The sequence below is a fragment of the Gossypium arboreum genome, chromosome 4 (genome assembly GCF_025698485.1).
Source record: "Gossypium arboreum isolate Shixiya-1 chromosome 4, ASM2569848v2, whole genome shotgun sequence".
In the NCBI taxonomy this organism is placed as follows: Eukaryota; Viridiplantae; Streptophyta; class Magnoliopsida; order Malvales; family Malvaceae; genus Gossypium; species Gossypium arboreum.
Window position 1 is genome coordinate 28,032,189 of NC_069073.1, and position 144,179 is coordinate 28,176,367.

At 36.9% G+C, this 144,179-nt stretch overlaps 1 long non-coding RNA gene and 2 other non-coding genes across 3 annotated transcripts; 2 read left to right on the plus strand and 1 right to left on the minus strand.

Annotated features, from left to right (window-relative positions):
- Window positions 1-25,300: 25,300 nt before the first annotated feature.
- Window positions 25,301-110,739, minus strand: LOC128291693 (uncharacterized). The gene is made up of 3 exons (XR_008281513.1): window positions 110,708-110,739; window positions 26,060-26,143; window positions 25,301-25,333 (listed from the first exon to the last, which is right to left on the minus strand). It is a non-coding gene; the product is annotated as an uncharacterized LOC128291693 (long non-coding RNA).
- On the plus strand, window positions 45,160-45,266 carry LOC128292065 (small nucleolar RNA R71). Its single transcript, XR_008282050.1, has one exon. It is a non-coding gene; the product is annotated as a small nucleolar RNA R71 (small nucleolar RNA).
- Window positions 92,254-92,360, plus strand: LOC128292170 (small nucleolar RNA R71). The gene has a single exon (XR_008282155.1). It is a non-coding gene; the product is annotated as a small nucleolar RNA R71 (small nucleolar RNA).
- Window positions 110,740-144,179: the final 33,440 nt, after the last annotated feature.

A 144,179-nucleotide genomic window follows, 5' to 3' on the forward strand; every position in this document is an offset into this window, starting at 1 on the left:
CCTTCAAATATTGGTTTCTCTAGTTTCTTTAACTGGTGGATTGAGATAAACGAAAACTTTCCAAATTTTGGATCTTTCTCAGCCACAAGTTCGGCAGCTTGGATATGTTGGGAAATATGGAGGAGTCGGAATTTAAGGATGTTTGAAGGCATTAATTCTGATCCCATTAAAATTTGGAATGATGCATGGAGGAATTTTTCTGAGTTCCTGCATGTTGAGGAGAATGCTCGGTCCCATTCAACCCCTCGAATATCGGCCTCTTCTTGGAACCCACCCCCACATGGTTTCATTAAAATAAACGTTGATGCTGCCTTTGACCAAATGTAGCAAAACTGCGAGTCTGGCTGCAGTTGCCTGAGGCAGCGATGGTTCTTTCATTACAGGTGCAAATGCCTTGACTTTTGTTGGAACTCCGCTCGTGGCTGAGGCTTTTGTTGTTCGATTGGGATTAATGTTGGCAAATACTCAACAATGCGTACCTTTATCTTTGAATACGACTACCAAATAGTGATCAACTGTTCAAAAGAAATTTTCAATCTCTGGGAATTTATTGTTGTTCATGACGATATCTCGCTTTTGTTAACCGGATGCTGTAATGTCATTCTTTCGTATGCTTCTCGTTTATGTAACAAAGAGGAGCCTTTGTCCTCTAAACTGGTTCTTGCAGCTGCCCCAAGAGCTCAATTCTATGATGTAATCTGGTTTTTTATGGTTTAAATGAAGTTCTTAATACCAAAAAAAAAAAAAAAAAATTGCTTAAGAGTTTCATGGATTTCGAAGAGTGTCGTTTTTTTTCAAGGTGTTTTTAGGAGAGTTCTTTTCAATTTGTTTACATTTTCTTATAAAATTTCACATGTCATCAATTTCTTTTCTGAAAATAAAAGAGACTAAAATACCAAAAAAATGTCATTTTTTTAAAACTACAAAATAGGTTGAAATTTTAAAATTGATGAGAATAGATCAATTTTAGTAAAATTTGAAAACGTTTTTAATATATTGACAAAAAATACTTTTAGCTAAAAGTATTTTTGTTACATCAACACCAAAAGGGACAGTGTCAATTTTTTATTTTTGTGTCGCTTATTAATGTGTAAATATAACATCCAAAACAAACCTTTATATAAATTTAAAATTTAAAATCTGTTGTTTTATTTTGCTAAATAGGTGAAATTATTTTGCTAAATAAGTAAAATATGAAATAGGTGTATATAAAAAATTACAGTTTGTTACTAGACATAATTAAAAGATCCGTCTCCTGAGTTAAAAAAAAATTGATTCAAAAGCTTAATTGATGGTTTATACAAAATGTTCATGGAATATAGTCGTAGCCTACAAAAAATGCTAATGGAATAGACGAGTACTAGGGCTGGCAGGGCAGCTCGTCAATGTATATGTTTGAAACATCTACCATTTCATTAATACCTCAATACCTATTGAGGTAAATCTAAATATAGAGGGGTGTTTGTCGAATCTTTACTAAATTTCAGCAACTACTTTTAATCCCACATTATCTTTTTCCAGACACCATGGCTATCCACATGGTAGGAATGCTTGCTTTCACACTCGTAAAACGAAATTAATTCAATTGGAATTAGCATGTTTGAAGTTTCTGGTTGGTATTAAACTTAATAACAGCAGCCATTAGTCACTATAATTAGATCCAATCACCATATACACCTGCAAGAATTTGAATACAAAACAACATTCTAAGTTACAGGGTTTCAGCTAAAACGAAACAGGATTATACCCATCTTGCAAGGAAATTATAGCTTTTCTGAATTGACCATCTCATTTTAGTCGGTATCACTACAGAATATAGAACTAAATATACTAGTCATACATTCAGACCTTCTACATCTTTCTTCTCTTAAACTTTATAGGGCATATATTTTATTCCATCTAAGTTATGTCTCACATAAGGAGTAATTTCGACATCATTATCGAGGTCCTGATCATGGGCATGCAGTGAGCATCCTTCAAGCATTGTAAACTAAAAAGTGAAAAAAGGCATCCTCCACTTCTCAAAGACGAGCGAATATATTTGTAGTTTTAGCAAAATACAGAAAGAGATATTCAAAAGCACGGATAGCAATTACAAGAAAAATAGTAATTTATATAGTACAACATTAGAAAGAGATATTCAATTTTTTTATTTCAGTAAAGCTCAGGAGGAATAGAGACAAAAAAGAAAGATGGGAGGATTGATCAAGATAAAAAGAAAAACAAAAAATAAAAACAAAAGTAAAAACCTTACATATCTTAACACAAGAATTAAAAAGTCTTGCAAGGTCAAGAAAAATTAAAAAAAAAATATTAATAATAAAAATTCAAAAAAGCTCAGCAAGGATAGCACCCTTAAACTCCTGTTGATTTTATACTTGTGATGAAAGCCAGAATACTGATGTTCTTCTTTGGACGTTTCAAGGAGGCACAAAGGGATCAGCGGCTCCATGAAAATAATCTCTTGAGGCTTGAGCGGTAGAAAGCATGAACAAGAACTGGAGCAGGAGCATGAGAAAGAATAGACAGAGAAGAAGGAATAAGGAGTTGAGAAAATCATGCAAAATTTATGACATTAAGCGCAAGCCAGCAGTGAAGTGATAAAAAGAAGAGATGCTTGTTGAAGGGACGGAAGGGGTTTATATAGTGAAAAAAGAGGGGAAATAAATGAAAACCAGAAGGTGCTGACATTCCAAAAATAAGTTTGGTTTGCAGCAAAGGGTCAAAAGAAAGCCTTAGCAGAGCAGACCTTTGGTGTGGACCCAAAAACCATATATATTAAAGAGAGAAATAAGGAGTATCGAAAGTAGAAACTCTGTTTCGCCAGTCTTAATGTTTTCTTTTTTTAATATTTTCAATATTAATTTTGTTTCACTTTTCATTCTTTTTGTTTGAAGTAAGAAAGAAGAGCTTGTATTATTATTTTTTACTTCTCGTCCCAAATGAGAAGTCTAGTCTACCATTATCAACAGTTAAAACGGTGACTGATTTGAGAGAAGGGAAGGCAGTGAATGAAGCAACGAAGAACAGGGAATAGCAGTGCAAGCAACGTGACTTAACCATCACTAATAAGCATCTGTTTCTGCCTGTCTCTCTCCTCTGTTTTCACATCTTTTACCTTCTCAGTTACGTTATTTTGGATGAAAGCATGCATGGGAACTCGGATTTCCAAACTGTTCATAAACCTAAAAATAATAAGCTAGGTTTGATTCTTAAATTAATATATTCCTGTTTGGAATTTCTTAGTTTCTAATTAAATTATTCCTTTGATTTAATAATACTTATTCTGAAATTCTAGTAAGATTCCACGAATGTAGGTAAAATATTTTACATTTCGACAGAACCAAAATTAAACTTTTGGTCCATTACATGTTTCTTAAATAATCAAACTCTCTTTGACAAACTTGAGAGTGCCATCTTCTGTATTTGCACAAACCCTTAAGTTGGTACAATTTAATAAAGAGCATTTGCGTTTAAACTCCACTCCAAATTCGGTTCGGGTCTGAAATGGTATTTTAAAATTTAAATTCCACTAGAAAGAAATTTAAACTATTTGAACTTTTGATTAAACTATTTATCTAATAATTTTGATCTCAAAATCGATTAATTTATTTTCGGCATGAATTCAATTTCTAATTAAGAATCTTCAATTAATCTAATAGGATAAGATTTAGTTTGATTTGAAAAAAAATATTTTTATTTTTATTTTTATTTTTATTTTAGATAAAAATTGTTTTAAAATTTATAAAAAAACATGTTTATTAAATGAAAATAAAATTTTCTTTTCAAAAATAAAAATATGAATACTTTTTCATAATAAAAACACAAAAATAATTATTAAAATTATACTATTATATTGTTTGAAGGTATTTTAATCTTTTATTTAAAATAAATAAAAATATACATATGATTAGATTTAAACTCATATAAATCATATATATTTAATATAATAAGATCCACAATCCATATTGTGACAAGTGGCACATCTCACCTTCTAGCTAATTTCTATAATTTTATGTTTTTAAATATGATTAAATAAATAATGTTTTTATATAATTAAAACCAATAGATTAATTAAAATCTATTCTCATACTTTTAATTGAATATATATTATTCAATTCAAGATTATATTTAAAAATATAATATTATATTTGTAAAAAATAAAATAAAATAAAGAACACGAAATTTTATGTGGAAATTCTTTCGGAAAAAACCACGAGACAGAGGAGAAGAAAATTCACTATGTCGAAAATTTGAATCAATACAAGAGGAATAAACTATGTCTATTTATAGGCTTGTAAAGCCATATTCTAGTAGGATTGAAACACCTTATCCTAATTAATATAAAATAGATGGACCTTATTCTAAAATAAAATAAAAGAAGTCTAGTTCTATACGGATTTTACTTTTATTTTATTTTCCATTATATTTTATTTAAATAAGAATTGAGTCACTTAATTCTAACAATATTAAAAATTATAAAATAATTTAATATATTTTAATTTAGATATACAATCAAACTCGTGCTTCAAATAAGAATTAGAAACTACATACTTAGAACTACATACTCATTATGTCACACATTTAGGAATAAGTTTTATTTAAATCTTATTATAAAAATGTTCCAAGCTTTATCTTTTATGTTTAGATTATGAAGAACCAAAAACTAATCAGTGATGTTGAAACATTGAAGATAAGTTGAAATTTGAAGAGTTGGAGATGTTTAAAATTAATGTTGGCTTGCTAAATTTAAATATTTTTATTTAGGAGTGTATTGCCTGTATTAGGGTTTTGTTAATAAGAGTGCAAGCTCTTTCTGTCGTAGTGCATGGTTTCTAGTATTGGTTGTTATTTTTTTGTGGTTGTTAGGGTGGGAAGTTTCATATTTGCTTTTATGGATACAAAGTTTCAAGGTTTATCGTTGCAAGAGAAAGAAGATGTCACACCTGGTTTCCTCTAAGTCTAGAAATTTAAAAATAATTGAGGAGTTAAATTGAAAGAAGCCACAAGTTTGGCAGCCTTTACTAAAAAAATTGGAAAATTTAGTGACTAATTTTGGATGTGGTTGAGATTCGATTTTGGTTCGGTTGAATTAAAACTAGCTAGTTTCATAGTGGAAGATAAAATGATTACCAGCAGATGGTTTCTATAGGGTTGATAACTGAGCGTGAAGGGCTATAAATAGCCAGAAAATGACTTCTCAGGGAAGATTCATCTCAATTCTGTTTCATTTTCCACTCTTCTTCATCTTCTTCTTCGATTGTTTCGAGGAAGTTGGTTATGGAAAGCTATGCATGGAGCAGTGAGTGTCAAGATTTAGTCAAAAAAGTAGAGAATCCAAGGAGCTAGTAAGGTTCTAAAAAAAGTAGAGAATCCAAAGAGCCGGTAAGGTTCTAAGTCCTTTGGTGTACGTGAGATTTAGATAACAAAGTTAAGGGTTTTTGGAACCATTTTTGGAGGTTTTATATGCTTTTGGAAAACTAAATTTTAAGCTGTAAATGTTGAAGTTTAACCTGTGACCTTGGCTGTAATGTTGAGCTTCTAGGAGAATGGAAGATCTGTCTTTTGGGTAAGTTAAGCCATCGAGGATAAAGGAAGCAAGTTAGTCCCTACACTTGACTTTTGGGGTAATTGTTGATTTTGTTTTCTTGCTTAAACCACATCCGCGCCTGCTTTGACTTGTGGTTAAAACCATGTTCATGTATGAATATGGAGGATAAGTAAATTGTGTATGCATATTTGCAAGTATAATTGTTGAGTGTTATATTGTAACAGCCTGTTTTGAGTCAAATCGGAATAGTGGTTTCGGGACCACAAATTTAAATTTAAAATATTTATTTTATTATTTTATTAAAGTTTACAACATGACAAAATTATTGTGTGAAAGTTTTGTAAAGAAATTTTACTGTTTGAATGCTTAATTCTATAAAAAAAACTAAATCGCATAAAGTGTAAAAGTGGAGTTCTATTAGTTAAAGGTGTTAATTGGCCTTGGATTTTAAATATGATTGCTTTAAATGGTAATTAGACCATTTTAAATGTTGATGGACATTAATAGACATCCATTATGAGATTTTATATGTTTATTACTAAGGTTAATAAGGTAAATTATTTATTAAGTTATAATTAAATAAAACAAAGGACAAAATTTGGTGTTCATATTCTTTCTCAATCGAAATTAAGAGAATAAAAAAACACCATTATAGGGTTTCAAAGGTTCGACACTCTCCTAGCTTGATTAAGGTACGGTTTTAGCTCAATTTTGATGATTTTTATGTTTTTATAATCGTTGCAGCTCAATCTAGCTAGCCCGTACCCATAATTTTGAATTTGTTAAAGATATTGAGAGTTTCCATTGTTGAATCTATGATTTCTTTGATGTTTAATGTTGAATTATGAAAGCTTGGTGATAGATATTCATGTTTTGTAAAGTGATTTTTGATGAAAATGCATATTAAGGGCTAAATTGAGAAAATGTAAAATGTAGTGGTTAAAAGTGTGAATAAATGAAAATTATGGGCTTCTAGGGGCACTATGGTAATTCGGATAGCATGGGTTAGTATTGAATTTCATTAATTTATGATTTTATGAAATAATGACTAAATTGTGAAAAATGTGAATTTGTGGGGCAAAAGTGTAAATGTGTTTTAAAGTGTATTATGGACTAAATTGATTGAATAGATGGTTGAATAAGTTAATTTTGTATATATTTAGATCAAGAAAAGCAGAATACGGACTTGGATCAGGGAAAAGATAAAGTTATCGACTAATCATTTCGATTTGCTGTTTTAGCATCCGAGGTAAGTTCTTATGTAATATGCATTGTTATATTTATGTTTTTAATGCTTTGATATCTTATAAATTGTATATATGTGACTACTGTTATGTTTGATGACATATCGGATAAATATGACACTTAGTGTGCGGTTCGATATAGCTTCGGCTAAATTTGGCACTTAGTGTGCGATCTGAGATAGTTTCGTGGCCCTTAGTGTGTGAGATTTCGAGTATGGCACTTAGTGTACGAAATATTGAGAATGACACTTAGTGTGAGAGATATTGAGTATGGTACTTAGTGCATGAGACATCGAGTATGCAATGCCATTTCGTGTATGTATGAACTTGTCATGGATCGGTACAGGTATGTACATGTATGTTATGACCTTAAAATCGAAGAAGTTACAAAGTTTGTATATAAGCTTATGAATAAGCATGTGAAAGGTTTGTTAGAAATCTTGAATTTCATTTATTGTGTTTAAATTAATGAATGGTAATTGTATTAGTTAAGTTTATGTCATACGAGCTTACTAAGCTATAAAGCTTACCTTGTTTATTTTTCCATGCCTTATAGTGATTAAAGCTAGCTCGGATCTGGGAGTCATCGGGAACATCATCGCACTATCGAACATCTATTTTTGGTACTTTTGAAGTTATGTATATTTGGTATATGGCATGTATAGGCTTGTATCATTTTGGTATGATTGTTGGATGTGTATTTTGACCATTCAAGTTGGCATAAAATGATGAACTTGAGAAATGGCCATATCACATGCATGGGGTGGGTTTTGTGAAAAGCGAAGTTATGTGGCAGTTTATGTATGATTATGTGGTGGTTTGTGCATAATGCGTTATGTGGCCGTTTATCGGAAATTACATGGTGGCTTGTCCATAATGGTGTGTTATTGGATAGACAGGTTATGGGGAACTCGATACTAGTGTGTAGAAGAGATGGGTAGGAAATTTTAGAAAACCTGCATCATTTTAAAACATACATCGACATGTTCATGCATAAGTATCAATGTTAGAACTTGTGATTATTATGATGATTGATATTTTGATAAGTATGCGATTATATTTGTGTTGATCTCACACTGGCTCTTTAAAGCTCACCCACATTACTTATGTGTTTCAGATCATCATGGTTAGGACTCGGATGCCGTCATCAGTGAGGCTCTCGGGAATGTTTCATATAAATATGCATTTTTATTATGTTTCAGACTTTTGTGGACTATACTAATGTTTGGAAATTTATTTATGTTAGACTATAGAACTACGACATAGAATTTTTAAACTTTGGACATCGAACAATTTGCATGGACTTTTCTTATGGACTAAATAATTTGGTATTTTCTTAATAAAATCCTTTTCTGTAAACTCAGTTTATCGACTTTGAATTGAAAGATCATCAAGTTGTTTTACAAATATTAAACAAGGTTTCTTTCAAAATTTTATTAAAAATATCGTATTTAAGAGAATACTAGTACATGCTTTTCAAAGGTTAAACCAGCGTACGTCAACACAAGTTTTCACCATAACTATGGTCCATGTAATTGCTTAGATTAGGTCGTAACGTCTAAGCCTGATTTGAGGGGTTACATTTTCAAAGTCAATACTTGTATTATATATGCTCAATAGTCATCTTTTATATTTCTTATTTTGATTTGTGTTGCTTGAGGAGAAGCAATGGCTTAAGTGTGGGGAGTTTGATCCGTCATAATTCAATGTAGTAGATTAAACTAAATTTCACACTTTAGGAGCTTGAAAGCAAACATTTCCATTAAGTTTTAGTTATGTTTTTATATGTTTTCTTAAAATAATAAAATGTGAAAATTTAGTCTTCTATTGACCTTAGGGGCCAAATAAGGCCTAAGGGTAAGCTAATGAACTTTGTAAGTGTGCAAGAGACCATTATAAGGTTTAATAAATCGATACTGGTAACTAGCAACATAGAATGATCAATGTCGCAACATAGGGAGCATAATAGAGAAATCACGAGACTGCTTTCGATATTGAGACACAACCTAAAGGTGTGGAAACATACCCCCGAAGATATCCCAAGAGGAATATATTTACTCCTTTGTTGTGACACATATCCTGATGTGTCACGACATCAAATCTAAATGAGAATTAAACACGAGCCAGGGGGCGTTTTGGTCCACACAATCAAACTTAAAGCTCAGGAACATCATCTAACCTAATGTTAAAGATGACAGCAACCTGAAATCTATAAATAGGCTCATTTGTCACATATTATAGGGACCAATTACTTAGTTTAGAATTATTCTTTTAATTTCAATTCAACTTTTCTTTCTTCTTAGGTTTTAGATTTATTTTCAATTTGTTCTTTGTTTATCTCGAGAGATCTGATTTATGGAAGACAATCAAACTTGTGGATTCACTTCATTTTTAATATAATTCAGGCGTTTTCTTAAACTCTATACTTTCGATTCGTTTATCATGCGTATTCTTTATATCGATTCTATATTGATCATGAAAACCATGAGAAACTAATCCTTCTATGTGGGATTAGCATGTTGAGGTATGATCTATTAACTTTTTTTAGGGCTATTCAATAAGTAAATATTTGGAAAAGGAAGAACGTAAAACCCTAAGCCTGAAAACCCTAGGAAGTCATCAAGGAGAGAATTAACCCAAAATTGGTGTGGCCTATCCGTGGACAACTTTACCCTAAGCCGGTGTGGACTGTGAGGTTGAATGATAAGTAATCATTGTTGACTCTTTATTTGAGTGGAAGATCTAAAGATCGTACTGGGATATTGACTAGTTTATTGACGAGGAACCCAAAGCAATAGTTAATGGGGATTACCAAAGCGTGCCAATCACCCATAATCAGATTTGGTTTACTCCATTTTTCATTCTCTTGATTTTTCATTCTTATTTTATTTTATTATTTCTCAAAAGCTCGTTTTATTATGTTTTCATACTGTAACTAATTTAGAGTACTAATTAGATCTTTCACTGTTCAAGTTAAAACTAGCACTAGCCTCCCTTGGGTAAGATCCTCAGAGTACTCACCTACTCTGTTGTAACTATATTACAACTGAACTCGTAAACTTGTAGATACCACCTCATCATTATATCTTTTAATGCAGTATTTACACTCTGGATTTTAGTATGTCCAGAGGCGGTTAGGCTTTCTACATTATCTTTTACATCCTATTATGTCAAGTTTGCTGGGCTTGCTTTTACCTGTTCCTTCTTGTAACAACCCTAACCCGTTTCTATCGCCGGAGTAGGATTGTGAGGCATTACCGATCAATATAGATCAAATAGCATACATAAATCATGCATTTATACTCAAATAGTATTCAACATAATTACATTGTCCCTTATTAGGGTCTACGAGACCTTAAACATCTTTTAGAAGTGGTTTGGGACTAAACCGATAACATTTAATAATTTTGGAAACTTAGAATTTTTTTCAAACATACAGGGGTTACACGCCTGTGTGAACAGGCCGTGTGCCTCACATGGCTCTAGACACGGCCGTGTCATAGGCTGTGTGGAAACAGGGCATACATACTGACTTGGGTCACACGGCCAACCACATACCTATGTGCCTTTCAAAGTGGCCACACACACCCGTGTGCCAATCCGTGCTAAAACTGTAGGATATACTGACTAGTACCACACGGCTAGTCACACGCTCGTGTGTGAGACCGTGTGGTGCATAATGACTTCATTTTATTGTCATCACCAGGGGACACACGGCTGTGTAACATGATCATATGTCGTACACAACTGAGACACACGCTCGTGTCTCTGCCTGTGTGGACAAAAATAGGCCATTTGCAATGCCAATTTGCCACTGTTTTTCCACATACCTATAAACACTCAAATGGTACCATTTTAACATACAAATAGGCAGCCAAAATCATCCAACAAATGCACAATTATACTATATCCATTTCGACCAAATTCAATGCTCAAATTAATGCCAAATACTTATTCAACTCAACTTCTAAATCATATTTCATCAAAAACATTTCTCAAACATTATACTCCATGAATCAATCCAACATTTGCAACTATAAAACCATAACCATATTCTTACCAAACATGCCAAGATAAGCAACCACTTATGGCTATATAAATACAACCAAAACATGTACATTTATGAGCCATTTCTAATAGGCAAACACACATCAATATTAACGTCATTTACAAGCCAGTTCTTATGGCTAAAATCACAACCAAAATACCATAACTAACCTATACATGCCATATACCATAAACTTAACTCAAAAGTACCGACTTAGATGTTTGATAGTGTGATGATGTTCCGAGGACTCCCGAATCTGAGCTATCCTTGATTCTTTATTAAACATAGGAAAAGAACATGAAGTGAGCTTCATAACTTAGTAAGTTCATATTAATGTAATGAGCAATTTCATCATTCATTCACAATACAAACAATAGAAATTCAAGATAACACAAATACATTAAATCTCAGGCCACTTGATAATTCATTCACTAGCATACCAAGAATTGATCCATTTTATGTATTCAATGTTTATAAACTTTACGTAGTACCTGTACCAACTTGTACCAATCTCATTCTAGTCCACATCTTTCAATTTCCCATTGAACCATTCGGAATAGATGTCAGATATTCAAGGATCTCAATCGATAAGTACCTATACCATGGCCCGTAACCAAATCAAGATAACTTACCCCGGAGTACCTATACCATGGCCCGTAGCCAAATCAAGGTAAAATTCACACTCGAAGTGTCGATATCATGGCCCGAAGCCAACACAATAACCTAATGACATGTCACTAGCATCCTAGACTATTCCTAAGGTTCAACGGGGATTTTGCAATACCATATCGTAGTCGAATCATTTCGAATTTCTGTCGAATCATTTTCAAACTTATCCATAATCATATAATTACAATTTATGCTATATCAAAGCATTTAAAATACAATTATAAATAAGCTATTGCATACGAACTTACCTCGCGTTCGAAATTGATGGATCAGATCGACTATTCGACAACATTCCTTTTCCCCTGATCTAAATCTGAAATCTTTCTTTCTTTATCTATATGAATTCAAAATTAACTTATTTATTCATCTACTCATTCCATTTAATCCAAAATTACTCATTTGGGCATTTTTATACATTAGCCCCTATACTTTCACATTTAATCAATTTCATCCTTATTTCACAATTACACAAAATTCACATAATTCAACAAGACCCATGCTTGGCCGAATTTCATATAGGTCCCTAGCAGCCCAAAAATTTCATTTATTTCATATTTCAACCACTCAATTTGCATATTTCATAATTTAATCCCTATTTAACATTTTTGTCAAAAATCACTCTACAAAACATGAAAATCTATCATCAAAAATTCATATTTCATCTTCAAACACCAAAGAACACATGAACTCATCAATGGAAACTCTTAAAACCTTTAAAAATTTCAAAATCTATAGTACGGGCTAGCTAGAATATGAAGCAACGATCTTAAAAACGTAAAAATTATCAAAAACCGAGCTCAAAACACTTACTAAATGAGCTATGAAGATGGCGAACCCTAAAACAGAACCATGAAGCTTTATTCTTCTTCTATATTCATCTAAACGATGATAATGAAGCATAATTTTGATTTTGTTTTGTTTATTATAACATTTATTAACTAATTACATTAGTAACCTTTAATAAATAACTTAAAATTCATTTAATGGTTGTCCAAAATTATCCACTATCATTTAGAATGGTCTAATTACCATTTAAGGCCATCATAATTAAAAGCCAAAGTCAATTGACACCTTAAACAAGTAGAATGCAACTTTTACATTTTACGTGATTTAGTCCTTTTTCTCAAATTGAGCAATTAAACGATAAAATTAGCTCACGAAATTTTCACACGTATCAATAACATGCTGTAAACACATAAAATAATATTAAAATAATTTTCCAACAACAGATTTGTGGTTCTGAAACCATTGTTCCGATTTAGCTAAAACCAAGCTGTTACAACTTTCCCCCTTAAGGATTTTCGTCCCCAAAAATCTTACCAGTGAATAGGTTCGGGTATTGTTTTGTCATAGCATCCTTGGGTTCCCATGTAGCTTCTTCAACTCCATGTCGATGCCACAATACTTTCACTAATGTTATTCTCTTGTTTCCCAGCTCTTTGATCTCGCGAGCTACAATTCGAATCGATTCTTCAGTATATGACATATCAGAATGAATTTCAACCTCGGTCAGGGAAATGACATGTGAAGGGTCTGATCGATATCGTCGAAGCATTGATACATGAAACACATTATGTATATTCTCTAACTCAGATGGTAAAGATAGTCGATACACCACTAGCCCAACTTACTTGGTAATCTGATACAGTCCGATGAATTGTAGACTTAATTTCCCTTTCCGACAAAACTGCAATATCTTTTTCCACAGCGAAACTTTCAAAAACACTTTATCCCTGATCTGAAACTCAATATATTTCTATTTCAAATCCACGTACGATTTCTATCGATCTGAAGCTGCTTTCAAACTATCATGAATTACTTTCACTTTTTCTTCTGTTTCTCTGATCAGATCAACTCCGTGATTTTTATTCTAGTTAAGTTCAGTCCAATACAACGATGTTCAACATTTACGATAATATAGAGCTTTGTATGGTGGCATCTTTATACTCGATTGAAAGCTATTATTGTAAGCAAATTCAATCAGCGTTAGATATTTCTCCTAGTTACTTTCAAATTCAAGAATGCAACATCGCAACATATCCTCAAGTATCTGAATAACTCATTCAGATTGACCATCCGTTTGCAGGTGAAATGAAGTGCTAAAATTCAGCTTTGAACCCAAAGCTTCTTGTAATCTCTTCCGAAATCATGAAGTAAATCTTGAATCCCTATCTGATATAATAGATAGTGGCACTCCGTGCAAACGAACAATCTCTGAGATATATAACTCAGCCAATTTATCAAATGAATAACCCGTATGTAGAAGAATGAAATGAGCTGATTTTGTCAATCTGTCAACAACAATCCAGATCGCATCTTTCTTTCTTAGAGATAAAGGCAAACCCAATACAAAATCCATTGTTACTCTATCCTACTTTTACTCAGCAACCATAATAGGATGTAATAAACCTGAAGGAACTTGATTCTCAGCTTTGACTTGCTGATAAATTAAACATTTTGAAACAAATTCTGAGATATCGCGTTTCATGTCGTGCCATCCCTAAAGTTGTTTCAAATTGTTAAACATTTTCGTGCTTCTAGGATGTACTAACAAAAGACTACTGAGTGCTTCGTTTAGAATCTTCTGAATGAGCTTAAAATTTCTTGGTACACATATTCTATCATGAAACATAAAAAAGTTATCAGGCCCTACTTGAAACTCGAAATCAAAAATCGACTCACACTGAGACGTTTTGCTTGCAATTCATTATCAATTTTTTTAGCCTCAAAATATGCTGTAGAAATAATGATCTCATTTTCAACTTATCTACTATCGAACCGTTGTTAGACAAAGCTAATTGTGTGTTCAAAGCACATAAAGCAAATAAAGACTTTCGGCTCAAAGCATCAGCAACTATGTTTGCTTTCCTCAGATGATAGTCAATTACTAATTCATAGTCTTTTAGCAATTCTAACCATCTTCGCTGTCGCAAATTCAAATCTTTCTGAGTTATCAGATATTTCAAGCTTTTGTGATCAGTATAAATATGGTATTTCTCACCAAACAAGTAATGACACCAAATTTTCAATGCGAACACTATCGTGGCTAACATTAGACTGTGTGTCAGATAATTCTTTTTGTGCTGCTTCAATTGTCTCGAGGCATAAGCTACAACTTTGCATTCCTGTATCAAAACACAACCCAGACCATTTAACAATGCATGACTAAAAACTACGAATTCTTTACCCGGCTCAGGCTAAACTGACACTGGTGCCTCTGTCAATAATGCTTTCAACTGCTCAAAGCTCTGCTGACACTTTTCTAACCACTCAAATTTAACATCTTTTTGAAGCAATTGTGTCATCAGAGTAGCAATCATCGAGAAACCTTTCACAAACCTTTCACATTTCTCGGAGGCTTCTAATCTATAATTGCAGAAATTTTGCTCGAGTCAACTCGGATACCTGCGGTTGAAACTATTTGCCCTAGAAAACCAATTTCTTGTAGCCAAAACTCATATTTGCTGGCCTTTGCAAACAACTATTTATCTCTCAAAGTTCGTAACACGAATCTCAAATGCTCGGCATGCTCAGATTCATTAGGAGAGTAAATCAAAATGTCATCAATAAACACAACTATCAATCGGTCTAAGTACGGCCTTAAAACCCGGTTCACCAAGTCCATAAAAATAGCAGGTGCATTTGTTAGTCCGAAAGGCATAACGAGAAATTCGTATTGTCCGTACATTGTTCTAAATGCAGTCTTTGGCACATCTAAGTTTTTAACTCGTAACTGGTAATAACCCAATCTCAAATCAATTTTTGAAAACACTATTACCTCTTTTAACTGATCAAACAAATCATCTATTCGTGGCAAAGGGTATTTACTCTTGATCATCACTTTGTTGAGCTGTCAATAGTCTATATACATTCTCATCGTGCCGTCTTTCTTTTTCACAAATAATACCGGTGCACCCCAAGGAGAAAAACTCGGTCTAGGAAAACCTCTATCTATCAATTCTTGCAACTGAGCTTTTAATTCTTTTAACTCTATCGGAGCCACTCTTTACAGAGCTATTGATATTGGTGTTGAACCCGATACTAATTTAATACCAAACTCAACCTTTCTGATAGGTGGTAAACCCAGTAACTCTTCGAGAAATACATCTAGATACTCGCACACAATTGGTACTAATTCAATCTTTGTTTCTGTCACTTTCAAATCAAGTACATAAGCAAGACCAACTTCACACCCCTTTCTCACAAATCTTTGAGCTAAAATAGACGAGATCACAACTGGAAAACTATTTAGATCATCAGATTCAATTCGAATAGTCTCATTATTCTAACATTTCAGTTCAATTGTCTTTTGTCTACAATCTACTATAGCATCATGCATAGTTAGCCAATCCATACCCAAAATCACATCAAATTCATCGAATGAAAACAACATCAGATTAGTTAGAAAATAGAAACCCTGATTTATTAATGGACAATTCTTCCAGACTTTGTCAACCAAAACACATTTGCCTAAGGGGTTCGATCTAATCATAAATTCAGTAGGCTCTATAGGGAAAGTCTTACTAGATACTAAATTCAGACATATATAAAAATGAGTTGATCCTAGATCTATCAATGCAATCACATTAGTATCATAGTGTGTGAAAGTACCAGTGATAACATCTGAAGATGAAGCTTTTGCGAGCACAAATAGTGTAGGCTCTGGCAGGTGCTCTGGCCTCGGATCTCATAACTAAATCCTTTGTCGCACCTCTACTACCACTTACATTCCCAGCAATTCTAGGTGGTCCACATCTATTCGACGTGTTACTTGGTCTCATATTCTGAACTTTACTTTTCTCATCCAACTCAGGGCAATCTCATATGAATTGATCTATCGAACCACATTTGTAACAAGCTTTATGTAACACCCCGAACCCGAGACCATCGCCGGTGTCGGACGCGAGGGGTTAACGAGCCAAGTCCTCTTAAAGCACCGACCAATTTGGCATTTCCAGACAGGCTGGAAAACTGCGTCACTGTCGCCTTAAAAATCATATCTCGAGTTTCAAAACTCAGAAACTGATTCCGTAAATTTTCCTTGAATTTAGACTCATATATCCTTCCATGGATTTATTTCTAGAATTTTTGGTCAGGCCAATTGGTACAGTTTATTAGTTAAAGTCACCCATGTTACAGGGATCGACTGCTCTGACCTTCGCGCGTTACAACTTAAATATCTCTCTGTACAGGGCTTTAATACTGGTACCGTTTGTTTCTAATGAAACTAGACTCAAAATGGAATCTGCACATATAAGGTATGACTCCTAATTCCTTCTGGATAATTTATAGTAAATTTTTTAAGTCGCAACAGGGGACCCAGAAACCGTTCTGGCCCTGTCTCACGAGAACTTTAATATCTCTCGGTATACTGATCATATGATCATTTCGTTACTTTCATATGAAAATAGACTCATCAAGGTTCGATCACATAATTTATTCACTATTTAGCACCATTCCTAAAAATTTTGGTGATTTTCCCCATCCACATCACTGCAGCTGGCAGCATCTGTTTTTAAGGTAGGCTTTACCTAATTTGTAGTCTCCATGGGCCAACTATGGTCTTGCCATACATGGGTCCACATATGATCATATTTAGCCATTCCAATGGCTGATCATGTGACCAACACTCCCATTCCAATCCATAATCACATCATGAAACCATATATAATTACAAACCACAAATGGTCTAATTCCATACTCCACTATTACGAACCATTTTCGCATGGCCGTACACATATACATCACAAGTACTTAAAAATAACCGAGGGTAGTCCTATACATGCCATATCCGAACTCAACTAAAGGAGTACCAAAAAGGGCTTTGATAGTGTGGTTGACTTCAACTTCTATGATCCCGAATCCGATCGCTAACGAGCAAAATCTATAAACAGAGAAACAAAGAAACGGAGTAAGCAATTTATGCTTAGTAAGTTTCGAGCCATAATATACACACAACCAAAGCATAGCATTCAAGTAGCTAAACAATAATTCATATGCACAATTTCTCAAAGACATGCTTACTTCACAATCCCAACTCTTATATTCATACACAAATAACGGCCTAGTTAATGCCGATAGCTCATTTATCATTAGAGCGAATATTCGTATGCATTTACTCATAGTGTGCAAAGCACACACAAAACATACCTTGTTGGGGATTTCACAAATGCAATAACTGAAAATTTTCCAGCAGCTTATAAATTTCAAATCACATACCTTCTGAGTTTATCCGGATATAGCTACTGCTCAAAACACCTTGGGACATAGCCCGTTATGGTAACCCGCACAAATGCCTTCGGACTTAACCCGGATATCACAACTCGCACAATTGCCTTGGGCTTAGCCCGGCTTAGCCCGGTATCATAGCTTGCACAATTGCCTTCGGCTTAGCCCGGATATCATAGCTCGCACAATTGCCTTCGGCTTAGCCCGATATCACTCGAACATTCATACACATCTTTGTTTCATTTTCACAACAAAACTTTTATGCACAATTCACTTAACAAAATATCATTTCGCTCAATGGCCATATACAAGGGCAGAATTTTGATTGCTTATTACTTCATTCAATCGAATCAAAATCTAAGTTTCGATACTCAAAACTTACCTCGGATGTTGTCGAACGATTTCGATGGCTATTCGACTACTTTTTCCTTCCCTTTATCGGATTTAGCTCCTTTTGCTCTTGAGCTTAATGAATACAAGTAGAAGTATTCAATATTTCTATCAATAATGTTTACTAGTAAATCACATTCGCATCTCATATCATCTCACTTTATTATAATTTATCATTCAACCTTTGAACCAAAACGCCATTATATGGCCACATATACATACATCCATATATTTAAGCTCAAGAATTTTAACATAACATCAAGTGCTCAAATTACTCATGTGGCCGATTACACATGGTCATAAATACACAAAATCAAAAATAATTTCAAGGTTTTTCACACTATACATGTACTAGGCCGAATGTACATGCAAATTTCACAACATTCTTCAACAAATTTCTTCTTTAAACAAACATATTTATCACTTTCTTCATAATCAAAATATCATGTGCAAACATATATACACATATAGGTGCATGGTCAATCTCAAGGTGTTCATAACCCTCTAAAACACAAATTTTACCAATCAAGTAACAAGCATAAATCATGCTCATGAATGCATCATGGCGAATACATCACAATCATACCCCATTGAACTTTGGTCATGGTTAAACAAAGAACTCAATGTCTTACTCAAGATTGCTACAAAGAAATTTCAAGAGTAGTCAATCCATCATTGCATGCATCATTAGCAAGCTTCACATTTAGCATGCAATGGCTTTAACACAATATCAACCTTGGCCAAATACCATTTTTCATGGCATAACAAGGATTTGAACCATGGCTAACATGCACATCAAGTTAGCAACCAAAACAAGCATGAATCTCATGACACAACCTCATACATACCTTAATCTTGATGCAAGTTTAGCCAAATCTCCTTCTAGATCTCTTCTAAACAAAGAAAATGAAGAAAAAATCTCTTCTTCCTCTTAGGAATTTTGGCCAAAGGAAGGAGGGGAAAAGATGAACAATTTTTTTGTTTTTTCTTTCTTAGTCTTTGCTCAAAGAAAGGATGAATGACAACTTTTTTTTCTTTCTTTCTCTCTAGCTACGGCACCATGGGGGGGCATCCATGCTCATTTTTTTTTTCATTTCTTAATTCTTTCTACATAATGCACTAACTAAACATGTTGGAAACATGTCCCCTTGCCCATAATCTAGACATGGCCGGCCACTCATTCAAAATAAATGGAGTATTTGACATGCAACTCCATTTATTTTGCTTCATTCCTTTATTAACCTCTTGAAATTAGCTACATATTTTTAAATCCTTTCACATGAGTCCTTTTTCTTTCAATTCACAATCAAATTAACTAAATCAAAGAATTCAAAATTCACACATGAGCACACACATATTATAGGCATCAAAATAAATTTTAAATTATTTTTATGCCTCGGTTTTGTGGTACCGAAACCACATTCCGACTAGGGTCAATTTTGGGCTGTCACAACTCTCCCCCACTTAAGAAATTTTTGTCCCCGAAAATCTTACCGGTAAATAGGGTTGGGTATCGCTCTTTCATAGAGTTCTCGGTTTCCCAAGTAGCTTCTTCTATCCCGTGTTTGAGCCATAACACTTTCACTAGCGGAACCCGCTTGTTTCGCAACTCTTTCATTTCACGTACCAGGATACGAATCGGTTCTTCCTCATAACTCATATTGGCTTCAATTTCAACCTCGATGGACTAATCACGTGCGATGGATCGATCTATAGCGTCAAGCATCGAAACATGAAAGACATCGTGAATCTTTTCGAGTTCGGGGCAAAATCGATGATATGCCACCGACCGACTCGCCGGATATCTCATATGGCCCGATGAACCTCGGGCTCAACTTGCCCTTACTACCGAATCGAGTATCTTTTCCAAGGTGAAACCTTGAGAAACACTTTATCTCCCACCGATGCTCGATGTCTTTACGCTTCAGATCCGCGCACGACTTCGACGATCGGAGGCTATTTTCGACTTTCGTGGATTACTTTCACTTTCTGCTCAAAGATCTCTAATCAAATCCACCCGAAAATTTTACTTTCACCGAGCTCGGTCCAAAACAATGGTGTACGGCATTTACGATCGCATAAAGCCTCGTAGGGTGCCATCTTAATACTTGATTGAAAGTCGTTGTTGTAAGCGAATTCAATCAACGGCAAATACCGCTCCCATGAACCACCGAACTCGAGGATGCAACATCTCAACATATCCTCAAGTATCTCGAATTATCCGCCGGATTGACCATCGGTTTGGGGGTGAAAGGCGGTGCTGAAATGCAACTTGGTACCCAAAGCTTCTTGCAACTTTTTCCAAAATCGCAAGGTAAATCTCGGATCTCTATCCGACACGATGGAAATAGGCACCCCGTGCAATCTCACAATCTGAAAAACGTACAATTCGGCTAGTTTGTCCTTTGAAAATCCGACGCACGGGGACAAAGTGAGCCGACTTAGTCAATCTATCTACCACGACCCAAACCGCATCCTTCTTACTCACGACAATGGCGGTCCGGATACAAAGTCCATGGTGACTCGATCCCATTTCCACTCGGGTATCGTGATCGGTTGAAGTAATCCTCAAGGCACTTGATGTTCCGCTTTCACTTGTTGACATATTAAACATCTCAAACAAAGTCGGAGATGTCTCGCTTCATACCATGCCACCAAAACCGACGTTTCAAATCGTTGTACATCTTCGACTCCGGGTGGATTGCCATTCGGCTACAATGGGCTTCGCTCGAATTATCGAAATAAGTTCAATTCTTTGGAACACATGACGACTTTTGAACCTCAAACAATCGTCATCATCGATTTGAAATTCGAGTCCTTGTTCGTAACACACTCAAATCCGCTTTTGCAACCAACTCATCGTCGACTTTCTCGAGCTTCACGAATTTGACGATCAATAATGGTTTGGCTTTCAATTCAGCTACAAACACATTGTCGGGTAGAATGATAAGTGTACATTCATCACTCGTAAGCGAATAATGATTTACGACTTAAGGCATCCGCAACCACATTCGCCTTTCCGGTGATAGTCAATGACCAGCTCATAATCCTTTAACAACTCGAGCCAACGCCTTTGTCGCAGATTTAAGTCTCTTTGAGTCATCATATATTTGAGACTTTTGTGATCCGAATACACATGGCACTTCTCACCAAATAAGTAATGTCACCATATCTTTAAGGCGAATACGATGGCAGCCAATTCGAGATCATGGGTCGGATAATTTTTCTCATGTGGCTTTAATTGCCTCGACCATAGGCCACAACTCGACCTTCTTGCATCAATACGCAACCTAACCCGAGTAGGGATGCGTCACTATAAATAACAAACTCTTTGCCCGCTTCAAAGTTGCACTAGAATTGGGGCTTCACCAAATAAGTTTTCAATTGATCAAAACTTTTCGACATTTTTTCGTCCATTCAACTTAACATCCCTTTGGAGTAAGCTTCGTCATTGGCGTGGCTATCGTTGAGAAACCTTTACAAATCGTCGGTAATAACCTAAGAAGCCCCAATAAGCTCGAACCTCAAGAATATTTCTGAGGCTTCCAATTAAGTATGGCTGAAATTTTATTCGGTCGACTCGAATACCCGATGCAGATACCACATGACCCAAGAAGCTAACCTCTCTCAACCGTAACTCACACTTCTGAACTTAGCATATAATTGCTTATTCCGTAAAATTTGCAAAGACTAACCTCGGTGTTCAAAGATGTTCGGTCTCATTTCTTGAATAGACCAAGATGCCATCAATGAACATGACTACGAACCAATCCAAATATGGTCTAAAGATCCGATTCATTAAATCCAGAATACCGCAGGGCATTAGTAAGCCCAAACGGCATCGCTAGGAACTCGAGTGACCATATCTCGCTCAAGGCGTCTTGGGTACGTCCAATCTCGAATTCAGAATTGATAATAGCCCGATCTCAAATCTATTTTCGAGAACACCGAGGTTCTTCAGCTTGATCGAACAAATCATCGATACACAGTAACGGATATTTGTTCTTTATCGTCGCTTATTAAGTCGACGATAGTCGATGCACGACCTCATGGTTCCATCCTTCTTTTCACAAACAACACCGGTGCACCCAAGGTGAAAAATTCAGGCGAGCAAAACCTTTATCCACCAATTCTTGCAACCGAGCTTTCAACTCCTTTAATTCCGTTGGTGCCATACGATACGGAGCTATCGAAATTGAGTGGTACCAGTACCAATTCGATGCCAAATTCTATTTCCGAACAGTGGTAAACCCGCAATTCTTCGTGGAAAACATCCGGTATTCACAAACCACCGCACAGATTCGGGTTTTTTTTCGACTCCTTGTCATCGAGCACATACGCAAGGTACGCCGCACCCTTTTCTTACATATTTCGGGCCAATATTGCGATATTACGGTGGCAACCCTTTAAGTCCGTAGACTCAACCCGAATTATCTCGTTATTCGCACCTCGATCGATAGTCTTACTTTTGCAATTTACAACCGATCGTGCATGGTCAACCAATCCAAACCAAGAATAACGTCGAATTCGTCGAACGGCAAAAGCATCAAGTCCGCCGGAAAACAAGAACCTCGGAACACTAGGGGACTTTTCTTACACACTTTGTTGACAAGCACGTAATGACCCAAGGGGTTTGACACCCGAATTACAAACTCAAGAGACTCAATAGGCAAAGTCTTCACTGGATGCTAAGGTTTCGCATATATAAGAATGAGTAGAACCGTGGTCAATCATAGCAATCACATTTGTATCGAAAAGAGTGAATGTACCGTAATGACATCCGGTGAGACAAAGATTCTCGCGCTTGCAGATGGCATAAGTCCTAGCAGAGCACGAGCCTCGGGTCTTGTTGTAGCATCTCTCGCCTCTCTCGACCGCCACTATCATTGCCCGCATTTCTGGATGGCCTACCTCGAGCAGTGGTAGCACTCGGGTTTCCACTTTGACTTACATTTTGTTCAAGCAACCTCGGGCAGTCCTTGATAAAGTGGTCAGCCGATCCACACTTATAACAGGAGTGATCACGGAACCTACAGCTCCCCGAATGCCATTTGCCACAATGTAGACACTCCGCTCTCTCTCGGCGATCATTTCCACCACTGGCGATCGAAGTGACTCGTGTGGTCACAGGGGGTCGACCGCGATCTCGTCTAGAAAAGCCCGAAGCGCCTCTAGACCAGCTCACATCATCTCGAAATCTCTTCGATGCCTGTTGAAGAGACTTTCCCGAGGACCTTTTTCGGAATTCTCCAGTTCCCACATCAACTTTTTGTTTCTCCTTTCTAAGCTCTTCGGCTTTACAAGCTCGCTCAACAAGTACTACGAACTCTCGTATTTCGAGAATGCCAACGAACATCCTTATATCATCATTCAGCCCATCCTCGAAGCCTTTACACATAATAGCTTCGGACGAAATGCATTCTCGCTGCGTCTGGCTAAGCCTCACAAATTTTCGTTCAGTAGTCAGAATCGACATAGAGCCTTGCTTAAGATCAAGAAATTCCTTCGCTTTTGGTCGATGAATCTCGATCGATATACTTTTTGAACTCGGTTTGAAAGAATTCCCAAGTCACTTGCTCCCTAGGCACCACGTAAGTCGAGTACTCCACCAATAGTAAGCGGAATCGCGTAGCAAGGAGATGGTACACTTTAAGCACTCATCGGTGTACAAGATAGCTCATCGAGCACCGGATAGTGTTGTCCAACCAAAATTCAGCTTGCTCGGCATCGTCGCTATCCGTAGCCTTGAATTCAGTGGCCCCATGTTTACGAATTTCGTCGATCGGGGCTTACTTGACCTTATTTGGTCAGATTCACGGAGGTATTGTAGGTGCGGGGTTGCATTAGTTGGAAATGGAGGTTGTGGAACAGTAGTGTTAGTTCGAATGTATTGGTTGAACCAATCATTCATCACGCTATAAAAGGCTTGCCTAGCCTCATTATTCGGATTGTGGCCATAGGTTGAGAGTCCGCCGCCGTCCCTTGCGCGGAGCAGGTGCCACACTCTCCACATCATCGCTATTGCTCTGTTGGGATCGGGATCCATTGCTATAAACAAACACAAATTGATTGTCGTAAATCACCACACTATCAATTTATCACTATATGGCATGTATAGCTAGACCCCAAACATATCACGGTAGTCCTAGAATCGACTAAACCGTGGCTCTGATACCAATAAAATTGTAACACCCCGAACTCGAGACCATCGCCGGTGTCGGACGCGAGGGGTTAACGAGCCAAGTCCTCTTAAAGCACCGACCAATTTGGCATTTCCAGACAGGCTGGAAAACTGCGTCACTGTCGCCTTAAAAATCATATCTCGAGTTTCAAAACTCAGAAACTGATTCCGTAAATTTTTCCTGAATTTAGACTCATATATCCTTCCATGGATTTATTTCTAGAATTTTTGGTTGGGCCAATTGGTACAGTTTATTAGTTAAAGTAACCCATGTTACAGGGATTGACTGCTCTGACCTTCGCACGTTACAACTTGAATATCTCTCTGTACAGGGCTTTAATACTGGTGCCGTTTGTTTCTAATGAAACTAAACTCAAAATGGAATCTGAAAATATAAGGTATGACTCCTAATTCCTTCTGGATAATTTATAGTGAATTTTTAAAGTCGCAACAGGGGACCCAGAAACCGTTCTGGCCCTGTCTCACGAGAACTTTAATATCTCTCGGTATACTGATCATATGATCGTTTCGTTACTTTCATATGAAAATAGACTTGTCAAGTTCGATCACATAATTTATTAACTATTTAGCACCATTCCTACAAATTTTGGTGATTTTCCCCATCCACGTCACTGTAGCTGGCAGCATCTGTTTTTAAGGTAGGCTTTACCTAATTTGTAGTCTCCATGGGCCAACTATGGTCTTGCCATACATGGGTCCACATATGATCATATTTAGCCATTCCAATGGCTGATCATGTGACCAACACTCCCATTCCAATCCATAATCACATCATGAAACCATATATAATTACAAACCACAAATGGTCTAATTCCATACTCCACTATTACGAACCATTTTCGCATGGCCGCATACATATACATCACAAGTACTTAAAAATAACCGAGGGTAGTCCTATACATGCCATATCCGAACTCAACTAAAGGAGTACCAAAAGGGCTTTGATAGTGTGGTTGACTTCAACTTCTATGATCCCGAATCCGATCGCTAACGAGCAAAATCTATAAACAGAGAAACAAAGAAACGGAGTAAGCAATTTATGCTTAGTAAGTTTTGAGCCATAATATACACACAACCAAAGCATAGCATTCAAGTAGCTAAACAATAATTCATATGCACAATTTCTCAAAGACATGCTTACTTCACAATCCCAACTCTTATATTCATACACAAATAACGGCCTAGTTAATGCCGATAGCTCATTTATCATTAGAGCGAATATTCAGACGATTTACTCATAGTGTGCAAAGCACACACAAAACATACCTTGTTGGGGATTTCACAAATGCAATAACTGAAAATTTTCCAGCAGCTTATAAATTTCAAATCACATACCTTCGGAGTTTATCCGGATATAGCTACTGCTCAAAACACCTTCGGACATAGCCCGGTTATGGTAACCCGCACAAATGCCTTCGGACTTAACCCGGATATCACAACTCGCACAATTGCCTTGGGCTTAGCCCGGCTTAGCCGGTATCATAGTCAGACAATTGCCTTCGGCTTAGCCCGAATATCATAGCTCGCACAATTGCCTTCTCGCTTAGCCCGGATATCACTCGAACATTCATACACATCTTTGTTTCATTTTCACAACAAAACTTTTATACACAATTCACTTAACAAAATATCATTTCGCTCAATGGCCATATACAAGGGCGAATTTCGATTGCTTATTACTTCATTCAATCGAATCAAAATCTAAGTTTCGATACTCGAAAACTTACCTCGGATGTTGTCGAACGATTTCGATGGCTATTCGACTACTTTTTCCTTCCCTTTATCGGATTTAGCTCCCTTTTGCTCTTGAGCTTAATGAATACAAGTAGAAGTATTCAATATTTCTATCAATAATGTTTACTAGTAAATCACATTCGCATCTCATATCATCTCACTTTATTATAATTTATCATTCAACCTTTGAACCAAAACGCCATTATATGGCCACATATACATACATCCATATATTTAAGCTCAAGAATTTTAACATAACATCAAGTGCTCAAATTACTCATGTGGCCGATTACACATGGTCATAAATACACAAAATCAAAAATAATTTCAAGGTTTTTCACACTATACATGTACTAGGCCGAATGTACATGCAAATTTCACAACATTCTTCAACAAATTTCTTCTTTAAACAAACATATTTATCACTTTCTTCATAATCAAAATATCATGTGCAAACATATATACACATATAGGTGCATGGCGAATCTCAAGGTGTTCATAACCCTCTAAAACACAAATTTTACCAATCAAGTAACAAGCATAAATCATGCTCATGAATGCATCATGGCGAATACATCACAATCATACCCCATTGAACTTTGGTCATGGTTAAACAAAGAACTCAATGTCTTACTCAAGATTGCTACAAAGAAATTTCAAGAGTAGTCAATCCATCATTGCATGCATCATTAGCAAGCTTCACATTTAGCATGCAATGGCTTTAACACAATATCAACCTTGGCCAAATACCATTTTTCATGGCATAACAAGGATTTGAACCATGGCTAACATGCACATCAAGTTAGCAACCAAAACAAGCATGAATCTCATGACACAACCTCATACATACCTTAATCTTGATGCAAGTTTAGCCAAATCTCCTTCTAGATCTCTTCTAAACAAAGAAAATGAAGAAAAATCTCTTCTTCCTCTTAGGAATTTTGGCCAAAGGAAGGAGGGAAAAGATGAACAATTTTTTATTTTTTCTTTCTTAGTCTTTGCTCAAAGAAAGGATGAATGACAACTTTTTTTCTTTCTTTCTCTCTAGCTACGGCACCATGGGGGCATCCATGCTCATTTTTTTTCATTTCTTAATTCTTTCTACATAATGCACTAACTAAACATGTTGGAAACATGTCCCTTGCCCATAATCTAGACATGGTCGGCCACTCATTCAAAATAAATGGAGTATTTGACATGCAACTCCATTTATTTTGCTTCATTCCTCTATTAACCTCTTGAAATTAGCTACATATTTTTAAATCCTTTCACATGAGTCCTTTTTCTTTCAATTCACAATCAAATTAACTAAATCAAAGAATTCAAAATTCACACATGAGCACACACATATTATAGGCATCAAAATAAATTTTAAATTATTTTTATGCCTCGGTTTTGTGGTACCGAAACCACATTCCGACTAGGGTCAATTTTGGGCTGTCACACTTTATTATTTTTATTCCAGTATTCTCCGAAATGTCGTCACCTGCACTACTGACATTTAGGTTTGTTCTCTCGTACATTTCCAACACTCGACACTGATGTAGCTTGAACTTTAAAATTGGAGTATTGTTTTCTATGATCTCTGTTCGAATATTCATTAGAAACATTTGTGCGAGCATACGAATCTTTGAATTTCTTTGATGAAGATTGATACGGCTTACTCATCAATCTTTTTCTTGAGTCTTTAGCTTCAAAATCTGCTTATCTATTTTCTTTGCTAGGATCCTTAGCTTTACAGGCCCTTTCAACCAGAACAATGAATTCTTTTAACTCTAGAATTCTGGCTGGAAGTTTTATGTCTTCGTCCAGCCCATCAACAAAGCGCTTGCACATTCTTTCTTCAGTAGACACATACTCTTGAGCATACTTGCTTAATCTTACGAATTCTCTTTCATACTCAGCAATAGTCATTCGGTCTTGTTTTAACTCTAGAAACTCTTTATGCTTTTGATCAAGGAATCGCTGACTTATATATTTCTTTTGGAACTCTGTCTAAAAGAATTCCCAGTTAACTCATTCTTTCGGAACCACAAATATCAGCGTGTTCCACCATTGATACGCAGTGTCTCTCAACAAAGATACAACACATTTAATACATTCACCAGGAGTACAAGATAATTCATCGAATACTGGAATCGTATTCTCGAGCCAGAGCCCAACTCTCTCAGTATCATCATCAATAGTAGCTCAAAACTCTTCAGCCCTGTGTTTACGAATTTTATCTACTAGTGGCTTATTCCACCTTATTGGATGTACAAATTGAGGAACAACAGGGATTTGTTAAGGAATTGGTGGGGGTGGAGGTTGTTGTGCAGTCGTATTCGTTTGAGCAAACTCCGTGAACCACTAGCTCATCATTTGGAAAAAGGCTTGTTTACCCTCTCCCTCATGACTACTCATTGTAGAATCTGTTAGCGCTGCCCTTTAAGTGGGAACAGGCACATTACTCTCTACATCATTGGCTACAGCTCTTTCGGGATCCATTACTACACAAAAACACAGTTCAAGCTGTTAGGAATCATCACACTATTATAGGGTATATAAGGTATATAAAGCTAGACTCTCACACACGCTACGTTAATCCTAGAATCAACTAAATCGTAGCTCCGATACCAATTAAATGTAACACCCCTAACTTGTTTCCGTCACCAGAATAGGATTATGAGGCATTACCGATCAATATACATCAAATAGCATACATAAATCATACATTTATGCATTTATACTCAAATACCATTCAACAATATTACATTATCCCTTATTAGGGTCTACGAGACCTTAAACATGTTTTAGAAGTGCTTTGGGACTAAACCGATAACATATGACAATTTTGGAAACCTAGAAATTTTTTCAAACATACAAGGGTCACACGCCAGTGGGCACACGGCTCCAAACACGATCGTGTCTTAGGTCGTGTGGAAACAGGGCATACATACTAACTTGGGTCACACGACCAATGTAACGCCCCAATTTTCAGGTTTTCTGTGTTTCTGTGATTTTTAAAATTTGTGTGTGTTCTGGTTGGTTAAAACATATATTTTAGTAGGTTAGTGGGCCTTTGGAAGGCCCAAACTTAAGTTAAATTCATGGTAGTCTTCAGAATTTTAATTTTATGAACAGGTGATGCAATTGGCGTTTGGGCTTTTAAGAGTAAAGGGGTAAAAGATGACACAAAAAGGAGTGTGGTGCAGTGGCAAGGTGGTGCCACTTAGAGGACAAGGAAGTGACGCCATAGAGGAAGCAAGGGGTCCAAGGTTCAAGTCTTGGCTCTTGCAATATATTTTGGTTTTTCTTTTCAATAAATCTGGAAGCAAGTAGGTGCGCTTTAAAGATTAATGTGTTGGATTTATGACACAAATGAGTTGATGGCCTAGTGGTGGTGGCGTGAGTTGGCATGTGAGAGGACTTTGGTTCGAATCCCTTGGCACGCAAAGGTTGATTATTTTGCTATGTTGGGACGGCAAGAGTTGGTGTTGGTTTTAAACTCTGGTGATGGAGGGATCCCACATCGGGAAGCTAACATAAGAGTAGATGGAAAGCTGGCTTTAAATAGAGCAAACCATAAGGAGAGTAGGCATACCCTTCTTGGCTGATCCCTTTTGCTTTGTGAGGTGCTCGTTTGGGTTGGGCCTCAGCTAAGAGTGTTTGGAGCGCAGATTAACTGCAGTCTCCTAACAGGTGTGTATTTCTCCTTACTCTAGCAGTAGGATGGCTATTTCGGGCTGCGATCGGCTGAAATGGGCCATGTGGTCCCAATGGGTCCGTAGACCCAAGTGGATAAGTTGTAGAATTACTAAATACCCCTGTAGGGTAGGACTACCGATTTACCCTTGGAGGGTAAATTGACTATTTTTCCCCTCGTGCGTAAATGACTAACTTGTGTGATGATTGGGTTAGTTGACGTGGATTTATGTTAGTTATCGTTAATTTGTAAGTTTAATGTGTTAGTGATCGATTGTAGGATTATCGTGTGGGAGATATCATCATCAATCATCATCAACCAGGTGTGTAAACGACACCCTCCCTTAGACTGAATCGGTAAAAGCCGAAATACCGAAACGTTGGTATTTTGTGAACTCACAAGCGTGCGAGAGCTCGTGAGACAACTGTTAATGAATATGGTGCATTTGGATGATTAGAGTGCAGAGTTTGCATTTTCATGCACAATGGTATTTTTGGGCTTAATGGGCTAAAAACGGGCCAATTGGCCAATGGGCCCACTTTGGTAAAAAGACAAGGTAAGTACTTCTGATTACTTGGTAAAAGTTAGAATGAGCATGAAACCATAACAATAGGTAATAAATTACTGAAATACCCTTATGCATGCAAAATTACGATTTTACCCCTAGGGTTATTTTTTTTTAAAAGCATGATGTTCTACTTCTGTATACGTATGCCATGACATATTATTTCTATTGCATGGGACATGGGTTTATATTGATGGAGGAAGCGTTCGCGCCTTTTTGCCGCAACTGTGGCCTCGTCACATATATTCGTTTCGGTGACTTCGTCACTATATCCGCGACCTCATTTGCAATCTGGTGGCTTCGCCACATATATATATATATATCTGTTCTGGTGGCCTAGCCACAATATCTGTATCTGGTGACTTCGTCACAATATCTAGCAACCTCGCAGCAATTTCTGTGGTGTGTAGCGGTTGGGTGGGTCGAGTAGTCTCCCCACATGGTGTAAGGCTGGTACGGGGGTGTTATGGATGGCTCTGGATTGGGATTTTTGCATTCATGATATATTTGTTCTGTATTTGCTATGGGCCTATGGGTTTCATTCTGATTTCTATACTGGGCCGAGGCCCAATTAAGTCTGACTTTAAGGTTTGATCTGTTTTGGGCTATGGTTGGGTTATGTTACACACTGAGTTTACCGAAATCACCCTTTATTTTTATCCCTGCAGGAAATCCTCAACCATAGTGGGCTTGGAGCTGTGAGGGATTCGGAGTGGTCACATCATCTACAAAGTTGGTTTTTCTAAGTTAGTTTATTTTTATTATTTTTATTCTGATTTAATTTTGGGTTTTAAGTTTTAATAAGGTCGCTATTTAAATTTCTTTTTTTCGCTATGGTTTTATTTTCTGATTATATTTATACTATGACGAAATTGCTAGTGTTAGGCTGCGCGGGTTTTCAAAATTAATGAACGTTTGCAAGACTCAACAAGCACAAAAATGGATAGCCTAAAGATTGATAAACCGGCTTTTCATTCAACCATTGTTTTTACAAAGACCACCCCAATCACTTAAACCAGCGAATGCATACTAAGTCGTAAGTCCATGTGACACGTCAGATCTGGCCAGAATATCTGGGCCGGGTTTGGGGTTTTACATTTAGTGGTATCAGAGTCAAGTTGCAACAACTAGGCTGTGGAACGGGTCTAAAAACGGGAGTTTGTAAAGAAAAACTGAATAAAGGTTTTCGAAAATCATTTTTTTTTGGAACTTGATTATAAATTGTTTTCGAGAATGTTTCCAATATTTTCTCTTTACAAATAGATGATTTTAAAGATTAAAATCGGTTTTCTAAAATTAGGTTTTTTAGAAGGTGGCACACCGAATCTCTGGCCCATGTTTGTAAGTTTTCTGAGCCTTTCTGGTTGTTTCTGAAATATCTGTTATATGCTTGTACAAAACCTTATCATGGTACTTTAGTTAGGGTAACACTGGAACTATAGAAACTCTGATAAGTAGACTGAGACTGTAGCTAGGCTACCGTAAAAGGAAATAAACTTAAACTCTGAATTACTGTTATTCATAAGACATCTATAATAAACACTGAAAAATTAAACTGATTTGTAAAATTCTTAATCAGATAATACGAAATGAGTACACGAGCAGCTTGTGGAAGAGGCCGTGGACGTGGCCGAGGTAATGCTCAGGCTGAATCTTCGTCTTCAGGACATGTGCCAGCAGTAGATGCACCGGTACCATCGGCAATGGAGGTAGAGTCTCATGATCGAGGTGCCGAGGACGATGCTCTGTCCCAGGCAATGCTCTGAGTTTTGGAAAGGGTTGCTGGGGCAAGTACGGGAAACAAAATTCGGGGGTCTATTTTTGAGCGGCTCCGCTCCAATGGAGTAGAGATATTTAGGGGCGTATCTGGTGTAGCTCCGAATGTGGCTGAGTATTGGTTAGAAGCTACAGAGCGAATTATGGGTGATCTAGACTGCTTTGTGGAGAAGAAGCTAAAGGGAGCCGTATCGTTACTCAGGGATGAGGCTTATCAGTGGTGGCTCACAGTGAGAGATGGAACTCCTGCTGACAGTGTGACTTGGGAGCTGTTTAAGATAGTCAGTGGCTGAGTATGAGTCTGAGTTTCTGAGACTGAGCCGGTATGCTTCTGGGATTGTCGCTATAGAGTATGAGCGTAGCGTACGCTTTGAGGATGGTCTGAGAGATGAACTTAGGGTGCTGATTGCTCCACAAAGGGAGCGTAACTTCGCTGCTTTAGTGGAGAAAGCTAAGATAGCTTAGGAAGTGAAACATACAGAAAGACAGAATCGTGAGAAAGATCGGAACCGTTTTAGGAGAGATTCAGGACTTTTAGGTGGTATGAATAGGAATGTTAAGAGAGCAAGGGTAATGAAGCTAGTTCGAGCAGTACCGATGAATGCTGTTAGACCCCAGGGTTGTAGGAATTGTGGGAAGATACATATAGGCGAGTGGCGGAAACGTTCTGGTGCTTGTTTTCGATGCAGATCTATGGAGCATAGGGTTAAGGATTGTCCCCAAGGACCAGATCAGGTTCAAGTTTTAGAGTAGAGGGTCGCTCAACTAGTGAGGGGTGGACCACAGTTTTCGAGAGGACGTGGGCAAGGCAGAGGGGGTAATGGAAATGGTCGAGGAAGAGGAGCGACTGGCTGGGGTGCTAGATTTGCTGAGGCTCGTCAGCCGGTGTTGGTGTATACAGCTCGTCGCTGAGAGGAGGGTGATGCACCTGACGTCATAACTGGTACGTTTCTGATTTCTAGTATGCCATACACTGCATTGATAGATCTTGGATCTACCCATTCATATCTGGCATGTGCTATATCTGGGTCGCTGGGTGTGCGCTCTAAGGAGACCGTGAGTGGGGTATCTGTACTAAGTCCTTTGGGTCACTCGATTAAGGTAGATAAACTGTATAGAGATGTGCCTATAGAAACTCAAGGAAAAGTTTTCTCTGGAGATCTGATGGAGCTACCTTTCGGAGAATTCGATCTCATTATTGGAATGAATTGGCTTGTTAAGCATAGGGCTACTTTGGATTGTGCTGCTAAGCGAATAATGTTAAAGACCACAAAGGATAAGGAGGTTTTGGTGATAGGCAAGCGTAGGGATTATCTGTCTAATGTGGTGTCGGCATTGAGAGTCAAGAAGTGGATTCGAAAGGGATGTGAGGCTTATTTGGCATTTGTAAGCTAATCAGAAACTGAGGATTTGACAGTGGATAAAGTTAGAACCGTCAAGGATTTTCAAGACGTTTTTCCAGAGGAGCTTCCGGGTTTGCCCTCAAACCGAGAGGTTGAGTTTGTAATCGAATTGTTGCCTAGAACGGCACGGGTGTCCATTGCACCTTATAGGATGGCACTGAAGGAGTTGGTGGAGCTGAAAGCCCAAATTCAAGAGTTATTGGATAGAGGCTTCATTAGACCAAGTGTGTCTCTGTGGGGAGCACCAGTGTTGTTCGTAAAGAAGAAATATGGGTCAATGTGAATGTACATCGATTATCGGCAGTTGAACAAATTGACGATTAAGAACAAGTACCCACTGCCGATAATCGATTATTTATTCGACCAACTTAGAGGAGCTTCAGTATTTTCCAAGATTGACCTTCGATCTGGGTATCATCAGTTGAGGGTTAAGGAGGTGGATTTTCACAGGACGACATTCAGAACTCGGTATGGTCACTATGAGTTCTTGGTTATGCCATTTTGGTTGACGAACGCACCTGCGGCATTTATGGATCTGATGAATTGAGTGTTCCAGCCATACTTGGATCGATTCGTGGTTGTCTTTATCGATGATATTCTAGTTTATTCTGAAACTGAGGAGAAGCATGATGAGCATCTTCGTATTGTGCTGCAAGTGCTAAGGGAGAAGGAGCTTTATGCGAAATTCAGTAAGTGTGAGTTCTGGTTGAGAGAGGTAACTTTCTTGAGGCATGTTGTCTCTGCTGAAGGGATCAAGGTGGGCCCTCGAAAGATTGAAGCGATTCTGGAATGGAAGCCATCGAGGTCAGTGTCAGAAATTCAAAGTTTTCTGGGTTTAGCTGGGTACTATAGAAGGTTTGTGGAAGGATTTTCTGTGATGGCAGCGCCTTTGACAAAGCTTATAAGGAAGGGAGTACCGTTTGTTTGGACTGAGAAACAACAAGAATCTTTTGAGAAGCTGAAGAAAGTTCTGACTGAGGCACCTTTACTGATTCAGCCGGAGTCTGGAAAAGATTTTACCGTATGCAGTGATGCATCACATGTAGGGTTGGGCTATGTATTGATGCAAGAGGGTAAAGTGGTTGCTTATGCATCACGACAGCTTAAACCACATGAAGTTAACTATCCTACTCATGATCTGGAGTTGGCAGCGGTAATCTTTGCGCTTAAGATTTGGAGACATTACCTGTACGGAGAAAGGTGTATTATATACACAAATCATAAGAGTCTTAAGTACTTGCTGACTCAGAAGGAGCGAAACTTTAGGCAGCGGAGATGGATAGAGTTGCTTAAGGATTATGACTGCGTGATTGAGTATCACCCAGGCAAAGCTAATGTGGTGGCTGATGCCCTAAGTCGTAGAACTGTATCTGATCTGAGAGCCATGTTTGCTCGTTTGAGTCTGTATGACGACGGTAGTCTATTAGCAGAACTGCAAGTTAGGCCGACCTGGGTGGATAAGATTAAGAAAAAATAGTCGAGGGATGAGTCCCTGGTTTCTCAATTCTGGCAGGTTAAGAATGGGGATACTTCTGAGTTCGGACTGAATAGTGAGGGAGTTCTATGTTACCGAGGTAGAGTTTGTATTTCGAAGGACTCTGACTTGAGGCAAGCAATTCTGAAAGAAGCTCATGGAGGCCTCTGTGCTATGCATCCTGGAGGGAGTAAAATGTATCGCGACTTAAAGGAGTTGTATTGGTGGCCTGGATTGAAGCGAGGGGTAACGGAAGTTGTGGGAAAATGTCTGACTTCTCAGCAAGTGAAAGCTGAACATCAATTACCTTCCGAACTTTTGCAGCCAGTGAAAGTACCACTTTGGAAGTGGGAGAGGGTAACTATGGATTTTGTGAGTGGGTTACCCTTGTCACCGTCGAAGAAGGACTTGATTTGGGTAATTGTGGATAGGTTGACCAAATCTGCTCATTTCATACCTGTCCGCACTGATTATTCACTTCAGAAGTTAGCCAAATTGTATGTGACGGAAATAGTGCGACTTCACGGAGTGCCAGTGTCGATTATTTCTGATCGAGATCCTAGATTCACATCTAGGTTTTGGCAAAAGTTGCATGAGGCGTTGGGTACGCGATTGAACTTTAGTACAGCCTTTCATCCTCAGACTGATGGTCAGTCAGAAAGGGTTATTCAGATTCTAGAAGACATGTTGAGGGGATGCGTTATCGACTTTCAAGGAAGTTGGGAGTATTACTTACCATTGGCAGAGTTTGCATACAACAACAGTTATCAGGCAAGTATTCGAATGGCTTCTTATAAGGCACTGTATGGGCGAAAATGTTGTACACCTAGTTGTTGGATCGAGTTGGGTGAAGACAGGTTCTTGGACTTGAGTTGGTGGCAGATACTGAGGATAAGGTCAAGTTGATTAGAGACCGGTTGAAGGAAGCATCTGATAGACAGAAGTCATATGTAGATTTGAAGCGCAAGGAAATTGAGTACTCTGTGGGTGATATGGTCTTCCTGAAGGTTTCACCTTGGAAGAAAATATTAAGGTTTGGGTGGAAACGCAAGTTAAGTCCGCGGTTCATTGGGCCTTATCGGATTCTTAAGCGAGTGGGTCCAGTGGCTTATCAGTTGGAGCTACCTCCAGAGTTGAATAGGATTCATGATGTCTTTCAAGTCTCCATGTTAAGGCGGTATCGTTCTGACCCTACTCATGTTGTGCCGGTTGCAGAGATCGAGGTCCAAACAGACTTGACTTTTGAGGAAGAGCCTGTGTAGATTTTGGATCGAGATGTTAAGATTTTGAGGAGGAAATCAATTCCGCTAGTACAGGTGCTGTGGCGTAATCATGGCAGATAGGAAGCTACTTGGGAGCTAGAAGTGGTGATGCGTCAACAATATCCTCATCTGTTTGATTCAGGTAAAATTTCGAGGACGAAATTTCTTTAAGGAGGGTAGAGTTGTAACGCCCCAATTTTCGGGTTTTCTGTGTTTCTGTGATTTTTAAAATTTGTGTGTGTTCTGGTTGGTTAAAATATATATTTTAGTAGGTTAGTGGGCCTTTGGAAGGCCCAAACTTAAGTTAAATCCATGGTAGTCTTCGGAATTTTAATTTTATGAACAAATGATGCAATTGGCGTTTGGGCTTTTAAGAGTAAAGGGGTAAAAGATGATACAAAAAGGAGTGTGGTGTAGTGGCAAGGTGGTGCCACTCAGAGGACAAGGAAGTGACGCCATAGAGGAAGCAAGGGGTCCAAGGTTCAAGTCTTGGCTCTTGCAATATATTTTGGTTTTTCTTTTCAATAAATCTGGAAGCAAGTAGGTGCGCTTTAAAGTTTAATGTGTTGGATTTATGACACAAATGAGTTGATGGCCTAGTGGTGGTGGCGTGAGTTGGCATGTGAGAGGACTTTGGTTCGAATCCCTTGGCACGCAAAGGTTGATTATTTTGTTATGTTGGGACGGCAAGAGTTGGTGTTGGTTTTAAACTCTGGTGATGGAGGGATCCCACATCGGGAAGCTAACATAAGAGTAGATGGAGAGCTGGCTTTAAATAGGGCAAACCATGAGGAGAGTAGGCATACCCTTCTTGGCTGATCCCTTTTGCTTTGTGAGGTGCTCGTTTGGGTTGGGCCTCAGCTAAGAGTGTTTGGAGCGCGGATTAACTGCAGTCTCCTAACAGGTGTGTATTTCTCATTACTCTAGAAGTAGGACGGCTATTTCGGGCCGCGATGGGCTGAAATGGGCCGTGTGGTCCCAATGGGTCCATAGGCCCAAGTGGATAAGTTGTAGAATTACTAAATACCCCTGTAAGGTAGGACTATCGATTTACCCTTGGAGGGTAAAATGACTATTTTGCCCCTCGTGCATAGATGACTAACTTGTATGATGATTGTGTTAGTTGACGTGGATTTATGTTAGTTATCGTTAATTCGTAAGTCTAATGTGTTAGTGATCGATTGTAGGATTATCGCGTGGGAGATATTGTCATCAATCGTCATCAACCAAGTGTGTAAACGACACCCTCCCTTAGACTAAATCGGTAAAAGCTGAAAACCAAAACGTTGGTATTTTGTGAACTCATGACGTCGAAGCGCCAGAGACACGATTGTTAATGAATATGGTGCATTTGGATGATTAGAGTGCAGAGTGTGCATTTTCGTGCACAATGGTATTTTTGGGCTTAATGGGCCGAAAACGGGCCAATGGGCCAACGGGCCCATTTTGGTAAAAAGACAAGGTAAGTACTTCTGATCACTTGGTAAACCTTAGAATGAGCATGAAACCTTAGCAATAGGTAATAAATTACTGAAATACCCTTATGCATACAAAATTAAGATTTTACCCTTAGGGTTATTTTTTTCTGAAAAGCATGATGTTCTGCTTCTGTATACGTATGCCATGACATATTATTTCTGTTACACGGGACATGGGTTTATATTGATGGAGGAAGTATTCTGGCAGCCTCGCTGCAATCTGGTGGCCTCGCCACATGTATCTGTTCTGGTGACTTCGCCACAATATCTGACAGCCTCACTGCAATCTGGTGGCTTCGCCACTTATATATATCTGTTCTGGTGGCCTAGCCACAATATCTGTATCTGGTGACTTCGTCACAATATCTGGCAGCCTTGCTGCAATTTCTGTGGTGTGTAGCGGTTGGGTGGGTTGAGTAGTCTCCCCACATGGTGTAAGGCTGGTGCGAGGGTGTTATGGATGGCTCTGGGTTGGGATTTCTGCATTCATGATATATTAGTTATGTATCTACTATGGGCCTATGGGTTTCATTCTGATTTTTGTACTGGGCCAAGGCCCAGATAAGTCTGACTCTAAGGCTTGATCTGTTTTGGGCTATGGTTGGGTTATGTTACACACTGAGTTTACCGAACTCACCCTTTATTTTCATCTCTGCAGGAAATCCCCAACCATAGTGGGCTTGGAGCTGTGAGGGATTCGGAGTGGCCACATCATCTGCAAAGTTGGTTTTTCTAAGTTAGTTTATTTTTATTATTTTTATTCTAATTTAATTTTGGGTTTTAAGTTGTAATAAGGCCGTTATTTAAATTTCTTTTTTCCGCTATGGTTTTATTTTCTGATTATATTTATACTATGACGAAACTACTAGTGTAAGGCTGCGCGGGTTTTCAAAATTATTGAACGTTTTCAAGACTTAACAAGCACAACAAATGGATAGCCTAAAGATTGATAAACCGGCTTTTCATTCAACCGTTGTTTTTACAAAGACCACCCCAATCACTTAAACCAGCGAATGCATGCTAAGTCGTAAGTCCATGTGACACGTCAGATCTAGCCATAACATCTGGGCCGGGTTTGGGGTGTTACAGCCAATCACATGCCCGTGTGTCTAGCCCATGTGCCCTTCGAAGTGGCCACACATGCCCGTATGTCAGGCCGTGCCAAAATTGTAGGGTATACTAACTTGTACCATATGGCCAGTCACATACTCGTGTGGAAGACCGTATGGAGCATACGGACTTCATTTTAATGTCATCACCAGGGGACACATAGCTGTGTAACATGACTGTGTGTCACACACGGCTGAGACACACACCCGTGTCTCTACCGGTATGGACAAAAATAGGCCATTTGAAAGGTCAATTTGCCACCCTTTTTGCACATACCTATAAACACTCAAATGGTACCATTTCAACACACAAATAGGCAGCCAAAATCATCCAACAGATGCACAATTATACTATATCCATTTTGACCAAATTCAGTACTCAAATTAATGCCAAATACTTATTCAACTCAACTTCTAAAATCATACTTCATCAAAAACATTTCCCAAACATTATTCTCTATGAATCAATACAACTAAAACATGTACTTTTATGAACCATTTCTAATAGCCAAACACACATCAATATTAACATCGTTTACAAGCCAATACTCATGGATAAAATGACAACCAAACTAACAGAACTAACTTATACGTGTCATATACCATAAACTTAACTCAAAAGTACCAACTTAGATGATTGATAGTGCGATGAGGTTCCGACAACTCTTGGATCTGAGCTAGCCTTGATTCTCTATAAAACATAGGAAAATAACACGAAGTAAGCTTCATAACTTAGTAAGTTCATATTAACGTAATGAGCAACTTCACCATTCATTAACAATACAAACAATAGAAATTCAAGATAACAGAAATACATTAATTTTCAAGCCACTTGATAATTCATTCACTAGCTTACTAAGAATTTATCCATTTTATGGATTCAATGTTTATAAGCTTTACGTACGTACCTGTACCAACTCAAAGCAATCTCATTCTAGTCTGCATCTTTCAATTTCCTATTGAACCATTTGTAATAGAAGTCAGATATTTAAGGATCTTAATCGATAAGTACCTACACCTTGGCCCGTAGCTAATCAAGGTAACTTATCCCGGAGTACCTATACTATGTCCCGTAGCCAAATCAAGGTAACTCCTCTGGAAAATACCTATACCATGACCCGTAGCCAAATCAAGGTATAATTCGCACCCGAAGTGTCAATATCATGGCACAAGCCAACACAATAGTCTAATGACATGTCACTAGCTTCCTAGACTATTCCTAAGGTTTAACCGAGATTTTCCAATACCTTATCGTAGTCGAATCATTTTGAAATTCTGTCGAATCATTTCCGAAATTATACGTAATCATATAATTAAAATTCATGCTATATCAAAGCATTTAAAATACAATTATAAATAAGCTCATTGTATACGAACTTACCTCGTGTTCGAAATTGACAGATCGGATCGACTATTCGACAACCTTGCTATTCCCCCGATCTAAATCCGAATTCTTTCTTTCTTGATCTATATGAATTCAAAATTAACTTATTTATTCATCTACTCATTCAATTTAATCCAAAATTACTCATTTGGGTATTTTTACACATTAGCCCCTAAACTTTCACATTTAATCAATTTAGTCCTTATTTCACAATTACACAAAATTCACATAATTCAACAAGACCCATGCTTAGCCAAATTTCATATAGGTCCCTAGTAGCCAAAAATTTCATTTATTTCACATTTAACTACTCAATTTGGATATTTCACAATTTAATCCCTATTTGACATATTTGTCAAAAATCACTTTACAAAACATGAAAATCTATCATCAAAAATTCATATTTCATCTTCAAACACCAACAAACACATGAACTCATCAATGGAAACTCTTAAAACCTTTAACAATTTCAAAATCTATAGTACGGGTTAGCTAGAATACGAAGCAACGATCTCAAAAATGTAAAAATCATAAAAAATAGAGCTCAAAACACTTACCAATTGAGCTATGAAGATGCCGAACTGTAAAACAAAACCATGAAGCTTTCTTCTTCTTCTATATTCAGCCAAAAGATGATAATGAAGCATAATTTTTATTTTTTTTGTATTTATTAACTAATTACATCATTAAACTTTAATAAAGAACTTAAAATTCATTTAATGGTTGTCTAAAATTGTCCACTATCATTTAAAATGGTCTAACTACCATTTAAGGCGATCATATTTAAAAGCAAAAGTCAATTGACAGCCTTAACAAGTAGAATGCAACTTTTTCATTTTAAGTGATTTAGTCCTTTTTCTCAAATTGAGCAATTAAACGATAAAATTAACTCACGAAAATTTCACACACATATCAAATAACATGCAGTAAACACATAAAAATAATATTAAAATAATTTTCTAGCATCGAATTTATGGTTCCAAAACCACTATTCTGATTTAGCTAAAGCTGGGCTGTTACACTTCCCTTCTTTACGAGGATTATTCTCAGTATTGCTAGGTATGCCTATACCAATTAGCCTTTTAATATCTCCCATCATACTAATCAATTAGCTTATTTGGTCCTCTATTTTATTCGATGTCCTTGATGAATTAGTGCACTCATATTGCACCTGCTTTACTTCTATTCTCATTGACCACATTTCCCCTACAATTCTATCCAAATGTTGACCAGATACAGTATGGTCATTTGGTTTGGACTTATCTTGAGATTTCTCCAAATAAGGATGTTGGTAATTAGTTTTTTTAACTTGATTTGAATTATTATTACCTCTTCCTTGATTTCCTCCCCATCTCAAGTTTGGGTAATCTCTTCAACTGGGATTGTAGGTATTTGAATAGGAGTTTCCACTCCTATTCTCGATGTATTTCACGTCCTCAGTTAGATTGTTGATATAATGAAAGTACGGCTTGTCTCCTCCATACACAGATGCTATATTATTGAAGGATTCAATACAGTTAAGTCTATCCGCTAACTGCTGGTATTTATTATGTAACAGCCCGATTTAGACCCTAGTCGGAACAGTGGTTTCAAGACCACGAATCCGAGTCAAAAAAATATTTAAATTTTTTTTTGTGTTTCTATGAAATTTTCATGATTTAATTTTTGTCGTTTAGGTGTCTGATTAAATAAAAGGGCTTAATCACGTTAAATGAAAATTTGGTGGTTATTTCTAAAAGGGGCTGAATTGCTATTGGCTTTATAAATGGAGGCCTTTAAGTTGTAATTAGACCATGGGATAAAGGTGTGTACATCAATGACGTTAGAAAATGTGTTATGTTTATTTATTATTAAAGGGAAAAATTGTAAAATGGTTAGTAATAATATGTATAATAAAACATAAAAGCTTATTATATGGTTTTATATAATCATCTTCAAAAATAAAACACAAATAAGAAGAAAAGGAAAAGAAAACCTAGTTCGGCCATCTTTCAACTTAGTTCAAGGTTGCTCTTAGTCGGTTTTTGATAATTTTTACGTTTTTGAGATCGTTGCTTCGAGTACTAGTAAACCCATGCTTGAATTTTTAATTTTGGTGAATATTTTGAGTTATGCCATTATTGAGAGCTTGTGATTTTTGTTGTTTGATGGTGAAATATGAAAGATATGATTTAGATTAACATGTTTTGTATTGGAGTTTTTAATGATTTTGAGTAATTAAGACTAAATTGAATAAATAATAATTTGGGGGACTAAAATGTGAAATAAATGAAAAATATGGACTTGTATGAATATGGGTAAAATTTGGCCTAACATGGGTCTAGTGAAATTTTGTATATTTTGTGTTTGTGTAGTAGGGACTAAATTGTAAAAAGTGTAAATGTCAAGGGTAAAATGGTAATTTTCCCATTTATGTGTTTTTGGACTAAACTGAATGAAAATATGTTTGAATGAGCTTAATTTGAATATGTTTAGATCAAGAACCAAAGAAATCGAATTTGGATCGGGGGAAAACAAAAGCTGTCTACTAGTTGTCCCATTTTGTTTTATATCATCCGATGTAAGTTTATAAGCAAATAAACATACTTAATTTTAATTAAATGCAAATTATATATGCTGAAATGAAATGTGAGAATATTAATTGCAAATGCCGAATGTATATAAGCTTGGTAACCATGTTCACGTGTTCGTTTTGACCGAGTTACGACGTCCGAAAACCCCGTATAAACCTTAGGAATAGTTAGGATACATATGTCATGACATAGGATTCCAATTTGTGATGTGCAAGTAATACCATGGCATCAATATGCGATTACGATATATGTGTGCGAGTAAGACCCTGTCTGGGATAGTAGTATCGATATGTGATTACATGTAAGACCATGTTTGGGACGTTGGCATTGTATGATAGATGTGTGATTATCCGAGTGTCATATCCAATTCTGAATGGTTCATCAGGCATCGATAAGTTGTGATCGAAAGTGTAAAATGAGTTGGAATGACCAGGTATGAATTAGCTTGTTACCTATCTAAAATAAGGTAAGTAAGTAACTTGGTTATTTGTTACAAATAATGTGTAATGCAAATGAAGAATATATGTGATTATGGTATGTTTATTCGGTCTTATAAATGAATGATATGAATATTATGGAATTGGTTTTTTGAATATTAATGCATGCACATTTGGTTATATATATATTGACATTTTGGCTTTGAAGGTTGGATGATAATTAGTTATCTTGATCATATGAGTATTCGGCCAAGGTAGTGTTGGAATATGAAAATGTATTATTTATGAACCTTGGTAGTTTGAGACTAAATGTGATAAAGATGATATATTATGGTTTAGTTTAATTGAGCTGATAATGTCATTTGGTTGTTTATTTGCTTATGACTTACAAAGGTATGATAGCTTATTATGTGTGTTCATGTTTACTCTGTTTTATATATTCTTGGATTTCAAGTTACAAGCTCGGGGATTGTCAGTAAAGTTCATCACACTATCTACTATTTTGGTATAAGTTAAGCTCGAATTATGGCATGTATAGGCTGGAATGTGTTTTGAAATGTTGGATTTTGGTTTTGTATAATTTGAGCCATGCAAAAATGGCTTAATTTCCACGTTAATTTCAGTTATGTTTTGATTTTGGTTTGAGTTCATATTTGGTTATAATGCTATATGCTATGCATGAATGGTTTATGTGATAGATGTTACATGTTTTGGAAATAGCTTGATAATGGTTGGTGAATTTGAAAATGGTTAAGGTAATGATCATAGTGTGTATACATTTTCATAGCGTGTTTAATTGATTCGGCTAAGGTTCTTGTATAGCTAGAATAAAAATATGAAATTGATTGTTATGTTTGATATTGGTAATAATATGTGAATTGGCATTAAATGATATATCCTTGTGTTCGAATGTGATTAGGGTAATGGCATTGGTTATGATATGGATGATATGAATAATATTTATGAGCTACTTGTGATTCGGCACTTGTGAATATATGTACATATTGAATTGGTTTGATGTATTGATTGAATTATATGTTTGTAGGAAAAAATGATTGAAATAAGTAATTGGGAATTTGGTTGTTGTCTATGTTCATTGATAAGTATGAAATATATGTATTTAGTTATATGTATTTGGTTACCATGACAAAACATTCAATTAAGTCATAAATGTTAGTTTCGTAAGTGAATTATTACATGGTATTAGCATGCATAAATGTTCAGCATTATTATGTGACTTATGTGGTTGTTTTGAATTAGATATTCGGCACTAAATGGGTTAGTCACTTTATAAATATATATATAATATTTGTTTTATAATACGTTGTCATGTGATTTTAAGTATGAATTCAATTGATATTAGATAATTTAATAATGCTTGAGTTTGAGTTGAGTAATGATTTCATTAGGTAATAAGAAAAGTCAATGTATACTCATGTTTTATAATAGTTGGAAAATCATTTAGGTTTATATCTCATCTTTGTTAAAATCAAGATATGTTTTAATGTTTTGATTGATATGTTTCATATTAATGCATATGAATGATATAACTGTATATAAGTAAGATATGAAATGTTTCAAATTTAAAGATTTGATTTAATTTATGAATTAAATTTTGACTGATTTTCGAGACTTGTTCATGTGCATATTAGTTGTACGAAACTGTGCTTTTATTCTGTAATGCCTTATGAACCTAATCCGGCAATGGATACGGGTTAGGAGTGTTGCATATTATCTTCTTGGATAGCTTTTACTATAGTAGGTTTCTGGCCATATGCAAATCAATCAATAGTCCACTAAAAGGAGTTCAATGCCATGTTTTCTATTAATTTGTACGCATCCTCATACATTCTATTCATTAGCGCTCCTCCTACTGCTCCATCTAATCCGAACCTTGCATTTGCATCCAACCCATTGTAGAACACCTACAATCACATCCACTTAGGGAATCCATGGTGCGGGCATTTCTAGATCATTGTTTTAAAATGTTCCTGGGCATCGTGAAAACTTTCCCCTTCCAATTGTTTAAAAACAACAATTTCTCTTCTTAGTTGAACCACTTTGCTAATAGGGAAATAATTTGTAAAAACTTTCCAGTGAGCTTATTCTATGTCATGATAAATCCTGTTCTTTTCAAGTCTAACCAAGAAAAGACGTTATCAATCAAAGAAAAGAGGAACAACCGAAGATGAATAGCGCCACTAGTGACGCCATTGCACTTGAATGTATCTCAAAGTTGAAGAAAACATGTAAAATGTTGATTCAGATCTTTTATCATTGTAACCCTAAATTGTAGATTATTCTAGATCATCTGAATCATTGCTGGTTTGATCTCAAAATTGTTAGCTTTAATTTAATAGTTGGTTTCATTATGCTCCCCTGAACCATGTTTAGACTTAGTAATGTGTAATCTCTTAAGGTTCTCTCGTTACGTGCCATATGTAAATTTACAGGTAGCGGTGGTGGTGCTGGTGGATCTCCTAAAGCGTTATCGTCATCTTTACTGAACAACGAATTCTCACGTGGTACATTTCCTACAACAGGTGGTGGTGGATCTTGCATCTACTATTGCTGCTACTACTGTTGTTGTCGATGATTTCTCTGAATTATTCTCTCTAGATCTGTGACTAGCTCTATAGGTATTCCCCTACTACGAGTCATACACCAAACCCAAAAAGAGAAGATTAGTTACAATAGAAATTAAATTCATATCTATAACCTAAAATCTCCCTAATTCTTCCTATTGAAGAATAAAAATTAAAATCAACTAGTGGGGTTGCCTCCCCAGCAATGGTGCCAACAACTTGACCACCTCTAGATGTACTACTTCCAGATTGTGAATAATTCATCAAAAGATATATAAATAAGGTGGTATCCACAAGTATACGGGTCAGGTTGTAATATAGTTATAACAGAGTAGGTGAGTACTCCGAGGATCATACCCAAAGGAAGCTTGCACTAGGTCAATTTTAACCTAAACACCAAAAGATCTAATCAGTACTCAAAATAAGTTATATTAAAAACATATAAATAAAGGAAATTTTTTGGGGTTTTTTATAATAAGACAAATAATATGATAACTAAATAAATGTCGAGAAATTGAGAAGTGGAATTAATCAAATCTAATTATGGGTGATTATCTCACTTCGACAATTCTTATTAACTTTCACTTCGAGTTCCTCGTCAATCAACTAGTTGATATCCTAGCAGGATCTTCTGATATGTCTATTAGAATAACAAGTCAACAAGGACTACTTATCTTCTGACCTCACAGTCCAGATCAGCTTAAGGTAAAGGTGTTCATGGATAGGCCATACCAATTCTGGGTTAATTCCCGGCTTGATGACTTCCTAGGGTTGTCAAGCCTAGGGTTTAGGTTCTTCCTTTCCAAAATAGTTGATCCATTGAGTACCCCTACAGTTAATAGATCATACTCCAGTCACAAATCCCCCATAGAGGGACTAGTTCCTCCTAGTTTTCATAAAGAATAAAGAGTCAATATAAAGTGCAAACATGATAAGTGAATTGAAAGTATAGAGTTTAAGAAAAATTCTGAGTTGTATTATCAATAAAAGAGAATCCACAATAGTTGATTGTATCCTCAAATCATATCTCCTGAAATAAAACAAAGAACAAATTGAAAATAAATCTAAAACCTAAGAAAATAGAAAAGCTAAATTGTTGTCGATAATATGTGACAAGTGAGCCAATTTATATTTTTAAAGTGGTTGTCATCCTTAACCTAAGGTTAACTGGCATTCTTGAGCTTTAATTTTGATTGTGTGGACCAAAATGCCCCCTAGCTCGTATTAATTCCTATTTAGAATCGATGTCGTGACACATCAGGACCTGTGTTGCCACATAGAAGTCAATATACTCTTCTTAGGATGTCTTTAGGGGTATGTTGCGACACCCTTAGGCTAGTCATGACATTGAAGGTAATCTCAAAATTTTCCATTTTGCACCCTATGTTCCAGCATCAAACCCTCCGTGTCACGACATAGTGACCAGTATCAGCTTAGCACACCTTCTAATGGTCTCATGCACACTTACAAAGTTCATTAGCTCACTCTTAGTCCTCATTCGGCCTCTATGATCAATAAAAGACCAGTTTGCATGTTTTATTAATTTTAATTAAACTTACTAAAACATAACTAAAACATAATGATAATGTTTGTTTTCAAGCTCCTAAAGTGCAAAAATTAGTTTAGCCTAGTACACAGAATTATAGCAGATCAACAATTTCGGTTTCCAGTATGTTTAATAGTAACTACATCAATATTTTTTTGGAGTAGAATGATCAATCAATATGATAATGTTCTCAATTTTATGGGAAGTCAGAAACGACTAGAAAATAAGTTGGCTATGTGTTTTTGTGGTCGCTAGCTCAATAACATGATCTTCCTTGGGTGTGTATGGGTGACTTTCATATTTTTTTATCAAAAGATTATAATGGGGTGGTGCATTGTATCCAAGCTCTTTATGCTCTAGATTTCGGTAATGTATTATTGACTGTAATTTTTTAGTAGTTCCTATGTTGGGTTTCAGATTCACCTAAGAATATTTTTGTAACACCCCACACCCAAGTCCTACATCGGGAAAGAATACGAGGCGTTACCACACTTAAACACATGCTTTTTCAATGTTCTCGAGTCACCTAAACTTGATCAAATTTAAAACTTTAACTAAACTCCTTAACAAAGGCCTATGAGGCTCAAATGTCCATTGGGAACCACTCAGGACTGGCTCGGGTCCTTAACCAACTTTAGAAAAAAATAACCCTTGAAACAGGGCACACGCCCGTGTGGAAGGGCAACACACCCATGTGTTTATTATAACACGGCCGTGCTGATGGCCTGTGTGACACACACGGCCGTGCTGATGGCCTGTGTGACACATCCCTGTCCCACGCCCGTGTGAATTAAATTCTAAATTCAAACCTATAGGGGTTTTCACACGACCTGACACATGCCTGTGTCTATGGCCCGTGTCTCTCACACGGACATGACATGACCGTGCCCTAGCCCGTGTCTAAAAATTTTGACATTCTATTTTTGACGTCAGCAATCCTTAATGGTTACACGGCCAAAGCACACACCCATGTGCTAGGCCATGCCCTTCACACGACTGAGACACACGGCCGTGTCTCTGCCCAAGTTTTTAATACCATGCATACTGACTTGAAATTTTTACGTGCAGGGGACACACGGCCGGACAACACGCCCATGGGGCTGGCCGTGTGTCATACACGGCCTAGACACACGCCCGTTTGGACAACATAGGGCTATTTACCAAGCCCTTTGCTACCCTGGAACACAAAATAACCACATCCAACATACTAAAGATCATCATAATATGATTCCTCAATCCAACAACCACATCTATGGCCTTTACACGAGCTAATTAGATGGTACTATAAGAAAATGGAAAGAAATAGGGTAAGCATAAAGCTTAGTAAGTTGCATGAAAATAAATATAACAACAACTTTACCATTCATCATCACACTTATAACACTAAAATAGGCATAAGCACAACTTACTCGTCATTGTCCAACACAATTCACATAGTATATACTAAGCTCACATCTCATGCATTTCATTTAGGTACCTGTATCACTCACAACATGGTTATGCTTTTCTCGTTTAACATAAACTATAACTCTCACTGTTGAACCATTTGAAATACTATCGGACAGTCACTAAGCCTCAAATATTGGGTATAATGCCGATGCCATGTCCCAGACATGGTCTTACACTGACTCTCACATATCCGTGCCAATGCCATGTCCCAGACATGGTCTTACACTAACACATCATGTAGCCGATGCATGTCCCAGGCATGTCTTACATTGGCTTACATCTCGAGGCTGATGCATGTCCCAGGCATGTCTTACACTAGCCCTCGTCTCAATTCCAATGCCATGTCCCAGACATGGTCTTACACTGGCTCTCATAATATGGCTGATACATGTCCCAGACATGTCTTACACTAGCACACAAATATCTCGAATGTCATGGCCTGAATATCCGATTTATTTCCTAAGGTTCAAACAGGAGTCCTACTATCTCAATATTCATCATACATGATTATTTCCACAAACAAGCAATTCATGTATCTCAATTCGAGCACTATAATTACAATGTAGTTGTATTATTTACATACAACTTACCTCGGATTACAAAATATAGACGATTAGGCTTAGTCCACTTACTTCGTTTTTCCTCGGTCTAGGCCCAGATTTTGTAATTCTTGATCTAAAATGATAAAAATTCATGACTTTAATCATTTTATTAATATAGATACTCAACAATTTAAAATTGGGCAAAATGACCATTTTGCCCCTAGACTTTTTCAAAGTGACAATTTTACCCCTAAGTCCGAAAATTAATTTTTATCAAATTTCTTCATATCCTAAGCCTATTTGATTACTTTTTTACACTAGAAGCCATCCAAAATTCTTAATATTTCACACCTTTATCACCTATTTTACAACTTATGCGAAATGGTCTTTTTTAGGATCTTCATGAGCAATCTCTTCACAAAAGTTGTTTATTTCTCCACCATGGTTCATTTTCTTCCATAAAATTTCAAAAAACAACATGTCTACTATCATGGAAAAACCCTATACTTTCAACCATTTTGCAAAATAGTCCCCTTATTTGAAAGCTCATGCTACAAGGGTTCTAAAAATGTAAAAATTTCCAAGAAAAGCCATCAAGGTCACTTACTTGCAAGAGTGGAGAGTGGCTGAAATTTTTAAAGCTCAAAACCCTCTAGAATGGCTGAATTTTCGGTGGAGAAGATGGTAGAAAAAAGATGATATATTTTCTCTTTATTTTATTTTTATTTTAGTCAAAATTAGGTCATCAAATTACCTAACCATTTGACCTATTGATTTCCTTGTCCCTATAGCCGATCATGCCTCTTGGATAGGGTCTAATTGCCCTTTAAAAACCTCCAATTATGGCTCTCTAGCTATTTGGTATGTCTATCAAGTAAAATAGAACTTTTAACCTTTATGCAATTTAGTCCTTTTTCCCAATCAAGCATGCAATCACTAAAATTAATTCACCAAAATTTTCATACTCTCATATAATCATGCCACAATGTATAAAATAAAAAAATAGTTTCTTCAACCCCAATTTAGTGGTCCCGAAACTATTGTTCCGACTAGGCCCAAAATCGGGATGTTACAATTCTTCCCCTTAGGGATATTCGTCCCTAAAAATCTTACCGGTGAATAAGTTCGAGTATTGATCTCTCATAGTCTCTTCGGGTTCCCACCTGACTTCTTTGACTCTGTGTCTATGCCACAAAACCTTTACGAGTGCCACACTTTTCTTCCTTAACTTCTTGATCTCTCAATCTAAAATCTTTATCAGTTCTTCACCACAGGTCATATCCGGGCTTATTTCAATTTCTTTTGGTGAAATCACGTGTGAGGGGTCAGATCAGTAGTAGCATAACATCGATACATGGAATACATCATGAATTTTCTCTAGTTCATAAGGTAAGACCAATCGGTATTGATCGTGTGATGTGATACGTGCAATAAGTTTTATAATTTATGAATGTTCGTTCTTGAAAACTAACTATTATCACGACAAAGGCAATCGCACCTTATCGAACAGTAGTATAGCTATGGCAAGACTGGGATGTCGAACCCAAAAGAACTAAAAGTACTAGTATTAACTTTCTTTTTATTATTTAGCCTAAAAATAAAGGGGTTTGTTTTATCTAAAATAATTACTAAACTAAGAATGCACAGAAAGTAAATTGGGGAAATAACTTTTGGGAAAACTGAATGATTTGGAAAATACCTAAGGGAAAAATCCACCTAGACTTCACTTGTTATTGACTTTAAATTAGACAATTTATTCACTTGACTTGATCCATAGAAATCCCTAAGTTATATTATTATCTCTCTCGAGACTAACAACATTTAACCCTAGGTTGATAAATTGAAATCTCTTTCTAATTAAAACCCCTAGTGTTGCATTAACTCGATCTATGGATTCCCTTATTAGGTTTCACCCTAATTCGGCAAAATTATGTCACCCTATCTCTAGGCGTGCAATCAACTCTGCTTAATTATGTTAGATTTACTCTTAGACAGGGACTTTTGCTCCTCTAAATAAGCACATCGATACGTGAATCAATATCCTGGAATATTGAAGCAAGAATTAAGAACTCATAATTAAGAACAAGTCAAATATTTATCATATAATTCAGATAATAATAACAAGATCCGTCTTAGATTTCATTCCCCTTAGGTATTTAGGGGGTTTAGTTCATATTTATGAAATAAAACATCTCAAAAGAATAATGATAACAAAACATAAAGAAAACCTAAGAACTCTTGAAGGGAATTGAAGGGAGATCTTCAGTCTTGAAGGTGAATCCGGCTTCTGAGATGGATCAATTGGCTTTCTTCGAGTAATTCCTTGCCTCCTACTCCTTGTCTCCCTTCTAGGTACCTCCTGGGGTGTTTATATAGGCTTTAGAATGCTTCAAAACCCTCAAGAGTGGCCTTTTCCGAATAGGACTAGACTTGGGCTCGACAGGGACACGCTCATGTGACACGCCCATGTGCAAGTGCTTTAACCCGTGTTCGAGTCTGTTGAATGGACACGGGCGTGTGAACTACCCGTGTGAGGATGCCCAGGCCGTGTTGATTTCCCATGTTGACCCATTTTCTCTGTTTTTGGCTCGTTTCTCGCTCTTTTTACTCTCATATGCTCACCTAAGTATAAAACATGGAATTAAAGGATTAGGAGCATCGAATTCACTAAATCTAAGGATAATTCATCCAAAAATTATGCTAAGCATGGGATAAAAATATGTATAAATTACGGTTTATGAAATACCCCCACACTTAAGCGTTTGCTTATCGTCAAGCAAAATCCTCAACTCACAATCAAAATAAATTCTTCTCAATTTGTAATTCTCATCAATAGTGTCTCAAAATAATCCATAAGTAATAATACATTGAAAATTCAACTTGAAGGACATCAAAGTTTCAAACATTCCAAGTTGATCATTTTATCACGAAAACATAGGTGTCTCCCCTCATCTAAGTAATCACCTTTGATTCAAAATATCACAGAGTTTCACATCCTCACTAAAGATTCACTCAAATCACTCGAGGTGTTTAAGGACAAGAAATTTAGCACTCAACAGTCGATATGAAAAGTTTTTACCATAAGCTTACATGAAAATCAAATCTCCACCACTTATATTGAGATGATACACCAATCAAAAGGTCTTTAGAGGGTTGTAATGTGGCTTTGGTTAGGGGGTGTGGTCATAAGCTTGAAAAAGAAGGTTAGAATCAAGATTGAATTGAAAAATTACCTAACTAGAAAAATACTACAAATCAAGCTTTTCTTCATGGATAACATCTTTTTAATCTAAGCATTACATAATTTCATAATATTTTTTTTAAAGAACAAATCAAGTAACATAGGCTAGTTATCAAAAATAAAACATACCTAAGCAATTTATTCAAATCAAATCTCGACAAAAATAGGGATTAATTTAATTTAGGGGATTTCAACAATAATGGGTTATGGGTTAATATCGAGGGTAGATCAATGAATGGTTTGTTAGGCTCAAGGGGGTTCACTAAGGGTTAATTATGAAGGTAGGATTTTATGGAGTGAGTGAGTTAAACTAAGTGCCTTTATCATCTCAACATATCAAATCAATGGTGTGGTCTTGACATGCATAATCAAGCAAGTTCTAGAATAACAAATCAATATTGACGCACTCATAGCGATAATAAAAATGAGCATGAAAGGAATAATAGATGCTCTAAAGGCTCAAGATCTCACAAAAATTATGGCTTTTTGATGTTAAACCTGTGAATTTCAACTCAAGATAATACCTATTTTAATTTTCAAAAAAATCAACTTACCATGCTTGATTCTCTAACTCCTTAAAGTCTAACAATTAATGCATAAATGCCCATGTTTTAATTTACGACATATCAATAAAAATCATAAATTAATCAAAATTCATTCTAATAATGATATGAGAAGATTATTTGAGAATAAGACAAAATTCAGGGGTTTTTCTAATAATGATATAAATATCCCCCCCACACTTAAGATGTTCATTGTCCTCAATGTACAAAGTTAGCTTTACTGAAAATTTTAGATGTAACACCCTGATTTTGGGCCTAGTCGGAACAGTGGTTTCGGGACCACAAATTCGATGATGAAAATTTTATTTTTTATTATATTTTTATGGTCTATGATTTCACAAAATAATTTTGTGAAAATTTCGACGTTCGAGCACTTAATTTAGTCAAAAGGACTAAATCGTAAAAAGTGCAAAAGTTGAGTTCTTCATACTAGAGGTGTCCAATTGTTATGAAATTTTAAATAGAGGGTCCTTAAATGGTAATTAGACCATTGGTTAATTTCTGGACAAAAATATACATGAAATGAGTGTAATAAAATATTTTTAAGTTAGGGGTATTTTGGTAAACTAATAATTAAAAGAATTAAAAAAAGGGAAATAAGCCAAATTAGCTATCATCTTCTACATTCAACCGTTTCTACCAACAGCAGCCATGGTTAAGGTTTGTTCAAACTTCCAAGCTCGATTGTAAGTGCTCCTTAGCCCCGTTTTTAAAGTTCTTTACATTTTAAAAAATCTCGGTAACTTGGTTAAGCTTATTCTAGCAATAATTTAACCTAGGGTTTATATTTGGAAAAATACCCATAGGTGAAATGTGTTTATTTTGATGTTTTGTGGTCGATTATGAAGCTTGAAATTGTGTTAAACAACTTTTACTAAGCGATTTTACGTGAAAACGAGTAAAACAACATAATCGGTAAAATACCTAATGTTCATAAGTACATGTTAGAGTGTGAATTTGATGTTGCTATAGAAGGGGAAAATGATCATAATGTCATAAAACATAAGAAAATAGGATGAAGTTTAATTTATGAGCCTAGGGGAAAAATGTAATTTTGATAAAGTTTAGGGGAAAAATTTTAATTTTGCCAAAATATGATTTTGGGTCAATTTGAATAATGTGAGTCCTAATTAGGCTATATTTATAATGATAGAGCAAGAAAAATTGAAATTCGGGCTAAAATCGGCAAAATACCAAGTTGTGGACAAAATGATAAAAATGGCCATTTTCGTATATGAGGTAAGTTCGTGTGTTAATAATAATGCAATACCATACTTGAATTGTAATTTTATATTGTTGTGGCATAAACTGTATGATTTAATATGTTTAGGAGAAGTTGATGAATGGTGTGTATGATATGGAAAATGTGATGCTTGTTGTGTCATGTGAAATTGAATGGCAAATTATTGTTACATGAATTGAATGTTAAATTACTATTACATGGGTTGTATGAATTGCTACATGGTTGTACCTGATGAGATTTCGACAAGTTTGTACGTAAATAATTTATCGATTCTTTTTATTTTATTATATTTTGTTATCATATGAAATGTGGCTGCCTGTAGAATGATTATTTGTTGTAAATTGCAAATTGAAAAAAGACTATGAATAAACTTGTAACATGTTGGAAAGTGAGGAATTTCTCGGTTGAGCCTTCGAAATAGAAACGATACGAATGATCTATTGTAAGGTCACGTGTGTAGTACTAAGTGCAGGCTACTACGTGTACCGGATAATTGGTCGCATGTGTAGTACTAAGTACAGGCTACTATGCGTACCTGATAACTTCGATCACGCGTGTAGTACTAAGTGCAGGCTACTACGTGTATCAGATGGCTAGGTCACGTGTGTAGTACTAAGTGCAGGCTACTAAGTATACTGGATAATTGGTCGCATGTGTAGTACTAAGTGCAGGCTACCATGTGTACCAGATAGCCTTGGCTACAAGTGTGAAAATATGTGCTGGCAACTGAGTATCAGTTATTATTCCGAAGAGTTCAACGGGAAAATCGATTAAGTAAAAATAAACATGAATATGATTATGTGATGAATAAGTGCAGGTATATGTTTATGAAAATTATGAGTAATGTGCTCGATATTTGAGTGAATTTCGATAAGACAAAATGGATTAAGTGAAATTATGTAAGTGTGAATTTTAGTAGTAAAACAGTGTTGGACAACAGCAGTTGCGTGACTTTGAAAATTTACCAAAAAATTGTGTAAGTTGAATTAAATTTCAAAAAATTATGGAATTAAATATTAATGAGTCTATTTTCATATAAAATAAACATGGGGAGCAAAAGAGTTCTATATTATGTGATATTCTAATTTTTGTGAGATAGTGTCAGACTGAATTTGAGATCCCCTGTTTCGATTTGACAAAATCATTAAAAATTGTAAAAAAAATAATTATGAGTTATAACTTATATGAATAGAATACTAAATGAAAATACTTTCAGGTGTAATGGATGGGAACATCATCGTAGTCTCGAAATATGAGATAAATAATTTTTAGTGAAGAGAGGTCAGAACTGTTGGACAGAAAAATAGGGGAAAATTTAATGAATAAAATGTACTAATTGGATAAACCAAAAATTCTTGAAATTTTATATTAGAAAGGTATATGTGTCTAGTTTCGAGGAAAATTAACGAAACTAAATTTGGAGTTTTGTATCTCCAGATATGAATGATTTAGTAACTGTAACTCGATAAAACAGCTTAACCTGAACATGTGTAATTGTACAATTGTAGTGTTTTATCTTGAAAAGCATGTTAGTAATTGCTTATTAATTTAAAATGGACTTACTAAGCGTAAAGCTTACCCCTCCTCTCTACTTCTTCAGTTTTGGCAGGTCGACTCGCGGTTGGAGATCGTTGGAGGCAAAATCACACTATCAATCTATCATTTTTGGGAGAATTAATTAAATATTAGAAATATCAAGTGAGTGGCATGTATAGGAAGTTGGTTTGTGATATGTATTATTATTATGACTTTGACCATACATATCGGTCTAAATTGAGTTATCGTATATGATCATGCGATGTGGTCCTTATCCATTATGGTTTATAACTTGAATTAATCATGCCATGTCCTATTTTTTGATGTGATGATAGAGTTAACTTTGTTTGTTATTGCATGATTATGGATGTGTAAGTGCTCATTTATGCCACGTTATATGTCTTTAAATATGAGTCTATGCATGTGTTCGAAAAGTTTTGAGTTAAATGAAATTTTATGGCCCGATTTTCATCTATGTGTATGGTTAAGTCTGGTAATGCCTCGTACCCTGTTTCGGCCTTGGATACGGGTAAGGGGTGTTACAATAGATATAAGATCATAAGGTAGGGAGAGAAGTGAAACTTCCTGAATGATGAATGGAATCCTTGACTTGGAGTCATGGAACGTAATTGGCAAAGGCAATGCTGAGATTGGTGGAGGATACTTCGATGGTGGTAGAGGTTGGGTTCCACAACCACAGTGTCCAGCGAAAAGGTTATCATGGTGGTCGAGCAGGACATGGCAGTCATGGAGAACCTTTTCCAGTGGAGTTTCAAGTTCCTAAGTAATAGTAAGCTTTGGAGCTCTTTATAACTGAGATAGCATCAATAACTCTTTAGGAAATATAAAGAAGCATGATTGCTCATAAAGAAATGGCCAAAAGTATAAATTATTCAATATAAACTATAAAACCTAAGGATGAAATAAAATTAAAATAAAAAAGAAAAGGAAAATAAAAAGTAGTTTTAAAAGATAAAAATAAAAATAAAAACATAAAAATAAAAAATAAAATTCTTTAAACATCTTCATCGCTAGATGGTTCGCGAGGTGGGGGCGACGATGAGCTGTGAAGGTGCTGACAAATCTGATGTAGAGTGGCATCAATGTGATCGAAGTGCTGAAAACATTGTTGCTCGAATAAAGTTAGGCACTCAGAGATGTCAGAGAGTGAAGCCGCCGCATGAACTGGACGATGAATAGGTGGTGGCTAAGAGACTGGATCCTCGTGAGGTGGAGGGACATCATCGGCAATGTCCTCTGGGTCCTCCTGCTCAGCTGACTGGACTAGGTAAGGGTCAAATCCACGTCGTCGCTTAATCTGTAATATCCTGAATTAAGGCTTAATCGGAATAGTGGTTTCATGACCACAAATCTGAGATAGAAATAATTATTTTATAATTATTTTGATGAATATGATATGATTGCATGATTGTGTGAAAATTTCGTGATGAAATTCTATGCCTAAAGTGTTTAAATTGAAAGTAGGGACTAAATCGAATAAGTTGCAAAATTTGCATTCTAAAAGTTTTTAGTATGAAATTGCATTGAAATAGTAATTAGGAGGTCTTAAATAGCAATTTGACCAATTTCTAAGTCTATGGAAAAAAATTGGACATGGATGGAATTTTTGGAAAGTTTAGTAGTAAGGGCATTTTGGTCATTTAGTTATTAAAATGAATTAAAAACAAAATTAAAAGCCAATTTTTGTCCATCTTCTTCATTAGGCTGAAATTTCAAGGGTTCTCCATAGTTAGGGTTTGTTTCAAGCTTCCAAGCTCCATAGTAAGTGATTCCCAGCCCTGTTTTTAATGTTCTTTACGTTTTTGGAATCCCGGTAGCTCGATTAAGCTTATGTTAGCAATAATTCAACCTAGGTTTATATTTGGAAAAATACCCATAGGTGAAATTTGTGTATTTTGATGTTTTATGATAGAATATGGGGTTTTAAATTATGTTAGACAACTTGTGCTACTCGGTTTTGAGTGAAAACGAGTAAAAGGGCTTAATCGGCAAAAATACCTAATAGTCACAAGTATATGTTAGAGTAAGAATTTGATGTTGCCATAGAAGCGAAAAATGATCAGCATGTTATAAAACATAAGAATAAGGAATAAAGTTTAATTCCCGAGCCTAGGGGCAAAAGTGTAATTATGCAAAAGTTTAGGGGCAAAAGTGTAATTTTTCTAAAGTTCGTATTAAATGCTGTTTTGATGAATGTATGTATTTAATAAGATTAATTTGGTATTATAGATCAACAGAAACGAGATTCAAGTCGCGATTGAGGAAAAGAAAAGATTGTGGACTAAATTGCAAAATCTTTATATTTTGGTACCAAGGTATGTTCATGTGTAAATAATGTAGCATAAATGTTATTTTTAAGTTATTAATGTTAATTATATGATATGTTGATTTTTAATCGTGAAATATTATGCTTTGTGGTTAATATTGAGTAATATGCAAATTATATTTACTACTTGATAAATATGAATTGCTACCGAGTATCGGTTCCGATATTCCATGGAAGACGGCAAATGTGAGATCGAGGGAAAAAGACCGTTTGAACCTTAGGAATAGATTAGGATACAAGTGACATGTCACTAGGATGGTTGAGCATCCGAACTCCTTGAGTTGAGTCCGAGTTCACTTATGGATGCGAATGTCCGAACTCGTTGAGTTGAGTCTGAGTTCGTGAAATGTAACTAGGCATCCGAACTCGTTGAGTTGAGTCTGAGTTCACTTATGGATGCAAAAACCCGAGCTCATTGAGTTGAGTCCGAGTTCACTTAGGGGCGGGTTACCTGATTTCTTGATTACATATGAAGCACTTATGTGCAAATTATCCGTGTATCTGAGTTGTATTCCGATGTGTTCAACGGGTGAAATTTCTAGTGAAATGGAAGAACACTTAAGATGCAAGCGACGTTTGGGTAAGTGTTGTGAAATGGACACTTTGGACTGGTATGTTCTTAACCCTCGGGTTGAAAATAGATACAACAACGATAAGGTGGTAAGATGATGAATGATGTTTAGAAATGTGATATATGTTTTGGTGATACCATGCTAAAGTTGTTTGGTATATTTGTATTGTTATGTTACTTGTTATTTACATATGAACTTACTAAGCATTTATGCTTACTCCTCCTCTTTATTTACTGTAGTTTTGAACAAGCCATTCGCATGAATCGGACGGGTCGAAGGTTCGATCACACTATCCAAAGGACTTTCATCGGGTAAATGGCTTGTAAAACTTAAGTATGGCATGTATAGCAATATACTTATTTTGTGTAAATAATTTTATGATATGGCCATGATTGGTTGAGAAAATGTTTGATATTGATAAGTCATGGTGATGGTTAAATTTAGATCATGTTTGATATCATGGAAGTTTAAATAGGTTATCTAGTTCATAACAACTCATGAAAAGATGAAATTTGCCTTAAAACAGAATATTGCTGCAGCAATGACATGAATTTGAAAAATCACTAAAAATAGTATAAAAGGAATTAAATGATGAGAAAGTTATGAAATTGAAGCTTAATGAGTCTATTTTCATATGGATTAAAAAAAAAAACAGGCATATAAATTATACTTTATGAGATATTTGAAACCTTGTGAAACAGGGCCAAAGTGATTTCTGGATCCTCTTTTCTGACTTTAAAAATTCATAATAAATTTTAAAAAAATAATTAGAAGTCATTATTTATATGTACAGATTCCTTGTTGAGTCTAGTTTTAAGATAAATAAACCTCGCAGTCATTGAAATTATGTATAGAGAGATATGTGATTCGTAATACACAGAGGTCAGAGCAGTCGAACCTTGAAATAGGGGAGATTTTAACTAATAAACTGTACTAATTGGACCAACCAAAAATTCTAGAAAGCAATTAGTAAATATATATATGAGCCTAGATTTAGGGAAAATTTACGGATCTTGATTTTGAGTTTCGTAACTCGAGATATGATTTTTCTTGTAACTGTGACGCGGGTAGCTAGAAAGCTGTGAATATAGAAACAAATGATTTGAAGTTCTTAATTTGATAAATTATGTTCGGTAACCCCTCAAGCTCAACTCCGGTGATGGTTTCGGGCGTGGGGGCTTTACATTTGGTGGTATCAGAGCAGGTTTAGTCAGTTCTCGGACTACGTGTTGTATGTACGGATTTTGCTGTACATGTCATATGTATGAATTGTGATAGTGTGATGACTTCTGACCTTTTTAAATGATTTTTATATAGTAAATGGATCCCGATCCAGTTGTGGCAGATGAAGTAGAGAGTAATGCGCCATCTCATTTGAAGGGCGCACGATCGAAAACCCACCCCTCATTGTTGGTTAGGGAGGAGGAGAAAGGGATCGGAAGCCTTTCTCCAAATGATGAGTGCATGGTACCTTGAGTTTGTTCAGACGAACCCAAATGTACGACCTCCCCACCTCCCCAATTCCTCAACCTATGCCTCCGATGCCTCGGGGAGTAGATATGATAAAATTTCACAGAACCCCGTTGATGTAATTCGTAAACAAGGGGCTGAAGAATTTAGAGCAAATATTGATGATGATGCAGAGAAAGCAGAGTTCTGGCTTGAAAATTCTATCTGGGTATTTGATGAATTATCTTGTACACCTGAAGAATGTTTGAAATGTGCTACATCTTTGTTGAGAGATTCAGCCTATAATTGGTGGAAGACTTTGATTTCGGTGGTACCGAAAGAGAGGGTAACCTGGGAATTCTTTCAAGAAGAGTTTCGGAAGAAATATATTAGTGAAAGATTTATTGATCAGAAATGTAAAGAGTTTCTTGAGCTGAAGCAAGGTAATATGTGTGACACCCCTAATGTGACCCTAGTCGGAAAGTGGTTTCGGGACCACAAAACCGAGTCACAAAAATAATTAGATGTTATATTCTGTGCTTATTATATGTGGGATTTGTATGTGTGAATATTTCGTGCCTTGATTTTATCAATTAGGTGCTAATTTATAAGAAAGGACCCATGTGATAGGACTTAAAAATGTGATAGGTGAAATTTAAAGTGGCCAAATAATGCATGAGTTATTGACATGAGGGACTTGCATGTCAAATTAGCCAAAAATCTAAATGGTGGCCGGCCATGCTATGGGGTAAGGCATATTATAGACATATTATGTTAAAATGTGTGGGAAGAATAATAAAAAGAAGGGAGTGGGAGGAGAAACCAAAGTTGTCTCCCCCTCCATTGCCGTGAAGGGAAGAAAGAAAGACTTCAACATTATTTTCTATCTTGCTTCCTTGTCTCTTGCAAAGGAAGCTAGAGAGGAGAGGCCATTGCATGTAGTGGAAAACCATGAAATTTGTTTGCTTCTAAGTTGAAATTTTCAAGTAAAAGGCTAAAAAGGGGGATTAAGGTATGTTAATGCTCTTTCATTGAAAATCTTTGTATATTTGGAGTGGTCATCAAGTATAGAAGCTAGCTCATGGCAAATGTTTTTGTAAATTTATGAAGATGACATTCGGTCATGGATGTTTGTATTTTTTTTGATGTTGTTTTTGATGCTTTAGTGTATTGAAGGTTGATTATAGATAAGTTGAGCTTGGTAAAAAATTGAATAGATGTGGCTTAATTGCTTAATGACAATCGGCTATGTTGAAGTGCTAAATGAGTGCTAAATTGAGCTTAAGATAGTAATTAGAATTTGGGAAATTCATATACTTTTAAGTGGTTATCTAGTATTTTAATTAGCCTATGGATTGAATTTTATACATTGTTGGGATAGCTCATTTGGCCATGGTTGTCTTGGCGTGAGGACTTGGTGGTTGAAGAAATCGGAAATTCATTCATGAATTCGGGAAATTTTCTTTATAATTATATGAAAATGTGGTTAAGGTGTTAGAAATTAGAGATGATTAGATTGTAATTGCCGATTATAAGTTGATTATAAGGTATTATTTTAGTTCGAAGTGAAAATGTTTTGTAAAGTGGTTATGGACATTCGGTTAAGGGAGAGTATTTGTGTTAGAAATCAAGATTGGATAGTGAGTTAGACATGTGATCTTTGTGTTCGATTATTGAATGGAAAACTAAAGGGATGAGGTTGCATGTTGAGCTTGTATTCGAATAATACAAATGAATTGCTAATGTGAGATGTTATGTGTTAATATGTGAATTAAGTGATAATTGATAATCAACTAAGTAGCTACATGGCATTTAGATATATATTATAGTAGCTGATTTTGGATTTGATTCTTATTGTGAATTAATAGTTGATATGGAGATTAGACCGAATGAAATTTAAAATGTTAAAGAAATTATTTCGGCTAAGTGCTAACCTTGTTTATATTAGCCGAATGTGTATATGTATACCATGAAATGGTTTACCTTAAAGTAAATCAAGGTTCTTGGAAGGTGATTTGCCGGGGATGGTTTAAGAAATAAATCTAATTTTGTTATGTATGTGATGACATTGCCGAATGTAAATTGAGTTGTTAAATTGGTTGATTTAGTTCACGAGCTCAAGGAATCAATCTTGTATAGCGGGGAGGCGAATGTAATTGAATAGCCGTTTTGAAATTGTTCAACAGTATCCGAGGTAAGTTCTCAAGTGTTTGAACTTTACTTTAGTATACTTAAAGATCGTATAAACTTAGTAGCGAGAAGGATGAATTTATATAGTTTAAGTGCCGAACTAGTCTTGACAGATTTGAGTTACTGCAGTATTGTAACTTTGAAATTACACCAAAAATTGTAGAAGGCGAGTTCAAGTTGAATAAAATATGAAAATGAAGCTTATTGAGTCTAGTGTCTTATAAAAGAAACTATGTAAGCAAAGGAATTTCCTATAAAGGTATATTTAAAGTTTTGTGAGACAGTGTCGGATTGACTCCGAAATTCCCTGTTTTGTTTTTGGAAAATCATTATAATTTGTACAAAAATGGTTGTAGGATAAGATTTATATGCTGAGACTCCTTAATGAGTCTAGTTTCAAATGGAATCAAATAGAATACACTATGAATTCTGTACAATGAAAAATTTAATTCGTAGCGAAGAGTGGTCAGATTAGTCAAACAGTGAAACAGGGGAAACTTTAAGAAAAATCTGGTATTGATTGGCCAAACCAAAAATTCTGAAAATTTCATGGATGGAAGATATATGAGTCTATATTCTGAGAAAATTAACGGAAAGTGATTTGGAGTCTTGTAGCTCCGGGTATAAATAATTTAGTGACTATTGCTCAGGAAAAAAGCTCGTAGCGAATATGTGATTTTGTTGTAAACATGGATAAAAACTTGTTTTAGTTGCTCATAAGCTATTGATTGATCCCATACTTGAATTCTAAATTGTGATATTTTAAAATGATACATGAGTGTTAGATGGATCTCTGATATCAAAATTTGTGAAATTGTAAGTTTATGAGTATTCGAATATGAAATGATAGTATGGCGTGAAATTGAATTATTCGTTGGAAAATGATTGTTGAAGATTCGGCCAAGACCAAGTCTGTACATAATAATATATGTGATAAGGCCTAATGGCCGATGTGATGAATGTGAAAATGTGTACATATGTGATGAGGCCTAATGGCCGATGTGATGAATGTGAAAATGTATATATATGTGATGAGGCCTAATGGCCGATGTGATGAATGTGAAAATGTATACATATGTGATGAGGCCTAATGGCCGATGTGATGAATGTGAAAATGTATATATATGTGATGAGGCCTAATGGCCGATGTGATGAATGTGAAAATGTATATATATGTGATAAGGCCTAATGGCCGACGTGATGAATGTGACAGCCCAAAATTGACCCTAGTCGGAAAGTGGTTTCGGGACTGCTAAACCGAGTCACCGAAATGTTTGAACGTAATATTTATTGTCTAGAATATGTATTTATGAATGTGTGAAAATTTCAAGCTTCGGTTTAGTCGATTGCATGTGAATTCAGTTAGTAGGACTTGTATAACACTTTTGAAAAATGATAGGCTAATCTATAAGGACCTAATAGTACATGTAGTCAAAAGGGAGGACTTGCATGTCAAATTTCCCCTCCCCAAGTGCTAGTGGCTGGCCATGACAAGGAATCATGGGCAAAACATGTCATGAAACATGTTGGGTGAGTGTTTTATGTTGGAATAAATAAAATAAGGTGCATGAGCAATAAAAAATGAGAAAAAAAATGTGTGTGAAGGCTTCTCCCCTCCCCATTGCCGTGAAGGTGAGAAAGAAAACAAAAATTTGTTCATCTTTTTTCATCCTTTTGGCCAAAAATCCCAAGGGAGAAGAAAGGGGTTCTTGCTCATGGTTGGTTTGGAAGAGGATTAGGAAGAGGTTGGCTATCCTTGCATCTAGATTAAGGTATGTTTGATGTTGTGCCATGAGATTCATGCATGTTTTTAGTTGCTAGTTTTAGTTCTAATTAGTCCATGGTTCAAAACTTTGCTATGTCATGGGGATGATAGTATGGAATGAAAATTTTGAGATAAGTAAGGTTAAACTTGATTTGGTATAATCGGTCATATGGGTGTATATGTTTGTGAAAATATATTTTCTTTGTTAACTCTTTACAATCGATTGTAGGAGTAATATTGGCTTATAAGGTTGAGTTGATTCATGATGTTGTATATTAGGATTAAAAATACTTGAGACTAGATTAACTTAATGGTGACAATACATTCGACCTTGAAGCATTAATCGAATATTGGTTAAGGTTTTGATATTTTGAACAAGGATAGTTGTGAAATGGGGTGAAAACCATTAAATTATACACATAAAAATCCAGCAAGAAGATTAAACTACTAAATGTATTCATTTTAGATCAAGACATCAAAGAGGGAGAATCAAGCAAAGGCAAAGCAAAGATAATCGAGTAGTCGATTGGGAATCATTTCATCCAATATAAGGTAAGTCATTAAGCACTTATTTTGTACTAATCTAAATGGTCGTAATGTCCAAGTAATGATGCTGAATGGAATGATAAATATATATATATATATACATGTATGTATGTGGTGATGAAAGTATTGAATGGAAAGAAAAGAGGTGAGATGTATTGAGTTATTGGTTTCGGCACTAAGTGTGCGGGTGTAAATATTTATGATCACAAATTGGCACTAATTGTGCGGGTTCAAATTGTATAGCACTAAGTGTGCAAGTTTGATTATATAGCACTAAGTGTGCGAGTTCGACTATTAAGCACTAAGTGTGCGGGCTTATTACACATCCTCAAATGAACATACATGCTCTACGTGTGCGGCCTTACCGAGTCAATCATGGACATGATGCGAGTAAACACCTTGAGCTCATGAGGAATAGACATTTTATTTATATTTGGAATTTAGCTTGGTAAGTCTTGACCTATGTGGTGATTATACTTGAAGATAAATGCATGCAATGTCATATGGTGTAATGTATGAAATATCAAAGTAGGGCTTGGTATGAGATCAAACCGAAATGCCTAAGGAATTATAGCACGTTTGGGTGTGGATGGAGGATTTTAATCCGCATTAATTATTTTCTCTTATGATATATTATTACTGAACGGCAATATAATGCTTATGGCTTACTGAGTTATATACTCACTCGGTGTTTGCTTGTCGCCTATTTTAGGTTTCTTGGACTCGTCCTTTTGCGTGCTCGTGATCGTCATCGAAGTCATCACACCGGCTAGCAACTTTTGGTATCTTTTTTTGTAGTCGGTCTAGGAGAACATTTTGGCATGTATAGGCTAATATGCTTTGTTGAACTTTGGTATGTAAACTTTTAGCCATGCGAAAATGACATAAATGTTCGGTTGGATTTAGTTCTCTAATGTTAAGTTGCAAGTCTTGGTAATTCGATTTTTATGCCATATGCCATGGTTGATTATTTTGGTGTTAAAATTCATGATATGGCAATAGTGTAGTAGGGAGATGTTTGACAATGATTAGCGTTTGGTATGGCTAGTCATGATCATAATTTGTGACATGTATGATGAATCACTAGTTAGATCAAAGGGAAATCATGAAATACGCATAGTTGCTTTAGTAACAGGTGCTGGCAGCAGCAGTGACGTGAGATTGAAAAATCACTAAAAATAGGGAAAATGGAATTAAATAATGAATGAATTATGGAATCGAAGCCCGATGAGTCTATTTTCATATAGAAGAAACGAAGCAACCATATGAGCTGTATGTTTAGAGATATTTAAGTTCTCGCAGGACAGGGCCAGAACGGTTACTGGAGTCCCTGTCCTAACTTTGAGAATTCATCATGAATTAACCAGAGATAATTAGAAGCCATGCCATATATTTACAGATTCCTTTTCGAGTCTAGTTTCTATAGAAACAAACGGCATCAGTATTGAAGCCCTGTACAGGGAGATATCCAAGTTGTAATGCACAAAGGTCAGTGTAGTTGATCCCTATAACATGGGGGACTTCAACTAATAAACTGTACTAATTGGCCTGACCAAAAATTCTAGAAAACAATTTGTAGATGCATATATGAGTCTAGTTTCGGAGAAAATTTATGGATCTGGATTTCAAGTTTCAGAACTCAAGATATGATTTTTAATGCGACCCGTATGCAGATTGGCTGCCTGTCTGGGAAATTTCTAATAAGTGGCTTGAAGTCGTTAACACCTCGTGTTCGACTCGTGACGGTCTCGGGTTCGGGTGTTACATTTTATTGGTATCGAGCTATGGTTTAGTCGGTTCTAGGACTACCATAGCACGTATGAGTCTAGCTATACATGCCTTAATGTTAATGTTTAAATGTGTGATGACTTCGACGGTTAAAATTTTTGTTTTGATTAGTAAATGGATCCGGTGTAGAGAGAACCTTGGCGGATGACGTTGAAAGTGTAGCGGCTGCTCCGCACAAGGGACGCCGCTGTTGAACCTCGGTCATCTGCGAATAATCAGGTGAGGGGCTAAACAAGCCTTCTTTACCATGATGAATGAGTGGGTCGCATAATCGCCCGAACCAATCCGGCTGTCCAACAATTCCGAATTTGAATAATCCACCCCAAGAGCCCGTAATGCCATCGATTCGATCCTGTGAGGCCGAGTAAGCCACCTGTAGACTTGATTAGGAAGCGGGGCTGAGGAGTTCAAGGCCATAGTTCTTGATGATGCCGAAAGAGCCGAAGTTCGCTTGATAACACCATTCGGTGTTTGATGAACTATCATGCACACCGATGAATGTCTAAAGTGTGCTATATCCTTGTTGCGAGACTCACTTACTATTGGTGGAGGACTTTGATCTCCATAGTCCCAAACGAAGCGAGTTACTTGGGATTTCTTTCAAATGAATTTGAAAGAAATATATTAGTCAACTGTTCATCGATCAAAAGCGTAAGGAATTCTTGGAACTCAAGCAAGGCCGTATGACAAGATTCTGAATACTGAACATGAGTTCGTAAGACTTAGTCGGTATGCTCGGGAGTGTGTGGCCGATGAGGTTGCTATGTGCAAAAGATTTGAAGAAGGATTGAATAAAGATTTAAAACTACTAGTGGGTATTTTGGAGATAAAGGAGTTCGTAACGCTAGTCGAACGAGCACGCAAGGCGGAAGAACTTGGAAAGGAGAAGAAGAAGGCTGAATTTGAAGCTAAAGACTATCGTAAGAGATCGATGGGTAAAGCTCCGTTCTCTGTAAAGAAGTTTAGGAGGACACTAATAAATCGAGGACGATCAGGAATTTCCATTAGAGCACGACCATCGACGGACTCGAGCTACTTGTAGCTGGTGTGGGCAATAACCGTCAAGAGAAACCTGAATGCCCCAATGTGGAAGAAGACACATAGGTGAATGTTGGGGTAAGTCTACTAACAGGGCACATTACGGATGCGGTTCAAAGGACCACTTCATTCGAGATTGCACGAGCTTGATGAGAAGAATAGGATGCAAGGTGCAAGACCTAGTGGAATGACAACTAGAGGTAGACCACCAAGAATTTCAGGAGGTAGGAGTGGTAGTCGAGAGGGGCCATCGATACGGCTGTTCGACGGAGACCAGATACTCTGCTAGGGCATATGCCATCCGTGCACGAGAGGAAGCATCCTCCCCTAATGTTATCACTGGTACTTTCACTCTTTTTGATACTAATGTAATTGCATTAATCAACCCTGGCTCTACTTATTCTTATGTATGTGAGACTTTAGCATCCAGTAAGACTCTGCCTATTGAGTCTACTGAGTTCGTAATTCGAGTGTCAAATCCCTTGGGTCAATATGCGCTTGTTGACAAAGTGTGTAAGAGATGCCCTCTAATGATCCGAGAATCCTGTTTTCCGGCCGATTTGATGCTTTTACCATTTGATGAATTCGATGTTATTCTTGGTATGGACTGGTTGACCGTATATAACGCGGTGGTGAGTTGCAAAAGAAAAACCATTGACTTGAGGTGCGCAAATAATGAGATGATCCGAGTTGAGTCTACGGACTTAAAGGGGTTGCCAGCTGTGATATCGTCAATGTTGGCTCAGAAATAAGTAAGAAATGGGTGCGAAGCGTACCTTGCGTATGTACTTGGTGACAAAGAGTTAGAAAAGAAACCCGAATCTGTGCCGGTGGTTAGTGAATACCCGGACGTTTTTCCCGAAGAATTACCGGGCTTGCCACCTGTGCGGGAGATAGAGTTTGGTATTGAGCTTGTACCTGGGACTATGCCAATTTCAATAGCACTGTATCGTATGGCACCAACCGAGTTGAAGGAGTTGAAGGCTCAGTTGCAAGAATTGACGGATAGAGGTTTTGCTCGACCAAGTTTCTCACCTTGGGGTGCACCAGTATTGTTTGTGAAAAAGGACGGAACCATAAGATTGTGTATTGACTATCGTCAGCTGAATAAAGTGACGATAAAGAATAAATATCCGTTACCGCGTATTGATGATTTGTTCGATCAACTAAAGGGAGCCTCAGTGTTTTCGAAGATAGATTTGAGGTCGGGTTATTATCAGTTGCGGATTCAAGATTCGGACGTACCCAAAACTGCTTTCAGAACGAGGTACGGTCACTACGAGTTCTTAGTGATGCCGTTCGGGCTCACTAATGCCCCTGCGGTATTTATGGATTTGATGAATCGGATCTTCAGATAGTATTTGGACCGGTTCGTAGTTGTGTTCGTTGATGACATCTTGGTCTATTCAAGAAATGAGACCGAACATCTTTGAACACCTGAGATTAGTGTTGCAAATTTTACGGGATAAGCAGTTATATGCTAAGTTCAGCAAGTGTGAGTTCTGGTTAAGAGAGGTTAGCTTCTTGGGTTATGTGGTATCGGCATCGGGTATTCGAGTCGACCCCAGCAAAATTTCAGCCATACTTAACTGGAAGCCTCGAGAAATACTACCGAGGTTCGGAGCTTTTTGGGACTTGGTTACTACCGACGGTTTGTAAAGGTTTCTCGATGATAGCCACACCCATGACGAAGCTACTTCAAAAGATGTTAAGTTTGAATGGACGGAAAAATGTCAGAAAAGTTTCGATCAACTGAAAACTTATTTGACTGAAGCTCCAGTTTTAGTGCAACCCGAATCAGGCAAAGAGTTTTTCATTTATAGTGACGCATCCCTACTTGGGTTGGGTTGTGTATTGATGCAAGGAGGTCGAGTTGTGGCCTATGCGTCGAGACAATTAAAGCCACATGAGAAAAATTATCCGACCCATGATCTTGAATTAGCTGCCATCGTATTCGCCTTGAAAATATGGCGACATTACTTATTTGGTGAGAAGTGCCATGTGTATTCGGATCACAAAAGTCTCAAATATTTGATGACTTAAAGAGACTTGAATCTGCGACAAAGACGTTGGCTCGAGTTGTTAAAAGATTATGAGCTTGTCATTGACTATCACACGGGAAAGGCTAATATGGTTGCGGATGCCCTAAGTCGTAAATCACTGTTTGCCTTACGAGCGATGAATGTACACTTGTCTGTTCTATCCGACAATGTAATAGTGGCGGAATTAAAGGCCAAACCCTTGTTGACTCATCAAATTCGTGAAGCTCAAAAAGTCGATGATGAATTGGTTGCAAAACGGGCTGAATGTGTTCGAATATGGAATCAGAGTTTCAAGTTGATGATGACGATTGTTTGAGGTTCAGAAATCGTTTGTGTGTCCCAAGAAATTCAGAACACATTTCTATGATTCTGAACGAAGCTCATTGTAGCCGAATGTCAATTCACTCGGGGAGTACGAAAATGTACAATGACCTGAGACGCCAGTTTTGGTGGCATGGTATGAAACGAGACATTTCCGACTTTGTTTCGAAGTGCTTAGTATGTCAGCAAGTAAAGGCGGAACATCAAGTGCCCACAGGTTTGCTTCAGCCAATCATGATACCTGAATGGAAATGGGAACGAGTCACGATGGATTTTGTATCTGGCTTGCCAGTGTCGGCAAGTAAGAAAGATGCAATTTGGGTCGTCGTTGATAGATTGACTAAGTCGGCTCACTTTATCCCCGTACGTACGGATTTTTCATTGGATAAGCTAGCTGAATTGTATGTTTCTCAGATTGTGAGATTACACGGGGTACCGATTTCTATTGTGTCGGACAGAGATCCGAGATTCACCTCACGATTTTGGAAGAAATTGCAAGAAGCTTTGGGTACCAAGCTGCATTTTAGCACCGCTTTTCATCCCCAAACCGATGGTCAATCCGAGCGGATAATTCAGATACTTGAGGATATGTTGAGATGTTGCATCCTCGAGTTTAGTGGTTCATGGGAACAGTATTTACCCTTGATTGAATTCGCTTACAACAATAGTTTTCAGTCAAGCATTAAGATGGCGCCTTACGAGGCTTTGTATGGTCGAAAATGCCGTACACCATTGTTTTGGACCGAGCTCGGTGAAAGTAAAATTTTCGGAGTGGATTTGATTAAAGATGCTGAACAGAAAGTAAGTATAATTCGTGAGAGTCTGAAAGCAGCATCAGATCGTCAGAAGTCGTACGCGGATTTAAAACGAAGAGATATTGAGTATCAGGTGGGAGACAAAGTGTTTCTTAAGGTATCACCTTGGAAAAAGATACTCAGATTTGGCCGTAAGGGCAAATTGAGTCCGAGATTCATTGGGCCGTATGAGATCTCCGAACGAGTTGGCCCAGTAGCGTATAGGTTGCTTTTACCCCCTGAACTCGAAAGGATCCACAACGTTTTCCATGTTTCGATGCTTCGACGTTACCGATCCGATCCTTCGCATGTAATAAACCCCTCCGAGATTGAAATTCAAGCCGATATGAGTTATGAAGAAGAACCGATTCGTATCCTAGCTCGTGAAGTGAATAAGTTGCGAAACAAAAGGGTTCTGTTAGTAAAAGTGTTATGGCTCAAACACGGGATGGAAGAAGCTACTTGGGAACCCGAGAACTCTATGAAAGAGCGTTACCCAAACCTATTTACCGGTAAGATTTTCGGGGACGAAAATTTCTTAAGTGGGGGAGAGTTGTGACAGCCCAAAATTGACCCTAGTCGGGAAGTGGTTTCGGGACCGCTAAACCGAGTCACCGAAATGTTTGAACGTAATATTTATTGTCTAGAATATGTATTTATGAATGTGTGAAAATTTCAAGCTTCGGTTTAGTCGATTGCATGTGAATTCAGTTAGTAGGACTTGTATGACACTTTTGAAAAATGATACGCTAATCTAGAAGGACCTAATAGTACATGTAGTCAAAAGGGAGGACTTGCATGTCAAATTTCCCCCCCCCAAGTGCTAGTGGCCGGCCATGACAAGGAATCATGGGCAAAACATGTCATGAAACATGTTGGGTGAGTGTTTTATGTTGGAATAAATAAAATAAGGTGCATGAGCAATAAAAAAATGAGAAAAAAAATGTGTGTGTGAAGGCTTCTCCCCTCCCCATTGCCGTGAAGGTGAGAAAGAAAACAAAAATTTGTTCATCTTTTTTCATCCTTTTGGCCGAAAATCCCAAGGAGAAGAAGGGGTTCTTGCTCATGGTTGGTTTGGAAGAGGATTAGGAAGAGGTTGGCTATCCTTGTATCTAGATTAAGGTATGTTTGGTGTTGTGCCATGAGATTCATGCATGTTTTTAGTTGCTAGCTTTAGTTCTAATTAGTCCATGGTTCAAAACTTTGCTATGTCATGGGGATGATAGTATGGAATGAAAATTTTGAGATAAGTAAGGTTAAACTTGATTTGGTATAATCGGTCATATGGGTGTATATGTTTGTGAAAATATATTTTCTTTGTTAACTCTTTACAATCGATTGTAGGAGTAATATTGGCTTATAAGGTTGAGTTGATTCATGATGTTGTATATTAGGATTAAAAATACTTGAGACTAGATTAACTTAATGGTGACAATACATTCGACCTTGAAGCATTAATCGAATATTGGTTAAGGTTTTGATATTTTGAACAAGGATAGTTGTGAAATGGGGTGAAAACCATTAAATTATACACATAAAAATCCAGCAAGAAGATTAAACTACTAAATGTATTCATTTTAGATCAAGACATCAAAGAGGGAGAATCAAGCAAAGGCAAAGCAAAGATAATCGAGTAGTCGATTGGGAATCATTTCATCCAATATAAGGTAAGTCATTAAGCACTTATTTTGTACTAATCTAAATGGTCGTAATGTCCAAGTAATGATGCTGAATGGAATGATAAATATATATATATATATACATGTATGTATGTGGTGATGAAAGTATTGAATGGAAAGAAAAGAGGTGAGATGTATTGAGTTATTGGTTTCGGCACTAAGTGTGCGGGTGTAAATATTTATGATCACAAATTGGCACTAATTGTGCGGGTTCAAATTGTATAGCACTAAGTGTGCAAGTTTGATTATATAGCACTAAGTGTGCGAGTTCGACTATTAAGCACTAAGTGTGCGGGCTTATTACACATCCTCAAATGAACATACATGCTCTACGTGCGGCCTTACCGAGTCAATCATGGACAGCTGACGAGTAAACACCTTGAGCTCATGAGGAATAGACATTTTATTTATATTTGGAATTTAGCTTGGTAAGTCTTGACCTATGTGGTGATTATACTTGAAGATAAATGCATGCAATGTCATATGGTGTAATGTATGAAATATCAAAGTAGGGCTTGGTATGAGATCAAACCGAAATGCCTAAGGAATTATAGCACGCTTTGGGTGTGGATGGAGGATTTTAATCCGCATTAATTATATTCTCTTATGATATATTATTACTGAACGACAATATAATGCTTATGGCTTACTGAGTTATATACTCACTCGGTGTTTGCTTGTCGCCTATTTTAGGTTTCTTGGACTCGTCCTTTTGCGTGCTCGTGATCGTCATCGAAGTCATCACACCGGCTAGCAACTTTTGGTATCTTTTTGTAGTCGGTCTAGGAGAACATTTTGGCATGTATAGGCTAATATGCTTTGTTGAACTTTGGTATGTAAACTTTTATCCATGCGAAAATGGCATAAATGTTCGGTTGGATTTAGTTCTCTAATGTTAAGTTGCAAGTCTTGGTAATTCGATTTTTATGCCATATGCCATGGTTGATTATTTTGGTGTTAAAATTCATGATATGGCAATAGTGTAGTAGGGAGATGTTTGACAATGATTAGCCTTTGGTATGGCTAGTCATGATCATAATTTGTCACATGTATGATGAATCACTAGTTAGATCAAAGGGAAATCATGAAATAGGCATAGTTGCTTTAGTAACAGGTGCTGGCAGCAGCAGTGATGTGAGATTGAAAAATCACTAAAAATAGGGAAAATGGAATTAAATAATGAATGAATTATGGAATCGAAGCCCGATGAGTTTATTTTCATATAGAAGAAACGAAGCAACCATATGAGCTGTATGTTTAGAGATATTTAAGTTCTCGCGGGACAGGGCCAGAACGGTTACTGGAGTCCCTGTCCTGAATTTGGGAATTCATCATGAATTAACCAGAGATAATTAGAAGCCATGCCATATATGTACAGATTCCTTTTCGAGTCTAGTTTCTATAGAAACAAACGGCATCAGTATTGAAGCCCTGTACAGGGAGATATCCAAGTCGTAATGCGCAAAGGTCAGTGTAGTCGATCCCTGTAACATGGGGGACTTCAACTAATAAACTGTACTAATTGGCCCAACCAAAAATTCTAGAAAAAAGTTTGTAGATGCATATATGAGTCTAGTTTCAGGGAAAATTTACGGATCTGGATTTCGAGTTTCAGAACTCAAGATATGATTTTTAATGCGACCTGTATGTAGATTGGTGGCTTGAAGTCTGTTAACACCTCGTGTTCGACTCTGGCGACGGTCTCGGGTTCGGGGTGTTACAATGAATGTGAAAGTGTATATATATATATGTGGTAAAGCCGAATGGCTAATGTGAATGTTGTAACATGTGATTAAGTGTACATGAAACTTGGAAATATGTTCCGGGTGAGACCCGATGACTACGTGTGGAGATTATGTCCGGGTACGACCCGATGACTACGTGTGGAGATTATGTCCGGGTAAGACTTCGTATTAAGAATTGCTTATAAATATACGCAATGCGAAAGGTTAAACAGGTATGTGCTCCAAGTTTACATGTGAGCTTGATTTAAGCTAAACCATAAGGTAGTTATGTGATCTATACGAGAGCAATCTATGAGACTATTCCCATGATTATGATGAGATGTGCATATTCGGATAAAGGGGTGGTATGCCCGAAGGAAGAGTGAAATAAAAATACGAACAACTATGTTATAACTTGATTGTTATCTATTGACACTGCTTGAAACTTACTAAGCATTGTAATGCTTACTCCGTGTACTTGGTTTCCTCTGTTTTATAGATCTCATTTGGAAGCTACAGGCTCGGGGATCGTCAGCAACTAGTCACACTATCACTATCCACTGTTTGGTACTGCTATGTTTTGGAACATCTTATGGCATGTATAGAATAGACTAGTAGTGAGAGGATATCATGGTTAATGTATAGGCTATTATGTTTTGTTTGAACTTGGTATGTAAAATTTTGAATAGCCATGCGAAAATGGCTTATAAATGTTTTGAGCATACTGTTATAATCATTCGGTATGTATATGCTCATTAAGAGGCATGGAAATGTTTGGCAATGATTAGCCATTAGAATGGTTCATCATGATTATATTTTGGACTATATATGCAAAAGGGTTAGTTGAATCATAGAAACTATGTGTTAGAGAAAGTCTACCCTAGAAATAGATGCTAGTAGCAGCAGTGATTTGGATGTGAAAAATCACTAAAAATAGTAGTAATGGAATTAAATAGTGAATAAATTATGTAAATGAACCTTGATGAATCTATTTTCATATGGAAGAAACGAAACGGTCATATGAGTGGTATGTTAAGAGATATTTGGGTTTTCGTGAAACAGGACCAGAACGGTTTCTGGATTCCCTGTTCCGACTTTGGAAATTCATTGTAAATTAACCAGAGGTAATTAGGAGTCATGCCATATATGTATAGATTCCTCTTTGAGTATAGTTTCTATAGAAACAAACGGCATCAGTATTGAAGCCCTGTACAGGGAGATATCCAGGTCGTAATGCATGAAAGTCAGGGTAGTTGTACCGTGTAACAGGGGAGAATTTAACTAATAAACTGTACTAATTGGCCCGACCAATAATTCTAGAAAAAAATTTGTAGATGCACATATGAGTCTAGTTTCAGGGAAAAATTACGAAACTGGTTTTCGAGTTTTGGAACTCAAGATATGATTTTTAAAGCGACAGTGACGCAGTTAGCCAACTGCCTGGAAAAAAAAATTTTAAAATGGACTGTGAAAGTGAATGGTTTAAGCCGTTAACCCCTCGTGTCCGACTCCGGCAGCGGACTCGGGTACGGGGTGTTACAATATGACAGTCTCAGAATATGAAAGAGAGTTTGTTCGATTGAGTAAGTATGGCAGGGAATATGTTCCTACAGAAGCCAAGATGTGCTGACGATTTGAAGACGGGCCTAACGAAGACATTAAGGTATTTTTTGGGATCCTTGAACTAAAAGAAATGGTGGTACTTGTCGATCGAGCTTGCAAGGCTGAAGAATTACTGAAGGAAAAGAAAAAGGTAGAATCTGAAACACGAAATTGGAAGAAAAGACCAATGAGTAATGCACCCTCACAACAAACTGGAAAGTCAAGAAATATGAATCCTCATTCCCAAGTTTCAGCTGGGCAATCATATGGAAATTTTAAGAAGCGAAATGTGGGTCCTAAATCTCAGACTACTTCTGTAGCTAGTGTGGGAAATACGAGATTTGTTAAACCTGAGTGCCAGCGGTGTGGTAGAAATCATTTTGGTCCGTGCAGAGCAAATGGATGTTTTCAATGTGGTTCTCCGGATCATTTTAATAGAGACTGCCCAGAAAGAGCTGAGAAAGAAAAATTTCAGAATGTAAAAGCTAGTGGTGTAGACTCGAGGGGAAGGTATCCGAGAAAAGCTGGAAGTGAAACAAGCAGTACGAATGTAGCCAGAGATGCAGCAGTTAGATCTGAAGGAAGAGCTCCGGCTAGAACTTATGCTATTAAAGCGCGTGAAGATGCTTCTTCACCCGATGTGATTACCGGTACATTTTCTCTTTATGATACTAATGTTATTGCTTTGATTGATCCCGGTTCTACTCATTCATATGTATGCATGAAACTGGTGTCTAGTATGAATATACCTGTTGAGAACACAGAATTTATGATTAAAGTGTCGAATCCACTAGGCAAATGTGTGATAGTTGATAAAGTATGCAAGAAATGCCCTTTAATGATTCGGGGTCATTACTTTCCGGCCGACTTGATGTTGTTGCCGTTTGATAAATTTGATGTTATTTTGGGTATGGATTGGTTGACATTGCATGATGCTATAGTAAATTGCAAAGAAAAGGTTATAGAATTAAAATGTGAAAGTGGTGAAATCTTGCGGGTTGAACCAGACAAATCAGAGGCAATATTTAGTATGATTTCTTCGATGTTGGCTCAGAGATATTTGAGAAAGGGTTATGAAGCTTATTTGGCGTATGTAATTAATACAAAAGAAGTTGAAAAGAAAGTTGAATCAGTGTCGGTTGTGTGTGAATTTGAGGATGTATTTCCAGAAGAATTGCTGGGTTTGCCTCCAGTCAGGGAAGTAGAATTTGGTATAGATTTGATACCGGGAATAGCTCCGATCTCGATTGCTTCATATAGAATGGCACCAACAGAGTTGAAAGAATTAAAGTTGCAGTTGCAAGAGTTGACTGATAAAGGCATTGTGAGACCAAGTTTTTCACCTTGGGGTGCTCCCGTGTTATTTGTGAAAAAGAAGGATGGTTCTATGAGATTATGTGTTGATTATCGGCAGTTAAACAAGGTGACAATTAAAAACAAGTATCCATTGCCGAGAATTGATGATTTGTTTGATCAGCTAAAAGAAGCGACATGGTTTTCAAAGATTGACTTGAGATCTGGGTATTATCAGCTGCGAGTGAAAGAGTCAGATGTGCCTAAAACTGCTTTTAGAACAAGGTACGGTCATTATGAATTTTTAGTTATGCCATTCGGGTTGACAAATGCTCTTGCTGTGTTTATGGACTTAATGAATCACATATTTCGGCCATACCTGGACAGATTTGTTGTGGTGTTTATAGATGATATTTTAATTTATTCAAAAGATGATACAGAGCATGCTGAGCATTTGAGGATAGTTTTGCAAACTTTGAGAGATAAGCAGCTGTATGCTAAGTTTAGTAAAAGTGAATTTTGGCTCCAAGAAGTTGGATTTTTGGGTCATATTGTTTCAGGTGATGGTATACGGGTTGATCCTAGTAAAATTTCAGCCATTGTTGATTGGAAACCACCGAAAAATGTAACTGAAGTTAGGAGTTTCTTGGGGCTAGCTGGGTATTATTGGCGGGTTGTAAATGGATTTTCTATAATTGCTGCTCCTATGACTAGACTACTCCGAAAGGATGTTAAATTTGAATGGACGGAAGAATGTCAACAGAGTTTTGAAGAATTGAAAAAGTTATTAACTGAAGCACCAGTGTTGATACAACCCGAATCAGGTAAAGAATTTGTGGTGTATAGTGATGCTTCTCTAAATGGTTTGGGGTGTGTACTCATGCAAGACGGAAAAGTGGTGGCTTATGCTTCGAGGCAGTTAAAACCTCATGAGAGGAATTATCCTACTCACGATTTGGAATTGGCTGCAGTGGTGTTTGCTTTGAAGATTTGGCGACATTATTTGTATGGTGAAAAGTGCTGAGTATATACCGATCACAAAAGTCTTAAATACTTGATGTCACAAAAAGACTTGAATTTGAGACAACAAAGATGGTTAGAGTTATTGAAAGATTACGAGCTCGTTATTGATTATCATCCGGGAAAAGCGAATGTGGTTGTCGATGCTTTAAGCAGAAAGTTGTTGTTTGCTTTGAGAGTTATGAACACTCAGTTGAAAATGTCAGATGACGGTTTGATTCTAGCAGAGTTAAGAGTAAGACCGATGTTTTTACAAGAGATTTTTGAAGCTTAGAAAAATGATCAAGATTTGCTAGCCAAGAGAAAACAGTGTGAAGCTGATACGGGATCAAATTTCAGAATCGGTTTTGATGGTTGTTTGATGTTTAAAAATTAGATTTGTGTACCGAAAAATGATGAGTTGGTTCAAAAGATTTTGCATGAAGCACATAATGGTTGTTTGACGGTTCATCCGGGCAATACGAAGATGTATAATGACTTAAAGAAAATGTACTGATGGAGTGGAATGAAAAGAGATATTTCCGAGTTTGCATCAAAGTGCTTAGTTTGTCAACAAGTGAAAGCTGAACACCAAGTACCTTCAGGATTACTTCAGCCTATTATGGTTCCTGAATGGAAATGAGATCGGATTACTATGGATTTTATATCAGGGTTGCCGTTAACTCTAGGGAAGAAAAATGCCATCTGGGCAATAGTTGACAGACTGACTAAATTGGCACATTTTATTCCTAAGACGCATGATTATTCTCTTAATAAGTTGGCTGAATTGTATATCCAGAGATTGTTAGACTTCATGGGATACCTTTGTCAATCATTTCGGATAGAGATCCGAGGTTTACCTCACGGTTTTGGCAAGAGTTGCAAGAGGCATTAGGTACAAAGTTAAATTTCAGCACTGCCTTTCATCCACAAACTGATGGACAATCAGAGAGAGTAATTCAGATTCTTGAAGACATGCTCAGATGTTGCGTATTGGAATTTCAAGATAGTTGGGAAAGGTACTTACCATTGGTAGAATTTGCTTATAATAATAGTTATCGACGAGTTTGAAGATGGCACCTTATGAAGCATTATATGGTCGTAAATGTCGACGCCATTGTATTGGGTGAACTCAAGGAAAATCGATTTATGGAGTTGATTTAATAAAAGAAACCGAAGAAAAGGTGAAAGTGATTCGAGATTGTTTGAAAGCTGCTTTAGATAGACATAAATCTTATGCGGATTTGAAGCGAAAAGAAATGGAGTTTCAAGTTGGTGATAAGGTATTTTTGAAAGTGTCTCCATGGAAGAATGTCCTTAGATTTGGACGAAAGAGCAAGTTAAGTCCGCGTTTTATTGGACCGTATGAAATAATTGAAAAAGTTGGACCGGTAGCATATCGGCTAGCGCTACCACCTGAATTAGAGAAGATTCATGATGTGTTTCACGTATCTATGTTAAGTTGGTATCGTTCGGATCCTTCACATATAATTTCACCGACAGAAATTTGAACTACGACCGGATATGACTTATGAAGAAGAACCGATTAAGATTTTAGCTCGAGAAGTCAAACAACTAAGAAATAAAAGTGTTGCACTTGTGAAAGTGTTCTGGCAAAAGCATGGGGTAGAAGAGACTACATGGGAACCTGAAGAAACTATGAAAAACCAATACCCACACCTATTTACCGGTAAGATTTTCGAGGACAAAAATCCTTAAAAGGGGGGGAGAGTTGTAATATCCTAAATTAGGGCTTAATCGGAATAGTGGTTTCGTGACCACAAATCCGAGATAGAAATAATTATTTTATAATTATTTTGATGAATATGATATGATTTCATGATTGTGTGAAAATTTCGTGATGAAATTCTATGCCTAAAGTGTTTAAATTGAAAGTAGGGACTAAGTCGAATAAGTTGCAAAATTTGCATTCTAGAAGTTTTTAGTATGAAATTGCATTGAAATATTAATTAGGAGGTCTTAAATAGAAATTTGACCAATTTATAAGTCTATGGACAAAAAATGGACATGGATAGAATTTTTGGAAAGTTTAGTAGTAAGGGCATTTTGGTCATTTAGTTATTAAAATGAATTAAAAACAAAATTAAAAGCCAATTTTTGTCCATTTTCTTCATTAGGCCGAAATTTCAAGGGTTCTCCATAGTTAGGGTTTGTTTCAAGCTTCCAAGCTCCATAGTAAGTGATTCCAAGCCCCGTTTTTAATGTTCTTTACGTTTTTGGAATCCCGGTAGCTCGATTAAGCTTATGTTAGCAATAATTCATCCTAGGGTTTATATTTGGAAAAATACCCATAGGTGAAATTTGTGTATTTTGATGTTTTATGATAGAATATGGGGTTTTAAATTATGTTAGACAACTTGTGCTACTCGGTTTTGAGTGAAAACGAGTAAAAGGGCTTAATCAGCAAAAATACCTAATAGTCACAAGTATATGTTAGAGTAAGAATTTGATGTTGCCATAGAAGGGAAAAATGATCAGCATGTTATAAAACATAAGAATAAGGAATAAAGTTTAATTCCCGAGCCTAGGGGCAAAAGTGTAATTATGCAAAAGTTTAGGGGCAAAAGTGTAATTTTTCCAAAGTTCGTATTAAATTCTGTTTTGATGAATTTATGTATTGAATAAGATTAATTTGGCATTACAGATCAAGAGAAACGAGATTCAAGTCGCGATCGAGGAAAAAGATTGTGGACTAAATTGCAAAATCTTTATATTTTGGTACCAAGGTAAGTTCATGTGTAAATAATGTAGCATAAATGTTATTTTTAAGTTATTAATGTTAATTATATGATATGCTGATTTTTAATCGTGAAATATTATGCTTTGTGGTTAATATTGAGTAATATGCAAATTATGTTTACTACTTGATAAATATGAATTGCTACCGAGTATCGGTTTCGATATTCCATGGAAGACGGCAAATGTGAGATCGAGGGAAAAAGCCCGTTTGAACCTTAGGAATAGATTAGGATACAAGTGACATGTCACTAGGATGGTTGAGCATCCGAATACTTGAGTTGAGTCCGAGTTCACTTATGGATGCGAATGTCCGAACTCGTTGAGTTGAGTCCGAGTTCGTGAAATGTAACTAGGCATCCGAACTCGTTGAGTTGAGTCCGAGTTCACTTATGGATGCGAATGCCCGAGCTCGTTGAGTTGAGTCCGAGTTCACTTAGGGGCGGGTTACATGATTTCTTGATTACATATGAGGCACTTATGTGCAAATTATCCGTGTATCCGAGTTGTATTCCGATGTGTTCAACAGGTGAAATTTCTAGTGAAATGGAAGAACACTTAAGATGCAAGCGACGTTTGGGTAAGTGTTGTGAAATGGACACTTTGGACAAGTATGTTCTTAACTCTCGGGTTGAAAATAGATACAACAACGATAAGGTGGTAAGATGATGAATGATGTTTAGAAATGTGATATATGTTTTGGTGATACCATGCTAAAGTTGTTTGGTATATTTGTATTGTTATGTTACTTGTTATTTACATATGAACTTACTAAGCATTTATGCTTACTCCTCCTCTTTATTTACTGTAGTTTTGAACAAGCCAGCTCGGGAATCGGGACGGTCAAGGTTTGATCACACTATCCAAAGGACTTTCATCTGGGTAAATGGCTTGTAAAACTGAAGTATGGCATGTATAGCAATATACTTATTTTGTGTAAATAATTTTATGATATGGCCATGATTGGTTGAGAAAATGTTTGATATTGATAAGTCATGGTGATGGTTAAATTTAGATCATGTTTGATATCATGGAAGTTTAAATAGGTTATCTAGTTCATAACAACTCATGAAAAGATGAAATTTGCCTTAAAACAGAATATTGCTGCAGCAATGGCATGAATTTGAAAAATCACTAAAAATATTATAAATGGAATTAAATGATGAGCAAGTTATGAAATTGAATCTTAAAGAGTCTATTTTCATATGGATTAAAAAAAACAGGCATATAAATTATACTTTATGAGATATTTGAAACCTTGTGAAACAGGGCCAGAGTGATTTCTGGATCCTCTGTTCTTACTTTAAAAATTCATAATAAATTGTAAAAAAATAATTAAAGTCATTATTTATATGTACAGATTCCTTGTTGAGTCTAGTTTTAAGATAAAGAAACCTTGTAGTCATTGAAATTCTGTATAGAGAGATATCTGATTCGAAATACACAGAGGTCAGAGCAGTCAAACCCTGAAACAGGGGAGACTTTAACTAATAAACTGTACTAATTGGACCAACCAAAAATTCTATAAAAAAACTTAGTAAATATATATAGGAGTCTAGATTTAGAGAAAATTTGCAGATCTTGATTTCAAGTTTCGTAACTCGAGATATGATTTTTCTTGTAACTATGACGCGGGTAGCTAGAAAGCTGTGAATGTAGAAACAAATGATTTGAAGTTCTTAATTTGATAAATTATGTTCGGTAACCCCTCAAGCTCGACTCCGGCGACGGTTTCGGGCGTGGGGGCGTTACATAATCATCCTCATATATAGCATAGTCGGGATGCCCTGTGGGGACATCTGACCGATCAGAGTGAGGGAGGATGCTTGTGTCACCGTGTTAAGGAGACCGAAGTACCATGCCAGGCGAGTCACATAAGGGCCGATGGATATGACTCCCTTCCTGTGCTACTCTGTCTGATGGCGAATGGCGAGGGCAATGAAATAAGCAAGGTCTTGTCAAGGTGTGGGCTAGGATGGCGTGTATGTATCGCAGGGATGGGGTGAGAGTTGATGCCTTGGAGCGACTTGGGTCATCGATGGCTGAAGCAGGGACGAGGGCCCTCCAACAGTTTGAAGGAGAGTAGTGGATGTGGTGATGGAGGCTCGCGAAGTCATCGTCCATAATCCTCTGTGTCTAGTCCTAACGCGACTCTGAACTCAGGTACGCTCAACTAGTGAACTAATCCATAGTGACAGGACTGGACTGTTCTAGGATCATCGAAACCTGTCATAACAACTTAAAGGTGAAAGGTTGAACAGAGTTCTAGTGTGAGCTCGAGGTACGTTGGCTCGACGATCTCAAAGAATAGCCCTCGTGGTCAGTCGTCAGGAGGGCCTGAGCTGCGTCAGCCTGTTGGATTTGTTCTAGTGCGGTCCAGTCAATGCAACAACCCACACCTAAGGGTCGAGCTTGTACTATCTGAAAAGTTCCTCCTGTGGTCCCAAGGGAAACTGGAGGAATGGATGCCTAATTTCCGCGGTAGGACCCGACAATGATGCTACTCCTTTCCTCTTCTTCGAGGCAAGGACGACGATTTTCTTGCCACATAGATTTGACATGTTATGCAACAGCTTGGTAGAGGGAGGAGCTTGGGTCGTCAATGGTGGTGCTATGGTCGGTGCACGGGCGTGGCAGGGAGTGTGTGTGAAAGGATTCCGTCAGCTAGGGTTTGATATTTGGGGAAAGGGATGATGAATAGGTGGAGGGTTTATATAGATTTTGGGGCACACGACCGTGGGACATGCCCATGTGTCCTAATTTTAGCTCGTGTGTATCGCGACTTTCAAATTTAGGTGCGTCTGAAATTCGGCCCACGCCTGTGTTCTTTGGTTGTGTTGATGCACACGGCCATGTCACACGGCCATGTCCTACGTCGTTCGCTTCTCCCACACCCATGTATGGATGCACAGGCCCGTGTTAATTTCACAGTCTTGAGCACGGGTGGTGGGCACGGGCATGTCGCACGCCTGTGTTAATTTCTCAGTTTCAACCACGGATTATGGACACGGGCGTGGCGCATGCCCGTGTTGTTTGAACAGTTTTGTCTACAGCCATGTCGCACGGCAATGGCAACATATCGAATCTCATGTTAGGGAAAACTTTTGCTCTGTTTTCACACAATTGTATCGCACGGCCGTGTCTTCGCCCGTGGTATGGGCACGGCCTAAGGCAAGCCCGTGTGCCTGGCTGTGTGGATTTGGACAATCAGTGTTCAAAGACACAGTTAGTGAATTAGATGTTAAAAACTAAAATTAAAAGAAGTTAACACCGTTAGTGCTCAGGTTGCCTCCCGAGAAGCATTTATTTATAGTCTAAGCTCGACTTACCTCTCTATTGCGTGGTCATGGTGGTGCGAGGAGTTTACACTCCTCATCCCTACTATCAATTTTATCAAAATAAGGTTTTAGACAAGTACTATTTACCTTGAATGTATCGAATTTGGGATGAATTACCTCGACTGTGCCGTATGGGAAAATGCTAAGTACTGTAAGAGAGATTTCTCTATTTGGTTCAGAGGTGTCAATCCGAGGGTCTGCTGCATCTAATAGTACTTTATCTCCAACCTTAAGTTGATTTGGTGAAATATTGAGCTCGTCGTGGCGTGATTTTGGTTTATTGTGTGATCTCGGTTTTTGTGTCTGCCATTCATGTAACGCCCTCACGCCCGAAACCGTCGCTAGAGTCAATTTTGAGGTGTTACTAAACTTAATTCATTGATTAAATAGCTCAAATAATTTATTTTAAAAATTTTCAAACAAGCTGACTAACTGCGTCACAGTCGCTTAAAAATTCATATCTCGAGTTTCAAAACTCGAAATTAAGATCCGTAAATATTTCCTGAAACTAGACTCATATATCTATCTACTAATTTTGTTTCTAGAATTTTTGTTTGGGCCAATTAGTACAGTTTATTAGTTAAAGTCTCCCCTATTTCAAGGTTTGACTGCTCTGACCCCTGTGTATTATGAATTAGATATCTCCCTGTACAGAGTTTCAATGATTATTCTGTTTATTTCTATTAAAACTAGACTAAATAATGAATCTGTACATATAAAGCATGACTTCTAATTATGTTTTTACAATTTATGGTGAATTTGTAAATACAGAATAGGGGTTTAAGAGACCACTCTGACCCTGTTCCACCAAAACTTAAATATCTCATAAAATATAACTCATATACCTGTTTTGTTCCATCAATATGAAAATATACTTATTAAGATTCGATTTCATAACTTATTTATCATTTAATTCTATTTCTACTATTTTTAGTGATTTTTCAAATTTACGTCACTGCTGCTGTCTGATTCTATTTTGTAGGCAATTTTATTTTTTCAAGGATTTTGATGGTTTAATTAAGACATAAAGCATACATGTTATCATATATAAACTTGATTAGCCATTCCAATAGCTAATCATTTACATACCCTTTTCTTACCAAACCATAATCATATCATAAGATCATTTATACAAAGTAAGTATATTGCTATACATGCCATTCTCAAAATATACAAGCCATTTTACCAATTTGGGTCTTCGGATAGTGTGAACGAGCCTTCGATCTATCCCGATTCTCAAGTCGGCTTGTCAAAACTACAATGAATGAAAAGGAGGGAGTAAGCATAAATGCTTAGTAAGTTCACATGCAAATAATAAGTAACATGATTATGCAATCCAACATAAACATCATTAAAACACTCATAACATAAGAATGCTTACTATCTTACCACAATTTTGTCTCACCAAGTTCTCAACCAAGGATTAAACTCATACCTGTCTATTTTCACTTCTTCAACACATTCATCATCGAATCACTTTCATTTTAAATATTCTCCATATTCTCTTAGGATTTTCCCGTTGAACACATCGGAATATAATTTTGGATACGCGGATAGTGTGCACGTAAGTGCTATACTCATAGCTAAACAAGCTCAATAGCTTTTGAAATCTATGTAGTCAAGCTACCATGTAACCCACCCATAAATGAACTTGGACTCAACTTAACGAGCTCGGGCTTTCGCATCCATAAGTGAACTCGGACTCAACTCAACGAGCTCGGATGCCTAGTTACATCTCACGAACTCTGACTCAACTCAACGAGTTCGGAACTCAACCATCCTAGTGACATGTCACTTGTACCCTAATCTATTCCCAAGGTTCAAATGCGATTCTTCTCAATTACACATTTTAATCGTCTTGTTCGAAATATAGAAACTGATAATTGCTAGCATCTCATACTTATCAAGTTGTTCACACAATTTACATATTACCAAATACTAATTCACAAAGCATAATATTTCATGATAATAAGTATAATATCATATAAATATCATTAAACCACTTAAAATAAAAATTATGTTACCTTATTTACACATGAACTTACCTCGATACAAAATATTAGCAATTGAGCCTATTCCTCGTAAACTTTGTTTTTCCCTCGATCACGACTTGAATCTTGTTTCTCTTGATCTATAATACCAAATTAATTTATTTAATAAATACATTCATCAAAAAAGCCCCTAGTACGAACTTTGGCAAAATTACCATTTTGCCCCTAAACTTTCACATATTTGCACTTTTCCCCAAGGCTCTTAAATTAAACCTCATCCTATTTTCTTATGTTTTACGACATGCTGATCATTTTTCCCTTCCATGGCAACATCAAATTCACACTCTAACATGTACTTATGAATATTAGGTATTTTTACCGATTAAGCTCTTTTACTCGTTTTCACTTAGAACCGAGTAGCACAAGTTGTCTAACATAATTTAAAACCTCATATTCTATCATAAAACACCAAAATACACAAATTTCACCTATGGGTATTTTTCCAACTATGAACCCTAGGTTGACTTATTGCTAGTATAAGCTAAATCGAGCTACCGGGATTCCAAAAACATAAAAATCATTAAAAACGGGGCTTGAAATCACTTACTATGAAGCTTGGAAGTTGAAGAAACCCTAGCTATGGAGAGAGGTAAGGTTCGGCCAAGGCTTGATGAAGATGAACACATTTTGGCCTTAATTTCCCTTTTAATTAATTTTAATTACAAAATGACTAAAATACCCTCAATACCTTTCTTTGAAAATTTTCATGTACAAGCCCATTTTTGTCCAAAATTTTAGAAATTGGTCAAATTGCTATTTAAGACCTCCTCATTAATATTCCAAAGCAATTTCATACTAAAAACTTCTAGAATACAAGTTTTGCAAATTATTCGATTTAGTCTCTAATCTCAACTTAAGCACTTTATGCATAGAATTTCGTCACGAAATTTTCACACAATCATTCAATCATATCATAAACCTCAAAATAATTATAAAATAATCATTTTTATCTCGTATTTTTGGTCAAAAAACCACTATTCCGATTAGGCCCTAATTAGGGATATTACAATTCATCTAGTTCCTGGACTTGTAGCCTTCGTTCTTCATAGATGGGTCATTTGCCGTTACTCAAATATGGCTCAGGTGTGTTTAAATGTGTGTCCTGCAAAGAAGGTTTCACCACATGACCAGTATTAGTAGTACGATTTATACAATCACCCTAGATATTCGATGTGTTACTTGAATTACAAGCTTGAAGAGTGATTGTTTCCTCACCCACACGAAGTGTGAGTTCACCTGTACCAACATCAATTATAGTTCTAGCAGTTGTTAAAAAGGGCCTTCCTAAAATTAAAGGCATGTCACTATCCTTTTCTATGTCTAGAACAACAAAATCAACTGGGAATATGAATTTGTCAATTTTAACGAGTACATCTTCAATAATACCCTAGGAAATCTGATTGTTTTATCTACTAACTGAATGCTCATCCTAGTTTGTTTGGGTTTCCCAAGACCTAGTTGTTTAAACATTTTATAAGGCATGACATTGATACTAGCCCCTAAATCAGCCAAAGCATTATTAACATCTAAACTACCAATCAAACAAGGAATCGTAAAACTCCTTGGATCTTTTAATTTGTTGGCCAACTTATTCTGTAGTATGGCTGAGTAAACTGCATTTAACTCCACATGTGACGCCTCATCCAACTTTCTCTTATTTGTTAAATGCTCCTTTAAGAATTTGACTGCGTTTGGCATCTGCGAAAGAGCTTCAATAAACGGTAAGGTAATATGTAATTTTTTTAATAATTTAAGAAATTTACCGAATTGTTCGTCTGTGCAGTCTTTCCTTGTTGCATTGGGGTATGGCACACGAGGTTTTTGCTCTTTACTTACCGGTGTTTGTTCACTGTGGTCTACCTCACCTTTGCTTTTACTTACCACAATTCCTTGCCTCGGTTCTGGTTCAGGTTCGACTAACCCTTCCTCATCTTGAATGGTAATTGCATTGAGCTATTCCCTTGGGTTAGATTTAGTGTTACTCGGCAGGCTACCTTGTGATCGTTCAGAAATCAATTTGGTGAGTTGGCCTATCTGAGTTTTGAGCCCTTGGATCGACGCTTGTTGATTCTTAAGTGTTTTTTCAGTATTCTAAAAGTGAGTTTTCGACATTGAGATAAAATTTGTTAGCATCTCCTCAAGGTTCGGCTTCTTTTCCTGTTGGTAAGGTGGTTGTTGAGAACCCGAAGGGTGTTGTGGCCTTTGATTTCCTTAATCGCCCCACGAGAAATTGGGATGGTTTTTCCAACCTACATTATAAGTATTACTATATGGGTTATTTTGAGGTCTAGAGTTATTGTTACCCATATATTGGACTTGTTACTCCTTGATGCTAGGGTTCAAGGGTTGATATTCTGTGTATGCTCCTCCTCCATTTGAATCGCACTTCATTCACTGGATGTGCCTGAGTAGAACCACACAAACCGTCAATCTTTTTATTTAAAAGTTCTACTTGGTTAGATAGCATAGTAATCGCATCGAGGTTGAAAACACCAGTTGCTTTCGTCGGCTTTGTGTAACAACCCTTACCTCTAACCGCCACCAGATCAGGGTATGAGGCATTACTACACTCTTATACACTTTTCTAATACATACATTTCAATTATATATTAAAACCTTTCATGAGCACCCTCTATGTCCCTATTATAGGCTTTATGAGACCCAAAACAATCATTGAAGTTGGTTCAGAACCAAACCAGAACTTTTTGAACACTTATACATTTTTCACTAAAACAGGGGTCGTACACCCGTGTGACATGGGCCACGCCCGTGTGGTCACACACGCCCGTGTTAAAAACATCGCGCATTCTGTTTATGCAGCACGGCCAAACCACAGACCCATGTGGTGACCGTGTCCTAACCCATGGCTGAGACACACGGTCGTGCCTCTAGCCCGTGTCACACACATTAAGCTATTTTCCAAGCCCTTTTTATGTTCTTAACTCTTTGTACTATCGACCTTTTTCATACTCTTAATTATATTTATCTTAACCACATCAAGACATTACTCATGTTTACATAAAATAGGTTTACTTACTTATAGCCATTATGAGCCATACATCATGGCTTTATACAATGGGACAGTATAAGCCTATACATTTGGCTAAATCATAATATTACATAATACCAAAAACTAAATCTCTATACATGCCACTCACTTATAGATAAATAAGAATTTCTGTTATTCCAACCTAACAAATTGATAGTGTGATGATACCTCTAACGATCTCCAACCCTAAGCCAATCCTGAAAAACACTGAGAGAAATGGGAAAGTAGTGTAAGTTTTATAACTTAGTAAGTTGGCATATAATAATAAGAAATTTAATTAACAATATTATCCCATTCCTCAATAAGTATGCTCAAGAAAATAGAATCAATATTCACATGATTTCACCTTTTTACTCAAATTCAGTTTAAACTGTTTTCCCGAGTCATAGTCACTAATTTAATTATTTCATAAGCTACAGAACTCAAAATTAAGTTCTGAAAATTTTCCCTACAATTAGACTCATATACCTTATTGCCATAAAATTTGCAGAATTTTTAGCATAGCCAATTATTACAGTTTATTCATTAAAATTTCCCCTATTTCACTATTTGATAGTTCTGACATCTCTTCACAAAAACTAATATCTTTAATTACAAAGACTTAAAATAATGTTCTCGTTTGATCCAATATAGGATAGACTCAATAAGGATTCTAAGCATATAAACCATGCACCATAATTATTTTTATACTATTTATAATTATTTTTCTAAGTCAGAACAGGAGATCACGTAATCATTCTAAACCAGTCTCACAAGAATTTAAATATCTCATAAAGTATAATCTATTTGCTCACACCGTTTTATTTCTACAAAAATAGACTCAATGAAATTTAATTGCATATCTCATTCAATTATTTTCATTTCCTACCATTTTTGGTGATTTTTCAAATGTACATGACTGGTACTGTCCAAATCTGCTTTACTTTTAAAATTCACTATTTCTTGCTTTCTCTATAGTTGCATTAATGGTAACACTTACCCCTTATCAACCTTACCAAAGTACAATCATAAAACGAGCTTATTGCTCATAGTTTACACATATATAACTGCACTTATTCTCAAGATTCATATTCACACTTACACATATAAATGCCTCAAACACATTGTTCACTTACACATTATTATCACATGATTAAAACCTTTTCACATTTAATCACTTTTCATTATATCAATTCAATACCCGTTGAAACCTATGGAATACTAAAGGATACATGGAATAAGGCACAAAGTGCCACGTTGTAATATAGCCGAAGCTATCACTGTAACATAGCTGAAGCTATCACTGTAACGTAGCCAAAGCTACCACTGTATTGTAGCCGAGGCTACCACTAAGATGTAGCCAAAGCTACCACTGTATTGAAGCCGAAGCTACCACTGAGATGTAGCCGAAGCTACCACTATATTGTAGCCGAAGCTACCACTGTATTGTAGCCGAAGCTACCACTGAGATGTAGCCAAAGCTACCACTATATTGTAGCCGAAGCTACCACTGAAATGTAGCCTATAGATTCCTAAGGTTCAATCAGGATTTGTTTCGGTCTCACTCATTAACACTTATTCAACATTCACTTAATCACTTGTCTTGTAACAACACTAATTCAAAAATTTTTTTATAATATGCATAATCATAGAAATCACATTTAAATACAATATTTCAATGCACTTTCTTGTACCATAGACATATTTTTAAATCGATTTATAAACTTGGCTTATTAAGCATTTAATTCAACACAATTCAATTAATTCACTAATTTAACTTTCAAATATAAATTACAATGTTATTACATTATTATTATCACACCAACTTACCTCAAATGCCAAAACGACTAATTTTCCCGACTTAGCCAACAACTTCGTTCTTCCCCGATCTTAGTCCAAATTTCATGTTTTCTTGATCTAACATGTCAAATAGCACTAATTTAACACCTTTTATCATCACATTAATCAATTCAATTCACATATCAAATTTTGGAAAATTTATAATTTTGCCCCTTAACTTTTCAAAAATTACACTTTTACCCCTAAGCTCGTAAAATAATTTTTAATAAATTTTCTTATGTTTCATGACATGCGAAACATTTTTTCTCTTCCATGGAAACTTCAAATTCTCACTAATTCACACACTTATGACCAATTTATAACTTTTACAATTTAACCCCTTTTATACGATTTCATCAAAAATCATCTAATAAAACTCGTTTCTCTAATCATAGACATGCATAATCTGCCATAATTCATCAAAATACACAATTATTCAACATGGGTCAATTTTTAAAATCAAACTCTAACTCAAAATAATGGTAGAAATAGCAAAACCGAGTTACCGGAATTTCAAAAATACGATGAACATTAAAAACAGGGCTCAAATGCACTTACAATTGAGCTTTGAAAATCTTGAAACCCTAACCATGGCTTCTTGAAAATTTTGGCAGCATGGGGAAGAGAATGAGCAGATTTTTGGGTTTTAAATTTTGTCTTTTATGCCTTAAAACACCCAAATGACCAAAATGCCCCTTTTTACTAAACCTTCAATTTTACCCTTCCATGTCTAATTTTGTCCGCACCAAAATATGATGATCTATTTGCCATTTAAAGACTTCTAGTTTAAACCTCCATTTTAAACAAGTACTTATATTTTAGAACTCATATTTTGCAATTAATGCAATTTAATCCCAATAATAAAATTGGGCACTTTATCGATAAAATTACTTAACAAAATTTGCACACAATCACTGAAACATATCATGGACTCTAAAATAATCATAAAATAAATATTTCTACCTCGAATTTGTGGTGTCGTAACCACTGTTCCGACTAGGCCCTATTTCAAGCTGTTACACTTTGTCCTCATAACTTGCCACTGATAATTATTCAGTGAGATCTCCTCTACAAAGTCTTATTTTTGATAGTCCCACCCGCAGCTGCGTCAATCATCTGTCTAGTCGAAGGGTTCAAGCCATTGTGAAATGTTTGAACCTGTAACCATAAGGGAAGCCCATGGTGAGGTCACTTTCTCAAGAGGTCCTTGTATCCCTCCCATGCATCATAGAGTGTTTCTAGATCAATCTGCACAAAAGAAGAGATATCATTCCTTAATTTGGCCATTTTAGCCGGTGGAAAATATTTAAGTAAAAGCTTTTCGGTCATTTATTCCCAAGTAGTGATTGACCCTCGTGGTAACGAGTTCAACCACTATTTAGCTTTGTTCCTCAATGAAAAGGGAAACAACCAAAGGCGAATGGCATCATCAAAAATGCCATTGATTTTAAAAGTATCGTAAAACTCCAGAAAATTTTCCAAGTGATTGTTTGGATCCTCATCCTGCAAACCATCAAACTAAACAAACTGTTGTATCATTTGAATTGTGTTAGGCTTCAGTTCAAAATTATTTGCGGCAATAGCAGGTCTAACTATACTTGACTCAATTCCTGTTAAATTAGGTTTAGCATAATCATACATAGTGTGTGGAGCAGGATTCTAATTTATCGGATCAGCAGCAATCGTAGGAGATAGTATATTTTTCTAATTTTCAGCCATCTCCTTGGTTGTGGTGTGAATGTCGTCCTCTTGCTCTTCCTCTGTGTATCTTAGGCTTCGCCTTATTTCTCTTTGGTTCTGCGAGCTGTGCTATCGATATCACTATCAAAAAGTAATGGTCCCAATGGGTTTCTTCTAGTCATACACTATAAAAAAACCAACCAGAAGTGAATAAACGAAAAATTATAAAAGAAAATAAAAATTTAAATTGCAATAAAAGTAAAATGGCTAAAGTAATAAAAATCGAGTGTTCCTAATATCTTAGTTCCTCGACAACGACGCCAAAAACTTGATAATGTGATGTGATAAGTGCAATAAGTTTTATAATTTATGAATGTCCGTTCTTGAAAACTAACTATTATCACGACAAAGGCAAGCGCACCTTATTGAACAGTAGTATAGCTATGGCAAGATTGGGATGTCTAACCCAAAAGAACTAAAAGTACTAGTATTAACTTTCTTTTTATCTAAAATAATTACTAAACTAAGAATGCACAGAAAGTAAATTGGAGAAATAATTGACTCTGAATCAGACGATTTATTCACTTGACTTGATCCGTAGAAATTCCTAAGTTATATTATTATCTCTCTCGAGACTAATAACATCTAACCCTAGGTTGATTAATTGAAATCTCTTTATAATTGAAAACCCTAGGGTTGCATTAACTTGGTCTATGGATTCCCTTATTAGGTTTCTGTAACACCCAGTACCCGAGACCGTCGCCGGAGTCGGACACGAGGGGTTAACGGGCTTAATCCACTTATTTGCACAGTTCATTTTAAAATTTTCCAGCCAGCTGGCTAACTGTGTCACTGACACCTTAAAAATCATATCTTGAGTTCCACAACTCGAAAATCAGTTTCGTAATTTTTCCCTGAAACTAGACTCATATATGCATCTAAAAATGTTTTTCTAGAATTTTTGGTCAGGCCAATTAGTACAGTTTATTAGTTAAAGTCTCCCGTGTTACAGGGATCGACTACACTGACCTTTGCGCATTACGACTTGGATATCTCCCTGTACAGGGCTTAAATACTGATGCTGTTTGTTTCTACAGAAACTAGACTCGAAAAGGAATCTGTACATATATGGCATGACTTCTAATTATCTCTGGTAAATTTATAATGAATTTCCAAAGTCGGAACAGGGACTCCAGAAGCCGTTCTGGCCCTGTCTCACGAAAACTTAAATATCTCTTAACATACTGCTCATATGATCGTTTCGTTACTTTCCTATGAAAATAGACTCGTCAAGGTTCGTTTACATAATTTATTCACTATTTAATTCCATTCCTAAAATTGTTAGTGATTTTTCACATCTACATCACTGCAGCTGTCAGCATCTGTCTTTAAGGTAGGCTTTACCTATTTCATAGTTTCCATGATTCAACTAGCCCATTTAACATAAATAGCACAAAATATGATCATGATTAACCATCCCAATGGCTAATCGTTTCCAAACATTTCCATACCTCTTAATGAACAACATTCAATGATTATAGTACCATGCCCAAAGTATACTTAAGCCATTTTCGCATGGCTATCCAAATTTACACAAAACCGAAAGGTACATGACCTACAACAAAAGGGTAGTCCTATACATGCCATTTCAAATTCCAGCCAAAAATATACCGAAAGGAGCTTTGATAGTGTGGGCGACTTCGACTTCAAAATCCCGAGTCCGATAGCTGAAGAACCAAAATCTATAAAACAGAGAATCAAAGAAAACGGAGTAAGCATTTAATGCTTAGTAAGTTTGAGCCATGAATTTAAACACAACCAAAGTATGGCATTCATATAGCTAACAGATAATTTCATATGCACAAATTCTCAATATTATACTTACTTCACATTACCAACCCTTATATTCATACACAAAGATCAACTTAGCCAAAGGCCGGTAGCTCATTTATCAACTGAGCGAATACTTATTTGTAAGAGCTCAACTAATTCAAGCACACACGAAACATGCCTCATTGTTGGGATTTCACAAGCGTATTAACTGAAATTTTTCCAGCAAGTTCATTCATTCCCGAATCACGTACCTTCGGAGTTTAACCGGATATAGCTACTCGTTCAAATACCTTCGGGACATAGCCCGGTTATAGTAGCTCTATGAAAGAGCGATACCCGAGCCTATTTACCGGTAAGATTTTTCGGGGACAAAAATTTATTAAGTGGGGGAGAGTTGTGACATCCCTAAATTGACCCTAGTCGGAAAGTGGTTTCGGGACCACTAAACCGAGTCATAATAATAATTAACCATCATAATTGATGCTCATTATATGCATATATACATGTGTGAAAATTTCATGTTTGGATTTTGTTAATTGTAAGTGAATTTTTATCAAATAGGACTTATGTGAGGAAATTTAGAAATGTGCTAGGCAAATGTAAGGTGGCCTATTAATACATGTGGGAAAGTGTTGTCCTTGCATGTCAAATTAGCCAAAATGAAGCATGATGGCTGGCCATGCTATGAGTGGAAACATGTTGCCAACATGTTTAGTTAGTGGATTATGTAGAAAGAATAAAGAAATGAAAAAAAAAAAGAGAATATGAAGAAAAACAAAGAAAAGAAAAAAAGTGTTCATTCTCTCATTTTCTCCTTGCTTGGCCGAATGTACTAAGAAGAAAGGGGGAAAGCTTGAGAAAATCAGCCATGGAGTTTGCTAGACTAAGGTATGTTGATGTTATCCATGAGACTCATGCATGTTTTTAGTTGATAGTTTGAATCCCACCTAACCCATGGTCTAAACCTTTACCATGAAATGGGGATGATATTCGCCATGGGTGTTGTCTTCTTGGTATCATTGATGTTTGATGTTTGATGTTGTGGTGGTGAGGCATGAAGATGAGTTAAGTTTCGCTAAGGTGGGTTTGTGTGGATGTCATTTGCATGCTAAGTGTCAAGCTTAGTAATGATATATGTGTATGGTGTCTTTGATGTTGTGAATGGAAGTAGAAGAAAAGTAAAAGAAATTTATGTAGAAATGTGATGTATGTGGATTCATAGGATGTTACAAATAGGTGTGAAGCTATGCTAGAAGAGAAAAGAAATTCGGCCAAGTGTTCATGGGAGGAAAACTAAGTGTTTGAAAGAATAAAAAAATGATGCCATAATTGATAGTATGGGTATTCGGCCATTTAATCAAGTGTGTAGGTGATGTTAGATCAATTTTAGCACATTCGCTATTTAGGTATACCCAATCATGATATTGCCTTTGATTGTATAAAATCAACTAAAATGGGTGGTTAGTGAGGGTGGCTATTTAATATACTGAATATGTATATGTGTATGTGTGATTGGATTATTGATAGAATAGTAAATTGCATAAGGCTATTGGCCGAATAGCCAAGAACATAAGGTAGCAAGATAAAAATTTTACCATGTCGTTCCGTATGTTATATGATCATTAGAATGTGGATACCAACATATGTACCAAAGCGATTGAATGAGTTAATTTGTTTGTTTAAGCTCAAGATCCTAAAGGAGAGGCGTCCAACAAGGGGAAATCGAAGGTCAACGAGTAGCCGACTTAGAATTATTTGCCCAACACAAGGTAAGTCATTAAGCACATATGTTTGATATTGCTTAAATGATTGTAAAATCTATGCAATTGTGTTTAATGGGATGCTATATATATATAAATGAAATTGTATGTGTATGGAGTGATGACAATTGTTGAATGTAAAAGAAATAGTGAAATGTGTAGAAAGTTTGCTTTCGGCACTAAGTGTGCGGGCAATACGTGTGTACGGTGACGAGATTGGCACTAAGTGTGCGTGCTGGAAATATATGGCACTAAGTGTGCAAGCTCGAAGGGTATGGCACTATGTGTGCGGGCTTAAATCGCATGGCACTAAGTGTGCGAAATCGAGTATTAAGCTTGTGTGTGCGTATTCTCTATATATATATAAATATCTCTGATCGAACAATTATATGGAGGGTGTGTCTCCATCGAGTTGAGTATGGACAGCGGATCGGGTAAGTACCTTGAGCTCATGACGAATAGGTAATATGTTCATGCTCGGGGTTGAGCTTGGTAAGCTTTAAATCTATGTGATGATTGCAATTGTATGATTGTGGTGAAAATGAGTTGGTGTGTAAAATGCCTCAAATATCTTATTGTATAGAATATGAAATGTGGATGTATGACTTGGTATGAGATTGAACCGAAAGGTCCAAGGAACTATGATATAGTTCGATATGGATGGAGTACTTAGCCTCGTTCATTATTTCATGTTGTAATAATTTTGTTAATGGATGGTTGTGGAATGCTTATGGCTTACTGAGTTATAAACTCACTCGGTGTTTTCTTGTCACCCATTTTAGGTCTCTTGGACTCGTCTCTTGTGTACTCGGAACCGTCGTCAAGTCATCACACCGCGAACAATCTTTTGGTATTGTCTCCTTAGTCGATCTAGGAGAACATTTGGCATGTATAGGCTATTTTGTTTTGTTGAATTTTGGGTTGTAAACTTTAAGCCATGCGAAAATGGCCTATGTGGTCGGTTGAGTGTGATTCTAAAACCTATAGTCACAAGTCTTAGAAACCTTAATTTTGATAAGGTGGCCATAGCTTGTATTATGTATGATGAATTATAGTTGGCCATGGAAGAATTATGAAATAGTCATTGTTTGCTTTAGTAACAGATGCTGCCAGCAGCAGTGAGGTGAGATTGAAAAATCACTAAAAATAGTAGAAGTAGAATTAAATAGTGAATAAATTATGAAATTGAACCTTGATGAATCTACTTTCATATGGAAGAAACGAAATGGTCATATGAGTCAGATTTTAAGAGATATTCAGGTTTTCGTGAAACAGGGCCAGAACGGTTTCTGGATCCCCTGCTCCGACTTTGAAAATTTACCATAAATTATCCAGAAACAATTAGAATTCATGCCTCATATGCATAGATTCCCCTTTGAGTCTAGTTTCGTTAGAAAGAAACGTTATGAGCATTGGAGCTCTGTACGAGATGATATCCAGGTCGTAATGCGCAAAGGTCAGTGTAGTCGAACCCTGAAACAGGGGTGACTTTAACTAATAAACTGTACCAATTGGCCCGACCAAAAATTCTAGAAAAAAATTTGTGTATGGAATTATGAGTCTAGTTTCAGGGAAAATTTACGGAACTGGTTTTCGAGTTTAGGAACTCGAGATATGATTTTTAAGGTAACAGTGACGCAGTTAGCTAGCCTGCCTGGAACAGAAATTCATAATTTCCAAGAGAGAAATAAGGGAAGTAAGCCCGGTAACACCTCGTGGTCAAATCCGGTGACGGTCACGGGTTTGGGGTGTTACAATTTTATTGGTATCAGAGCTATGGTTTATTCGGTTTTAGGACTACCATAGAGCGTGTGAGTCTAGCTATACATGCCAAATTGTTAGTGCTTAATAATGTGATGACTTCTGACGGTTGAAATTTTTGTTTTGATTAGCGATGGAACCCGGGATAGAGAGACCCTTGGCGGATGACGTTGAAAGTGTAGCGGCTGCTCCTGCGCAAGGGACACCGCTTGTTGAGCCTCAGTCATCCGCGAATAATCAAAATGAAGGGGCGAAACAAGCCTTCTTCACCATGATGAATGAGTGGGTCGCGCAATATGCCCGAACTAATCCTACTGTCCAACCATTCCCGAATTTAAATAATCCACCCCAAGAGCCCGTGATGCCATCGCCATCGATCTGTGAGGCTGAGTAAACCACTTGTGGACTTGATTAGGAAGCGTGGGGCCGAGAAGTTTAAGGCCATAGTTACCGATGATGCCGAAAGGGCCGAATTCTGGCTTGATAACACCATTAGAGTGTTTGATGAACTGTCATGCACACCCAATGAATGTCTTAAGTGTGCTATATCCTTGTTACGAGACTCAGCCTACTATTGGTGGAGGACCTTGATTTCCATAGTCCCAAAGGAACAAGTTACTTGGGATTTCTTTCAAACGGAATTTCGGAAGAAATATATTAGTCAACGGTTCATCGATCAGAAGCGTAAGGAATTTTTGGAGCTCAAGCAAGGCCATATGACAGTATCTGAATACGAACATGAGTTCGTAAGACTTAGTCGGTATGCTCGGGAGTGTGTGGCTGATGAGGTTGCTATGTGCAAAAGATTTGAAGAAGGATTGAATGAAGATTTAAAGCTGCTAGTGGGTATTTTGGAGATAAAGGAGTTCGTAACACTAGTCGAACGAGCCTGCAAGGCGGAAGAACTTGGAAAGGAGAAGAAGAAGGCTGAATTTGAAGCAAGAGATTATCGTAAAAGATCGGCGAGTAAAGCTCCGTTCTCGACCGTAAAGAAATTCAGGGAGGACACTAGTAAGTCGAGGGCAACTACGGGAATTTCCATCAGAGCCCGACCATTGACGGACTCCCGAGCTACTTCGGTAGCTAGTGTGGGCAATAATCGTCAAGAGCGACCTGAATGCCCCCAATGTGGAAGACGACACCTAGGTGAATGTTGGGGTAAGTCATGTTAACTGGCCTATTACGGATGTGGTTCAAGGACCACTTCATTAGAGATTGCACGGAACTAGATGAGAAGAATAAGATGCAAGGTGCAAGATCTAGTGGGGCGACACCAGAGGTAGACCCCGAGGATTTCAGGAGGTAGGGTGGTAATCGTAAAGGAGCCACTGATACGGCTGTTTGATCCGAGACCCGCGCTCCTGCTAGAGCATATGCCATCCGCGCACGAGAGGAGGCATCCTCCCCTGACGTTATCACCGGTACTTTTACTCTTTTCGATACTAATGTGATTGCTTTGATTGACCCGGTTCTACTCATTCTTATATATGCGAAACCTTAGCATCCAAAGAAGACTTTGCCTATTGAGTCTATCGAGTTTGTAATTGGTGTCAAACCCTTGGGTCATTACGTGCTTGTCAACAAAGTGTGTAAGAAAAGTCCCTTAGTGTTTCGAGGTTCTTGTTTTCCGCGGACTTGATGCTTTTGCCGTTCGATTTAATTCGACGTTATTCTTGGGTTGGATTGGTTGACCATGCATGATGCGGTTGTAAATTGCAAAAGCAAGACTATCGATCTGAGGTACGCGAATAATGAGATAATTTGGGTTGAGTCTACGGACTTAAAGGGTTGCCGGTTGTAATATCGCAATGTTGGCCCGAAATATGTAAGAAAAGGGTGCGGCGTACCTTGCGTATGTGCTCGATGACAAGGAGTCGAAAAGAAACCCGAATCTGTGCGTGGTTTGTGAATACCGGATGTTTTCCACGAAGAATTGCCGGGTTTGCCACTGTTCGAAATAGAGTTTGGCATCGAATTGGTACCGGTACCACTCCAATTTCGATAGCTCCGTATCATATGGCACCAATGAATTAAAGGAGTTGAAAGCTCGGTTGCAAGAATTGGTGGATAGAGGTTTTGCTCGCCCGAGTTTTTCGCCTTTGGGTGCGCCAGTGTTGTTTGTGAAAAGAAGGATGGAACCATGAGGTGTGCATCGACTATCGTCGACTTAATAAAGCTACGATAAAGAACAAATATCCGCTATCAGCAGATCGACGATTTGTTCGATCAACTCGAAGGAGCTTCGGTGTTCTCGAAAATAGATTTGAGATCGGGCTATTATCAATTACGAATTCGAGATTGGACGTACCCAAGAGCGCCTTGAGCGAGATATGGTCACTATGAGTTCCTAGTGATGCCGTTTGGGCTTACTAATGCCCTGCGGTGTTTATGGATTTAATGAATAGAATTTTCAGGCCATACTTGGATCGGTTCGTAGTTGTATTTATCGATGACATTTTGGTCTATTCGAGATGAAATCGAACATCTTTGAACACCGAGGCTAGTGTTGCAAATCTTACGAGATAAGCGATTATACGCAAAGTTCAATAAATGTGAATTTTGGTTGAAAGAGGTTAGCTTTTTGGGGCACGTGGTGTCCGTGATCGGTGTCGGGTGGACCGAACAAAATTTCGGCCATAGTCGATTGGAAACCACCAAGGAATGTTACCGAAGTTAGGAGCTTTTTGGGGCTTGCCGAATACTATCGATGATTTGTGAAAGGTTTTTCGGTGATAGCTGCACCGATGACAAAACTACTTCAAAAATATGTTAAGTTCGAGTGGTCGGAACGCTGTTAAGAAAGTTTTGATCGACTAAAGACCCGTTTAACCGAGGCCCCGGTACTAGTACAGCCGGAGTTCGGTAAAGAGTTTGTCATATACAGTGACGCATCCTTGCTTGGGTTAGGTTGTGTGTTGATGCAAGAAGGTCGAGTTGTGGCTTACGCGTCGAGACAACTAAAGCCGCATGAGAGAAACTATCCGACCCATGACCTTGAACTAGCAGCCATAGTGTTCGCCTTGAAGACATGGCGGCATTACTTGTTTGGAGAAAGGTGTCACATTTATTCGGACCACAAGAGTCTAAAATATTTGATGACTCAGAGAGATTTAAACCTGGGACAAAGACGTTGGCTTGAGTTGTTGAAAGACTATGAACTCATCATTGATTATCACCCGGGAAAGGCCAACGTGGTGACCGATGCTTTAAGTCGCAAGGCACTGGTTGCTTTGAGAGCGATGGATGCTCATCTATCCGTTTCAGCCGATGAGGTGCTAGTAGTCGAATTAGAGACCAAACCGTTATTGATTCATCAAGTACTTGAATCTCAGAAGGTCGACGCCGAATTGGTTGCTAAGCGAGCCAAATGTGTTTCGAATGAGGAATCGGAATTTCAGATTGACGACCATGATTGCTTGACGTTCAAGGGTCAATTATGTATTCCAAGGAATTCGGAACTTGTTTCGATGATTTTGAACGAGGCTCACAGTAGTCGAATGTCAATCCACCCGGGTAGTACTAAAATGTACAATGACCTGAAACGTCGGTTTTGGTGGCATGGTATGAAACGAGACATCTCTGACTTTGTTTCGAGATGTTTAATATGTCAACAAGTGAAAGCGGAGCATCAAGTGCCATCGGGATTACTTGACCGATCACGATACCCGAGTGGGAATGGGATCGAGTCACCATGGACTTTGTATCCGCCATTGTCGCAAGTAAGAAGGATGCGATCTGGGTCATTGTTGATAGATGACCAAGTCTGCTCATTTTATTCTGTCCGCACGGATTTTTGCTTGATAAATTGGCGTAATTATACGTCTCCCAAATTATTCGATTGCATGGGGTGCCTATTTCTATCGTGTCGGATAGAGACCCAAGATTTACATCGCGATTTTGGAAGAAAGCGCAAGAGGCTTTGGGTACCAAGCTGCATTTTAGCATGCTTTCATCCCCAAACCGATGGTCAATCCGAACGGATAATTCAAATCCTGGAGGATATGTTGAGATGTTGCATCCTTGAGTTTAGTGGTTCATGGGAAAGATATTTGCCTTTGATTGAATTCGCTTACAACAATAGCTTTCAATCAAGTATTAAGATGGCGCCTTACGAGGCTTTATACGGTCGTAAATGCCGTACCCCATTATTCTGGACTGAACTTAGTGAAGGTAAATTCTTCGGGGTTGATTTGGTTAAGGATGCCGAGCAAAAAGTTCGAGTGATTCGTGAAAGTTTGAAAGCTGCTTCGGATCGCCAAAAGTCGTATGCGGATTTGAAAAGAAAAGATATTGAATATCAGGTTGGAGACAAGGTCTTTCTCAAAGTTTCACCTTGGAAGAAGGTGCTTAGATTTGGTCGTAAGGGCAAATTGAGTCCGAGGTTCATCGGGCCATATGAAGTATCCGAACGAGTTGGGCCAGTCGCATATCGATTAATTTTGCCCCCTGAGCTCGAAAAGATTCACAATGTTTTTCATGTCTCGATGCTTCGACGATATAGGTCTGATCCATCGCACGTAATTGCTCCATCTAAGATTGAGATTCAGCCTAATTTGAGCTATGAAGAGGAACCGTTCGCATTATGAGGCGTGAAGTAAAAGAGTTGCGCAATAGGAAAATCCCGTTAGTGAAGGTGTTGTGGCATAAACACGGAATGGAAGAAGCCACTTGGGAACTTGAGGACTCTATGAAAGAGCGATACCGAGCCTATTTACGGTAAGATTTTTCGGGACAAAATTTCTTAAGTGGGGAGAGTTGTGACATCCCTAAATTGACCCTAGTCGGAAAGTGGTTTGGGACCACTAAACCGAGTCATAATAATAATTAACCATCATAATTGATGCTCATTATATGCATATATACATGTGTGAAAATTTCATGTTTGGATTTTGTTAATTGTAAGTGAATTTTTATCAAATAGGACTTATGTGAGAAAATTTAGAAATGTGCTAGGCAAATGTAAGGTGGCCTATTAATACATGTGGGAAAGTGTTGTCCTTGCATGTCAAATTAGCCAAAATGAAGCATGATGGCCGGCCATGCTATGAGTGGAAACATGTTGCCAACATGTTTAGTTAGTGGATTATGTAGAAAGAATAAAGAAATGAAAAAAAAAGAGAATATGAAGAAAAACAAAGAAAAGAAAAAAAGTGTTCATTCTCTCATTTTCTCCTTGCTTGGCCGAATGTACTAAGAAGAAAGGGGGAAAGCTTGAGAAAATCAGCCAGACATCTCGACTTTGTTTGAGATGTTTAATATGTCAACAAGTGAAAGCGGAGCATCAAGTGCCATCGGGATTACTTGACCGATCACGATACCCGAGTGGGAATGGGATCGAGTCACCATGGACTTTGTATCCGCCATTGTCGCAAGTAAGAAGGATGCGATCTGGGTCATTGTTGATAGACCGACCAAGTCTCCGCTCATTTTATTCTGTCCGCACGGATTTTTGCTTGATAAATTGGCGAATTATCGTCTCCCAAATTATTCGATTGCATGGGGTGCCTATTTCTATCGTGTCGGATAGAGACCCAAGATTTACATCGCGATTTTGGAAGAAAGCGCAAGAGGCTTTGGGTACCAAGCTGCATTTTAGCACTTTTCATCCCCAAACCGATGGTCAATCCGAACGGATAATTCAAATCTGGAGGATATGTTGAGATGTTGCATCCTTGAGTTTAGTGGTTCATGGGAAAGATATTTGCCTTTGATTGAATTCGCACAACAATAGCTTTCAATCAAGTATTAAGATGGCGCCTTACGAGGCTTTATACGATCGTAAATGCCGTACCCCATTATTCGGATGAACTTAGTGAAGGTAAATTCTTGGGGTTGATTTGGTTAAGGATGCCGAGCAAAAGTTCGAGTGATTCGTGAAAGTTTGAAAGCTGCTTGGATCGCCAAAAGTCGTATCGGATTTGAAAAGAAAAGATATTGAATATCGGGTTGGAGACAAGGTCTTTCTCAAAGTTTCACCTTGGAAGAAGGTGCTTAGATTTGGTCGTAAGGGCAAATTGAGTCCGAGGTTCATCGGGCCATATGAAGTATCCGAACGAGTTGGGCGATCGCATATCGATTAATTTTGCCCCGAGCTCGAAAAGATTCACAATGTTTTTCATGTCTCGATGCTTGACGATATAGGTCGATCCATCGCACGTAATTGCTCCATCTAAGATTGAGATTCAGCCTAATTTGAGCTATGAAGAGGAACCGGTTCGCATTATGAGGCGTGAAGTAAAAGAGTTGCATAATAGGAAAATCCCGTTAGTGAAGGTGTTGTGGCATAAACACGGAATGGAAGAAGCCACTTGGGAACTTGAGGACTCTATGAAAGAGCGATACCGAGCCTATTTACCGGTAAGATTTTTCGGGGACAAAAATTTCTTAAGTGGGGGAGAGTTGTGACATCCCTAAATTGACCCTAGTCGGAAAGTGGTTTCGGGACCACTAAACCGAGTCATAATAATAATTAACCATCATAATTGATGCTCATTATATGCATATATACATGTGTGAAAATTTCATGTTTGGATTTTGTTAATTGTAAGTGAATTTTTATCAAATAGGACTTATGTGAGAAAATTTAGAAATGTGCTAGGCAAATGTAAGGTGGCCTATTAATACATGTGGGAAAGTGTTGTCCTTGCATGTCAAATTAGCCAAAATGAAGCATGATGGCGGCCATGCTATGAGTGGAAACATGTTGCCAACATGTTTAGTTAGTGGATTATGTAGAAAGAATAAAGAAATGAAAAAAAAAGAGAATATGAAGAAAACAAAGAAAAGAAAAAAAAGTGTTCATTCTCTCATTTTCTCCTTGCTTGGCCGAATGTACTAAGAAGAAAGGGGGGGAAAGCTTGAGAAAATCAGCCATGGGAGTTTGCTAGACTAAGGTATGTTGATGTTATCCATGAGACTCATGCATGTTTTTAGTTGATAGTTTGAATCCCACCTAACCCATGGTCTAAACCTTTACCTTGAAATGGGGATGATATTCGGCCATGGGTGTTGTCTTCTTGGTATCATTGATGTTTGATGTTTGATGTTGTGGTGGTGAGGCATGAAGATGAGTTAAGTTTCGGCTAAGGTGGGTTTGTGTGGATGTCATTTGCATGCTAAGTGTCAAGCTTAGTAATGATATATGTGTATGGTGTCTTTGATGTTGTGAATGGAAGTAGAAGAAAAGTAAAAGAAATTTATGTAGAAATGTGATGTATGTGGATTCATAGGATGTTACAAATAGGTGTGAAGCTATGCTAGAAGAGAAAAGAAATTCGGCCAAGTGTTCATGGGAGGAAAACTAAGTGTTTGAAAGAATAAAAAAAAATGATGCCATAATTGATAGTATGGGTATTCGGCCATTTAATCAAGTGTGTAGGTGATGTTAGATCAATTTTAGCACATTTGGCTATTTAGGTATACCCAATCATGATATTGCCTTTGATTGTATAAAATCAACTAAAATGGGTTGTTAGTGAGGGTGGCTATTTAATATACGAATTTGTATATGTGTATGTGTGATTGGATTATTGATAGAATAGTAAATTGCATAAGGTTATTGGCCGAATAGCCAAGAACATAAGGTAGCAAGATAAAAATTTTACCATGTCGTTCCGTATGTTATATGATCATTAGAATGTGGATACCAACATATGTACCAAAGCGATTGAATGAGTTAATTTGTTTGTTTAAGCTCAAGATCCTAAAGGAGAGGCGTCCAACAAGGGGAAATCGAAGGTCAACGAGTAGCCGACTTAGAATTATTTGCCCAACACAAGGTAAGTCATTAAGCACATATGTTTGATATTGCTTAAATGATTGTAAAATCTATGCAATTGTGTTTAATGGGATGCTATATATATATAAATGAAATTGTATGTGTATGGAGTGATGACAATTGTTGAATGTAAAAGAAATAGTGAAATGTGTAGAAAGTTTGCTTTCGGCACTAAGTGTCTTGGCAATACGTGTATGCGGTGACGAGATTGGCACTAAGTGTGCGTGCTGGAAATATATGGCACTAAGTGTGCGTGCTGGAAATATATGGCACTAAGTGTGCGTGCTGGAAATATATGGCACTAAGTGTGCGAGCTCGAAGGGTATGGCACTATGTGTGCGGGCTTAAATCGCATGGCACTAAGTGTGCGAAATCGAGTATTAAGCACTGTGTGTGCGTACTCTATATATATATATAAATATCTCCGATCGAACAATTATATGGAGGGTGTGTCTCCATCGAGTTGAGTATGGACAGCGGATCGGGTAAGTACCTTGAGCTCATGACGAATAGGTAATATGTTCATGCTCGGGGTTGAGCTTGGTAAGCTTTAAATCTATGTGATGATTGCAATTGTATGATTGTGGTGAAAATGAGTTGGTGTGTAAAATGCCTCAAATATCTTATTGTATAGAATATGAAATGTGGATGTATGACTTGGTATGAGATTGAACCGAAAGGTCCAAGGAACTATGATATAGTTCGATATGGATGGAGTACTTAGCCTCGTTCATTATTTCATGTTGTAATAATTTTGTTAATGGATGGTTGTGGAATGCTTATGGCTTACTGAGTTATAAACTCACTCGGTGTTTTCTTGTCACTCATTTTAGGTCTCTTGGACTCGTCTCTTGTGTACTCGGAACCGTCGTCAAGTCATCACACCGCGAACAATCTTTTGGTATTGTCTCCTTAGTCGATCTAGGAGAACATTTGGCATGTATAGGCTATTTTGTTTTGTTGAATTTTGGGTTGTAAACTTTAAGCCATGCGAAAATGGCCTATGTGGTCAGTTGAGTGTGATTCTAAAACCTATAGTCACAAGTCTTAGAAACCTTAATTTTGATAAGGTGGCCATAGCTTGTATTATGTATGATGAATTATAGTTGGCCATGGAAGAATTATGAAATAGTCATTGTTTGCTTTAGTAACAGATGCTGCCAGCAGCAGTGAGGTGAGATTGAAAAATCACTAAAAATAGTAGAAGTAGAATTAAATAGTGAATAAATTATGAAATTGAACCTTGATGAATCTACTTTCATATGGAAGAAACGAAACGGTCATATGAGTCAGATTTTAAGAGATATTCAGGTTTTCGTGAAACAGGGCCAGAACGGTTTCTGGATCCCCTGCTCCGACTTTGAAAATTTACCATAAATTATCCAGAAACAATTAGAATTCAAGCCTTATATGCATAGATTCCCCTTTGAGTCTAGTTTCATTAGAAACAAACGTTATGAGCATTGGAGCTCTGTAAGAGCTGATATCCAGGTCGTAATGCGCAAAGGTCAGTGTAGTCGAACCCTGAAACAGGGGTGACTTTAACTAATAAACTGTACAAATTGGCCCAACCAAAAATTCTAGAAAAAAAGATGTAGATGGAATTATGAGTCTAGTTTCAGGGAAAATTTACGGAACTGGTTTTCGAGTTCGGGAACTCGAGATATGATTTTTAAGGTAACAGTGATGCAGTTAGCTAGCCTGCCTGGAACAGAAATTCATAATTTCCAAGAGAGAAATAAGGGAAGTAAGCCCGGTAACACCTCGTGGTCAAATCCGGTGACGGTCACGGGTTTGGGGTGTTACAGACCTGCACTTGTAACAGGAGCGGTCATGGAACCTACAACTCCCCGAATGCCATTTACCACAATACTGGCATTCCGCTCTGTCTCGATGGTCATTTCCAACACTGGCGATCGAAGTGACTCGTGTGCTCACAGGGGGTCGATCGCGATCTCGTCTAGAAAAGCCTGAAGTGTCCCTAGACCGGCCCAAGCCATCTCTAAATTTCTTCGATGACTGTGGGAAGGGCTTCCCCAAAGACCTCTTACGAAACTCCCTTGCTCCCACCTCAGCTTTTCTTTTCTCCATACTGAGCTCCTCGGCCTTGCAAGCTCGCTCAACAAGTACTACAAATTCTCGGATTTCCAAGATGCCAACATACAGCTTTATATCATCATTTAGTCCATCCTCGAAACGTTTACACATTACGGCTTCTGAGGAAATGCATTCTCGTGCGTACCGGCTAAGCCTCACAAATTTTCATTCATAGTTGGTAACCGACATGGAACCTTGTTTGAGTTCAAGAAATTCCTTCCGTTTTTGGTCAATGAATCTCTGACTGATATACTTCTTTCGAAACTCGGTTTGGAAGAACTCCCAAGTTACTTGCTCTCTAGGCACAACAGAAGTCAATGTATTCCACCAATAGTAGGCAGAATCACGTAGCAAGGAGATAGTACACTTTAGGCACTCATCGGGTGTGCAAGATAGTTCATCGAGTACCCGAATAGTGTTGTCCAACCAAAATTCAGCTTGCTCGGCATCATCACTATCCGTAGCCTTAAATTCAGTAGCCCCGTGTTTTCGGATTCTATCAACTGGGGGCTTATTTGACCTTATTTGGTCAGTTACCGGAGGCATTGTAGGTGCGGGGGTTGTGTTTGTTGGGAATGGAGGTTGTGGAACAGCCGTATTAGTTCGAATGTATTGGTTGAACCAATCATTCATCACGCTATAGAAAGCTTGTCTAGCTTCATCATTTGGATTACTAGCATTAGGTTGAGAGTCCGCCGGCGCTGTCCCTTGTGCGGGAGCAGGCGCTACACTCTCAAGATCATCAGCTACCGCTCGGTCGGGATCGGGATCCATTACTATAAATAAACACATTTGCAAATGTCAGAAATCACCACACTATCAAATAATCACATAAAATGGCATGTATAGCTAGACCCAAACGCATTACGGTAGTCCTAGAATCGACTAAACCATAGCTCTGATACCAATAAAACTGTAACACCCCATACCCGAGACCATCGCCGGAGTCGGACACGAGGGGTTAACGGGCTTAATCCACTTATTTGCACAGTTCATTTTAAAATTTTTCAGACAGCTGGCTAACTGTGTCACTGACACCTTAAAAATCATATCTTGAGTTCCACAACTCGAAAATAAGTTTCGTAATTTTTCCCTGAAACTAGGCTCATATATGCATCTAAAAATTTTTTTCTACAATTTTTGGTCAGGCCAATTAGTACAGTTTATTAGTTAAATTCTCCCATATTACAGGGATCGACTACACTGACCTTTGCGCATTACGACTTGGATATCTCCCTGTACAGGGCTTCAATACTGATGCCGTTTGTTTCTACAGAAACTACACTCGAAAAGGAATCTTTACATATATTGCATGACTTCTAATTATCTCTGGTAAATTTATAATGAATTTCCAAAGTCGGAACAGGGACTCCAGAAGCCGTTCTGGCCCTGTCTCACGAAAACTTAAATATCTCTTAACATACTGTTCATATGATCATTTAGTTACTTTCCTATGAAAATAGACTCGTCAAGGTTCGTTTACATAATTTATTCACTATTTAATTCCATTCCTACTATTTTTAGTGATTTTTCACATCCACGTCACTGCAGCTGTCAGCATCTGTCTTTAAGGTAGGCTTTACCTATTTCATAGTTTCCATGATTCAACTAGCCCATTTAACATAAATAGCACAAAATATGATCATGATTAACCATCCCAATGGCTAATCGTTTCCAAACATTTCCATACCTCTTAATGAACAACATTCAATGATTATAGTACCATGCCCAAAGTATACTTAAGCCATTTTCGCATGGCTATCCAAATTTACACAAAACCGAAAGGTACATGACCTACAACAAAAGGGTAGTCCTATACATGCCATTTCAAAGTCCAACCAAAAATATACCGAAAGGAGCTTTGATAGTGTGGGCGACTTCGACTTCAAAATCCCGAGTCCGATAGCTGAAGAACCAAAATCTATAAAACAAAGAATCAAAGAAAACGGAGTAAGCATTTAATGCTTAGTAAGTTTGAGCCATGAATTTAAACACAACCAAAGTATAGCATTCATATAGCTAACAGATAATTTCATATGCACAAATTCTCAATATCATACTTACTTCACATTACCAACCCTTATATTCATACACAAAGATCAACTTAGCCAAAGGCCGGTAGCTCATTTATCAACTGAGTGAATACTTATTTGTAAGAGCTCAACTAATTCAAGCACACACGAAACATGCCTCATTGTTGGGATTTCACAAGCGTATTTACTGAAATTTTTACAGCAAGTTCATTCATTCCCGAATCACGTACCTTCGGAGTTTAACCTGATATAGCTACTCGTTCAAATACCTTGGGACATAGCCGGTTATAGTAGCTTCGCACAAATGCCTTGGGACTTAACCCGGATTTAGTAACTCCCACAAATGCCTTCGGATCTTAGTCCGGATTTAGTAACTCGCACAAATGCCTTCGGATCTTAGTTTGGATCTAATAACTCGCACAAATGCCTTCGGATCTTAGTCCGGATATAGTCACTTAGCACAAAGCCTTCGGGACTTAGCCCGGACATCATTCGAAGAACCATGCACACATATATCAATAAATCATGACACATCCATATTTCATTTTCATTACCAAAGCTCAACACAAGACACTTATCATATTTACAATTTCGGCTCAATAGCCACATACAAAGAGCATGATTTTGATTTACTTAAGACATAATCTAATCGAATCATAATTTAAGTTCCATTACTCGAAAACTTACCTCGGATGTTGTCGAACGATTCCGATGGCTATTCGACCACTTTTTCCTTCCCTTTATCGGATTTAGTTCCTCTTTGTTCTTGAGCTTAATTTAACAAATAAATTGATTTAATCATTTGAGCATCGAAAAGAGGAACTCAAGGTACTTAGCCCATATATATTCATTAGACATTAAAGTCACATATGTACGGAATCGTGAATCAAACTCAACACATTAGTTAATATTCTCCTTAGCTGAATTTTCTAAGTCAAGAATAAGCCTTCAATATGCTTACCTATGGCCGAACAAACACATCAACCTATGTACTCATTCATGTGGCCGAATATGCATGTCTATGTTGAGGCCAATTATATACTCAATACCACACACAAATGGCATACATTTTACTAACTAATGCATTACATATTATAACTCAATACGCATCCATCATTTACTCCATAACCGAAACACCATCATGTGTAAATATATACCTTGATATATTGTATATGTCATACCAATACATCATGTGCAAACATATATATATATATATATATATATATGTGCAAGGGCCGAATCACTAAGTTGATTATAACCAAACATAAACATAAGTCCAAAACACAAATCTTACCTACCATGCAATAAGCATAAATCATACTTATGAATATACCATGGCGAATACATCACAACACCATACCATTTCAATTTTGGTCATGGTTAAACAAAGAACTTAATGTCTCACTCAAAAATGCTAAAAAGAAAATCCAAGAGTCGTCAATCCACCATCACATGTATCATTAACAAGCTTCACATTTAGCATGCAATGGCATTAACACAAAATCCACCTTGGCCGAATATCATCCCCATGACATAGCAAAGATTTGAACCATGGGCTAATTAGAACTCAAGCTAGCAACCAAAGACATGTATGAATCTCATGACACAACATCAAACATACCTTAATCTAGATACAAGTATGGCCGAACCTCCTCCTAATTCTCTTCCAAACCAAACATGAAGCAAGAACTCCTCCCCTCTTCCTTAGAATTTTCGGCCAAAAGAAATGAAAAAGGATAAACAAATTTTTTTTTTCTCTTTCCTTCACTCACGGCAATAGGGGGGAGAAACACTCACACACATTCTTTCCCTTTTTTTTTTCCATTTCTTTATTACCCATACTTCTTATTTTATTTTTCCTACCATACATCACTAACATAACATGTTTGTGACATGTTTCCACTCATAGCATGGCGGCCACTACTAATTAGGGGGAAATTTGACATGCAAGTCCCCCTTTTATTACATGCACTATTAGATCCTTATAGGTTACCCTATCACATTTCGAAAGTATCACACATAAGTCCTACTAACTGAATTCACGTGCAATCGACTAAATCGAAGCTTGAAACTTTCACACATTCATATTTACATATTCTAGACAATAATTATCACATTCAAATATTTTGGTACCTCGGTTTAGCGGTCCCGAAACCACTTTTCGACTAGGGTCACTTTAGGGCTGTCACAGTTTCACCCTAATCCGGCAAAATTATGTCACCCTATCTCTAGGCGTGCAATCAACTCCGCTTAATTATGTTAGAACTACTCTTAGACATGGACTTTTGTTCCTCTGAATAAGCACATCAATACTTGAATCAATATCCTGGAATATTAAAACAAGAATTAAGAACTCATAATTAAGAACAAGTCAAATATTTATCATATAATTCAGATAATAATAACAAGATCTGTCTTAGATTTCATTCCTCTTAGGTATTTAAGAGGTTTATTTCATATTTATGAAAGAAATCATCTCAAAAGAACAATGATAACAAAACATAAAGAAAACCCAAGAACTTTTGAAAGGAATTGAAGGGAGATCTTCAGTCTTGAAGGTGAATCCTGCTTCTAAGATGGATCAATTTGCTTTCTTCGAGTAATTCCTCGCCTCCTACTCCCTGTCTCCCTTGTAGGTACCTTCTGGGGTGGTTATATAGGCTTTAGAATGCTTCAAAACCCTCAAGAGTGGCCTTTTCCGAATAGGACTAGACTTGGGCTCGACAGGGACACGCCCGTGTGATACGCCCGTGTGCAAGTGCTTCAACCCGTGTTCGAGTCTGTTGAATGGACACGGGCATGTGAACTACCCATATGAGGAAGTCCAGGCCATGTTGATTTCCCACGTTGACCCATTTTCTCCATTTTTGACCCGTTTCTCGCTCTTTTTACTCTTCTATGCTCACCTAAGTATAAAACATGAAATTAAAGGACTAGGAGCATCGAATTCACCAAATCTAAGGATAATTCATCCAAAACTTATGCTAAGCATGGGATAAAAATATGTATAATTTACGGTTTATCAAGTATGCTACTGGCCCAATTCTCTCAGTCACCTCATAAGGTCCAATAAACGGTAGACTCAGCTTGCCTTTTCTACCAAATCTAAGGACTTTCTTTCCCAGGGATACTTTCAAAAACACTTTATCCCCGACTTGAAAATTGATTTCTTTCCTTTTCAAGTCCGCGTCGGATTTCTGTCTATCCAATGCTGCTCTCAAGCAATCATGAATCACCTTAACCTTTTCCTCGGTTTCTTTGACCAAATCGACCTCGTGAATCTGGTTCTCTCCCAACTCAGTCCAATATAAAGCCTCATAAGGTGCCATTTTTCAGACTTGATTGATAACTGTTGTTATAGGCAAATTTGACCAAGGGTAAATATCTTTCCCAAATGCCTTGAAACTCAGGAACACAACACCATAACATGTCTTCCAATATCAGAATTACTCTTTTCGACTGACCGTCGGTTTGCAGGTGGAAAGTTGTGCTAAAATTCAACTTTGTCCCCAAAGCTTCTTGCAACTTCTTCCAAAACCTCGAGGTAAACGTAGGATCCCTATCCGAGATAATTGACAAGGGCACTCTGTGAAGTCTCACTATCTCCAAAACATACAAATTGTAACGCCCCGAATTTGGGACTAGAAGTATTATGCCTTGAGTATGGGTCTGTAATGAGGTTGTATATAAGTATTTCATTGTGCAAGAAAATGACACAATTAAATGTCTGCTTTGGTGGTTAATGGCCTTGAAAAGTGTTGGAGAAATCTTGCGTTCAAACTTGGGTTTTAGCAAAAATTTTGGTTTTAAGTGAATAAAACCCTAGATGCTTGGAAGTAGGCCTTTTAAATTATTGTGTTAAGTAAATGACAGAAGGAAGTATGTGGTCTAATGGTTGTGGCGTCATTAAGGTTGCAAGGGAGTCTGGGTTCAAGTCTTGGCTCTTGCATTTTTTTTTTGGTTTTTCTTTTAAAGGAGCTTGGACTTTGGCCTATAGACCTTATAATTAATTGAGGATAAAGTGTAACACAAGAGCTTCTGGCACGGAGGCAAATAGGGTGTGAGCATGTGAGAAGGGCAAAGGTTCGAATCCCCTTGCAAGCAAAATGCAATTATTTTGCTACATAGGGATGGTAAGTGTTTGAATTGGATTGAAACTCTGGAAGGTTGTTGTGGACTTGGTAAAAGGGTGAAGTTTGAATTGGTCATGGTTGTTGAATTGAATTTGAATTGGGAGAAGCTGGAGTAATTAATGGAGGGATAAGGTGTAACACCCCTTACCCGTATCCGAAGCTGGGATAGGGTTTGAGGCATTACCAGACTTAAATATTCATAAACATGCAAAATCGGGCCATAAAATTTCATTCATATTTTAAAACATTCAATCACAAGCACATAGTCCCTTATTTGGGTTTAGGAAGTCCAAAACATACTTTAGAAAGGGTTCAAGACTAAACCGAGAACTTAGAAAGCTCTGGGAAAAACCTAAAAATTTTTCTCATGAAACAGGGTAACATGTCCGTGTGCCATCAGGCCGTGTCCATCACACGGTTGAGACACATGGCTATGTCTCATCCCATGTAGTTAACTCTTAGGCTATTTTCCAAGCCTTTTTGTTACCCTCACATGTATACACATATACATGGATCCAATGGCATTCAACATCCTCAATTATGATAGAAACTGTAACACCCCAAACCCAGCCAGGAAGTTTGGCTCGAATCTGGCGTGTCACATTGAAGTGTTTTTCAAAAACCATGTTTCCATTAAAAACCCTTCTTAATAATTAAAAACTTATACCCTTTTTAAACCTTGTTAGAAAACCTCAGCTGAATAACATTCTTAACAACTTTGTAAAAATCCTGGCAGTTGCGGAAGCTTAATTTAAAAACAATTGCGGTTACATGATGTTTTGAACAACAGTAGTTGCTTTGGAAAACCGTGTTCTAATACTAGCAATTATAAGAACAATAAATAAAATTCCAAATTAGAAATCCAAAAAATTGCAACGGCTTTACTACAACCCACATAAAACATTTAAAAGTAATAATCAAAATTGTAACATAAAACAGTGTGTGTGGCTTCCTCCGAGCCCCTCGCAGCCCTGACCCATCTAAGGCTGGAAATTACCTGAAAGGTTAATAAACGGGGTGAGTTTATGAAAACTCAGTGTGAAATCCCCTACTATAAAAGGAACAGTCAGTTATATAAAAGAATTAAAAGTTTCGCCCCAGTCTTACTTACAGTTTCAATATCAATTGGGCCTTAGCCCACTATAACAGACAGTACCATATGGGCTTTAACCCATTACAAAATAAGAAACATTATCAGAACTAGAATCAGAATCAGAATCAGAATCAGGTGACAGAATTAGAATCAGAATCAATATTAGGTAACAGAATCAAAATCAGAATGTGAATGCAATCCCAACCCAGCCTATAACCAACCGCTACACTCCACCCGTACCAGCCCTACACTCCATGTGGGGAATAGCTCAACCCACCCACCAAGCACTCCACGATTGCTTAAGCATTCTCTGCTCGGTATCGATAAGTTGAGGCAAAGCCTCCACAACAGATATTTGTGGCATAGCCACCAGAATCAGATAATGTGGCAAAGCTACTTAACAGAAGACGAGGCACAAAGCCATCGATAACTGTAATAACTTCGGCACATAGCCATCAGTGACGGTAATATAACTGGTACACAGCCTTCGGTAAATATGATCGACACAGAGTCGTCAAAAAAAATATGTTAGGCACATAGCCACAGGTAAATACGTTTGGCACGAAGCCATAGTCAAGATGGCACGAAGCCATATTTAGGTTGGCACAGAGCCATCAATAACGTGTCTATAATCAGCACGAAGCCCACAATATCAATACGAAGCCCACAATAACGGCTCACAGCCTTCGGTAACATGATCGACACTCAGCCATCGATCGGTCCACAGTCGTCTCGGGCGACCCGTGCGACCTTAACAGATCAGATCTTCCTCCGTACGAAATCCCAACCTATGCAACATGTCATGTATGCAGGATGTCATGCCCATATTTGAATCAAACAACCACAATCAAGTCATTCATATCACCAACATATATTCACAGTCAAATCCGTCAATCACATAGTCCAAGTCAGTCACTTGCCCACAAGGGCAAAATAGTCATTTAACACCCTAAGGGCAAAATGGTAATTTTACCCCACAAGGGTATCTTGGTAATTCTACCCTATAAGGGTATTTCAGGAATTCTACCTACGTGGGTATTTTGAGAATTGTACCCTACTGTGGGTATTTGATAATTCTACCCTACGAGGGGTATTTCGGTATTTCTACCCTACAAGGGTATATAAATAATTCTACCATATAGGGGTATTTTAGTAATTTTACCCTACAGGGGTTTTTCAGTAACTCTACCCTACAGGGGTATTTAGGTAATTCTACCCTACAAGGTTATTTTGGTAATTCTATTCTACAGGGGTATTTCAGTAATTCTACCCTACAGGGGTATTTCGATAATTCTACCCTACAGGGGTATTCTGGTAATTCTACCCTACAAGGGTATTTCGATAATTCTACCCTATAGGGGTATTTCGGTAATTTTACCCTGTTCTACTCTACAAGGGTATTTCGGTAATTCTACCCTACAAGGGTATTTCGGTCATTCTATTCTACAGGGGTATTTCAGTAATTCTACCCTACAGGGGTATTTCGATATTTCTACCCTACAAGGGTATTTCGGTAATTCTACCCTATAGGGGTATTTCAATAATTCTACCTTATAGGGGTATTTCGGTATTTTTACCCTGTTCTTCTCTACAGGGGTATTTCGGTAATTCTACCCTACAAGGGTATTTCGATAATTCTACCCTACAGGGGTATTTCGGTAATTCTACCCTACAGGGGTATTTCGATATTTCTACCTTACAAGGGTATTTCGGTAATTCTATCCTACAAGGGTATTTCAGTAATTCTACCCTACAGGGGTATTTCGATAATTCTACCCTACAAGGGTATTCTACCCTACAGGGGTATTTCGGTAATTCTACCTTGCAGGGGTATTTCGGTAATTCTACCCTACAGGGGTATTTCGATAATTTTACCCTACAGGGGTATTTGGTATTTCTACCCTCACTGAGGTATTTCGATAATTCTACCTACAAGGGTATTAGGTAATTCTACCCTATAGGGGTATTAGGTAATTCTACCTACGGGGTATTTCAAGATTTCTACCTACGTGGGTGTGCGATAATTCTACCTACGGGTATTTGGTAATTCTACCTACGAGGGTATTGCGGTAATTCTACCTACGTGGGTATTAGGTAATTTTACCCTCTGAGGGTATTTTGGTAATTCTACCCCATAGGGGTATTAGGTAATTCTACCCTACAGGGGTATTTCGGTAATTTTGTAAATCGAGGGTAAAACGGTGATTTTGTAAATCAAGGGTACTTTGGTAATTTTACAAGTCGAGGGTATGTCTATAATTTTACAAGTAGAGGGTATTTCAGTAATTTCACAAATCAGGAATATTTTGGTAATTTTCCAAACTAAGGGTATTTTGATAATTTTACAAACCAGGGGAATTTTGGTAATTTTACAAACCAGGGGTATTTTGGTAATTTTATAAACAAAGGGTATTTTAGTAATTTTACAAACTAGGGGTATTTTGGTAATTTGGTAAACTAAAGTATTCTAAATAGGGATAAAAATACGAATGGTCCTAAAGCCTATTCTCGGTCCAAATGGGCCCACACGCTCGTATGGCCCTTTTAGCCCAAATCTAGCCACAGATATGAGATTCACCTAGCCTAGTCCAATATTTACTACACAATCAAACAACTTATCCAATTGGGCCCTTCGTTCCATTGGGCCCGCATGGCCCCTTTCGGCCCATCGCGGCCCGAAGTAGCCATCCTCTGACTAGAGTCTGAGAAATACACACGATTGGAGACCTGGAGTTAATCCACGCTCCGAACACTCTTAATGACGCTCAACCCAAGCGAAGACGCCATAAAGCGAAAGAGATCGACCAAGAAAGGTACCTTTACTCTCCTCATAGTTCTCTATATTTAAAGCCGACAGCATCCACTCTTATGTTAGCTTCCGATGTGGGATCCTCTATCATCGAGTTTAAATTCAACACCAACTCTTACCGCACCTGTTAGCAAAATAAATGCTCTTTGCTTGCCATGGGATTCGAACCCATGCCTCCCCTTAAATGCTCCACACGCTACTTGCCACTAAGCCACAAGGCTTTTTGTGTCACAATTTCTCCAACAATATTCTTAAGGCCTACCAACTACACCAGGGTTTGATTCACCTTAAACCAAAATTTTTGCTAGAGTCCAAGTTTGAATCCAGGACTTCTCCAACACTTCTCAGCACACTTAACCACTAAAACAAGCCTTTAACTACGAAATTTTCACGCACAACAGAATATTATAAGCTGCCTTCAACCGCTCCTATGCTCAAGGCCCAAAACTTCTAGGCCCAAATTCAGGGTGTTACAACTCTACCTCCCTTAAAGAAATTTTGTCCCCGAAATTTCCGTCTAATAGGGTAGTCGTGTAACATCTACCCCACTACGCTACCGCTGCGCACTCTGATCCTACTATCACTATCACACTTCAACTAGAACTTGAAACATCTCATACATACAACACTTATTCACAGAAGCAGCCACATATTTATCACACATATATACAATTTCTATATCCAAACATCACATCCACATAAAATAAAAACCAAATTTAAGTTTAGACCAATATCTAAGGAATCCACAGTATTTCAATTTCTAAACAAACAAAAGTATTTAGAAGACTTACGGATTCGGCGCCGGAGACTCGGTATGCCACACTCTTTAAGAGAAATACTTCAAACAGACCACGTGGTTGAAAAAAATTTCTGAAATTCAACCTTTGAAAACCCAATCCACAGCCGAGTTGTTGCAACTCGGCTCTTATACCACTAAATGTAACACCCCAAACCCGACCTGGAAGTTTGGCTCGAATCTGGCGTGCCACATTGAAGTGATTTTCGAAAACCATGTTTCCATTAAAAACCCTTCTTAATAATTAAAAACTTATACCATTTTTAAACCTTGTTAGAAAACCTCAGCTGAATAACATTCTAAACAACTTTGTAAAAATCCTGGCAGTTGCGGAAGCTTAATTTAAAAACAATTGCGGTTACATAATGTTTTGAACAATAGTAGTTGCTTTGGAAACCGTGTTCTAATACTAGCAATTATAATAACAATAAATAAAATTCCAAATTTGAAATTCAGAAAATTGCAACGGCTTTACTACAACCCACATAAAACATTTAAAAGTAATAATCAAAATTGTAACATAAGCAGTGTGTATGGCTTCCTCCGAGCCCTCTCGACCTCAATTCGTCTAAGGTTGGAAATTACGAAAGGTTAATAAGCGGGTGAGTTTATGAAAACTCAGTGTGAAATCCCCTACTATAAAAGGAACAGTCAGTCATATAAAAGAATTAAAAGTTTGGCCCCAGACTTACTTATAGTTTCAGTATCAATTGGGCCTTAGCCCACTATAACTGACAGTACCAAATGGGCTTTAAACCATTACAAAATAAGAAACATTATCAGAACTAGAATAAGAATCGAATCGAATCGTAATCGTAATCGGTGACAGAATCGAATCGAATCGATGTCGAATGAGAATCAAAATCAGAATGTAAATGCAATCCCAACCCATCCTATAACTACCCGCTACACTCCACCCGTACCAGCCCTACACTCCATGTGGGGAATAGCTCAACCCACCCAGCCCTGCACTCCACAGTTGCAGCATTGCTACTTAGATATCAATAAGTTGAGGCAAAGCCTCTAGAACAGATATTTGTGGCATAGCCACCAGAATCAGATAATGTGGCAAAGCCACTTAACAGAAGACGAGGCACAAAGCCATCGATAACTGTAATAACTTCGGCACGTAGCCATCAGTGACGGTAATATAACTGGCACATAGCCTTCGGTAAATATGATCGACATAGAGTCGTCAAAAAAAATATCTTAGGCACATAGCCACAGGTAAATACGTTTGGCACGAAGCCATAGTCAAGATGGCACGAAGCCATATTTAGGTTGGCACAGAACCATCGATAACGTGTCTATAATCGGCACGAAGCCCACAATATCAATACAAAGCCCACAATAACGGCACACAGCCTTCGGTAACATGATCGGCACTCAGCCATCGATCGGTCCACAGTCGTCTCGGGCGACACATGCGACCTTAATGAATCGAGATCTTCCTCGTCACGAAATCCCAAGCCATGCAACATGTCATGTATGCAGGATGTCATGCCCATGTTTGAATCAAACAATCACAATCAATTTATTCATATCACCAACATATATTCACACTCAAATCCGTCAACCACATAGTCCAAGTCAGTCACTTGCCCACAAGGGCAAAACAGTCATTTAACACCCTAGGGGCAAAATGGTAATTTTACCCCACAAGGGTATCTCAGTAATTCTACCCTACAGGGGTATTTCAGTAATTCTACCCTACAGGGGTATTTCGGTATTTCTACCCTACAAGGGTATTTCGATAATTCTACCCTATAAGGGGTATTTTGGTAATTCTACCCTACAAGGGTATTTTGGTAATTCTATCCTATAAGGGTATTTTGGTAATTCTATCCTATAAGGGTATTTCGGTAATTTTACCCTACAGGGGTATTTCGATAATTCTATCCTACAGGGGTATTTCGGTAATTCTACCCTACAGGGGTATTTCGGTAATTCTACTCTAAAGGGGTATTTCAGTAATTCTACCCTATAGGGATATTTGGTAATTCTACCTACAAGGGTATTTTGGTAATTCTACCCTACGTGGGTATTTGGTAATTCTACCTACAGGTGTATTTGGTAATTCTACCTATAGGGGTATTTGATAATTCTACCTACGTGGGTATTTGATAATTCTACCTACGAGGGTATTTGGTATTTCTACCCTACAAGGGTATTTGGTAATTCTACCTATAGGGGTTTTTGGTAATTCTACCCACAGGGGTATTTTGGTAATTCTATCCTATAAGGGTATTTGGTAATTTGACCTACTGGGGTATTTGGTAAATCTATCCTACAAGGGTATTTGGTAATTCTACCTACGAGGGTATTTGGTAATTCTACCTAAAGGGTATTTGGTAATTCTACCCTACTGAGGTATTTGGTAATTCTACCTATAGGGGTATTTGGTATGTCTACCTATAGGGTATTTAGTTAATTTTACCTACTGGGGTATTAGGTAATTCTACCTCACAGGGGTATTCGATAATTCTACACTACTGTGGGGTATTAGGTATTTCTACCCTACAAGGGTATTTGGTAATTCTACCCTACGGGGTATTGCGACAATTCTACCCTACTGTGGGTATTTGGTAATTCTACCCTCTGTGGGTATTAGGTAATTCTACCTACTGGGGTATTAGGTAATTCTACCTACTGAGGTATTCCAATAATTCTACCCTATTGGGGTATTTTGGTAATTCTACCCTACAGGGGTATTCCGGTAATTCTACCCTATAGGGGTATTTTGGTAATTTTACCCTACAGGGGTATTCTGGTAATTCTACACTACAGGTGTATTTCGGTAATTTTGTAAATCGAGGGTAAAACGGTAATTCTGTAAATCAATGGCACTTTGGTAATTTTACAAGTCGAGGGTATTTCAATAATTTTACAGGTCGAAGGTATTTCAGTAATTTCACAAATCAGGTATATTTTGGTAATTTTACAAACTAGGGGTATTTTGATAATTTTACAAACCAAGGGTATTTTGGTAATTTTACAAACAAAGGGTATTTTAGTAATTTTACAAACTAGGGGTATTTTAGTAATTTTGTAAACCAAGGGTATTTTGGTAATTTTACAAACCAGGGGTATTTTGGTGATTTTATAAACCAAGGGTATTTTAGTAATTTTACAAACCAGGGGTATTTTGGTAATTTGGTAAACTGAAGTATTCTAAATAGGGATAAAAATACGAATGGCCCTAAAGCCTATTCTCGGCCCAAATGGGCCCACACGCTCGTGTGGCCCTTTTAGCCCAAATCTAGCCACAGATATGAGATCACCTAGCCTAGTCCAATATTACTACACAATCAAACAACTTAACTAATTGGGCCTACGGCCCGTAGGCCCATTGGGCCCACATGGCCCCTTTCGGCCCATCGCGGCCCGAAGTAGCCATCCTACAGCTAGAGTAGTGAGAAATACACACCTGATTGGAGATTGGAGTTAATCCACTCTCCGAGCACTCTCAGCCGACGCCCAACCCAAACGAACATGCCATAAAGCGAAAGGGATCAGCCAAGAAAGGTACCTTTACTCTCCTCATGGTTCTCTATATTTAAAGCCGACAGCATCCACTCTTATGTTAGCTTCCGATGTGGGATCCTCTATCATCGAGTTTAAATTCAACACCAACTCTTGCCGCCTTGTTAGCAAAATAAATGCTCTTTGCTTGCCCTGGGATTCGAACCCATGCCTCCCCTTAAATGCTCTACACGCTACTTGCCACTAAGCTACAAGGCTTTTGTGTCACAATTTCTCCAACAATATTCTTAAGACCTACCTACTACACCCGTGGTTTGATTCACCTTAAACCAAAATTTTTGCTAGAGTCCGAGTTTGAACCGGGACTTCTCCAACACTTCTCAAAGACACTTAACCACTAAAACAAGCCTTCAACTACGAAATTTTCACGCACAACAGAATATTATAAGCTGCCTTCAACCGCTCCCATGCTCAAGGCCCAAAACTTCTAGGCCCAAATTCAGGGTGTTACAGAAACATATCATTTACCTATCAACATGCATGTGTTACTCATTCCCACATTAAGCCAAGACTAGCCATACCATAGTTATCTTTGTGCCAATTTATTTCAACTTATCATCAAACTTCCATGTTTATTACACATTTAATTCATGGTCATAGAACATGCATTCAACACACATGACATATTTCCAACCATGTATGACAAACAAACATAATTATATCTTCGCATCATAAGCAATAAATCATAACTTGACTAGCAATACTTACAAGCCATAATCAATATGAGCCACATCTCATGACCATATACAATAGCTCAAAATAGGCCAATACATTTGGCCAAATCATAATAACACATGTCATAGAACTAGGTGCTTATACATGTCACTTGCTTGATAATTCTAACATATGTAACAATATTCCAAAGGTATTGGCTTGATAGTGTGATGCTACCTCCGACAATCTCCAACCCCGAGCCGACCTGACAACACTAAAAGAAATGGAAAGGAGGAAGTAAGCTTAAAGCTTATTAAGTCCATATGAAAATAATAAGCAAATTATCAACATGATTCCATGGAAATATAATCATAATTACACTTTTACTTATTTTCTGGTCATGCTGTTTTCTCGAGTCATAGTTACTAAATTATTTATATCTGGAGCTACAGAATTCCAAATTAAGATCTGTAAATTTTCCCTGAAACTAGACTCATATATATTTTTACCATAAATTTTTAGAATTTTTGGCGTTGCCAATAAGTACATTTTATTCATTAAATATACCCCTATTTCATTGTCCGACAGATTCAACCTCTCTTTACTAATAATTATTTATCTCATGGTATGGGACTTCAAATTGAGAACCGCTAATTTTCCCAAAAACTAGCCTCCTTAAGGATCTTAGGCATGAAAATTATGACCCATAATTATTTTTGTACAATTTTTAATGATTTTCCCAAATCAGAATAGGGGATTCCAATATCATTTTGACCCTGTCTCACAAATATCCAATTATCACAGAATATGAAATTCTTTTTCCTTCACCATTTCTTTTGTGAGAAAATATACTAATTAATCTTTAATTTCATATATTATTCAACATATAATTCAATTTCTACCATTTTTGGTAATTTTTCACAGTCACACAACTGCTGCAGTCCAAAATTGTTTTATTACAAAATTTTACTTTTACATAATTTCACTTACTCCATTCTATTTTACCAAAAGATTCGCTCAACTATCGAGCACATTGCTAACAACTTTTCACATAGATATATTTTCACTTATTCATCACATAGTCATGTACATATGTATTTTCACTTAGTAAATTTCCCGTTCAACTCATTGGAATAATAACAGATACCCCGTGGCCTGTGCATATACCACCCTTGCAACCGAAGCTCTTTGGTATGCATAGTAGCCTACACTTAGTACTACACATGCGACCTATTAATCTGGTGCACGTAATAGCCTGAACTTAGTACTACAAACATGACTTAACCATCTGATACACGTAGTAGCCTACACTTAGTACTACACAAGTGATCGAAGTTAATGGGTATGCATAGTAGCCTGCATTTAGTACTACACATGCGACCTATCAATCTGGTACACGTAGTAGCCTGCACTTAGTACTACACAAGTGACTCACAACGGATCATTTGTATCTCTTCTATTCTGAAGGTTTAATTAGGAAATTTGTCACTTTTCAACATTTTACTAACTCGTTCTTAGTCAATTCTGATTCGTAGTTTACATTAATTGATCATTCTATAAGTAGCCACATCTCATATAATAATAAAAGATAAGAAAATAAAAAGAATAGAATTATTATTTACATACAAACTTACTCATTTCAAAGAAACATCATATTCCATCAAAATTCCAAACCTTTACCAGACGTACTCGAATTGTGGCTTCATTCACATAACAATATCTCATAATCACATGGCATTGCAACAATTTCATCATAATAGCAAAACATCAAGAACATGTTATATCATCAAAATAATCACATAATATCAAATTATTCACATATATATACTTACAACTTGTTTAATATCGAAGCATTAGCATTCATATACAATATTGCATTATTAAAATCACATGAACTTACCTCAGGTTCGAGTACGACTATATATTCTGATTTAGTTTGTAATCTCATTCATTTCCAATCTATGCCCGAATCTCATTTTCCTTGATCTATAATATCAAATTTAGATTACTAATTAGTCACATTATTCATATGGGTCCAAAAATCATACTTTTACAAAATTTTCATTTTGACCCCTAAACTTTCACATATTTGCACTTTGGCCCCTAGGCTCGTAAAATGATTTTTATTTTATTTCCTTGCATTTTAAGCCTAGCCGAATCATTTTCATAACTGTAACAGCCCCTAATTTCCACTAAATCACACTTTTATGACAAATTTTGTAACTTTTACAAAATGGTCCTTTTTGCCAATTTCATCGAAAATCACTTAGTAAAAGTCGTTTATTATAGACTGAACATTCGCTTTCTACCAATAGACATCAAAACACATGCATGTCATCCATGGGTAAATTTTTAAACACAAACCCTAGCTCAAAATATGGGGTAGAAATGATAGATCTTGTTACGAGGATTTCAGAAACATAAAAATCATTAAAAACGGGGCTAGAACGTACTTACAATCGAGCTTGGAAGCTTGAAAAACCCTAGCTATGTCTTCTCCATGCAAGTTTCAGCCATGGGGTAGAAGATGGACAAATATTGGCTTTTAATTTTGTTTTTAATTCATTTTAATTACTATATTACCAAAATGCCCCTAACTTAAAAATATTCTATTTCACCCATTTCCTGTCCATTTTTGTCCAAAAAATTATCCAATGGTCTAATTACCATTTAAGGGCCTCCAATTTAAAATTTCATAACAATTAGACACCTTTAACATGTAGAACTCAACTTTTACACTTTTTACAATTTAGTCCTTTTGACAAAATTGAGTGCCCAAACGTCAAAATTTTCGAACGAAATTTTCATGAAATCATCCCGTGAAATTGTAGACCATAAAAATATAAGAAAAAAAATTTCTACGTTGAATTTGTGGTCCCGAAACCACTGTTCCGACTAGGCCCTAATTCGGGATGTTACAACTCTCCCCCTGTAGGGAATTTTGTCCCTGAAAGTCTTACCAGAAGAGTAGTTTAATTATCAAAAACTAGCATTTTAAGAAATTCAACAATCTCAAAGATAATTCCATAAGTCCGATGAACAGAAATTTAGTACATACCAACATGATTTTCATATTCATCAATTACTTAACAACAAGTCACATAACATCTTTCTCTTTCAAAGATAGAAATAATCCTGATATGAAATCTATAATAATCTCATTCTCATTTCCATTCAATTACCACCACTGGCGAAAATCATTCTGACATCCCCTGATATTCAACTTTAACCCTGATAACATTTCATGTATCAAATGCAAAAATCAGAAATGTCGAGTTCCAAACTTGAACACCAACAAATTACTCCTGTGAGCTTTCTTGCAAACTCTCTGTAATAGCTTAGGACTTTCTACCCGAGCATTTGTAGCCACATTTTCCTTTACTTAAAGATCATACAACAACAATCTCAGATCATCTACACTATCTCAAACTCAAATCTTTCTATGACAGCAGATACATTAAGCTATCACATTGCCTTTTTGTCTTGAAACGTATCACAATCCATTTAACAATACATAACTGAAAATCAAGAATTTCTTGCCCAATGTAGGCCAAACGAAGTCTAATGTCCAGATTAACAATGTTCTCGTCTGTTCTAAACTTTACTAACATGGAATAAACTGTTCAACTTTTACAAGGCGATAACTTTATCATTCATAGCAACTTTAAATCATATCAATGTCTGCTAGGGAATATACACTTTTCATTCAAACTATTCGTCTTTTACTCGTAAAGGAATGAAATTTTATTCCCAGACATGAATATCTAGTTTAGTTTTTCAAATAGTAACCAATACCGATTAAACCACTGAGTCGGTCTTAATCATTAATAAATGACATTTCAAGAAATCCTCTCTTCCAATCAATAAAACGATTCAATATGTAATCATTCAAAGTTCACTTATAATACTAATCAAAAACCATTTCAAAAGCATTAATTCAAGCAACAAGGATATCTCAATTGAAGGCATCAACTGCGATTAACTTACTTGAGAAAATAAATCCACCATACAAATTATAACTAGCAATTTCACCACTTATGCCTTTGCTGACTTCACGAAGATTTAGAGAAATCTAGATACTAGAATTACCACATTACTATGATCAAACGAGAAGCATAGTCACATTTGACATGATTATCACAACTGAAGAACACACTATAGATATGAGCCGTGATTGATAAATTTCGGAATATAGATAAGAAGAAAACCAGGATTAAGAAGTCCAAGATAGAGAAATCGAAGATATAATATTATAATGGAAGACCTAGAACAAAGCTCATAAGAAAATATGGAAGATTTCGATAATTTCCTAGAGGAAACAAGTCCAGAAGAATACATCATTCAAGGCCACTGGAATTAAATGCAACAAGGATAATGTACCTTCCCCTATATATATATATATATATATTGAATAGAATATCAATTAGAAGAAACAAAATCATGGCATCATGTGCATTTCTCATAAAATCCCAATAGACGGAATGTAATAGAATGCCAGAGAGAAAATAGAGCAATACAGATTATATACCAGTCAAACTATCAATACTTTCGTCCTATTCCAAAATTAGAAAACATTTTCGTACGATAACAATTTATCTGAAAATAGATAGCCCCAGTAATACTTCCAAGAGTAAATGAACTCATAGAGTATCTCAAGAGAGACAGTCATAATCTGCTTACTATAATTATGACATTCAGATATCTTACATTTCAAGATTTATTCCTCCACCTATTTCTGACATTACAAATCCCACATTATGATTTTCATTGAAGAAGTTAGGTTCTAAAGAAATTCTAGTTAATACATTTCTCAACATCACACTCTACTAGCTCTATTTTTACATATCAATCCAATTAATCTCTGATCATAGTTATAATCATTCTACAGCTGAACTCTTTGGTCTCATACTTGTGAGCTTATTCAACACTGATCTTATAAAATCCTTTACAAAACACCACTCTGGTAAGGGGGTGGGGTCGTAAGGTCCCTAACTCGTCTCTCATACATATATACATATAACACTATTTCATCATCATAGCAACATTTTCACAAACATATCATCCACTTCTGGAAAATTATTATTCACACCTGTATGGCACGAACCTTCCAATTATCTTATTTAAACCAGTGCATTTATGCATGCATTCTATGGATTTTGAATAACTTTACTTATCTCATTCATTCAATCAGACAAGTCATGCACATAACATCTTATGAGGGCCAAAGAAACATGGATAAGTATGTCACATTCAAAACTTTTATCTTGCACATCATCCTATACATATCATTACCATCATATAACTCAATTCAATCAATTTTAGCACATTTACTTAAACTATACGAGTTTGCCCATTATAATTATCCAAACAAGTATATATGAACATTAGTTCCATCAATAAGGTTGGTGAGTTACCCAAATACATACATTCGCTAGAGCAAATCGATCATATATATCATAGAACTACCAATTGAACATAGATAAGCTTATCATAATGTATTCCTTTATCTCATTTAAAGATATCATTGCAATCTATCAACATTCAATGTTCAATCAGGACAATGACATTTTATCCGTATCATGTTATTATAAACCTTTTATTCATACCTTCATGAATTTCTATTTGTCACCATCACTTAATCCAGTAAATCAAGTGCACAACATCATATGAATATCAAATAAGCATAGGTACTCATCACTACATGAACTTTCATCTCACATGTTATCACGTACATATCATGAACTTTTATTCATACTTTTTTGAGTTTAGGCTCATCATAACTGTAATTTACTCAAATACCGTTGCATCACATTTGACATGGTCGGTGTAGCTCGGTTGGAGAGTGCCTTTGTCTAAACAAGATGGTTCTCATTCGCGCCGGGAGACACCGCACTATCATGGATTGGTGGCATGTATAGCTAGACTCTCATTCATGCTAGGTTAGTCCAAGAATCGACTAAACCATTACTCTGATACCACTAAATGTAACACCCCTTACTCGTATCTGAAGTCGAGAAATGGTTCGAGGCATTACCGGACTTAAAAATTCACAAATATGCAAAATCGGGCCATAAAATTTCATTCATATTTTAAAACATTCAATCTCATGCACATAGTCCTCTATTTGGGTTTACAAAGCCCAAAACATACTTTAGAAAGGGTTCAGAACTAAATTGAGAACTTGGAAAGCTCTGGGAAGAACTTACAAATTTTTCTCATGGAACAGGGTCACACGCCTGCGTGCCATCAGGCCGTGTCCCTCACAGGTTGAGACACACAGTCGTGTCTCATCCCGTGTAGTTAACTCTTAGGCTATTTTCCAAGCCTTTTTTTTACCCCCACATGAACACACATACATGGATCCAATGGCATTCAACATCCTCAATTATGATACAAACATATCATTTGCTTATCAACATGCATGTGTCACACATTCCTACATTAAGCCAAGACTAGCCATACCATAGTTATCTTTGTGCCAATTTATTTCAACTTATCATCAAACTTCCATGTTCAAATCATTATTGTTTATATCCATATTACACATTTAATTCATGGTCATAAAACATGCATTCAACACACATGACATATTGCTAACCATGCATGACAAACAAACATAATCATATCTTCGCATCATAAGCAATAAATCATAACCTAACTAGCTATACTTACAAGCCATAATCAATATGAGACACATCTCATGGCCATATACAATAGCTCAAAATAGGCCAATACATTTGGCCAAATCATAATAACACATGTCATAGAACTAGGTCCCTATACATGCCACTCACTTGATAATCCTAACATATGTAACAATATTCCAAAGGTATTGGCTTGAAAGTGTGATGCTGCCTTCGACGATCTCCAACCCAGAGCCGACCTGAAAACACTAAAAGAAATGGAAAAGAGGAAGTAAGCTTAAATCTTAGTAAGCCCATATGAAAATAATAAGCAAATTATCAACATGATTCCATGTAAATATAATCATAATTACACTTTTACTTATTTTCTGGTCATGATGTTTTCTCGAGTCATAGTTACTAAATTATTTATATCTGGAGCTACAGAATTCCAAATTAAGATCTGTAAATTTTCCCTGAAACTAGACTCATATATATTTTTACCATAAATTTTTAGAATTTTTGGCGTTGCCAATAAGTACATTTTATTCATTAAATATACCACTATTTCACTGTCTGACAGTTCTAACCTCTCTTCACTAAAAATTATTTATCTCATGGTACGAGACTCCAAATTGAGAACCACTAATTTTTCTAGAAAATAAACTCATTAAGGATTTTAAGAATGCAAATTATGACCCATAATTATTTTTTTTTACAATTTTTAATGATTTTAAAAAATCTGAACATGAGATTCCAAAATTGTTCTGAGCCTGTCTCACGAAAATCCAGTTATCACAGAATATGAAATTATTTTGCCTTCACTGTTTCTTTTATGAGAAAATAGACTCATTAAGATTTAATTTAATATCTTATTCAACTTTTAATTCAATTTATACCATTTTTGGTAATTTTTCAAATTCATTACAAAATTTCACTTACTCCATTCTATCTTACCAAAAGATTCACCCAACTATCAAGCACATTGCTCACCACTTTTAACATAGATATGCTTGCACTTATTCATCACATAGTCATGTTCATATGTATTTTTTGTTGGCCAATTTCTCGTTGAATTCATCGAAATAATATCAGATACCCGGTGGCCTGTACATATACCACCCTTGTTACCGAAGCTCTCTGGTACGCATAATAGCCTGCACTTAGTACTACACATGTGGCCTATCAATCTGGTACACATAGTAGCCTGCACTTAGTGCTACACATGTGACCTAACCTGTAACACCCCGTACCCGAGACCGTAGCCGGATTCGAGCACGAGGTGTTAACAGACTTAATTCATTAATTGAACAGCTCAAACAATTTATTTTAGAATTTCCAGACAAGCTGGCTAACTGCATCATAGTCACTAAAAAAATCATATCTCGAGTTACAAAACTCGAAATCTTATTCTATAAATTTTTCCTCAAACTAGACTCAGATATATACTTATTTATTTTTTTCTAGAATTTTTTGTTGGGCCAATTAGTACAGTTTATTAGTTAAAGTCTCCCCTATTTCAGGGTTCGGCTACTCTGACCCCTGTGCACTACGAATCAAATTTCTTCCTTTACAGAGATCCAATGACATGAAGTTTGTTTCTATTACAAATAGACTCAATAAGGAATCCATAAATATAAAATTTGAGTCCTAATTATTTTTACACAATTTATGGTGAATTTATAAAGTCAGAACAGGGATCTAGAAATTGCTCTGACCCTGTTTCACCAAAATGTAAATATCTCATAAAATACAACTTTTTTACCTATTTTGTTTCTTTCACATGAAAATAGATTCAGTAAGATTCAATTAAATATTTTATTAATCATCTAATTCTATTTCTACTATTTTTAGTGATTTTTCAAATTCACATCACTACTGCTGTATGACACTATTTTATAGCCAATTTTACCATTTTATGGTTTTCCATGGAGTAGGTAATACATTAAGCATACATAACACTAAATATAAATTTTGATTAGCCATTCCAATAGAACAAGCATTTCCACATCACTCGTTCACCATATCATAAGATTATATACACAAAAGGATTATAATGCTATACATGCCATATTCCCAAAATATGCAAGCCACTATACCGAGATAGTTTGTTGATAGTGTGAGCGTGCCTCCGACCGTCCTGATCTCCAAACCGGCTTGTCAAAACTACAAGGAATGGAAGGGAGGGAGTAAGCATAAATGCTTAGTAAGTTCACATGTAAATAGCAAGTAACATAACCATGCAATAATACGAAGTCCGCATTTGCATAATATCACCAAAGCATTCATATCATATTTCTCATTCATGATCTTACCATATTATTGTTATATTGAAGTCTCAACCAGAGGGTTAAGTACATACCTGCACAAAGTATCCGTTCCATGACACTTACCAACTAGTCACTGTCATCTCGAGAATTCTTCCATTTCACTAGAACTTTACCAGTTGAACACATCGGAATATAACTCGGATACATGGAAAGTTTGCACATAAGTGCCACATATGTAGCCAAGCTACCATGTAACCCACCCATAAATGAACTTGGACTCAACTCAACGAGCTCGGGCATTCGCATCCTTAAGTGAACTCGAACTCAACTCAACGAGCTCGGATGCCTAGTTACATCTCACGAACTCAGACTCAACTCAATGAGCTCAGACATTCGCATCCATAAGTGAACTCAGACTTAACTCAACGAGCTTGGATGACCAAATATCCTAATATATTTCTAATGTTCAACGGGACTTTCCTTGTTCGTACTCCTTTACCATTCTCCTTGGGATACCAATGACGATACTTCGGTAGTCTTTCACATTTTTCACATAATTCATAAAATTTTTGCATGTTGTCCAACAATGACCACAAAGCATAGAATTGCATGATAACAATCATAATATTGTATAAATAGCATTAAATGATTTAAAATAACGATTATATTACAATATTTACATATGAACTTACCTCGATACAAAATAAGAATAGTCGAACCTATTCCTCGTAAACATTATTTTTACCCCGATCTCGACTCGAATCTCTTTTCTCTTGATCTATAATACCAAATTAATTTATTTAATACACACATTCATCAAAACAGCCCTTAATATGAACTTTGGTAAAATTACCATTTTGCCCCTAAACTTTCACATATTTACACTTTTTCCCCAAGGCTCGTTAATTAAGCCTCATCCTATTTTCTTATGTTTTATGACATGCTGATAATTTTTCCCTTCTATAGCAACATCAAATTCACATTCTAACATGTACTTATGAATGTGAGGTATTTTTACCGATTATGTCATTTTACTCGTTTTTACGAAAAATCACTTAGAAAAAGTTGTTTAACACAATCTCAAGCTTCATATTCTACCATAAAACATCAAAATTCATGCATATCATTCATGGGTAAATTTTTAAATATAAACCCTAGCTCAAAATATTGGTAGAAATATGTAAACTGAGCTACGAGGATTTCAAAAATGTAAAGAACATTAAAAAACGGGCATAGAAATCACTTACAATCAAGGGTTAAAAGTGTTGAAACCCTAGCTATGGTGGAGAGAAAATTTGGCAGCAACTTATGGAGAAAATGATCATTTTTGTGTTATTTTTCCCATTTTATTTCATTTAATATTCAAATGACCAAAATGCCATTCCTTACTAAACTTTCAAAAATTCCATCCATGTCTAATTTTTGTCCATAAACTTAGAAATTGGTCAAATTGCTATTTAAGACATCCTAATTAATATTTCAAAGCAATTTCATAGTAGAAACTTCTAGAATGCAAGTTTTGTAGCTTATTCAATTTAGTCCCTAACTTCAAATTAAGCACTTTATGCATAGAATTTCTTCACGAAATTTTCACACAATCATGCAATCATATCATAGACCTCAAAATAATCATAAAATAATTATTACTATCTCAAATTTGTGGTCCCAAAACTACTATTCCGATTAGGCCCTAATTCGGGATATCACATAACCATCTGATATACGTAGTAGCCTGCACTTAGTACTACACACGTGATCGAAGTTAACGGGTATGCATAGTAGCCTGCACTTAGTACTACACGTGCGACCTATCAATATGGTACACGTAGTAGCTTAAACTTAGTACTACACACGTGACTTAACCATCTGATACACGTAGTAGCCTGCACTTAGTACTATACATGTGATCGAAGTTAACGAGTATGCATAGTAGCCTACACTTAGTACTACACATGTGACCTATGAATCTGGTACACGTAGTAAGCTGCACTTAGTACTACACACGTGACTCATAACGGATCATCTGTATCTCTTCTATTCCGAAGGTTCAATTGGGAAATTCTTCACTTTTCAACAATTTACTAACTCATTCTTAGTCAATTCCGATTCGTAGTTTACATCAATTGGTCATTCTATAGGCAACCAAATCTCATATAATAACAAAAGTTAATAACATAAAAAGAATTGAAATTTTATTTACATACGAACTTACTCATTTCAAAGAAACTTACAAATCGTGTAATACCAAAGCATTAGCATTCGAATACAATATTGCATTATTAAAATCACATGAACTTACCTCGGGTTCGAGTACGACTATATATTCTGATTTAGTCCATAATCTCATTCATTTCCAATCTATGCACGAATCTCATTTTCCTTGATCTATAATATCACATTTAGCTTACTAAGTAGTCACATTATTGATATGGGTCCAAAAATCATACTTTTACAAATTTGCATTTTGACCCCTAAACTTTCACATATTTGCACTTTGGCCCCTAGGCTCGTAAAATGATTTTTATTCTATTTCCTTGCATTTTAAGCCTAGCCAAATAATTTTCATAACTGTAGTAGCCCCTAATTTTCACTAAATCGCACTTTTATGACAAATTTTGTAACTTTTACAAAACAGTCCTTTCTAACAATTTCACCGAAAATCAATTAGTAAAAGTTGTTTATTACACACCGAGCATTCATATTCTACCATTATACATAAAAAAAACATGCATTTCATCCATTGGTAAATTTTTAAACATAAACCCTAGCTCAAAATATGGGTAGAAATGAGTAGATCTTGTTATGAGGATTTCAAAAACGCAAAAATCATTAAAAACGGGGCAAGAACAAACTTACAATTGAGCTTGAAAGCTTGAAAAACCCTAGCTATGTCTTCTCCATGCAATTTTCGGCCATGAGGTAGAAGATGGACAAAAATTGGTTTTTAATTTTGTTTTAATTCATTTTAATTACTAGATTACCAAAATGCCCCTAACTTAAAAATATTCTATTTCACCCATTTCATGTCCATTTTTGTCCAACAAATTATCCAATGGTCTAATTACCATTTAGGGGCCTCCAATTTAAATTTTGATAACAAGTAGACACCTCTAACATGTAGAACTTAACTTTTGTACTTTTTACAATTTAGTCCTTTTGATAAAATTGAGTGCCCAAACGTCAAATTTTTCGAAAAATTTTTTCACGAAATCATCCTGTGAAATTGTAGACCATAAAAATATTATAAAAAAATTTAAATATTTTGAATTTGTGGTCCCGAAACCACTATTCCGACTAGGCTCTAATTCGGGATGTTACATAAGGGGAAAGATTTTAGGAGAAAGTCAAGGAGTTCAAATTAGGGAGAGTTGTAGCCGATTGGGGGGTTTGAGTATGAGAATTCAGCTATGAGATGTTTCTCCTCTCATTTTGGTGAGTTTTGGTAATTTTTTGTTTGTGACTGTTAGTGCCAAAATATATCTCTTTTTGCTCTCTGTTTTGGTTTATTGGTGTGTCGCAGAATTGACCATTTGGGAAGCTAATTGGTGTTGTCAAATACAAAATTTGTTGACAGTTTTATTCATTCACTTTTGTTTTTACTTCTCATTTTCCTGGCCGAATATACTATCTTTTGTTTCTTCATCTTTTGTCCCAATCGCTTCCCTTACCATCATCTCTTTCACTGTACTGATTTCTTTTCAATTCTCCCCCAATTAATTGCCCTTTTAATCTCTTCATTGCTTTTCCTTTCGGCATACCCTCTGAATTCGGTTCTTGCCCGACTATTTTTCTCTTCTGCTAGTGACATACATTTCGGTTTACAAGGGTTCTGACAGACTGGTAGGTACTCACGGGTTCTCTCATGTACATAGGTTGCCAAAATCATGATCCCTTCCTTATGGGATGGTGGTTGTTGGATTTTAGGTTTTCGGTGAAGCGAAGGAGTTCCTAAAGGTAGTCACTGGAACCATTTTCATACCACGCGATTTAAGGTAAGCGTTTTGGTCTAGTACTTTGGGGTTGGCCGAATGCCCTATCTTTGGATTTGGGTTTTTGTTGAGCAATAAAATAGATTCAAGTGCTAGATCATGCGTTTATTGGTTCATGGATTCCTTTGTTATTATATAATTTTGGCAGGAAAGGGTGTAGTCATCTTTCGATTAACATTACAAGCGGACCAAATCACACTTTGGTTAAGGTGGGTGTCAATGCCATTCTTTTGGGATGAAGTGTTTGTAAAAGGTATTGACATTAACTGAAAACATTGATTGATGTAGGGTTGGTACCGGGAGATTTCTCGGGTGATTCTGCAAAAAAAGGTGTGTAACTGTACATTGAAATCCTTTACTTTTGAAGGGCCGGGAAGGTGTGTATTCACACCCCTGTTTAACTACGAATCGGCGGAAGTCAAAAAGCTGAAACTTCGGCATTTGAGGCCTTGTGAGTGTGCAATCGCTCGTGGGGTAAATCGAGCCCACAAATCATGGGCGATAGACTGCAAAGGCCACCACGTGCATTTTCGTGGACTAGGGCCGTTATGGGCCTCGATAGGCCATAATGGGCCAAATAGGCCTAATAGGTCCGTGGACCCGCGTGGGTAAATTTCGCTATTAAGCGGGAAGTAAATAGACTTTCATGTTGCGCGCATGACTCAGGTTATTTTTGGGCCTCGATGGGCCGTGTGGGCCTAATGGGCTTATGGACCCTACGCGGATAAAATCCATGGTAAGTGTTAAATTATGAGCTAAGCTATGGTGTTCGCATACCCATGATTGAAATTGGGCTAAATGGGCCACACGAGTGTATGGGCCCACTTGGGCCGAGTAATGGGCCTTAGGTCTATTTGCACCGTTATGTCTGTTTAGGTTACTTAAGTTGCTCGAGGTGATAGTGGACCATCTGATGTGTCATAAATACCCCCAATTTGGAAAATGATTGTAATGCCCCTCTAGGGAAAAATGACCATACCCCTGTATGGTAGAATGACGATTATGCTTTTATGTTCCGTTTGACTGATGTGCTTATGATTTACATATATGATTGTACTGAGTATGACTTTTCATACACGCAATATTTATTACATGACATACTGCATGGGGTTGGGTTATTATTGATGGAAGAAGTGTACGGCTTGTAGCCGTTCTGTACAAGGCTTTCAGCCTTTCTGCGATACTTATGGCTTATAGTCGTTCTGTTAACTGGCAGCGTTGCTGCGATATTTATAGCCTTTAGCCATTCTATCTGCAGCGTTGAGCCGTTCTATTGACTTAATTCTGCAATTGGTGCTAAGCTTGGTGTGTTGGCTGGGTAGGCTGATTTTATCCCTACATGGTGTGTTGGATGGTAGGGGTGGTGTATTGGTTGGACTGGGCTGGATATCTGTCTGCATATCTACATCTGATACTGATTCTGTATTGGGCTTAGGCCCACCTAATTCTGCTAATGGGCTAGGCCCAACTATTACTGATTTGAGAATAGGCTAGGCCCAATGATTCTGATGAGGGCTGAGACCCAAGTCAAATTGTACTAAGCTTAGGCCCACACTTATTGTTCTGTTACTATAATGGGCTCCGGCCCAGACTGATTTAGAATTCTGTCTGTTTACTAATTGTTTTAATTTAAGAAGGGATTACACACTGAGTTTTTGTAAACTCACCCCATTTTTAACTGTTCAGGTAATCCTCAGCATTAGGAGGATCGGTGCTGCGAGCGACTCAGAGATGGCCATACAGCTGCTTTCGTTATCTACTACGTTATTTGCTTCTCAGTACTTTAATTTCGGTTTGGTTTGTAATAAGGCCTCTCTAGTTTTATTTTAAACATTGGGATTTTATTTACTATGTCTGATATTTGTGAGAAGTAGATCGCGGTTTTCCAAAACTATAACTATTTTCAAAACACTATGTTTTCGCAATTTAACTTTTGAACATCATGTTTTCGTAAATCGACTATTTTAAATTAAGCTTCCACAACAAACACCATTTTAAATAGGAATAACTTTCCAGTGAAACACGTTTTGTAAAGTAAACCAACGTAAACTGAGGTTTTCATAAGGAATAAAATGGCCAGAGGTTTTAAATAGTAAGAAGGGTTTTCAAGGAAAACATGGTTTTCGAAAAACACTTTAATGTGACATGCTGAATCTGGCCATAGCATGTAGGCTGGGTTTTGGGGTGTTACACAAATTATCCAATTTCTCAAGGGAGTAGTCGGTACGTACAGATATAAAATGTACCGACTTGGTAAGTCTATCAACAACGACCCAAACAGAATCCTTTTTCTTTGGTGTCAAAGGCAACCCTGACACAAAATCCATAGTTACTCAGTCTTATTTCTAGTCGGGAACCATCACAGGCTGAAGCAAACCCGAGGGTACTTGGTTTTCGACCTTCACTTGTTGACAAACTAGACACTTAGTGTAATATCCCGAAATAGGGCCTAAACAGAATATTGGTTGCGAAACCACAAATTTGAGGTATAAAAATTTATTTTATTATTATTTTGAGGTTCATGATATGATTGCATGATTGTGTGAAAATTTCGTGATGAAATTCTATGCATAAAGTGCTTAAGTTGAGATTAGGGACTAAATCGAATAATTTGCAAAACTTGCATTCTAGATGTTTTTAGTATGAAATTGCTTTGGAATATTAATGAGGAGGTCTTAAATAGAAATTTGACCAATTTCTACGTCTATGGACAAAATTGGACATGGATGGAATTTTTGGGAAAGTTTAGTAGTAAGGGCATTTTGGTCATTTAGTTATTAAAATGAATTAAAAACAAAATTAAAAGCCAATTTTTGTCCATCTTCTTCATTAGGGTGAAATTTCAAGGGTTCTCCATAGCTAGGGTTTGTTTCAAGCTTTCAAGCTCCATAGTAAGTGATTCCAAGCCCCGTTTTTAATGATCTTTACGTTTTTAGAGTCCCGATAACTTGATTAAGCTTATTCTAGCAATAATTCAACCTAGGGTTCATATTTGGAAAACTACCCATAGGTGAAATTTGTGTATTTTGGTGTTTTATGATAGAGTATGAGGTTTTAAATTATGTTAGACAACTTGTGCTACTCGGTTTTAAGTGAAAACGAGTAAAAGGGCTTAATCGGTAAAAATACCTAATAGTCATAAGTACATGTTAGAGTGTGAATTTGATGTTGTCATAGAAGGGAAAAATGATCAGCATGTCATAAAACATAAGAAAATAGGATGAAGTTTAAATTACGAGCCTTGGGGAAAAAGTGCAAATATGTGAAAGTTTAGAGGCAAAAATATAATTTTGCTAAAGTTTGGGTCAAGGACTGTTTTAATAAATGTGAGTATTAAATAAGCTAAATTTTTTATTATAGATCAAGAAGAACAAAATCCGGAGTTAGACCGGGGAAAGAAAAAGATAGTGGACTAAATTGATATAGTTGATCGTATTTTGTTTCGAGGTAAGTTTGCGGTAAATAAATGCAATATTCTATTATTTTATGTTAATTTTGTTAATTTCCAGCATGTGTATATTTATTTTATGAAATTATTCAAAGAAGACTTAAGCATGAATTGACGGAGAAGAAATTTCAGAAAGTCCCGGTTGAACCTTAGGAATGTGTAGGATACAAATGTCATGACATTAGGGTTTAAGGATACCGTGTAAGAGCATGCCAAGGTTTCTAAGGTAAGGAAATCATGTAAGACCATGTCAAGACATGGCATTGATAAGTTACTATAAGGCAAAGGTCTCATGTAAGACCATGCCAAGGCATGGCATTGGTGAGTTCATAAGAAAAGGCTACCATGTAAGACCATGTCAAGACATGGCAATGGTAAGTTTCAAAAGGATACCACGTAAGACCATGACAAGTCATGGCAATGGTAAGGTACCCGTGTATCCTTAGTATTCCAAGTGGTTCAACGGGAAAATTTAAAGAGAATATCAAGGTAAGGTAAGGTAAGATGAGTTATACTAAAAAGGTAAGACAAGTTCATGCTAGAAGAGTAAAGGTAAGTACATAATGTTCATGTATGCTTGATAAGGAAAAAGGTAAGTAAAATGTATTAATAAATTTGATTAAGTAAGTAAGTATTTAAGTAAGTGAGTAAGTGAAGAAGTTTTAAATATGTCTATGACAATTAATGAAGTTGCATTAAGTAGTATCATGCCAAGTAGTAAGATAATTCTTATAAATGTTGTAAGATAATTCTTATGAATGTTGTTATTTATTTGCATGCAAACTTACTAAGCTTAATGCTTACCCCCTTTATTTTCCTTCTTTTTATAGTTTTATCAAGCTAACTCGGGGATCGTAAAGTATGTCAGAGGTCTGGGCACACTATCACGTAGATTATTTTGGTATAGCTAGACGTTTCATTTTGAGTATGGAATGTACAACATCGTAGCCATTTTGTGTGTATGATCTTATGATATGGCTAATGATTGGTATGTAAATGTTTGATAATGATTAGCTGTTGGAATGGCTAATCAAAGACATGTTTGGTGTTATGTATGCCTAAATGCTAGTTATTCCATGGAAATTATGAAAAAGGTGAAATTAGCACAATCAAATAGTAGAAGTGACGTGAATTTGAAAAATCACTAAAAATAGTAGAAATGGAATTAAATGATGAATAAGTTATGAAATCAAAGATTATTATTTATGTTTTCAAATGGAAGAAACAAAATAGGTAAATGAGATATATTTTATGAGATATTTAAATTTTTGTGAAACAGGGCCAGAGCAATTTTTGAATCCCCTGTTCTGACTTTGGAAATTCACTAAAAACTGTAAAAAGATAATTAGAAGTCATTATTTACATTTACAGATTCCTTATTGAGTCTAGTTTTATTAGAAATAAACTTCATAGTAATTGGAACTCTTTATAGGGAGATATTTGATTCGTAATACAGAGGTCGAGCAGTCAAACCACGAAAGCAGGGAGAATTTAACTAATAAACTGTACCGGTGGCCCGACCAAAAATTCTAGAAAAAAATTAGTTGATAGATATATGAGTCTAGTTTCAGGGAAAATTTATGGAATTGGATTTCAAGTTTTGTAACTCGAAATATGAATTTTTAAGCAACTATGATGCAGATTGCTAGCTTCTTTGGAAGTTTTAAAAATAAATTGTTTGAGCTGTTTAAGTAATGAATTAAGTCCGTTAACACCTCGTGTTCGACTCCGGCGACGGTTTCAGGTACGGGGCGTTACACTTAGAGACAAACTCAAAAATTTCTCTTTTCATTCCCAGCCACTAGTACATTTTCTTCAAGTCATTGTACATTTTCACACTACCTGGATGGATAGACAAGCAACCAATGTGTGCCTCTCGTAAAATCTTCTGAATGAGATCCTTATCCTTGGGTACACAGAACCTGTCTCGGTATATCATACAACCGTCGGTACTAATATGAAGTTCTAATTCACTTCCCGTCTCACACTGAGCCATTTTAGCTTGCAAGTCGTCATCAGTTTTCTGAGCCTCGCACAAAGGAACATAGGTCTAGCTCTGATCTCGGCTAGAATCGAGCCATCCTCAATCACGGTCAGCTGAGTATTCATAGCCCTCAGGGCGAACAATGATTTCCTACTCAACGCATTGGCAACTACATTTGCCTTTCCGGGGTGGTAGTCAATCACCAACTCGTAATCGTTTATCAACTCCAACCACCTTTGTTGCTGTAAATTCAACTCCTTCTGAGTCATCAAATACTTTAGACTCTTATGGTCAGTGAACACTTGGCATCTCTTGCCAAACAAATGGTGTCTCCAAATTTTCAGTGCAAACACAATGGCAGCCAACTCTAAATCGTGCGTTAGGTAATTCTTCTTGTGTGGCTTTAACTATCTCAAGGCATATGCTATCACTTTTCCTTCTTATATGAGTACGCACCCCAATCCATTTAAGGAGGCATCGCTATATACCACGAATTCTTTCCCCGATTCTGGTTGCACCAGAACTGGAGCCTCAGTCAACAAGGCCTTTAATTTCTCTAAACTTTGTTGGCACTTCCCTGTCGATTCAAACTTGACATCCTTTTGTAACAACTTTTTCATTGGAGTAGCTATTATTGAAAAACATTTACAAATCTTCTATAGTATCTAGCTAAACCCAAAAAGCTTCGAACCTCTATAAAATTCCTCGGTGATTTCCACTCAACAATGGCTAAGATTTTGCTTGGATCAACTCTAATTCCATCTCTTGACACGATGTGTCCTAGGAATCCAACTTCTTTAAGCCAAAATTCACTCTTACTGAACTTGATATATAATTGTTTATCTCTCAAGGTTTGTAAAATAGCTCTCAGATGCTCCGAGTGCTCACTCTTATCATGCGAATAAATCTGTATGTCATCGATAAAGACCACTACAAACTTATCCAAATACGACCGAAAAATGCAGTTCATCAAATCCATAAACACCACAGGAGCATTTGTTAAACCGAAGGGCATAATAAGAAACTCATAGTGCCCATAACTCGTCCTAAACGTGGTTTTTGGTACATCTTGCTTCTTAACCCTTAATTGATAGTAGCCTAACTTTAAGTCGATCTTAGAAAACACGGTGGCTCCCTTCAACTGATCGAATAAATCATCGATCCTTGGCAAGGGGTACTTTTCCTTCACTATTAAATTGTTGAGCTATTGGTAGTCTATACACAATCTCATCGACCCGCCTTTCTTTTTCACAAAAAGTACCGGAGCACCCTACGGTGAATAACTCGGTCTTGCAAAACCTTTATCCATTAACTCTTGTAACTGAGCTTTCAACTCCTTTAACTCCGTTGGAACCATTCTATATGGAGCAATCGAGATAGTTGTCGTACCAGGGACCAACTCGATGCCAAACTCAACTTCTTAGGTTGGAGGTAATTTAGGCAACTCTTCCGGAAACACATCTAGATACTCACCTACCACCGACATTGTCTCAATTTTCACTTTTGACTCTTTGGTGTTCAACACAAATGCTAGGTAGGACTCATACCCTTTTCTCAAATATTTCTCGACAGTCAAAGACGAAATCAGTACTGGTGAGTTATCCTGTTCTCCTGATTCAACTCGAATAATATCCCCATTCTCACATTTCATTTCAATGAAAATGCTACCACAATTCACTATCACATTATGAGAAGTTAACCAATCCATGCCAAGAATTAGGTCAAATTCATCAAATGGTAGTAGCATGAGGTTAGCCGAAAAACCATAACCTTTAATCATCAAAGGACAATCTCTGCACGCTTTATCAACAATCACATGCCTGCCTAACGGGTTTGACACTTTTATCACAAATTTGATGGACTCAACAGACATATTCATACTGGGTACTAATTTCATGCATACATAGGAATGAGTAGACCTGGGATCAATCAAAGCAATAACAGAGATATCGTGAAGAGAAAAAGTACCCATAATTACATCTGGTGAAGATGCCTCTTCGAGAGCATGAATGGCATAAGTCCTTGCAGGCGCACAACCCTCGGACCTCATGTCTGAATCTCTAGTGGCACCTCTACTGCTAGCCCCACTGCCCGGGTTCTTCTATGGTCTACCCCTTGTATGAGCATTACTCGCCCTCACATCTTGCTTTTTCTCTTTCTCATCTTATTTAGGGAAGTCTAGGATGAAGTGGTCCAAAGATCCACATTTGAAGCAACCTAATTCATTCACTCAGAATTTTCCGAAATGACGTCTACCATATTGTGAACACTCCGGCCTGTTTGGCCGAGCACTACTAACACTCGTGACAGAAGTGGTTTGGGCTTTAGACTCCATATGTTGATTATTCTTGCTCTTATTTGAGAACCCAACTGATGCGTTTGATCGGGTAGGAAACTCTCTTGGTCTCTTAGATGAGGTCTGCTTTGAATTCCCCATTTGTCTTGTCCTTGAGTCTCGGAACTCGATGTCAGCTCTTCTCTTCTCTTTGGCCAATTCCTCGGCCTTACGTGCTCTCTCTACAAGCACCACAAATTCCCTTATCTCCAAGATGCCATCTAATAGGTGAATGTCTTCGCTCAAACCATATTCAAACCTGTTGCACATAATGGCTTCTGTAGATACGCACTCCTGTGCATATTTGCTGAGTCTCACAAACTCACGTTCGTACTCAGTCACCGTCCTACGACCTTGCTTCAGCCCTAAAAACGCTTTTCTTTTCTAGTCTATAAACATCGGACTAATGTACTTCTTCCGGAACTCCTTTTAGAAGAACTCCCATGTAATCCTTTCCCTTGGTTAAACCGACACAAGGGTGT